This window comes from Dipodomys merriami, unplaced genomic scaffold (assembly GCF_024711535.1).
Source record: "Dipodomys merriami isolate MVZ:Mamm:240054 unplaced genomic scaffold, mDipMer1.0.p SCAF_166, whole genome shotgun sequence".
Taxonomy (NCBI): Eukaryota; Metazoa; Chordata; class Mammalia; order Rodentia; family Heteromyidae; genus Dipodomys; species Dipodomys merriami.
The window spans coordinates 429,682-573,860 of NW_027203004.1; the positions used below are offsets into that span (position 1 = coordinate 429,682).

General features: G+C 36.8%; 2 long non-coding RNA genes and 3 pseudogenes across 2 annotated transcripts; 3 read left to right on the plus strand and 2 right to left on the minus strand.

The window, feature by feature from the left end:
* Window positions 1-20,034: 20,034 nt before the first annotated feature.
* Window positions 20,035-20,131, minus strand: LOC138828865 (U6 spliceosomal RNA; annotated as a pseudogene).
* Window positions 20,132-45,378: 25,247 nt separating this feature from the next.
* LOC138828846 (uncharacterized) lies at window positions 45,379-96,092 on the plus strand. Its single transcript, XR_011372390.1, has 3 exons — window positions 45,379-45,554; window positions 95,110-95,380; window positions 96,029-96,092. It is a non-coding gene; the product is annotated as an uncharacterized lncRNA (long non-coding RNA).
* Window positions 63,002-63,101, plus strand: LOC138828860 (U6 spliceosomal RNA; annotated as a pseudogene).
* On the plus strand, window positions 86,077-94,143 carry LOC138828847 (uncharacterized). The gene is made up of 2 exons (XR_011372391.1): window positions 86,077-86,306; window positions 94,001-94,143. It is a non-coding gene; the product is annotated as an uncharacterized lncRNA (long non-coding RNA).
* Window positions 96,093-136,084: 39,992 nt separating the features above from the next.
* Window positions 136,085-136,181, minus strand: LOC138828864 (U6 spliceosomal RNA; annotated as a pseudogene).
* Between the last annotated feature and the right edge of the window lie 7,998 nt (window positions 136,182-144,179).

A 144,179-nucleotide genomic window follows, 5' to 3' on the forward strand; every position in this document is an offset into this window, starting at 1 on the left:
CTGGTTTTAGTATTATATTGTGAAGGATACAAAGAATGACAACTTTATTTCAATAAATATATTTGTATGATTTAGTCACTTTATTTTTTTCTGTGTCAGTACTGAGGCTTGAACTGTGGTCTGGGTGTTGTCCCTGAGCCATTTAACTCAAACTGGCTTCATATAGCTATATATAGATTTCAGCCCCTAAGTAGCTGGGATTACAATCATGAGTCATATTATGTTTTTTTTTTTTAAATTCCATCCTTGGCATGTTCTTACATAATTATTTTTGAATGTTCAATTATATTATGATATTTCATTTCTAAACCAATTCAGAATAAATAACTACTTATTGGGTAAAGCTATTTGTTGCAATAGAAATTGTAAAGACCCTACTTTACTATCAATTTTCAAAGATATTACTAGTTTAATACCTGGACAGACGAGTAGAAAAATTAAATTAAGTGTTCATAATAAATGTACTATATTATATTACATAATATGTAAATGATATATTTATAATATATGCATAATTAAGGATATTCTATAATTACTATAAAAATATATGTATAAAACTGGTTTTAATATTATACTGTGAAGGATACAAGGAAAGAAAATATCCCTATCTTAACTGTCTAACTTTCAACGGTAGACAAACTATGCTAAAAAAATATATCTTCAAGAAAGCACACCTTTGAAATCAGTGTTCATCTTCATCGGTATGAACACCTTCTAAGATTGCCTACATTTATCCACTAGTGTCAACCTACAATCACAAACACTTTGTGATACTTTCTGGATAAAGTTGCTTCTCCTCATTCTCATGAACCTTTCAGTAACTTCAGTGCAGAACATTTTCTCCTGCTTAGCCTGTAGATGATATCATCCTTTGTTATTTCCCATCAAAGAAATTGTGGCTAGCAGGCTTGAGTATTGGTATATTCAGAAGTTCTTTGGTTGTGAATTTTTCCTTTCCTTTCTTGGCAAGTGAGCTGGAATAATGAAAAACATTTAAGGCAATGTGTTTTACTGTAAATAAAAACATACTGATTTGGAAATACTACAAATACTGATTCTTAAAATTTATTTTTAATTCAAATATAATAGGGATGGGTTTAGTGTTGCATGCCTTTAAATCTAGCTATTTAGATGGCTGAAAACAGAGGATCATAGTTTCAAGCTAGAATAGGTAAATAGACCATGAGTCACTTATCTTCAACTAAGAACCAAAAAGCTAAAAGTGGAGCTGTGGTTCAAATAGAAGACTGCAAGCCTGAACAAAAAGAAGAGTAAAAGAACCTAGGCCCCAAATTTAAGTCATAGTACTAGTACACATATACTATATAGATATATGGTTCCTAATATATTTGAAACCTGGTCATAGATTAAGTATGAAGTGTGAAAAAGTATGTAAGTCTGAAATGACTCCGAAGTATTTTGACAAGACAACTGGAAGAGTTATCACTTAATCAAATAGTAATGAGGGATTGGTTTGTAGATAAAGATCAAAGCTCACTTTGGAAACTGTTTAGTTTGTTAAAATCAGTAGCTAGGAGTTGTCAGTAAACAGGATGCTATTAAGCATTGTAATTAAAGAAAGAACAAAGCTGGAGAAAAAACAGAAATAATTACATGTACTCAGTGGTAACAACCATGAGAAGGAATATTATAGAACTAAGATAGAAATAAGCCCTGTGATACAAATATGTAAAACATGACAAATGAAGAAAAACAGTAATAACTATGCAATGCAGACTTATATGGGTAGGTATTTTTAATGTTTAAAGCCTATGAAGTGATTGTGTGATGACCTAAAATTTAAGAAATTGGTAAGGTCAACTATCCCTTGTGCCAACCATAGCTGATAGTTTAAGTAAAACAAGGCCACAATAGTGTGTCTTGATTTACCAAAGTGAAAACAGGCCAATATTTGGAAAGCCAATTTTTGGATATGTGGTTGGAGTGACAATTACTGCAGTTTGTTCAAGTATCAGTAGAAGGGTACAGTTTTAGCACAATGATAGAAATCTTTCAGGCATCTGGTAGATTTCCCTCAGTCTTCAATTTTCCTTTTTTTTTCTGAGTACCAAAATATCATTACTGGAATCCAGTCCCAAATTTTGCCTTTGGCAATTTATCAGATATTCAGTCTATCCCATGTCCAAATAATAGAGAATGGGAACAGGTCTACATTGAGCACTCACAGGAGACAGGTCTCTGGAATTTCTCATGAAGAGCCTTCTTTAATCGTGGGATGGATAGAGCTGGATTATATACAAAATAGACATCATAAATTGAAAGTATTCTGCTAAATTGACACTTGAGATATTGGATGTTTTAAGTGCATTGTATTGATTTTTATGAATCAATTAATTAGATACTTCATACCATATGATATTTACAAGACAATGAATTGCATGCTTCCTGCATTACCTTTGTATAACATATACTATGTTTTGAAATTTGGTAAAAAAAAAAGATTCGTCTTTGTATTTTTTTAATAAGGATTACTCCTAGGGAAATGCCCTGGAACATTGTAACTTCAAGTCATATGATGCCATGTGTCATATCCTATTTTCCTTGTACAGACTTGGTAATAAATTATATGTAATTTATTTTTTATTTTATTTATTTTCTATTGCAGCACCTTGATATATGTAATTAAAACTGTAGTTTTCTTCAAGTATTTCATCTTACACTCAAGTTTTTTCCTTCCAAGCTTTCTAATAAATATGTAATCTATTCAATTTTGAAAAGTACTGCTGTACCTCCCACTTATTTGTGGCATTTCTGAAACCTTGTGTGTCAGGGTGGATACCTTTGCCTGTAACAATATTGTTGAATACATAACATTTGGCTACTTAGAGAACAAAGGATGTGAAGTACACTAGCCAGATAAAGATCTTCCAGGACAATTCCAGGGCAACTCATGTACTCTCTATGTAGGTGAATAGGGAGCATAGAAAAGAAATTCTTACACTTGAAAATGATTGAGTGTGTGTGCACATAGATGTTCACTTATTTATCTGTTGCTAGAGTTTTACACATTCACAGTTTCCAAAATCCAGAGAACCACATCCATGGGCATCGCTTTCCTATGTTGCTCTTTGGGTAATAAGAATGAAACGTGGTATTGTCCTGTGGTAGAGAAATTACTCAGAGATTCAAGTTTTTTCTTTCAGGATGTTGCTTGTTCCTACCTCTAAAATTAGGAAGTCTGTTAATACATAATATATTTTAAATTATTACACATTTAATACATAACACAATATATAATATATTATATATAATACCTGACAGTATTATATATTCATAAGGTCAAATACGGCAAACGTCTCAATGTCCATACTTTCCTAGCCATGATTAGGTTCAGTAGAGTTAGGTGCATTACATCTCCACAGGGAAAGTCTACTGAAGTTTTAATGACCTTGACCTAGATAAGGAGAATTCCTGTAAAAGGAGCCTCTCCTCAATTATGAGAAAAGATAAGTTTGGAAGTTTTTTGGTTTTTTGTTTGTTTGTTTTTATTTTGGCCGGTCAAAAGGTCTGAACTTTGGGCCTGGGCACTGCCTTTCACCTCTTCAGCTCAATGCTAGTGCTCTACCACTCAAGCCATAGTACCACTTCTGGCTTTTTCTACTTACGTGGCACTGAAGAATCGAACCCAGGGCCTCATGCATACAAGGCAAGCACTCTACCACTGAGCCACCTTCCCAGCCCAAGTATGGAAGTTTTTGAGAAGAGGGATTTGGCATTTGGTTTGCATCCTTGATTATTAATGAATAGGTATTATTTTACTCCAAATTTCCTCTCCTTTTATGTTCCATAAACAGTTACACATGATCAACATTCCATTGCATATCTTTTTTGTTGTTGTTGTTGTTGGTCGTGGGGCTTGAACTCTGGGCCTGGGGGCTGTGCCTCAGCTCTTCAGCTCAAGGCGAACACTCTACCACTTGAGCTACAGCGCCACTTCCGTTTTTCTGGTGGTTTAATGGAGATAGGAGTCTCATGGTCTCTCCTGCCCGGGCTGGCGTTGAACCACGATCCTCAGATCTCAGCCTCCTGAGTAGCTAGGATTACAGGCATGAGCCACCAGCGCCCGGCTCCATCGCATATCTTTAAGTCCTTCTTTTATTTTTTTTTATCATTATTATTTTGTTGTAGTTTTGCTGATCCTGAAGCTTGAAATCAGGTCCTAGGTAGTGTCCCTGAGCTCAAGGCTAGTACTCTGCCACTTGAGCCACAGCACAACTTTTGAGTTTTTCAGCTTTGGCTTGCTTTGAAGCATAATACTCAGATCTCAGCCTCCTGGGTAGCTAGGATTACAGGTGTGAGCCACCAGTGCCCAGCAAGTCCCTCTCTTTTAGATATTATTCTAAAAGCTTCCTGTCCAAGGTCACTCCTAAGAGAGTAAATGGACCTATATCAATAGTTCCTTCAAACTCTTATCTCCTGTTATGTCTATGGTGTGTCTTTTGCATCGTATCCTAGACCTAATTCACTGTTCTCTTTCCAATCCATGATTCTAGATGTGTTACTAATAATTACCTAAATTTTGTGGCTATAAACCCTAAATCACTCAACTATTAATTTCATTTAAATTTTTTTCAATATGATTGTTCTTCAGTACAAATCTGAGCTTATACTCACCTCTTCCATCTACCTCTTGGCATGAGCAGAGCCTGGGCCTATTCTACCTCAAATGCAAAAGGTTAGCCAAAGAATAGCCTACAGTAATCCTGCCTAGGAGTCCGGACAAGTAGTTGAGTGCCTGGAAGAAGCAATGCATTCCTGGCATGGGAAGGGGTGAGAGAGACAACAGCCTAGAGAGCAAACTGACAGTCACACCATTTAACAACTTCTCTTTTGGAGAAACTGACCTCCTGCAAAGTGGCAGTGAGATAACTCACCTAGCGAATTTTCGTATATGAAGGAAGTTGTCATGTTTCACTACACAACTCACTTGTAGTCAAAGAGAAGGTCATTCTTTTGTGTCCTCCTTTGGCCCAGTCTCATTTAATCTCCATGTTAGAATTTGCTCATAGTCTGTTCCTTCCAGAAGGTCCTTGATGAAGAAAGTGTGATCTTTTGGCTTCTGACTGGCCCTGTGGGAACTGAGGCCACTTTTAGTTTTGAACCTGTTCTTTCTGACATTGGGAAAGCTCATTCTCTGAATTTTGCCTGAGGGAGTGAGTTTCTCCAATTCCAAAGAGGTCAATAAATATCTGATTCTAAGACCCAAGTGGAATTCCTTCACCAGATCCTCCAAGCTGGAGTGGATGTTAGCTCAGACTTCAGGCCATCCTCATATTTCTCCAGCTCTTTCTCATGAACCAAAAGGTTACAGGAGTTCAGTTCAGAAACAAAGATAAATGAGAATAGCAGAAGAATCATTGGCAGGGGGAGGAATTAGAAACATTGGGGGAAACAAGGGCTCAGAAAATCTAGGATCACTCACATCATTTGGGAATGACATCGTAAGATTAGGAAATAAAAGTAATATATTACTACCTAAATTATTAACTCGTCTATTGTACATCACAACTGTTCTGTCAAAAGTAGCTGTCCTAGTTGTATTTTGATGAGGGAAATGGAGCACATTCTTTCCTAACTGAGTTCTACTGAGTATTTTCATCCATACCCCAGGTTGTTCTCACTCTCTACTTCTCTGTTACTTTCCTTTGCTGGATTCAGTCAATGACACTTGAAAGTGTTATCATCTTCAGACATGTAATTACATTTTCTTCTAATCCATTTGTTATCAAATACAACAAATTATGTGGAAATATATGTCTATGGTAAATTTTCTCCATGGCATATTTATTTGATGATATTAAGTATTATTTTTATAGTTTCAACTTTAAAACTTGAGGAAAATATTTTGTTACTATTAGCACTATTTGTACATTTTTTTGTATTTTTCCATGTCTGTGTATTTGGTATTAACCTTCTAACATTTTCTTTTTCCCCAACTGTTGCCTTCTTAAAATTTCAAGTTACAAGCTATATATGATGGTCCTGTATGTGTGCAGTGATATATTTAAATTTGGATCTGATATCCACATATTATAGGATATCATCAACCTATTGTAACTGCTCTGAAAATAAATAGGGAGGTCCTCAACTGCATGGATCAATTAGATTTAACAGACATCTACCAAAAATTTCGGCCAGCACCATCAGAATACACGTTTTCCTCAGAAGCACATGGGATATTTTTCAAAAATACACCACATTTTAGGTCACAAAGCAAACTTCTCTAAATTCAGAAACATTGTACTTTTACCTTGTGTTCTCTCAGACAACAAGGGAGTAAAATTAGAACTCAACACCAAAAGCCACCAAAGAAAGTCCTTTAACGCATGGTGGCTGAACAACACACTGTTGAATCACCAGTGGGTCATGGAAGTGATTAGAAAGAAAATACAAATATTCATGATATTCAACAAAAATTAACACACAATTACCAGTTCCTCTGGGAAACATCAAATATAGTATTCAGAGGCAGATTAGAGCTCAGAGTTCCTACACCAACAAATTGGAGAGATTTGAAGCCAACAATTTAATGAGACATCTGAACGTCCTAGAAAAAGAGCACAAACATAAATCCCAGTCCAGGAGACAGAAAGAAATAATTAAAATTACATCAGAATTAAACGAATTACTTTTAAAAATGATAAAAATAATAAACAAAACAAAGAGTTGGTTTTTTGAAAAAATTAACAAAACTGACAGACACTTAGCAAATCTTATCGGAAAAAGGAGAGAACACACCCAAGTAAATAAACTCAGAGATGAGAATGGAAACTTCACCACAGAAACAACCAAGATTCAGAACATTATAAGGGAATACTTCTCAAAACTTTACGTTAATAAATTTGAAAACGTGGCAGAAATGAACCTTTTCCTGGCAGATATTGACATGCCGAAACTCAACCACAATGAGTTAAACCAACTTATCAGGCTCATACCAAGCATTGAAATAGAAACAGCAGTAAGAGACCTTCCATCTAAGAAAAGCCCAGGACTATATGGATTTACAGTGTAATTCTACAAGGCCTTCAAAGCAGAGGCCACACCAATAGTCCCTCCAATTCTTCAATGAAATTAAAAGAGAATGTTACCTACCTAACTCATTCTATGAAGCCATGATAACCCTCATCCCAAAACCAGGCAGGGACTCATCAAAGAAAAAGAACTATAGGCCCATTTCTTTGATGAACATTGATGCAAAACTTCTCAACAAAATTTTGGCCAATCGATTTCAACAATTCATCCAAAAAATCATAAACTGCGATCAAAAAATATTCATTTCAGGGATGGAAAGCTGGTTCAATATAGCAAATCACATGACTCGTCACATCAACAAACAGCAAGGATTAGAACCATATGATTATCTCAATAGATGCAGAAAAAGCATTTGACAAGATCCAACCAACCCTTTATGATGAAGTTTCTGGAAAAATTAGGAATTTATGGAACATTCATCAACACAATAAAGGCTGTATATGACAAACCTACAGCCAGCATTATAATTAATGGTGAAAAACTAAAGCCATTTCCTCTTATGTACACTCTCCACTTCTGTTCGATTTAGCATTAAAATGCCTAGCTACAGCAATAAGACAAGATGCAAACATCAAAGGGATCCAAATTGGGAAAGATGAAGTAAAATTCTCCCTCTTTGTAGATGACATGATTTGCCATTTAAAGTATCCCACAGACTCCACTACCAAATTACTGAAGCTGATTCAAAATTTGGCAAAGTAGCAGGGTATAAAATTAACCCTCAATAATCAATGGATTTTCTGTATGACAACAATGCGAATATAATGGGTGAAATCAGGAAGGCAACTCCATTCATAATAGCCCCACAACAAATAAAAAACCTAGTAATTAATTAACCAAAAAAGTGAAGGACCTCTATGATGAAAATTTTAAAAACCTTAAAAAGGAAATCAAAAGGGAACTTTGGAAGCAGAAAAACCGCCCATGCTCTTGGATTGGAAGGATCAACATCGTGAAAATGGCAATACTTCCCAAAGCTATCTACAAATTCAATGTGATACATATCAGTATTCTAACCTTATTCGTCAAGGAAATAGAAGAGGCAATCCAAAAATTCATATAGAACAATAAAAAAAACCCAAATAGCAAAAACAATCCTTAACAGAAAGAACAGTGCTGGAGGAATATCAATACCAAATTTCAAACTCCACTACAAAGCCATAGTAATCAAAACAGCCTGCTACTGGCACAAGAACAGACCTCAGGACCAATGGAATAGAATTGAAATCCCAGAAATGAACCCATACCTAATCTTCGATAAGGGAGCTAAAAAATAGAATGGAAGAGAGACACCCTCTTCTGTAAAGGGTGCTGGTTAAATCGGTTGATCACTTGTAGAAAACTAAAGCTAGAGGCTTATATAGCATCCTGAACAAGAATCAACACCAAATGTATCAAAGAACTCAGAGTCAAAGCAGACACCCTGAAAACAGTACAGAATGGAATACAAGATACCCTAGGTCTCCTTGGCACAGGCAGAAATTTTCTTAATAGAAACCAGGTAACACAACAAATCAAAGAAAGCTTGGACAAACGGGATTGCATGAAATCACAGAGCTTCTGCTGGCAAAGGACATAGCTAGCCAGATCAATAGAAATCCCAAGGATTTGGAGAAGATCTTCAATAGCCATACAATGGACAAGGGTCTCACATCTACAATATACCTGAAACTCAAATAATTAAAATGCCCAACAACAAACCCTCAAAGAAACAACTGCCCAATGAGTAAGTGAGCTAAAGACTTAAAGAGAAACTTCTCTGTAGAGGAAAGAAGGGTGGCCAATAGACACATGAAGAAATGCACAACCTCCATAGCCGTAAAAGTAATGCAAATCAAAACACCATTGAGATACCACCTCATTCCATTTGGAATGTTTATATTCAAGAATTGTAATAAAAACAGATGCTGGAGGAGATGTGGACAAAAGGGAACCTTACTGCATTGTTGGTGGGAGTGTATACTTGTTCAACCACTTTGGAAGGTAGTATGGAGGTTCCTCAAAATACTCCACTTACAGCTCCCCTATGACCCAGCAATCCCACTTTTGGGCATTTACCCAAATGATCACAAACAAAGCTATCAGCACAACTATGTTTATTGCAGCATTATTTACTAGAGCTAAGATGTGGCACCAACCCAGATACCCCTCAGCAAATGAATGGATCAATAAAATGTGGTATATATACACAATGGATTTCTAGGTCTACATCAGAAAAGATGGCATTGCCCCATTTGTTATGAAATGGAACGACTTGGAAAAAATTATATTAAGTGAAGTAAATCAGGCCCAAAGAAACATAGGTCCCATTGTTTCCCTTATTTGCAATAACTAATATATGTCTGAGACAAGCAGAAACTGTCAGATAAGTTGATGTTAGGAGAAATTAACTCCAAGATAAGGATTCAAATGTATTTTTTTTCTTGTGTTTGTTTCTAACATATGTATAAGGTGATTTCTTTGTTTCTTTGTATGTCCTTCCCCCACAGTAAGGCCTTGATTTCACTGTATTTGATGTTTGTATAATTTCTGGAGGGGAGGGAACAATTATTGTTTAAATAGGGATACAGGTGGACCCATTCCAGCAATGAGATGTGCAAGACTTTATGTCGAAAAACAAAATGTACAACTTTGGCTTGAAGGTGGGATGGGGGAAGATGGGAAGGGATGGAAAGGGGAAACAAACGAGGAGGCAACAACGCTTGATAAGAAATGAACTCATTACATTGCCCATGTAATTGTCACCCCTCTGAAAGGTGCGTTCACAATTTTTCAAAAAAGAGGCAAAAAATCACCTCTATGGTTTCTTGTGAAAAGACAGAAGAATACAATAAGTTTCTCAAGGAAATTGACCCATAACTATAGTATTGTCAATTTCATAAATGATGTAAGAAGACAAGAACAAATTTCAACTCAAAGTGTATGATATAAAATTTACTTTGTCTCCTGTAAACAACCTTTCAATTCTATCTATGTCTTCTTCCCAAAGTGATTGGTATTTTATTCTAATCATATTTTTAAATTAACTTTAAGTAGCTGTATAGAAATTGCTGTTTGACAAAGCAGTTTATGTACAGTATTTAGTGTGGTACTGGGGTTTGACCTCCGGGCCTGGGCTCTGTCCCTCACTTTTTTCATTCAGGGCTAGCACTCTACCACTTAAGCCACAGCTTTTCTTCCAGGTTTTGGGTGGTTATTTGCAGAAGAGAGTCTCACAGGCTTTTTTATCTAGGCTGCCTCTGAATGGCACTCCTCAGATCTCAGACTCCTGAAGAGCTAGAAGTATGAGAGCATGAGCTATTAGCATCTGGCCACACTTCCTTTCTTGGCTAAAACATACTACCTCTCTCCCAGCTGAGCACCCATCTACAGCTACCCCTCCTACCCCAGGCTTCAGATGAAACATAACCTCCTCCCCTGAGGAAAAAGAATGGGATCAGGTTTGAGTTATATGTTCTTCACACAGTCAGGGGCTGGTGGAAGCTGATGTGGAGGTCAGAGATCTAGGCCAGGGCAAGTAGACAGCTGTTAGAACAGAAGAGATTAGGAAAAGACATCCATGCAGCTGGATGCCAGTGGCTCATGCCTATAATCCTAGTTACTCAAGGCTGAGACCTATGGATCAATCAAGATTCAAAGCTAGCCTGGAAAAACTCTTATCTCCAAAGAATCATGAAAAAGATGGGAAGTGGAGCTACTGTAGTTCAAGTAGTACAGCACCAACCTTGTGCAAACAAGTTAAAGATACCTAGGATACCACCTAAGCTCTGAGTTTAAGCCCTGGTAAACACACACACACACACACACACACACACACACACACACACACACATACACACACACACACACACACACACACACACACACACACACACACACACACACACACACACACACACACACACACACATCCTTAGCAGTTGCCAGAGACTCATACCAGAAATCCTAACCACTCAAGTGGTTGAGCTCTTAGGGCAGCAACTTGAAGCCAGCTAAGGCAGGAAAGTATGTGAGACTCTTCTGTCTACTCAGCTACTAAAAAAGATGAAAGGTGAGCTGTGGTTCAAGTGTTAGAGTGTTAGCTTTGAACAAAGGAAGCTCAGGGACAATGCCAAGCTCTGAGTTCCAGCTCTAAGACTTTTTTAAAGACACCCTACACCCCATTCAGGCCATAAATCCCGATTTTGATCATCCTAGATCTCACCTCTGCTCCTACCACTTCCACAGCACAAGTGGCCGGTGTGTGGCTAGCACTGGGTTAAGAACTTACGCAAGGGGGACATAGCCAGTTCAAGGATAATGCCCCAGAACATTGAGGCACTGGCCATACCAGTCTCTCATCCCCTAGTTCTCTGGCCCTGGAGCTCAAACTCTGTGCCTCTGTATTCTGACATCTGGACTTGTCTAGAGGCCCTGCTAGGGTTGGAAGATAGACTTACCTGTGAAAAGATATGTTGACATTTCCTAGACATCGACCAATACTTCCAAGCCACCTTGGCCTCACCTCCCATGTCAACCCTGATCATCCTTGCTGGGTTAGCCTTCAGTGAGCTATCAAACTCGAGTTGGTCAGAGCCACTGGCAACCACCCTTCCCCTACTCCACTGCCAGACTGCTGAGAGTGGGACGTACAGCCAGAGGCCCAGCTGAGGAAAATGACAGGACATCGCATGACTGACCCTGCCCCCCCAAAGGCAGGGGAGAACATATGCCAGCTGGCCCTGCTGACCCAGAATCCTCTGGAGGTGTACAAAGATATGGACAGCCGAATTTGGGCTCCAAAGGAAAAGTGGAATATTCAGGTCTCTGACAATTTAAGATTGATTACAGATCCTGATCGAGGCTAAAGGCAAGTATGCAATGGAGAAGGGGCACTATCCGAGATTAGGAATAGGCAGACAGGCACTCACAAAGTGGACAGGGGAAAATGAGGGAAACAAACACACTCACACACACACACACACACACACACACACACACACACACACACACACACAACAATGGGTAGCCCAAGGCCTCAGGGAGTCCTTGAGCACATGAATATTCTAACCCCCAAAAAGATGACACTATTGTTATCAGAACAACTGTAGACAAAACTCAGAGCCTCTACACATCTGGAATGGCTCCTAACACAGCAGGTCATTTCCTAATGTACACATAGCTTTTTACAAAATTTATTTTTTATTTCAGTTTTCTCAAGGCTAGTATTTTATTGCTTGTACCACAGCTCCATTTCTAGTTTTTGCTGGTTACTTTAAAATCAGAATCTAATGGACTTTTTTTTCTTGGTCTGCTTTCAAACACAATCCTCAGATTTCATCTTTCTGATTAACTAGTATTAATGACATGAGCCACTAGTGTGGCTTCTACTTTTTTCTCTATAACTATCTAATGCACATACTTAGATAGTAATGTAAAACTGAGAGTATAGAAGCAAGATGTACAGTGATGATACTGTCCTGTCAGAAATTCAAGTTAGTTATGTAAATTTCTTAAGACCATAAACAAAAAATACCATGATACAGTGTAAGAGAACTCACTATTGAACATATGAGCTTTAAGAGCCTTCTAATACATCCATTATTTATTGTTACCCAACATTATAAAAAATGTATGAGGCATTGGTAAAATAAAAGTCCTATGCATAAATTCTTTGTTTTTTAAAAGACACTTGTGTTCATATAAAAAAGTAGGCCTGTCTATTTTCTTCATGTGATTTTGATGATTAAAGGTGCTTAGTGAGAAGGTCAAAATGTATTAGTAGCCCTAAACTATCAATTCTCATTTTTTCTTCTTGGAGAATATAATGATCAAAGCAATAGTTCAGAATCAGCAAGCAATAGTTCAGAATCATGCTTCCAGTGCAAGTGGATCACCAGTGAGAAATCCTCAATACCATTTTCCACAAAGTTTTGTCACAGATAAAATCTTCCTGCCTTCTCTAGCTGCTTTACTAGCTTGGACGTCTTTCTTCATTGTACAGGAAAAGTGTGATTCAACTGATTTCAGTGAAATTTTACTAGAATTACCAAGGATTTACTAGAATTACCAAGGATTTACTAGAATTAGCAAGGATTTAGATTCTTGTCTGTAATTTGGTCAAAGCTATGTCTCTTTATGTAGGCTACTAAAATGTATTTACTAATTCCAAGTAAATATATAAATTCTATTTCCATCTTTTTTAAAAAATAAAATTTTGTTTGCTCTATCAATTGATTAGAGGCATGAATTTTGTGGCTAGCTAGGTCATTGCACATCTGTATCTCTCTCCCTTTCTCTATTTCATGGTTCTCATAGATAATATATTGCTCTATAATTATCCTAATTTATTTTGCTTTTATATTTTTGGTTGCATCATTTCACTTTTTGCTCTGCCATTTCGCAAATCATTTATATAGAGGGCATTATTTCATATTTTCTCATTCCTAGAATAAGCTGCACTTGAAGACATCACTGGTCCTCATTTTCAGTCTGTACCTTTGAATACGGAGGAACATCTTTCCTCTGTTCTCCATCAATTCCCTACTCTCCAGTTAGAATAATTTTGAATAGTAAAATTGGAAAAAGGATATAAATCAGATATGCAGAAAATTCACTAGATTTTTCTGACCAGTTCAACCTATGTGAATTATTAGGGAAATACATGGAAACTTCATTCCCACTGGCACTCAAAGTCTCTGGTTTGGCAATTCTTAGGAAGATGAGGAACAAGATGAAAAAATAAGGAATGGTATCAATTGCAAGACAAAAATTGGAGAAGGATCCAAGTAACTTTCTTCATTGGGCTGCTGAAAATATTCACCTTACTACAATGCGGAGACTACTTTCCAAAAGGGCCACTCATGTGAATACTAGGGATAATGATGAGTATACCCCTCTTCATCAGAAAGCCTACAGTGGACACTTAGACATTGTCTGTGAGTTGGTGGCTCAAGTGGCAAATGCAATAACTGTAGATGGCTGGACAACCCTGCACAGTGTATATATGCAGAATAATACCAGAGTGGCTTCTTTCTTACTTCATCATGATACAGATACCAATGCCCAAACTAAAGGCCTCTTGCTGCTGAGAATTGAGATAGCAAAGATACAATGGACCTCTGCCGCTGACTGGCTCTGTCGGGACGATGGAGGACACCTAGTGGAGGTACTGGAACAGGTGGGGAGATGGCAAACAGGCAACTCACACAGAAGAGGAATGAATGCTGAATGTGATTTATTGCAGAGGATAACACGCTTTTATAGCAAAAGTCTCCATGAGAAAGGGCAAAAATTACACAATCTTGCTGCAAAGCTTCATTTTTGGGTGTTCACCAGCTGGTCACCTGATCTTGTTTTTTGGATGACCAGCTATGACAATAGGCACTTGTTTTCGGCTTTACCTCTATTTTTAAGAAATACAATTGGTTTTGATGTTTATCACCTATTAACCATTAACCAGAGCACATGGGCAAGGTGCTGGACAGAAAGGCATGAACTCTAGTACTTTATAGTTACTTTTGTTTAGTTTTGTACTTTATATGTTTCAAATCTTTTTTAAGCAATTGGGCTTCTTTGCCATTCTTTAGAGGGTCCCCAATTTGTGGCCAAAATGATGATATTTAGTATACTTAGTTAAATCTAGCCATATATCAAATTTAAGCTCATAGTGTCTTTTCTGTAACCCTTTCACATAATCGTTTACTCTTCTCCATAGAGGCCTTAACTGTCTCATAAGATCTTTCTTGTTCCTTCTTTGATAGTAAGTAACAAGGAGACCTAGATCTAGCAAGTCTCTCAGTAAATGAAAGAGAGTAATAGGAAGTTCTTTCTTCTTAGTAGTTTTCCCAATGGTTGCCATCCTTATCATACACACCTGTAAAAGGCTATGGATCTGGGGGAAGTCTTTGGGTCCTCTAGATAATGGAGGATCCCACCATTTTCCTCTGATAAGCCATTGCCACCTACCATCTACCAACTTTTTAAGAATCTTATTTAGTTTTTGGTCTAAATGTCCCTCTATATCTTTCTTATCTAAAGGATATCTATACGAGTCTATTGTATATGCTTTAGGATTAAAGGGAAGTCTCCAGTAGCCATACACTCTTTTTGCTCTAGCCGTGCCTACAGCTTCCTGTAAATCTCTTACAAACAATTCCTTCTGCTGAAGTTATGTCATGAAACCTCCAATACTTTTATATTTACTTATGACTTGTCTAATAGTTTCCATAAGAGGGGCTTTTACGGTAGCACTTAACTCTGGTGAGTTAGTCATATTCTCTGGACACTCATCGTATGTTGAAGTCATCAACACTTTTAAGAAAGAGCCTTGAATAAGGGAACATTGAGCATGAGTAAGTAGAACAAGCAGCAGTAACAGTAAAAGATTAATAGGCACTCCTATACAGCGAAGAAAATAAAAACAGGAATAGAAACACATCTTTCCCAGGGGCTTGCCAGCCTTTCCAGGAGGTAGGCCTCTTTGAAGCCCCATTCTCTGAGGTAGACTTCAGTGAAGTCCCATTCTCAGAGATAGGCCTCTTTGAAGCCCCATTCTCTGAGGTAGACTTCAGTGAAGTCCCATTCTCAGAGATAGGCTTCTGTGAAGCCCCATTCTCAGGTCTGAATACAGGTGTTCCATGCGAAGCAGACTCCACCAGAGTAGGCATGGCATTTGCCACTTTTTTATATATTAGATGTGCCAGAGAAATTTCTTCTCATATAGAGAAGATGGATCAGAAGACTAGTTTGAAGAGGACTGGAAAGACAACAAGAATACATACAACAATTAGTATTATGACTGCAAATGTAACCAAGTAGTGCCACCAATCTAAAGGATTAAGACTTTTTAATCCTCTCTGTAAGTCTGCTGCCAAAGAATTTATCCCCACAGTTTCCAAATGAGCTTAACTAAGGGCTGAGATGTCTTCCTGTAGCTGTCCTATCTCATGAATTAAGCTATTGTCCTTCCAGATTTTTTGTAAATGCACTTTGGTAACTTCCCAATCTAAGCTCTCATTATAAGGTAATGGGTAACATATTTAAATGACTGATGACATCTAGTTGTCAGCTGGGTTTTTAGATTATTGACTTCAGTCCCTAACTTTAAGACTACTTTTTCCAAAGCCTCTATTTTGTTTTTTGTTTTTTTTTTAATTTTGGATCAATAATTTGTTGCTCTGTTAATGTTAGAGAAACATCCTTACTTAACTCATTAACAAAATGTGCCGAGCCTTTTCAACTAGCTTCTTGATCTTTCCCCATATAGGTTGTGTTGTGGTTTTTGTTGAATTAGCCTGTGGTGGTGATAGAGAGAGTCTTTATCTTCTGCTCCAGTTTTCTCTCCCGATGTATTTTCATTTTCTTCCTGTCTCTTTTTTGGGCCCGAGAAAGGCCTGATGAGTCTGTTTGGGACCCAAATGGGGGATTCCGCATTCTGTGGGAAAACATAAGCATAGCCTCTCCTGGATGTTAACAGGAAGTCTGGCCCACGCCAGGTTCCAGTAAGTAGATCCTTCCATTTTAGTAAAGGAAAAGTTGTAGTTTTTTCCATGCCCCAATGTCTCATCATTGGGGTTATTCCTTGCTCATCAGCATTGAAATGATTAAGAACCAGTAAAGCATGGTTAAGAGTGTAATGGGGGAAGTATTGCTTCTCTCCTTCCTGTCTAATTCTTGTCAATTGAGTTTTTAAGGTCTGATGAGCTCGTTTTATGATTGCTTGGCCTTGGGGATTATACGGAATCCCTGTTTTGTGCACGATTTTCCATTGTGCACAAAATTTAGCAAAAGCATTGGAGGTGTATGCTGGTGCATTGTCAGTTTTTATTCCCTTAGGAATTCCTAGGTCTACAAAGGCTTTAACCAAATGTTGAATAACATCTTTCACAGCCTCTCCAGAATGGGCTGTAGCAACCATAGCATGAGAATAAGTATTTATAGTAACATGGACAAAGCAGAGTTTCCCAAATTTTGTTACATGGGTAACATCCATTTGCCACAGAACTCTAGGCTTTAAGCCTCTAGGATTAACTCCCATTTTTTGTGGATGAAAAACTTCCGGGCATGCCTCACATTCCCTTACAATTTGTCTTGCCTGTTCTCAGGACACTTGAAACATCTTTCTTAAGGCATTAGCATTCTGATGGTGTAGTCTATGACTTTCCTGAGCTTCTTCTAAAGCTGACATTACATGACTTTCCTTAGTTAATGTCTGCTAACTTGTTCCCTTGAGACAAAGGTACAGGGAGGTTACTATGCCCCATGATATGTCCCACAAATGCCTTTGTCGTTCTTTGTTGTAATAGCTGTTGTAATTTTATTAATTACTCTTTTACTTTAGAATGACCAGTAACTAGGGCTGTTTCAATGGCAGGAAGCAAGGAAACCACATAGCGGGAATCTGTGTAAAGGTTAACCTCTGAATAATTTTGAAAGGCTAGCAGAACTGCAATAATCTGTTGTGCAGATACAGTTGGGTCAGAAGATATTAATGGTGGTTTTGTACTGCAATAAACCACAGACTTTCCGCTAGAAGATCCATCTGTAAAAATAGTTAATGCCCCGCCCAAAGGTTCTGTAACCAAAACCTTTGGAAATATCACAGGGGTTACAGTATAAAAATGTAACAAAGGATGTTGGGGCATATGAAAGCTTATTTTACCTGTGTAAGTTAATACAGCAATTTTCCAATCATCATCAAATCGTATCAAATGTTCTAATTGTTTCTTATTATAAGGGATAATAATGTTAGTTATTTCTTGGCCAAATAATTCTCTAGTTCTTAATCTAGACTTTAAAATCAAATTAGCACATAAATAGGGATATGAAGCAACTATTTTTCCAGGGTTATGGGAATAATGGATCCATTCTAGTATCCCATCCTGCCAAAAACATCCTGTGGGAGTAAAGCTTGTAGCCAGAATTATAAAGGACCATGTTTGTGCAATATTAATTTGCTGTATTTTAGCTGTATTCATTGCTTTTTCTACCAATTTTATACAGGATAATGCAGCAGGAGTTATTTTCTTGGTAGATTTAGGATTAAGGTCTCCGTCCAACATTTTCATCAAAGGATGTAATTGTCTTGTAGTTATTTTTAAACTAGGCCGAATCCAATTAATATTCCCTAATAATTTTTGGAAATCATTTAATGTTTTTAGTTTATCTATTCTAATTTGTGTCTTTTGAGACATAGTATAATCATGTCCAATCACTTTTCCCAGATAATTTAAAGGTCATTCCTGTTGAACTTTATCAGGAGCTATTATCAAACCGAATTTTGTTAATTGTTCTACCATATCCTGTAATATTTTTTCTGTCTTTTCTCTAGTTTCATCGGCCATATGTATATCATCCATATAATGAATAATATATGACCCTGGATATTTTTCTCTAATTTGTTCTATAGCCCTTTTCACATATTGTTGACATAAGGTAGGGCTATTTTTCATGCCCTGAGGTAGCACTTTCCATTGGTACCTATTATAAGGTTGTCTAAAATTAGCTGAAGGGACACTAAAAGCAAATCTCTTGGAATCTTCTGGTTATAATTTTATTGTAAAAAAGCAATCCTGTAAGTCTATTATTATTATGTATCTACCCTGTGGGACTGCAACAGGAGAGGGTAGACCTGGTTTAAGGGCTCCCATGTCATGCATGGTCTCATTAATTGCCCTTAGATCTTGTAATAATCTCCATTTTCCTGACTTCTTTTTTAATTACAAAAAATGGAGTATTCCATGAACTGGTAGTCTTTTCTATTCTTCCCTTGACTCAATTGTTCTTGAACTAAGTCCTGTATGGCTTGAATCTTTTCTTGAGTTAGGGGCCACTGATTAATCCATACAGGATCATCACTTTTCCATATTATTTTGTCAGCATAAAGCTGTTCCTCAGTGGCCCCTATGAAAAATTTTGCTCCTTCCATGAGGAGTCTATTTGTCCTATTTTAGTTTCATGCCTTGCATGATGTCTCTGCCCCATAAAGAAAAGGGCAAGCTGGGGATAACATAAGGTTTGAAGTGGCCTTGCTGCCCTTCACATACCCATTTGAGTCTCTGAGCTGACTAAGCTACATTAGAAGCCATCCCTAATCCAATTAAGGAAGAAGAAGTCTCTTGCACTGGCCAGGCCATAGGACAATCTTTTCCAGCTATACAGGATCTGTCAGCTCCTGTGTCTAAGAGTCCTGTCATTTGTTTTCCATTGACTTTAATGGCCTTGTAAGGCCTTTTATCTGTAATTTCCTGAACCCAGGCTACAGTATCTGTGGTGCCAAACCCTCCTTTTCTGTTTTGAGTCAGTGTGGGATTAGGCAAGTTTACATATGAGAGTAAAAGTATTTGGGCAATCCTCTGCCCTTTATTAACTTGAATAGTCTCTTTTAGAGACCTTATCATGACCTTTATAGTGGTAGGACTGTCTGAGTCTATTACACCTGGTAATACCTCAAAATTCTTTTTATAGTTTGAGCCACCAGCGTCTGGCAACACCAATACTTACTGTAAAAATTCATGAATTTCGTGGAATTCTTCCAATTGAATTGTGTGCATTGGATGTCAAAATGTATTCAAGAGTTTTTGTATACATGTATAATGATTTCTGCAGAGTTTGTGAAATTTTAATCAGATATAATTTTAACTTACCTGTTTAAATGAATAGTACAGAAACTAAAATATTTCTGGTGCTTGTCTGAAAAAGAATATTTTAAAATATTCTATGTTTGTATAATGTGTCCTTTCAGATTGTATTCCATATAGAAAGTTTTAGATTCCTTTTTTTCCTAGGTCCTAATATTATTTTTCTTTGGGATAAAATGACAATGTTGTCTAATTTCAAAAGTTTGTAAAGTTTATGGTATGTAAACGCCTTTCTGAGGTGAAGATTTAATACACTGATGTCAAAGTAAATTTAATTATATGAATTACGTGTGTTGTTACACTTGTTATTTTGTAATCAACTTTTTAATAACTGTTTTTCATTTCTTGCATCTGGAGAATGAAAAATACGGAATACTTCACAAATTTTCATATCATCCTTGTGCAATTGCCATGTTAATCTCTGTATTGTGATTTGGGAATACGTGCTGCTGAAGCATGTAGTATCTTCTAAATTTAAGTAGTTAATGAGGCAATCTTTATACAGACTTATATCCACGGTTGCCTACTTGAAATAAGGAAACTATATTGTTCCTGACAATGCTACTGATCATATTTCCCTAAAATTCTGTGAATAGTGGAAAAAAATATATTGTTCATCTTAATGCTCACATTTGCAAATTTTTTTGTCAATGACAATTTTAAGTCTTTTTCATTTGGAATTTGATCATACATTCAATAATTTATTGCTAGGTCCAAAGGTGATCCAACTGAATTAGCTTTGTGGAGCTAATGGATTCAAAGTAAGCCTTACTTAAGAGCTACTTCTAACCTTTTGCAGTTGACTTTTTCCCAAGTGAGGTCTTACTGGCACAAATGTCTACGTGACCCTTTATTCTTCTTCCATGTAGGAACAGACCAATCAGAATATCTTACCCTGACAGCATAGATTGTTTTACTTGTACAACACTAATCTTAGTTACAAGGGATCATAGAGAGATGAACAGTTCAGTCATAACTGTTCAGACTAGAAGGTATTTTATCAAAATATAATTGCTTATTATATCTAACATTTCAAAAGTAACTAAAGCCAAGAAGGTGAAAAAATTGATCATATTCATGATTACTTAATATCCTGGCCTGTCTACCATCCTACCAGGCAGGAAGTTACACTACTGCATTTCTATCACCAAATAGTTCATAGTTGCAGGAGAAGTCCAGATGTTTCTTCTCATTATTAGGCCTTAAATTGGTAATGTTTTAATCACAGTGTTTTCTCTTGCCTACAGGCTATAAATCTACAAATAGTAAAGCTTTAGGTCCAACTCTATCAAACACTGAGGTAGAGATAATGTAATAATACTTTAAAACAGAGTTGCCTTTGATACTGTAACAACAGAAAAATGCAAAACATGTCTTTTTCTTATATTATATATAGTTATATATTTTATATTTATATGTGCTGATTTTATATTTCACACAATGAAACTTACTAGAATTAGTTGATAATCTCACAAATAAATTAAAATTTATTTATTCCAATAAATAGAATTGGAATATAAATAATTAGGTATAAAATGTATATTAGAATATAAAAAGTATCAACGCAGTGTCTTTGGTATAAACTTGTGATACATTCTAACTGTTCTTGTTCTTCGGAATTCACATTGTAAAAAACAATTTTGTTTTCCTCTAATCTATAAGGGATTTTACTCTGCTTCTCTGTTTATTGTTTTAATTCACTGATCCCAAACTGTTTTTCTCCATATATCTGAAGCATTCTTACTGATTATGCCCAAATTTTTCTGATAAGATGTCTAACAAATATTATTCTTCTGCACGACCCAATTATTCCTAGGATCCCAGGTACCAGTTACCTGTATCATCAGATAACAAGGGTAAGACTTCTCACATAGGCCCATGCAACATGCAACAGAGTAATTGAAGACCCATTTCAATTTCTCATTTCCTATATTTCAGGGCCCCAATTCCTTGAGATGCAGGATTTAGCAGTAAGCAATTGTGAAATGCAAGGCAACTTAAAATGAAAGATGAGATCACAAAATTTGAGAGTATGTACTATGATTCAAACATTCAACTTACAGATGGCCAGCCCATATCAGTGAACAAGTTCACAAGGTGTCATAAGATTATTTTTAATACCCCTCCCCTATGATTAATGAAAGATTTTAGTCCAGCATAAGTGGGCCAAAAAATAGTTCCTGGAAGGATAGATCCATAATTAGTCTACCAAGGCCCAGAAAAATTTACTTAGAGTTCAAATGTAATTCAGAAAAACATTGAGAAGATCCTTAGTGCCGCAAAACACTGGGACTTCAGTACAACATGGTTCAGTGGTATAAAATGTCACTCTCAAACCAATGATAATCTACATTTAATCGCCTGAAAGTTATTCCTTTACAAAATAACTTTTTAAATCACATTCGCCAAAATAACATTTAACAAGTAGATGATACTTAGTGACATTACAAGTTTTTCAAGTGTAAGGAGCAAGTTACAATAGAGTTGAATTATTTACCCAGCACTAATGCCAAACACGTTCAACCATTCATTAAAGTCTAGAAATAGTACCAACCACAATTTGTGTTTTTCAGTAGGAGCCTTCCAGAAATGTGTTAACTAGATCAGCCTGCCAAATTTCAAACCAAAACGTTTGCTAATAAAGTAAATGTCATCATTTAATAAGGTACATTTTAAAACGTCACAAATAGTTGTCTTATCATATGTAATATTATGTTTTCCCTATCTGTGTAACAGGGAGAAATATGACTTTATGTCTTGCATATGGGTACTCATCAGAGATATGACAAACATAAAAGCTGTCTTCTATTTCTATCACATTCCTATATAGGAATAAATTTTAGTTTTCTTCTTTTTCCAAAACTTATAGGTAGTAAAAAAATATTATACCATGTAAAATAAAACAATCACATCACTGTACAAAGCTATTTATAAAAATTGGTAGCTAGGAGTACATTCTATGCATTTTTAAACTTTCTTTTTGACTGAAGATTAATCTTCCAAATGGATGAGAATAAAATCATGTTTAGGTGCTTCACGTCTCCAGTCTTGCAAATTGTTACAGCAGATGAATGAATTATGGAAATATAAGTTGACATCAGTTCAAGCATATGCAGAAAGGAAAGTCCATGAAATGTATACAAACCTTTCAAAGTATTAATAGACAGTTTATCAGGATGACTATCAGGAAGGTGAAAACAGAAAGAAGTTATAGTAAAGACATAGAATGAATGAAAAATGAACAAGGGGCAAGTACAGCTGGAATACTCAATGTACACATATGATAAAGGAAGTGGTAAATCTGAAATAAATATTGGAGAAGCATTTGGTTGAGAATGATGGAAGGACTGACTCTGATCCAAGAGCAATGGATATATTTAATTGTAACCCACTTGCACAACCTTTTGAAATTCAGTTTAAAAACACAACCAAAAACAAAAACAGACAAAAATCACAACCAACCAGAAATCTCTAGAGAGTATGAATATTGCCTCCCAAAATTTTAAGCGGTTAATGAAGGGTAGTCTTGGGAAAAGCAAACAACGCTGTCCAAAGAGAGAAGTTTGGGATAGGAGAGAATTTTGAACAGATTTAAATAGATTGTCTAAGGTTATAAATCACCTACATCTGCTGCAAATAGTATCTTTCTTCTAGGAGTTCTCTGTCTGAAATGGATAATCCAGTCATGAGACACACTTGATAGCTTGTGAAGATAGAATGGAAGAAACAAATCAAGAACACATTACTCCACTGGAGAGAAAACAATCCTACATAATTCTCTAATCTTTCTTCACTACTCTTTCTTCATACTTTTAAGTCAATTGATTTTGAATTATATTTTTCCTTCTTTCTTCTGGCAAAGTAATTGGTCAAAGTAATTCATTAAATATTATTTGCCATTTTCTTCTTTCATGCTGATTAATTGGCCAGGTGAGTCTATTAAACTTCCCTCTTGCATTTGGTTGCTATGAAACAACATCTATGTCAATGAGAAGAAATCTAATATAAATCTTTGCCTCCAGAAAACAGTCCAAGAAGCTGTAATCACAAATATTTGGCTGTATTTTTTCTTTTTTCTTTCACCTTGAAAGTCTTCTTGTGTCTAAAGTGCCCACAAACATAAGTACTCCATCACTTTTTGGTTCAATAAATTCTAACCTAAAAGATATATTTTGCTAAGAAGATAGTTAGAGGAAACTGAAAAATACTGCACTTTTATCTTCTATCGTAAGAGTCTCCTTAGATACCATATCAGGAACAATGAAGTTATTCTATGCAAAATTATTTCAGTATATTATTTTTCTCTTGGTCTTGCATTTGTTCACCAAGATGTATGGAGGAGAGTAGAGTTAAATCACCTATACCTAGAAAGACAGTGTCTGTTACAAAAGGTCATTGTTTCTATGTCCTGCTTCTATGTCCTCCTCTTAGCTCTTGCCTGATTTCCAATTAATCACAGCATCTTGGCTTCAAGTCTAGTGAAGCTGAAGGACTATATGGGCTCCACCACTGTTACATCTTCATGATTTGTCTTTGAAAACTCTTTAAGTTGCCTCATTTGTATGTGGAATGTATTTTCATGTCTCCATTCAATCTGTTCGGCATTGTAGTGAGCCAAATAGGCTGTGTAAAATCACTTTAGGTAGTAAAAATATTAACACAATTTAGGGCTGGGAAGTTGGCTCTTTGGTAGAGTGCTTGCCTTGAATGCCTGAGACCCTGGGTTTCATTCCTCAGCACCACATAAGCAAAAAGAAAAAAAGCCGAAAGTGGTGCTGTGGCTCAAGTGGTAGAGCGCTAGCCTTGACCTGAAGACCTGAGGGACGCAGGCCCAGAGTTCAGGCCCCACGACCGGACCCTCCAAAAAATATTAATACAATTTATATAAAAAGTTTGGACTCCCTTCACTGCTAAAGCCAATACGCTTAGCTAGGGCTTCTAGGAACTATGTTTTCTTTCTTTTCCATTTGCTCAATTCCTTTCTGAACCCAAAATATTTTGGCTTATGTAATAAGAGAAGTCTTCTCTATCTCATGTTATTAAAGATATTATTTTTTGTGAGCCACTTAGAAATGTGAAATCATTGGTTTGAATTATATAATCAGATTTTTTTGTTTCACTGCTTCAAATGCAAAGACATTGTGGAAAGTGTTACAAACAGAAATGTGTAAACCCAACACCTACTTGCATTTTGGAGGGCACTTTCTCCCTGAATATTTTGACTCAAATTATCTTTTTTAGAGAATTACTGTTTGGTAATTAAAGGTAATTTCACAAATTTTGATGTCTTATTTTTTAAGAACTGAATTTAAATTACAATACAACCTTGTTTCACACAGTGAGAATATATTTCCTGGGTAAGGATAATTCCAACGGAACCAACCGGATTTACAGCAACGTTTCTGAGGTTTGTTTAATGTGAAAAAGAGCCATTTTCACCCACATTGCTTCCTCTCTACTAAGTCTCCATGGATTTCTTTGCAAGAAAGCCTATTCTCCCAGGAAATTTTAAATTTTCTTAATAGGCTAAGTTGTTAAAAATTTTGAACAATTCAAATTTACCTGTCATAACTTTAAAACTCTTGAAATTCCTTTACCAGAACCGCGAATTCACCAATCCTAATTCCACCTTTACCATCCAAAAGTTAACATGCTCTTTTCATGATATAGTGTCCATGCAACTATTAGTTTCCAGTAGCTTTGTACTGCGTATATATAGCCATATAAGCTGATGCTAAGCAAAATGAATTCCAAGATATGGAACCAGATTTTTTCATTTGTGGTTGTTGTTTTTGATGAACTATGTGACTTGTTTACTTTGGGTTTTTCCCCCAAAGTTCATTCCTGCTGTATTTGATTTTGTATTGTGTATGCATTTACCTTAAATAGGGAAGGGAAGAGGAAAAGCAAAATGGTGAGACAAAAGACAAAGGGAAAACCAATGCAATAGCAACACTCACAAGACAATATGTTGGAAATGTACCTTATAACTTGTGAGGGGTGAAGGGGTGAAGGAAAACTGTGAGAAAAATGAAGGAGGGGTAACAAGTTTGAAATGTTTTTTATTCACTACCTTACAATTACTGTAACCTCACTATACATCAATTTGATAATAATATTGAAAAAATAAGCTGCGTAAAATGTAATTTAACTGTATTGGCACAGTAAATATTATTCTTTATGTAGCAATATTTTAAAAATCAGTTCTATTTGACATCTAGTTCAAATTGATTACCTCTTTTTTATCAGAGGGTCATCAACGTGATTGTTATCCAACTAGAAAATATTTTCATAATATACTGGCCGAATTTTTTGAAAAAGAATAAATTTATTACTTTCTCATTCTAAAACAGAAAAACACTTTAATGCTATGGAAACCCATAACTTTAAAAATTAAATAATTTGTTAAGAGGACAGAGTGTATATTTTCTTCAAAATTCATCTACAAATAACTACTCATAATTACTCATTTTTAAATTCTCAACATTCCATCCATTAGAGATTCAAAACAGTACTTTTTTGCATGCTATAAAATTCTTCAATAGATGCAGTTTCCAATGGAGTGTACAGATTGAGAAGTCAATAGAAAAATAGCCACATTCTGGTAGAGGATAAAACTATGAAGCATCTGTAATAATTTGTCAAGAGTACGCATTTTTTATGATCAGAGTAAGCTGTTATTTCTATGATAATCAATCCCAAGATTTATGCCATGAAGTCATCCTAAATGCTGTGCCATGGGGAAGGGGAGGAGGGGGCCCAAGCGCAGGCGGGCACATGGTGGGCCTGAGCAAGGCCTCTCCTCTTAGTCCTCGAGTCTCCTGCTCATCACTCAGCTACCTCTACCTCAACTGCTGGTAGTGGTGTCAACCAACAAACAGAATCCCAATGCTACTGGGTAGTATGGAATGTGGGCATGGCCACCATTCTTTTATCCCATTGGTCAGAAAGATCCATGAAAGAATGGGGGTGTGGCTGGAATCCTGTGATGCAATCAGAATGGGTGGAGTCAAGATGATGACAGCCCCTTTCCCAGGGAACTCAGTTCAATCCACTTAGGGACAAGAAGGTTACCTGCTTTAGCCGGATGGCTGCAAAGATTGTTGTGTATGTCTGTTTGTTCTGAGTCCTAGACCTTGAACTCAGGATCTGGGCACAGTCTGTGAGCTGCTTTTGATCAAGGCTAGCCCTCTACCAATGGAGCTACATGGCTTTACTTCTGGTTTTATTGGCACAATTTGGACAGGAGTCTCAAGGACTTTCCTGCCTAGGGTGACTTTGACCATCATCCTCCTATCACAGCCTTGTAAGTATCAAGGAGGACTGCTGAGAGCATTTTTCTATCAACATTTTGACAACTGAAACCTGTTAGGAACTTTAGCACTTTTGAAAAAAAAATGGCCTTTGTGTCATCACAGTTCATTTGCGTATGTCATTGTGATTTCATTCTCATATCCACACTATAAACTCATGGCAATTAAGATCTGACTTGCCACTGTGACATCACAAACCCTTTGTGACATCATCACCAATGTGACATCTGACTGTCGTTATGACACCTTCAGTTCATGGTGATATCACCGATCTACACTGACATCATGGCATTATGACATTGCATTGCCATTTTGCTGTCATAGACACATTGTAAATGTATATCCTATGATTTCATTCTATTTTAAATGTGGCATATCAGTTGATATCAGAAACATATTGTGACCTCATAACCATTGTAACATTATAAACCCTGTGTGGCGTCATAACCAGTATGATATCACATTGTTGTTATGATATCTTTAGCTTATGGTAACATCACAAAATGACAATGACATTACAGCATTTGCCATTATGTCATTGTGACGTCATAGTCACATTATGAATGCCTAATCTGTGATTTCATTGTATTTGAAATGTGGCATGTGGGTGGATATCAGAAACTCATTGTGATGTCATAACCTTTGTGACATTAATATCCCTTTGTGACATCAATTTGGCAATGTGACATCACAATGACAATGTGATGCTACTAAGGCACCATGATATCACAATGGTGATGAACTCTAAATGGGTTTCTGATATCAACCAACATGCCACATTAGATATAGAATCAAATAATATAAAGGACAAACACAACGTGTCTATGATATCAGAATGACAATATAATGTTACAGTGCTATGACGTCATTGTAGTTTTACATGTCAAAACGAGCTGATGTTGTCATAATGGCAACATGATGTCACAATTATGATGATGTCAGAGAGAATTTTTTTGTATTTTAATGGAATGTCTGATGTCAGTTGTCATTAGTTCCCCATGAGGATATGGATACAAAAAATGTTCTGTGATATCATAGAGGCCATGTGTGTTTTCAAAGGTGGGAAGAGGTCATAATAGCTTTGGAAGGCACACTGTGATTCATAATATCACAATGGAAATGAGATTTCCCATTGGGTTTTTGATGAGGTCACAATGGTTTTGTGATGTCACAGTTTATAATATCAGAATAATATATCCAATTTCAATTACTCTTAATTCAATATGAGGATACCAGGTGATAGAAGAAGCTTCATAGTATGAGGTCATACTATGTGAAAACCCAATGGGACACTGATTTCACAATGACAATGTGATATCTCAACATCATGTTATAATAATGTTTTGATGTCACAATTGGTGACACCATACTGATGAGGAGGTCGCAATAGATTTGAGATGTCCCAAGGAGTTGGTGATGTCAAAATGGCATGTGGGACCTCAGTTGTCATACACCATGAGTATATGGGTTTGCGAAGGAATTCTGATGTCCCCAAAGTACATTTAGTCAAAAAGGTAAAGAACTAACAGTTCTGAGATGTCACAAAGTGACACAATTGTTATGATGTCCAGTGGTGTAATATCATGATGTTACACTGGATTTTAGATATCTAATATCATATCTGAAATATGAAGTCAAACACAGATTTTCAACTCACAAAGGGCCTAAAATATCACAATGACATGTCACAAATGTTGTGAGGACAGGACAAGTATTTGATGTCACAGTGGGTTAGTGATATAACAAAGGTAATGTGGTATGACAAAGAGATTTTGATGTCACAAAGGTAATGAGTTCACAATGGTTTCCTGATATCAACCCACATGGCACATTTGAAATAGATTGAAATCAAAGAATGGCATTCACAATGGGTCTATGATATCAAAGTGACAATGTGATGACAAGGCAGCAATGTTTGATAAGATATGTACTCATTACCTTACTCATGTAACTCTAATCCCTCTGTACAATATATTTACAATAAAAATGTACAGAAGAAAAAAAAAGAAAAAAAATGGTATAGTGTCATTGGGGTTTGGTGTTATCACAATGAGATGATGGTGTCATGATGACAATGTGATTTCACAGCTGTAATTATTGCACAAAGTATTTGTGATGATACAATGCTATGTGTGATCAAAATTTTCACTATGAGAATATGTGTACACAAAGGATCTGTGAGGCCACAGAAGTCATGTGTTTTTTTAAATGTGCTAAGACTTCACAACTGCTTTGTGATGTCACAAAGTGATTGTGAAGGCACAACAATAATGTGATGTCACAATGAGTTTGTGATGTCACAGTGGTGATGAGATCACAATGAGTTTGTCATGTCACTATGAGTTTGTATTATTACAAAGACATGTCCAATTTCAATTTCTACTAGTTCACAATGAGGATACAATTTCAAAGAAAGAATCTTAAGATCCAAAGACCATGAGCTTTTAGTCATAACTTGTGTGATATGCTGCCCTTAGGATATTTAGGCCTTTAGTAAGCTTATATTCTGTTTTCCAACTCATAATAATTCAGGCATGACATATGATATCAGAAATTGACTCTGATATTATGAATATTGTGACATCCCATTAATAGACATCCAGACAATGGTGTCACATTGTGAACTCACAAATCTGTTAGGATTTCATCACATTTGTGCCAACACATGACTTTGGTGACTACACAGTCCCTTTGTGAACTCATATCCTCATTGTGAATTAATGATATTTGAGAATCGACATGCCATTGTGACATTTCCAACCAATTGTGACAGCACAAACCTATTAGAGTAGAAACACATTGAGATCTATTAGCCATTGTGGTAGCACAATCCCTTTGTGACCCTACATTTCCATAGTAATATCACTAATCCACTGTGAAATTCCAATCCTCTCATACCCAATCCAGGTATGAAATGTGATACCCGAATCCAGTGTGACATTTAGATCATGGTGACCTCACACTGATAGATAATATGAGCATATGTCACATTCTGATAACACGCACATTAGGACTTCATCACTTTTGAGAAAACACATGCCTTTGGAGACATCACAGTCCCTTTGGGAGCACATATACTCATTGTGAGTTGACAATTGAGATCACATGTGTCATTTTGATGTCGCCAACCCATTGTGACATCACCTCTTATGAACTCATTACTAGTGTGGCATCACCAATTGTGGTATCAAAACATTTTTAAGTCATCATATTGCAACATCAGCTTGCCATAGTGATATCACTGTTCCATTGTGTTTTCAATAACCTAGTATGTCTTCATAGCATTTTAGAAAATTCAGAGCCTTTTATATTTGTCTTCTTCTGTGAACTCTTATCCTCATTGTGAAATAGTAGCAACTCAAATTGGGCATGTGATTTTGAGATGTGACTTCACAAAACTTTGATTTCATCACCAGTGTGACATCACAAACCCATTGTTAGCTTTCATAGATATTTGACATCACTATCACATTGTAAAATCCCAAACATATTAGGTCCTCTTAGCACCTTTGAAAAACACATGGCCTTTGTGACATCACAGTCCCTTTGTGTAACTATACCCTCATTATGAACTGACAATTGATATCAGACATGCCATTTTAACATCATGAACACTTTGTGACAGCACCAGTGTGACATAACATTCTCATTATAATAGCATCAACTACTTTTGACATCAGAAAACAATGACAAGATAGTATTATCAGATCACATTGTCATTGTGATGTTATAAACAGATTGTGAATGCCTGTTTTTATTCTTTTTGTTGTAGTTGTTCATGGGACTTGAACTGTGGGCTTGGGTGCTGTCCCTACTCTACAGCTCTAGGAGAGCACACTATCACTAGAGCCACAGCACCACTTCTGGTTTTCTAGTGGTTTTTATTGGAGATAAGAGGCTCATGGACTTTCCAGCCTGAGGTGACTTTGAACTGCAATCCTCAGATCTCAGCCTCCTGAGTAGCTGGGATTACAGGCATGAGCCACCCGTGCCAGGCTTTGTCATTCTATTTAAAATTTTACATGTGTGTTGATATCAGAAACATAATGTGACCTCATAACCATTGTAACATCATAAATCAGCAGTGACATCAAATTGTCATTATGACACCATCAGCTCATTGTGACATCACCAAATGACAATGGCATCATAGCATGATAAATCACAGTGACATCGTTATGTCATAGACATAACAGTATGAAGGCTTACTCTGTGGATTCATTCTATTTCAGAAACCCATTTGACCATATAACCATTGTGATATCACAATCCTTTGTGACATCACATTGCCATTGTGACATCATTAACCTGCTGTGCCATCACAAACCAGTCCTGTCCTTATAAGTTTTGTGACATTGTCATATGTTAGAACCTTTGTGAGCTCATAATCTGTTTTCAATATCATATTTCTGATATGACATGTGATATCAGAAATCCCCTATGACATCATACTGCCAGACATCATGACCATTGTGTCACATTGTGACATTACAAACCTGTGAGAATGGCATCACATTTGTGACAACACATGCCTTTGGAGACATTACAGTCCCTTTTTGAACTCATATATTCATTTCCAATTAAGGACCATTATATGCCATCTGACATCATGAACCCATTGTGACATCACAAACTTATTGTGACCTCATCACAAGAATGGCATCAAGAAATAATTCTAGTATCAAAGCATTATTTTGACATGATATTGTGGTATTGCCGTTGTGATATCACTGTCCCATTGTGTTTTTACAAACCTATATGGCCACATCACATCTTAGAAAATTCGTGGCCTTTGAGACTTCAAGCTCTTTCTGTGAACTCATGTACTTATGACCTCTAAGACAAGGAGACAAACAATGTAGTCACATTTAATATAATAAAACAATTTACAATAGCAAGAGGACTGAGATTACCTTATGCTGGCCTGGATAGCTAGGTCCAAAAGCAGCCTTGACCACCAAACCTGAGACCTCCAATGGGCAGCCCCACCCTTTCTTAATTGGTCTGCAAACCACTGGCCAAAAAATTATGATCTCCGAATCTCCAAACCTCAATGGGCAAGGCTTTTTACTTTTTCATTCCTCCCTCCTTCACTACAGACCTGTCCTTCCTTCCTGGTCGTTCCCTTTTTCCCTTCCACCATTTCCTTATTCTCTTCAGGTCTCTCCAATCTCCACAGGCCTGCTCTACTCTGACCCAGTGACCACTTGCCAAACTTCTGCTCTCCTTCATCTTCCTCTCTTCTCAGGTTTTTCCTTCCTGTTGTCTCATCACTTTCTTACATACAGGTAGCTCCCATTTTTATCCCTACTTCCAATGCTCTGAAAATGCAAACTATATATAGGTTGTACCCCTCCTCACTCTAACGGGTCTCCTGCTTAACAATTTTTAATCGTTTCTTCCCAATCTTCCCAATGCTCAATCACTTCTTGACAGCTCAGCATGTGAGGTCTAACAACTCCACCTTTGGCGGCATTCCCCACATTCTCCTGTGGGCCAGGCCAAGAATTTACAATGATTATAGGCTCCCACAGATAATTCTGGCAACACTGGTTATTACAGTATCCTAATAATGAATTAGAAGAAATTGAAGTTGTATATGTCATTATTATATTAAAACCTGATGAGATATCACTAATGCATTGTGACCTCATCACAACGGAGACATCACAAACTCATTGTGATATCACATTGCCATTGTGCCACCATGATCATATTGTGACATTCCAAACCTATTATGACCTCAGAAGCTTTGAAAGCATGGCCTTTGTGCCATCACAGGCCCTTTGTGTACCCATATCCTCATTTTGAGCTGAGATCAGACATGCCATTTTAACATCGCAAAACTTTTGTGACATCATCACCAGTGTAACATTACATTGTCATTATGACACCATCAGACCATTGTGACATCATAAAACAACAATGACTTCATATCATTATGACATCACATACTCATTGTGATGTCACAGATACATTGGAATGCCTATTCTGTGATTTCATTCTATTTCAAATGTGGCAGGTGGGTTGATATCAGAAATAGATTGTGACAACCTAACCATTATGACATCACAATACCTTGATGACACTACATTGCCATTATGATATCACTAACCCACTGTGACACCACAAAACTGTCCTATCCTCATAAATGTTTTGACATGCTGCCAGTGTGATCTCTGGCCTCCCTGAGCTAATAATTGTTTAATTCATAATACATCAGGTATGACATGTGATATTAGAAATCCAGTGTGACATCACAACTACTGCAACAACACATTGCCAGATGTCATGAACATTGAGTCACATTGTGACATCACAAACCTGTCAAGACTCATTACACTTGTGCCAACATATGCCTTCAGATACATCATTATCCCTTGTGAACTTATATATTCATTGTCAATTAGAGACCTAGCATGAGATTGTGACATCACCATCCCATTGTGAAATCACAAATCTATATGACCTCATCACCTATATGGCATTACCAACTATTTGTGACTTCAAAACAATACTATCTCATGTAATTGTAACTTTATATTGCCAATGGGATATCTCTGTCCCATCACATTTCCACCAATCTATTATGTACTCATAATATTTTACAAAATTCATGGCCTTTCTGACTTCTAGCTCCTTATGTGAACAACTATCTTCACTGTGATGTAGTTATATCACCATGTAATGGTGATATTACAAATTCATAGTGACGTCACTATCAAAGTGTGACCTTATCTCCACTGTGACATCACAAACCCATTGTGACATCATATTTCCACAGTGATATCACAATCACCTTGTGATATACCAAACCTGTTGTGACCTCTTAGCACCTATGAAAAAGCACATAGGGTTTGTGACATCACAGTCCCTTGGGTAATTATATCCTCATTGTGAGCAAAGGACAACTGATATCAGACAGGCCGTTTTACCATTACAAATGCTTTGTGACATCATCTCCAGAGTGAGATCACAATGTTGTTAGGATAACATCAGCCCATTGTGACATGCCAAAATGACAATGACATCATAGCCTTATGACATCACATTTTCATTGTGAGGTCATAGAGACAATGTGCTTGCCTATTCTGTGATTTCATTTCATCTCAAATGTGGCATATAGTTTGATTTCAGAAACCCATTGCGACCACATCACCATTGTGACAATACAATCCCTTTGTGACCTCATATTGACATTGTGATATCATTAATGCAATGTAATATCACAAACCTCCCTTGTCCTCATAAATTTTGTAACAAGCGACTACCTTGACCTGGGCTGGATGCCCAGAGCTAAATTCAGCCTCAACCATGAACCCTCAGAACTCCAAACAGAAGCCCAGCTATTTGTTAACTGGTCTGCAAACAACCATCCCCCAAAATAATGATCTCCAAAACTCCACACTTCAAAGGACAAGGCTTTTTCCGTGCTTTTCATCCTCCTTCTCTCCAGACTTGTCCTACATTTCAGGTCTTTAAATTTTTTCCATCCACCATGCCCTTCTTCTCTTCAGGCTGCTCTACTCTTGACAGTCCTGCCCTGCCATATCCAGGTGGCCAGCTGCCATCCTTCACCTCCTGCTCTCCCTCAATTTCCTCTCCTCCCAGGTCTTTACCTTCCTACAGGCTAATCACTTCTTTCCTTCCATGCCTTTCCCCTTTTTCTCTCCCCTTCTTTTGCTCTGAACCTGCAGCCTATATATAGGCTGGGCCCTTCCCCCACTGCGATGTTTTCTGCATAACAGTTTTCAATCATCACTTCCCAAATGTTCATGCCCATGACTTCTTGGTAGCTCACCATGTGGGGCTTGACATCCTATCTCCTTTAGCAGCATGTCCTGCCCCCTCCAGTGGCATGCAGCCACCCTCTCCAGTGGTCGAGACCAAGAGGCCATGATGACTGTCTGTTCCCGTGGATTATAAGGGCACTGCTGGTTTTTACCGTGTCCTCATGGTGGTCTAGTAGCAATTGAAATTGGACAAATAATTGTAATATTAAAAGTCGTGGCATAAATAATCCATTATGATCTCATCACCAGATTGACATCACAAACCCATTGTGACATCACATTCCTGGTTTGACACCAAGATCACATTGTGTCATCTCAAATCTATTATGACCTCTTATATCCTTTGATAAAGTACATAGCTTTGTGACATCACATTCCCTTTGTGTACTCAAATCCCCACTGTGAAATATTGACAATTGAGAATCAGACAAGACACTTTAACATCAAAAACAGTTTGTGAGTTCATCACAATTGTGACATCACTTTGTCATTTTGACAACATCTGCTTATTGAGAAATCACAAAACTAAAATGATATGATAGATTTAGATCTTCACATTGTCCTTGTGACACCATAGACACATTATGAATGCCTTTTCTGTGATTTCATTCTATTTAAAATGCGGCCTGTAGGTTGATATCATAAAGAAATTATGAACTCATAACCATTGTGACATTACAATCCCTTTTTACATCACATTGCCACTGTAATATCATAATAACCACATATCACAATATCACATAACACCCCGTGACATCACAAACATATCCTGTCATAACTTTTGTGATATGCTGCAATTATAATTCTCAGGCCTTTTTGTCCACATAATCTCTTGTTGACCTCATTAAATTTCACATATGACATTTTTAAAAATTAATTTTAATTTTTATTTTTTGTGAACATATTGTACAGAGGGGTTACAAATACATGGGCAAGATATTGAGTACATTTCGTATCAAGCATTGCAGCCTCCTCCTTAGTTTACCCTCACATCCCTTCCCAGCCTCTCCCCACACCCCACCCAATCCGCCCCCCCTCCCCCGCACAAAAGTTGTAAAGTTCGTTTTTGACATGACAACTTGTATTTCTCATAGTTGCATCGGGTCCACCTGTATCCTTAACCGACGTGTTTTTCCCCATCTCCTCCACAAATTATACCGACATCAAAAATAATGAAAGCAGGGGTTGTACTGTGGGGGAGGGACATACAAAGCTACCAGGAAATATTCTTATAAATGAGTTAGAAACAAATGCATGAAAGAAAAAAAAAACATTGAAATACTTATCTAAGGGTTCATTTTCCTAACATCACATTATCTGACCTTTCTTCTTGACTCATACATATACTAGATATTGCCAATAAGGGAAACCATGGACCCTTGTTTATTTAGGCTTGGCTTACTTCATTTAATATAATTTTTTCCAAGCCTTTCCATTTCCTAACAAATGGTGAAATGTCATTTTTTCTGATGGAGGCATAGAATTCCATTGTGTATATATACCACATTTTCTTGATCCATTTATATGCTGAGGGGCATCAGGGTTGGTTCCAGATCTTAGCTATGGTAAATAATGCTGCAATAAATATAGTTGTGCTGGTAGCTTAATGTGGTCTTGTTTGAAAACATTTGGGTAAGTGCCCAAAAGTGGGATTGCTGGGTCATATGGGAGCTCTATGTGAAATCTTTTGAGGAAACTCCATACTGCTTTCCAAAGTGGTTGAACAAGTTTACACTCCCACCAACAATGAAGGAAGGTTCCCTTCTGTCCACATCACCTCCAGCATCTGTTGTTGTTAGAGTTCTTGATTATAGACATTCTAGCTAGGGTGAGGTGGTACCTCAATGTTGTTTGGATTTGCATTTCTTTTATGGCTAGCGATGTTGAGCAATTCTTCATGCGTCTGTTGGATATCCTTCTTTCTTCTTCACAGAAGTTTCTCTTCAAGTCTTTAGCCCACTTATTTATCGGGCACTTGTTTCTTTGAGGATTTGTTGTTGGTGAATTTAATTTTTTGAGCTCCAAGTATATTTTAAATATGAGACCCTTGTCTGTTGTATGACTAGTGAAGATCTTCTCCCAATCCGTGGGCTTTTTATTGATATTGCTAGCTATGTCCTTTGTCATGCAGAAGCTCTGCATCTTCATGCAATCCCATTTGTGCAACCTTTCTTTGATTTGTTGTGTTTCTAGGTCTCTATTTAGAAAATTTCGTCTTCAGCCAACGAGGCTTAGGGTTTCTGCTATTCCATCCTGTAAAGTTTTCAGAGTGTCTGCTTTGACTCCGAGGTCTTTGATCCTTTTGGAGTTAATTCTGGTGCAGGGTGATATATAAGGATCTAGTTTTAGTATTCTACAAGTAGTTAAGCAATTTTGCCAACACCATTTACTGAAGAGGCTGTCTTTCTTCCATTCTATTGTTTTAGCTCCCTTATCTAAGATTAGTTGGCTATAGGTCTGTAGGTTCATTTCTGTGTTTTCAATCTATTCCATTGGTCCTGCGGTCTGTTCTTATGAAAGTACAAAGCTGTTTTGATTATTATGGCTTTATAGTAGAGTTTGAAATTTGGTATTGATATTCCTCCAGCGGTGTTCTTTCCGTTGAGTAGCCTTTTTGATATTCGGGGTCTTTTATTGTTCCATATGAATTTGTGGATTGCCTCTTCTATTTCCTTGAATAATGAGGGTGGAATTTTGATAGGTTTCACGTTGAATTTGTAGATAGCTTTGGGAAGTTTTGCCATTTTCACGATGTTAATCTTTCCAATCCAGGAGCATGGGAGGTTTTGCCATTTTCTAAGTTCTGTTTTGATTTCCTTTTTCAAGATTTTAAAGTTTTCATCATAGAGGTCCTTCACTTTTTGGTTAAGTTAATTCCTAGGTATTTTATTTTTTGAGGGACTATTACAAATGGAGTTACTTTCCTAATTTCAACCACACTTTCCTCATTGTTGGCATACAGAAATGCCATTGATTTTTGAGGGTTAATTTTGTACCCTACTACTTTGAAAAAGTTTTCAATCAGCTTGAGTAATTTGGGAATGGAGTCCATGGGATTCTTTAAATACAAGATCATGTCATCTGCAAAGAGGGAGAGTTTTATTTCTTCTTTCTTTATTTGGATCCAGTTTATGTTTTCAGCTTGTCTTCTTGCTGTAGCAAGGCATTCTAATACTAGATTCAAGAGAAGTGGAGAGAGTGGACATCCTTGTCTTGTTCCTGAGTTAAGAGGAAATGGCTTTAGTTTTTCACCATTACCATAATACTGGCTGTATGTTTGTCATATACAGCCTTTATTGTATTGAGAAATATTCCATGGATTCCTAATTTTTCCAAAACCTTCATCATAAAGGGGTGTTGGATCTTGTCGAATGCTTTTTCTGCATCTATTGAGATAACCATGTGGTTCTTATTCTTGCTCGCCTTGATGTGATGAATCATATTAATTGATTCGCATATATTGGACCAGCTTTGCATCACAGAAACGAATCCTGTTTGATCATGGTGTATGAGTTTTTGGATAAATTGTTGAAGTCGATTGGCCAAAATTTTGTTAAGAAGATTTGCATCAGTGTTCATCAATGAAATGGGTCTATAGTTCTCTTTCTTTGATGAGTCCCTGCCTGGTTTTGGGATGAGGGTTATGATGGCTTCATAGAATGTGTTCGGCAGTGAACTTTCTCTTTCAATTTCATTGAAGAGTTTGAGGAGTATTTGTGTGAGCTCTGATTTGAAGGCCTTGTAAAATTCCGCTGTAAAACCATCTGGTCCTGGACTTTTCTATTTCAATGCTTGATATGGGCCTGTTAAGCTGGTTTAACTCATCTTGGTTTAGTTTTGGCATGTCAATATTTTCTAGGAAAAGGTCCATTTTTCTCAAGTTCTCAAACTTATGAGCATAAAGTTTTGAGAAGTATTCCCTTATAGTGTTCTGAATCCTGGTTGTTTCCATGGTGATGTTTCCATTCTCATCTCTGAGTTTATTTATTTGGATGTGTTTTCTTCTTTTTCTGATAAGATTTGCTAGGGGTTTGTCAATTTTGTTAATTTTCTCGATGAACCAACTCTTTGTTTTGTTGATTCTTTGTATAATTTTTTGGATTCTAATTCATTTAATTCTGATTTAATTTTAATTATTTCTTTCCGTCTATTGGATTGGGAGAATGCAAGGTATAACTTCAATGTTTCTGAGTTTAGACAAGTTTGCTTTGTGGCCTAAAATGTGGTCTATTTTTAGAAAATGTTCCATGTGCTGCTGAGAAAAACGTGTATTCTGATGCTGCTGGGTGAAATGTTCGGTAGATGTCTGTTAAATCTAGTTGATCTATGCAGCTGTTTAGATCTGCGGTTTCTCTGTTGAGTTTTTCCGAGTTCATGTATCTAGTGGGGAGAGTGGTGTGTCAAAATACCCAACAATTAATGTCTTTGGATCTATGTGGTATTTGAGAGAAAGTTGTGTTTCTTGGATAAATTTGGGTTCTCCATTTTTTGGCGAATAGATATTTAGAATTGTAATATCGTCCTGAAGGAGAGATCGTTAATTAGTATGTAGCGACCTTCTTTATCTCTTCTCACGAATTTTAATTTGAAGTCTATTTTATCTGATATTAGGATTGCAACTCCCACCTGTTCATGGGGGCCGTTTGCTTGGTAGATTTTGCTCCAGCCTTTAACATTGAAAATGTGTTTGTTTTTATGGGCAAGATGTGACTCCTGATAGCAGCAGATTGAAGGATCTTGTTTTTTAAACCAACTAGACAGTCTATGTCGCTTAATTGGAGAATTCAGTCTGTTAACGTTAATAGATAAGACTGAGAGGTATGTGGGAGTTATTTCCCTGGTATCCACCTTCTTGGGGGTTGCGAAAACTAGGTTCTTCCTATGGTTCTTGGATTCTCAGTTTGGGTGCAGTTTCTTGGCCTTTATTGTGGTGTTGTTGGTTTTCTATGTGTAGGACATCATTAAGAATCTTTCGTAGGGCTGGTTTGCTGGAGATGTATTGTTTCAATTTTTCTTTGCTATGGAAGGTTTTTATTTGACCTTCAGTTATGAAGGAGAGTTTACCTGGGTACAGTATTCTTGGTTGATAGTTGTTTGTTTTTAGGGCATGGCATACATCATTCCAGGCTCTTCTTCCTTTGATTGTCTCTGCTGAGAAATCTGAGGTGATTCTAATTGATTTCCCTTTATTGGTGATTAATCTTTTCTCCTTGACAGCTTTAAGGATCCTTGCCTTGGTCTGAGTTGATTCTGTGAAGATTATAATGTGACCATGGGTTGTCCTATACTGGTCTGGTCTATTTGGGGTTCTAAAAGCTTCTTGTATATGAATAGGCCTATCTTTTTGCATGGTTGGGAAGTTTTCTGCTAGGATCCTGTTAAACAAATTTCCTAGACCATTAACTTCTGTTTCTAGGTGCTCTTCTACACCCATTATCCTTAGATTAGGTCTTCTGATGCTGTCTTCCAAGTGTTGGATAGATTTATCATATTTCTTGCACTTGTCTTGGATGGTTGTATGTTCTTTCTCTATAATATCTAGGCTGTCTTCAATCCCTGAGATTCGGTCTTCTGCATGGTGTAACCTGCTATCAAGTCTTTCTACTTTGTTTTTTATCTCTTTTCCTTCTAATTGGTCAGTTTTGATGGCTTCAAATTCTTTGTTATAGCTTTGTTTTAGATCTCGTATGAACTTCTTTACTTCCTTAATTTGGTGTTCAGTGTTTATTCTCAAATCACTTAGTTGATTGGTTATGGTTTCCTTGGACTCCTATTCCTGCTGTTGGTTTCCATTCAGCATTCCCTTTGTGGTCTCCCTGTCTTCCTTCAGCTCTTTGTTAATGGATTCCATGAATGCCTTTAGTGATCTTTTTGTATTCTTTTCCTGCTCTCTCAATTCCTGTATGTCTCTTTGATTAGCTTCCTCCCGTTCATGGGATTCCTGTAGTTCTCTTTGAGTGTTCTCAGCCTGCTCACACCATTCCTCCCTTTCTCTTTGAGTATTCTCAAGCTGCTCACGCAAATCCTGTATCAGTTTTTGAGTAGCTTCCTCATACTTATGATATTCCTGTATAAACTTTTGGATTGCCTCCTCTCTTTCCTTATCATGCTCATACAGAGTCCTTTGTAAGTTTTCAATCTTTTCATTTATCATGTTTGCCAACAGTGTTTGTAGAGCTATTTGGGAACTCTCCTCTCGATTATTCATTATCTGTTCTGTCCCCTGATTATCAAGATTGGCAATTGAGATACCCGGACTTGCCATTTTTCTTGTGTTTTTCCGGCTTTATCTGACCATTTGAGATGAAAATAGCAACAGTTTTGTGCTAGAACACTGTCTTAAGGCAAGCATCAACCAAAGTCTGAATTTGCACAGTCAATAGTCTACAGATACAATCTAGTTTAACAGATACATCTATTCAATATCAAAAAACTATATGTTAATGGGCTACGAACCGCAAAGAAGAATTTGGAAAACCAGAAATTATTAGGGTTAGGGAGCGATGTGGGTAAAAAATAGGAATAGATTGATGTGGGAAGTCACAGGGAGTGTTAACTAAGTACTAATCTCAAAGCAGGAAATAGGTTGGGTAGGATGAAATTAGAAAGAGAGAGAAAAAATGAAGAAAGGGAAATGGAAAAGAAAAGAGACCAGAAAAAATAGAAAAATAAAAATTAATAATATTATGCAGGAATTCGACAAGAATCTATTTAGAGAATGTGAATATAATGAGAGAAGGGGAGGGATATAAAGGAGATGTGAAAACTTAAAAATAAAATGCTTAAAATATTATATAGGTATAAAGAAGTATTACTGCTATTAAGGAATTTACGTCTCAGAGGTATTGAATTGAGTAATAAATTTGTTGATTAAGTGTGTACCCAATGGAGGATAGGGTCTAATAGTCAACTACAGGTTTATCTGAGGATGTGCAGGACAAGAATTAAGTCACATAAAGAAGAACGAAAGAGAGGAAAAGGTGAAAGGATAAGAAAGGAAGAAAAAAAGATCAGAAATTCAGTAGAGCTAAACAAAAAACAAAAAGATAATTAAAAAAGAAAAAAAAGAGAAAGAAATCAAAAAAGAACGAAAAATGCACACACGTATCCCTAAAATAAAAATTGTAAGAGGGAAAGAAACGTTACTGGAAAACATTTTTTTTTCAATCAAGGCAAAAATTAATGATTAAAAAAGTTTTAGAAATGAAAATGTTTTTATATAACGTACCAAAAAAAAAAAAGAAGAAGAAGAAGAAGAAAAAAAAAAGTGCTTTGATTTTTTGGGGAGGGGTGGGAAAAATCCTGTATCTCCCTTGTGTCCGTAACCAGCCTCTTGTTGGAGTCTCTTGTCTGCTTTTGGTCCTTTGGCTTGGTTGGTTTCTTAAGTCAGTTTATTCAAACAGGCAGCAAAATGCTCTGCTTTACCCAGGATTTTGTGATCCTCCTCCTAGGCTAGTTCAATGGGAGTCAGATTTGCTTTGAGTATCACAAAAGAGGGAGATGCAGTGATGAGGCTAGGTTCTGGGTAGAGTTGAGGCCTTTCAACAAACAGTAGCTTTTCCTGGTGGCTAGTTTGTGAAAGACTCACAAAGCCCAGCATGGAGCCATTCTCAGGGTTTCTGTTTACTGAATTTCAATTGATTGTCGATGCTGCTAAAGGGAGGAGCAGCCTCTGGCTCTGATTACCCAGTGAAGAATGCCATTACTAGGGCTGGTGCCCAAGCTGCGTGACTTTTCCCTGGGTGGAGCTGAGTCTGGCAGGTCACGCCGCCGTTAAGTTCTTGTGACCTGCTAAATGATTCATTTTATTCCAATGTTTGAGTTGGAGCTCTTTGTCAGTATCCAAGATGGAGATCTCCAGTACGGGAGGGGAGGGGTGGCATTCCCTCCTCTGCTCCCTGAGAAGGAGTGAGGACCTCAGGCTTCTACTCCCGCCAAGTCTTGGTTCCTGGTTCGTCTCTGGTCTGTGAAGATGTCTGCTCCTAGTCGGTTCTTGCTGGTTTTGAGTAGAATCTGCTCACCTGTTGCATCTAGCTCCTTTGTCCCAGACTCTCTGTGCCTCAGGTATGGCGTCTGCGGTCACAGCTGCCACCACTGCCACCACTGCGGCGGCTGCTGGCAAGAGCTCAGATCTGTCTCCTTGCTTGGATTTTCCCTCTCTGGCCTGACTCTCTGGCTTGTGATGGCACACTTGGTGTGATTCTCTGGCTTAGGACTGTTCACTGGAACTCTAAAACTGCTTTCTATGTGAGAGTTTGTTTAGACTCCAGCTTCTCCGCCATCTTCCCAGGTCTGACTTTCTTATCTTCAAGTACAGTGATCTTCTCCTTCATCCACATTGCTGCAGATTTACCCAGATCCTAAGTTCAAATTTAAAGCCTGGAAGATTAAACATCACGAATTGCAAGCCAGGGAGCTAAATTTTTTTATTTTACTTTTCTCAGTATGGGCTTGAAGTCAGATTGTGGCAACTCTGCCTCAACTTGGATCACCCTAGGCTGGGGTGCAGCCACTAGACCTACAGATGCTTCTGGGATCCTAGACCCTCAGGTCTTGTAGGGAAAGCAATACACAGAAAAAATGTGGCCTTTTTATGTTTACTTCCTTTACATGGTGACCCTCATGGGTCTGAATGACACTGTTGCAAAGGGTAGTTCACCTTGCATTGCTAAAGGCTGCCCACGTGGCAACGTACGCCCTGATTTCGAATCCCCCTCCTAACACAAACCAATGGCAGGAGATACTAAGAAAATTGTTCCCAACCATAGGAAGAACAATAGAATGTTATCAATGTCAATGTTCAATGACTTGATCATGAATGATGCTACTATAAATTTAGCAAGCATCATTTCAGGAGGCTAATTGATTTTCATTTAATATTTAAGAAGCATAAAAAGAATATTATTACTTACAGGAATGCAATAATTTCAGGACACTGATTGATTTCATTAATAGTATAAGGATGAAAACAATAACATTAATTACACGAACGCATGATTAATGCCCAGGAATTGGTATTAATGTAGTCTATATAACTGAATAATATATAGACATCTTTAACACTCTATATAAATACATATTTATTAGCGTACTTCCATCTGCACGTCAATCTGTTCTTATTTTGCTAACACCTGGGGCTTGATCTCAGGTCCTGGGAATAGCCTTTCAGCTCAATTTGCCCGAAGATGGCGTGCTGACACTCACCCATTCATGAATTGGGCCTTGTAAGCTTGTAGGCCATGAGTTCAGTTGCCAGCACTCCCCAAAAATGAATTGTGGCGTAAGAAGTTGATGGCGACACATGTTTTCCTTTTCTGTGAAAGTCCTGAGTGTCAGGTATGAAGTGGAATACATTTGCAGACCTCTATCTTATGTAATCAATGTTTTATGTGCCATAATAGGCAAAATAAACGGTCAATACATGAATAAAACAAACAAATAAAATAACTGCACTGAATGCAATATGGAGTCAACATATGTATGTAAATATGAATCATATATGTAAATTGTATATGAATAGGATGTTTTCTAGTGGTGGGGATCTATTTCAGGCCTAAAGAACCGACTTGAATTTCTTGACTTCAAGGAGGCCAGCTTCCCCTTCCCACACAGTGCAACAGAGTTACCAAGACCATAGGTTCCAATCCCTGTCCTGGCAGAAATATGGCACCTTTATAATACGTAATAGTATAGTAATTCTCAGGTATTTCATTATGCCTCCATTTTATGAATGTGATTGTTTAAATGCTTCATAAAGCATTAACTAAGATCGATCAGTGTCCTATAAAATAATGCTATATAATTTTATCCTAGAATCATTCAAGAACTGCTCTTTCAATCATGACATACATCATATTCCATTGGTAATCATATGGACAGGAATAAGTTTCTTAGGATCTCCTTCCATTTTGAGGTGGCTGGACCAGGATTCCAACTGTGGGCTATAGCTCCCACCACTTAAACCCGAGGATAGGGAACTCATCAGTCTGTCCAAGAACACCAGTAAGACCAATGATTAGGCAGGCACCAGTGGCCCTCAACAGTCTTCCTTAATACTTACAAGGCTGTGATGGGAGGATCATGGTCGAAGTCACCCTAGGCTGAAAAGTCCAGCTTCAGTGCCAACAAAGCTAGAATCCCTGTGGCTCCAGTGTGGAAGGCCAGCCTTGAGCAAAAGCAGCTCACAGACTGTGCCCATATCCTCAGTTCATGGTCTGGGACTGGGAACAAACAGCCATACACAATGATCTGTGCAGCCATGCAGCTAAAGCAGGTCACCCTCTTGTCTCCAACTGAATTGGACATTGTTCCCTGGGAAAAGGGCTGGGGGAGCTGCTATCTTCTTGACTCCGCCCATGCTGTTTGCATCACAGGATTCTGGCCAAACCCCTATTCTTTCATTGTTCTTTCTGACCAATGAGATAGAAGAATGGTGGCCACGCCCACATTCCATGCTGCCTGGTAGCACCAGGATTCCCTCTGTTAGTTTACACCACTACCAGCAGTTGAGGAAGGTATAGATGGCTGAGTGGTGAGAAGAGACTCAAGGCGACTGGAATATAGAAGGCAATTGAGATGCCTCTTTAGTCCCCAGTCCCCTCACCGCCTTCCCAACGTTCAGAATTTCAGACCAGGCAATGGCACCCTGCCAGGCTGTGTAAAGCCCCAACTTGGTCAATGGCCTTGGTTCTTTGAGGCCATGTGTCTGCAATGCCACTGCCATTCCTGCTCGCCCCACCTGGAGCAGCCTCAAGCAACTTCTCCCAGGAGCACATGTGAGTGGCTGCCCAAAACCACCCCTACCCTGGGTCAGACACCCCACTGAGGGCACCAAGACCCGCTACATGTTTCCTTTCCCTGGCTCTGAGGAGCCACCTTTCTGTTTTGGGCACTTCTGAAACAGAGCCTCTATATGCTCTGGCTGGGCTGGATTGATGTCCTCCTATCTGTGACAGGTATGTTCCACGGGGCCTGGTCATCTGTAGTTGCATTGGTAGACATGTAGCAACATGCACAGTCATCGATTTAGATGGATTATCTCAAACATTTAGCCCACAGCAGCCGATTCTTTTTTTTTTTTTAATTGTGAAGATACTGTCCAGAGGGGTTAAAATTACATGGGCAAGATATGAGTACATATCTTATCAAGCATTGTAGCCTCCTTTGTTTTCCCTTCCCATCCCATCCTTCCCCCCCCCCACCGGACCATCCCCCTCCCCCAACCAGAGTTGTCAAGTTCAGTTTCGACATACCACTTCTACATCTCATTGTTGCAATGGGTCCAACTTTAGTCCCTATTTCAATGATTTGTTTTTTCCCTTCCCCTCTATAAATTATAACAACATCAAATACAGTGAAAGCAGGGATTATACCGTGGGGGAGGGATATAAAAAGCAACAAATAAATAATCTTATGAATGTACTAGAAACAATCGTATGAAAGAAAAAAAATGAATAGATATCTTAGGGTTCTTTTCACTAACATGAATTTATCTGAACTTTTATGCTTGACTCAGATATATACTAGTTATTGCAAATAAGGGAAAACATGGGACCTATGTTTCTTTGGTTCTGGCTTACTTCACTTAATATAATCTTTTCCAAGTCTTTCCATTTCCTAACAAATAGAGCAATATCATTCATTCTGATGGAGACATAGAATTCCATTGTGTATATATAACCCATTTTTTTGATCCATTCATCTACCGAAGGGCATCTGGGTTGCTTCCATATCTTACCTATGGTAAAAAAAAGGCTGCAATAAACATAGTTGTGCTGGTAGCTTTAGTGTGGTCTTCTTTGTAAACATTTGGGTAAGTGCCCAAAAGTCGGATTGCTGGATCATAGGGGAGCTCTATGTTGAGTGCTTTGAGGAACCCCCATACAGCTTTCAAGAGTGGTTGAACAAATTTACACTCCCACCAACAATGAAGTAAGGTTCCCTTCTGTCCCCATCCCCTCCAGAATCTGTTATCAGAGTTCTTCATTATAGCCATTCTAACTGGGGTGAGGTGGTATCTCGATGTTGTTTTGATTTGCATTTCTTTTATGGCTAGAGAGGTTGAGCATTTCTTCATTAGTCTATTGGCCATCCTTCTTTCCTCTTCAGAGAAGTTTCTCTTTAAGGCTTTAGCCTTATTTATTGGGTAGTTGTTTCTTTGAGGATTTGTTGTTGGGGGATTTAATTTTTTGAATTCCAAGTATATTTTAGATATGAGACCCTTGTCTCTAGTATGGCTAGTGAAGATTTTCTCCCAATCCGTGGGCTTTCTATTGATCTTTCTAGCTATGTCCTTTGCCATGCATAAGCTCTGCAACTTCGTGCAATCCCATTTGTCCAACCTTTCTTTGATTTCTTATGTTTCTGTGTCTCTATTAAAAAAAAATCAATCCGTGCCAAGGAGACCTAGGATTTCTCCTATTCCATCCTGCAATGTTTTCAGAGTGTCTGCTTTGACTCCGAGGTCTTTGATCCATTTGGAGTTGATTCTGGTGCAGGGTGATATATAAGGATCTAGCTTTAGTTTTCTACAAGTAGTTAACCAATTTTGCCAGCACCCTTTACTGAAGAGGCTGTCTTCTTCCATTCTATTATTTTAGCTCCCTTATCGAATAGTAGTTGGCTATATGTCTGTAGGTTCATTTCTGCGTTTTCAATTTTATTCCATTGGTCCTGAGGTCTGTTCTTATGCCAGTACCAAGCTGTTTTGATTACAATTGCTTTGTAGTAGAGTTTGAAATTTGGTATGATATTCCTCCAGCACAGTTTTTTCTGTTGAGGGTCGTTAGCTATTCGGGGTCTTTTATTGTCCTCTATGAATTATTTGATTGCCTCTTCTATTTCCTTGAAGAATGAGGTTCGAATATTGATAGGTATCGCACTGAATTTGTAGAGAGCCTTGGGAAGGATTGCAGTTTTCACGATGTTGATCTTTCCAATCCATGAGCATGGGAGTTTTTGCCACTTTCTAAGATCTCTTTTGATTTCCTTTTTCAGGTTTTTAAAATTTTCATCATAGAGATCCTTCACTTCTTTCGTTAAGTTAATTCCTAGGTATTTTATTTTTTGTGGGGCTATTATGAATGGAGATGCTTTCCTAATTTCAGCCACACTTTTCTCATTGTTGGCTTTTCTGTAAAAGCCATTGATTTTGAGGGGTTAAATTTATACCCTGCTTCTTTGCCAAAGTTTTGAATCAGCTTGAGTAATTTGGGAGTGGAGTCTATTGGATTCTTTAAATACAAGATCATGACATCTGCAAACACGGAGAGTTTTACTTCTTCTTTCCCTATTTGGATCCCCTTTACGTTTGCATCTTGTCGTATTCCTGTAGCTAGGCATTCTAATACTAGATTGAAGAGAAGTGGAGAAAGTGGACCTTCTTGTCTCGTTCCTGAGTTAAGAGGAAATGGCTTTAGTTTTTCACCATTAAGTATAATGCTGACTGTAGGTTTGTCATATATAGTCTTTATTGTATTGAGGAAAGTTCCTTTGATTCCTAATTTTTCCAGAACCATCATCATAAAGGGGTGTTGGATCTTGTCAAATGCTTTTTCTGCATCTATTGAGATAACCAGGTGGTTCTTATCTTTGCTCCTCTTGATGTGATGAATTATATTAATTGATTTGCGTATATTGACCCAGCTTTGCATCCCTGAAATGAATTCTGTTTGATCATGGTGTAGAATTTTTTCAATGAATTGTTGAATTTGATTGGCCAACATTTTGTTGAGATGTTTTGCATCAATGTTCATCAAATAAATGGGTCTATAGTCATCTTTCTGTGATGTGTCCCTGCCTGGTTTGGGCATGAGGGTTATTATGGCTTCATAGAATGAGTTCGGTAGTGAACTTTCTCTTTCAATTTCATTGATGATTTGGAGGAGTGTTGGTGTGAGCTGTGTTTTCAAGGGCTTATAGAATTATCCTGTAAAGCCATCTGGTCCTGGGCTTTTCTTAGATGGGAGGTGTGTTATTGATGTTTCTATCTCAATGCTTGATATGAGCCTGTTAAGATGGTATAACTCATCTTGGTTTAGTTTTGGCATGTCAATATTTGCTAGGAAAAGGTCCATTTCTGCCAAGTTCTCAAACTTATTAGCATAAAGTTTTGAGAAGTATTCCCTTATAATGTTCTGAATCTTGGTTGTTTCTGTGGTGATGTTTCCATTCTCATCTCTGAGTTTATTTATTTGGGTGTGTTCTCTTCTTTTTCTTATAAGATTTGCTAAGAGTCTGTCAATTTTGTTAATATTTTGGAAGTAACAAATCTTTGTTTTGTTGATTCTTTCTATGATTTTTTTGGATTCTAATTCATTTAATTATGATTTAATTTTAATTATTTCTTACCATCTACTGGATTGGGAATCATCTTGCTGCTCTTTTTCAAGGAGACTCAGATGTTTCATTAAATGGTTGGTTTCAGATCTCTCCAATTTGTTGATGTATGAACTCAGAGCTATAAACTTGCCTGTGAGTACTGCCTTTGCTGTGTCCCAAAGGAGCTGGTAATTTATGTGTTCATCAACATTTGAATTTCTTTTCTAATCTCTTCCATGACCCACTCGTGATTCAGCAGTGTGTTGTCCCAGTGTGTTACAGGATTTTCTCTGTTGGCTTTTCCTATTGAGTTTTAATTTTTTACCCTTGTGGCCTGAGAGAATGCAAGGTATTACTTCAATATTTCTGAAAAGAGATAAAAAAGTACACACACATATACCCCTAAAATAAAAATTATGAGAGGAAGAAAAAAATTAATAGAAAAAAGTTAAAGTAAAAAATTAAAAATTAAAAAAACTTTTAGAAAAAAATTATAAAAGGTTCAAAAAAAGAGTTCTTTGATTTTTTTGTGGGGTATGAGAAGGTCCTGTATGTCCCTTGTGTTCTTAACCTGTCTCTTTTTGGAGAGACTGGTCTACTTGTGTTTGATTTTCCCTGGCTTGAATGGTTTCTTAAGTCAGTTTGAGCAGGCAGAAAAATCACAGCAGACGATTCTTGACCACAGGTGAAGCTCTGGGTAGGTTCGTAACAATCAGACCTCATTCTCCTCACAGGACAGTTGTGAGGAAACAAGGGATTTATACAGAGGGATCTCTGGAGCATGGCTAGGAACAGAGGAAGTAGTCTTCAGATAAGGTTCTCGGCAATTCTGTGAAGAAATGACAGGAAGATAGCCAGAAAGGGCTCAGGCGAGGCCTGTTATTAATTGTGCAACAGATGTGGGATTATGAAACAAAACATGGCTCTCTCTCATCATTACCCTATCCCCATGAGGAAGATGATCCTTCACTGTGTTGAGTTTTGCAGCTGGAGATACCAAGGCAGAGAGAAGCCAGGTGACCTACTTATGACTTCAACTTCAGAGGAAGCTCTGCCTGACTTTGCTACCATGCTCCCTAGGACAATGGGTGCTATTCACTCCGCTTCTTGTGGTAGGAAGTCCACTTCTTGTCAGTCGTGGGGCTAGAATTCTAGGCATGGGCGATGTTCCCAAAAGCCTCAGCAAAAGGCTAGTGTTCTACCACTTGAACCCACAACACTACTTCTGATTTTCTGGTGGTTCTTTGGAGATAAGAGTCTCACAGATGTTCCTGCCTGGGCTGGTTATGAACCATGATCCTCATATCTCAGCTTCCTGTGTAGTTAGGATTAGAATTCTGAGCCACTGGCACCAGACTTAATTGTAATTCTGACTTTTTTCTCTCTCTCTTTCACAAGAACTGGTCAAATGGGTGCTGGAGGAGGGGGCCCAGCATCCCCATGTGGCTGGAACCCAAGGTTGGCCCTCTCATTCTGGAGGTTGGCTGTGGGTCAGGAGCTGTCTCCTCAGCTTGTTGAAACAGCTCCATGAGATAAGCCCTTCTGTTACCTGGCTAGACCATAACAGTTATTCATTGTCCATCCAGCCTTACTAGACTTATTGTATTGTATTGCTTTCTACATCATTTTCTAGCAGTTGGCCAAAATTATGATACGTAGTTACAGAATGAAAGTAATGCCATCTTAAGAAAGTTATTTAGGGCTCTGGTAATGTGGCTTCCTAGTACGGTGATTGCCTAGCATCCATGAAACCCTGGGTTCAATTCCTTAGTAACACACACACACACACACACACACACACACACACACACACACATACACACACACACACAAAACCACTGGAAGTGGTGCTGTAAAAATGATAGAGAGCTAGCATTGAGCAAGAAAAAAAAAGCTCAGGAAAATTCCCTACCCCTGAGTTTATGCCCCTCGACTGGCAAAAAGAACAAAAACAAATCAAATCAAAACAAAACAAAAACATTCAGTTAGTAAATGCAAAATAAATAACCCAAACTTGGAATATATAATTGCTCCTTCCATACTGACACCTGACAAAAGTTCCTAATTCATGTACTTTACTTATATGAGGATACAGTGTTGAAAAAAGTCACAGCAATTAATGCCAGGGATGTGCTTAGATGTCAGGTAACGTTTAATTCTGGAAATTCAACCATTCCTGGATTTGTGTCATCACTGCTAATCACAAAGAGGATGGTAGGCTATGTGTGATTTTGAAATCTTTTTGGTCAGTTATGGCACCAAAAATGCAGAGGCTAATTAATAGTTGTGAAAGAAAATAAGGAATAACTCCAGATAGAAGGAATAAATGATAGTAATTAAGGTATACCAGAAACTGTTCTTGAGAACCATTTTTGGTTATTGTAGAACTAGTTGTCAGCTAGGCTGTTCCTCATTGCCTTTAGCATTCTAAATCTCTTAGGCTAGCTCTTAATCTCTGTGTGATAAATGTATCTCCTTCTATACTATTCTTTCACACCTTATCTCCTTTGCTTTCTAAAAATCTTATTCTTTCTATATTTCTCTATGAACATTTTCTGATACTAAATACACCTATACAGATGGCAGAGGATGCTAATGTAAGGGTCCCATAGCTCATCAGTCATTAATGTAACAAAATGGAAAGGAGGACATATTTATTGCTACTTCAATTTTTCTGAAATGCTGCAATATGATTTGGTTAAAATTTCCATTCTTTGTCTACACAGTGTCATTCAGTGCACATAAATGCAAATATGAGCCAGGTGTTGGTGGTTTACTCCTGTAATCCTAGCTACTCAGGAGGTTGAGACCAAATGATTGTGGTTCAAAGCCAGCCTGGTCAGGAAAGTCCACGAGACCCTAACCTTCAATTAACCACCAGAAACCCGGAGGTGGTGCTCTAGCTTAGCACCCAGGATCAGAGTTCAAGCCCCACAACCAACAAAAAAGGTGAAATATGACTTTAAGTTTCCCCAAAAGGAATGACAAGTTCAATAATCTTCCCAAACAAAAAAATTCCAAAATGATTCAGTGCACTTTTGCTGAGTTATGTTATGGATTCTTTTCTGGACATATGCTCTAAAAACAAATCATTTAACTAGGGATACAGGTGGACCCATTTCAACAATGAGATGTACAAGTCGTTATGTCGAAAACCGAACTTTACAAAGTTGGTGGGGGGGAGGATCGGGTATGGGGAGGGCGGAATATGGGAAGGGATGGGAAGGGGAAACAAAGAGGAGGCAACAACGATTGATAAGAAATGTACTCATTATCTTGCCCATGTAATTGTAACTCCTCTGTACGGTATGCTCACAATAATAAAGAAAGAGAAAATTTGTAAAATATTAGCTTTACAATAAACTTCATCTAATATTTCTCGTTTGAAAAGAGAAGTCTATACAGTTGATGTCACTTTGCTTAATTACTATCTTAGTTTAAAGCCAAACCAGGCAGGAGAGTCTGTCAAACTCTTATTTGTAATTACACAGCAAAAAAGCCAGAAGTGGAGTTTTGGTTCAAGCAATAGAGTACTAGCTTTGGGGGTAGGTGAGCAGGAAAGAAAACTGTTCAGGGACAGGGTTCAGCCTCTGGGTTCAAGCCCCAGAACCAACAAAAGCTAAACACAAAAGCAAACAAAAAAACAGATATTTCATTGGGACCCTCCTTAAAGGAGTATTGGTCTGAGAAGTGGCTCCTTTTGCTGATCATACGCACTGGATGCTTTTTTGGAATCCTTATTGCTCTGGAGAACTCAGGACCAAACTAAAGTAATTGATAACTGACTTCTGCAACAAAAGAATCATCTCAGGGGTGAAATATCCATCCACAAAACACTATAAAACATCCATGTCTTTGTTTCTTTGCAGTAGAATTTTTTTTGGGTCCAGTCTTGGGCCTGAACTCTGGGCCTGGACACTTTACCTCAGCTCTTCAACTCAAGGCTAGCGCTCTAGCACTTGAGCCACAGCACCACTTCTGGCTTATTTTTGCTTATGTGGTGCTTAGGAACCTAACCCAGGGCCTCAGGCATGCAAGGCAAATGCTCTACCACAGAGCCAACTTCCCAGCCCCTGCAGAAGAACATATTTAAAACAACGTTATTTCTTTTTGTTCTATGCTGGCCATCAAATGGCACCTTATATCTTTTTGTAATACTCTCAACTAGAAGTTTACAGAAAAATTATATATAAGTAAAAACACACTAGAAAAAGTTAGGGACAGAGTTTCCTTCAAGCCTTCGGATTCTCTTCTTTTACAGTAAAAAGGAAAGCACAAGTTAACTTGAACTTTGTCAATCCTCTATGTTCCATTCCTCTACTGGGATCATTTTCCATATCCAGTAACAGTTACTTCCAGAAACAATCTATGGTGCTGCTTGAGGTATAATGAATGATTTCTGGCTTCACCTAAATAACACAAGAACACATTTGGACCTGATGTAACACGTGTTTCAGAGACAATTTAGTAAAGAGAAAACATGAAATTTATATTACTTATAAATACATTATTCATGAGTATATTGAATTCAAAATTTGTAAATTCTCTGTAAATTGAGGCAAATTTTAAAGAGGAAGAAGGTTCCCAGATCATTTTTTTGTGAGTATATGTGCTGCACATTATTTCCCAAGTGTACATGAATTTGTTAACTCGTGTTAACTATAGCAATAATAAGAGAAAGGGAAATTCTGTGTTTAAGTATAAGGGTTCAATACACTATAGAAGACTCTACAAATAAGACCACATTGAAACAATAAAGCCAAGTTCAGTATGTAGATTTATGAGACTGATATAGAGAAAGCATTACTCCTACGTGGAACACGAAGTATGAGGCCACTCCCTTCTTAATCACGATTGCTAATGACACAACTTTGTAGAAATTAAAATGGAAGAATAATTCTGTTTCCAATGCAAGTCAGATATAAGAGCATGGATTTAATAAGGAAAAAAATTCCATCTTGAGAGAGCAGGGATTATACTAGCCATCAACTGGTGGATAAGATCACATTTTTTTCTTTCCTTTACTTATATATTTTTTGTTGGTGGTGGTCTTGGCACTTGAATTGTGGGCCTGGGCACTGTCCCTCTCCTATTCCGCTCAAGGCTAATGCTCTACCACTTTAGCCACAGTGCGGCTTCCAGTTTTCTTGCAGTAAATTGGAGAAAAGAGTCTCCTGGTCTTTTCTACCTGGGCTGGCTTTGAACCCCAAATCCTCAGATCTCACCATCATCCAGCTTAGGATCACATTTCTAACAGTGTACATTCAACATATGTAATGTGTATGTGAATCTATCTTTATATGAATTCTTGAGTTAAAAAATCTGGGCTACAATTTAGACTTTACACTCAAAAAAATGTTTGTAGTTTAAAAGTTGTTTCTACTGGATAAATGAAACCTAAGTATGTAAAGGAGTCTGGGAAGTTCAGATTGCATCCAGCCTGGGCAGAACAGTGTTTGAGACACTATCTATAATTAACCAGCCAAAAGCTAGATTGGAAGATTGGCTCAGGTGATGGAATAACAGTCATGAGCAAGAATGATGAATAAGAGCTTGAGGCTTTTGCATACGTACATATAAACATACACATACACACAGAGGCACTTGTATGTACACACACATATACACAAATGAATCAACTATCAGAATATGTAGAAAAGTTAGAAAACAATAGAAAGTATGTCCTGAGTGAGACTAGAATCAAGTGATAATTTTTAAAATTAGAAAATCCTAAAGTGAACTTTCTTCAAAAAAGTTTGAGAATATTACGTAAGTAGGGACCAGAGATAGTAAGAGAGTCAAGTAATCCATATTAAAGGGATAGGTTCCATGGAGGAATGAATCAGAGACCCGGCAGGTGCATTTGAAAATGTTCATACCCTGTGTCAAATGTTAGAACATCTTTGAAAATAGTGCATGAACAGTCTGAGACGTCTAGTGGATAATATCACTGGAGAAGTTCAGAATTGATAGTCTGTATCTAGATTAAATAAACCAAGAAGGGACTGGGAAGGTGGCTCAGTGGTAGAGTGCTTGCCTTGCATGCATGAAGCCCTGGGTTTGATTCCTCAGCACCACATAAGCAAAAAAAAAAGCCGGAAGTGGCTCTGTGGCTCAAGTGGTAGAGCACTAGCCTTGAGCTGAAGAGCTGAGGGACAGCATCCAGGCCCAAAGTTCAGGCCCCATTACCGGACCCAAAAATAAATAAACAAACAAACAAACAGATAAATAAATAAACCAAGAAACTATGGTGGGGCAATGTGATACAAGCCTTGAATTCTAGCACTCAAACTGACAGGAGATTAGAGACTGGAATTACTACTGGTACCTTCCCTGGACCAGGTAGTATAATTTTGTCTTAATAAAACAAACCAAACAAGAAATGAATACACAATTGGAAATTTGGGCTAATTTTTTCATTATGCTTTGAGAAGCCAAGTTTTCTATTGAAATACAACTGGTATATAATCCTCTTGTGTTTTATTTTATTTTTTTCTTTTTTTAACTCTTTTTTTAAATTTTTTTTTGGTTCCGGTTGTGGGGCCTGAACTCTGGGCCTGGGCACTGTCCCTTATCTCTTCAGCTCAAGGCTAGCCCTCTACCACTTGAGCCACAGCACCACTTCCAGCTTTTTTTCCTTTTTGCTTATGTTGTGCTGAGGAATTGAACCCAGGGCCTCATGCATTCGAGGCAAGTGCTCTACCACTAAGCCACCTTCCCATCCCCTCCTCAGTTGTGTTTTAAATGCGCTCTTCATTACAGAACATTCAGAGATGCAAAGTGGTTCATGATTCCCATCCAAAATTTGAAAAAGTAAGTAATCATCATTCTGTTAGATTACAAGGAAAGGCTTAAGGATTACAAAAGCTTAAGCCTGTAGGAATAGCAAAGATCACCTAATGTAGGTCTTTATAGATCTTGCTAAATAGGAGTTTAGACTTCAAAAAATATTTTGGTTTCATTTGTAATTTCATATTCTATAGGATACTACAAAATTCTTTTTAGGTAGAGGGTTTAATTGACAAATTTACAGATGTTTCTTGCATTCTATTTACCTAGCATATTGTTTCAAGCGAGTTATAATTAGAACTCAGTTAATAGATAATTCTAACTGTTCATGTATAAAATGATAATGTGAATAATTTAGACTGAGTTGCCAAGAAATTGATGATATTAATTTATAAATTTAGAAAAAGCAATTTTTGAGGCTTTAATATAACATGGTATGAAGAGAATAATTGTGTGACATCTTCTTTCTTCTACCTGTATGTAACACAGGAAGCAATTTCCTTAATTATATGCCTCTGTATACAGTGAGAAAAATGCTAGGATTTGGGTTTGTTTTTATTTTTGTTTTTGTTTTATTGCTTTGTCATAGGGCTTGAACTCTGGACCTGGACACTGTCCCTGAGCCTGTTAAGCTCAAGGCTTGTGCCGTACCACTTCAACCTCAGTACCACTTGTGTCTGGCTTTTGCTGAGAAGTTTATTGGAGATAACAATCTAGGGAACCTTCCTGCCTGGGTGGGCTTTGAACTGTAATCTTCCAATCTTAGCATCCTGAATATCTATGATAGTAAAAAAGTATAAATATAAATAATATTTTCAAGAATACCAGTGGAGGAAAAATGATGCAACCCAGTATATTGTGGTGTTCTTTCCAGAACATGGAGGGCATCACATTAGCAAGGTGTAATATTTTTCCCAATAGAAATAAGCTATTTGTGATGTGAATTAAGGGAATTTTGAGGCGCACCCTACAAGTTGGAAACTGTTGGTCTAGGATGACTTTATGGCATGAATTTTGGGATTGATGATCATAGAAATAATAGCTTAATCTGATAAACAATTGCTTACTCTTGAAGAATTAATTATAACCGATGCTTTCTAGTTTTATCCTATACCAGAATGTGGCTATTTTTCTCTTCACTTCTCAATCTGTAACACCCACTGGAAAATGCATCTATTGCAGAATTACATAACATGCAAACAGGTACTATTTTGAATCTCCCAGGTATGGAATGTTGAGAATTTGAAAGTGAGTAGTTATTAGTCATAGGAATTTTGAAGAACACACATATTCTGTGCTCTTAACAACTTATTTACTTTTAAAAGTTATGGGTTTCCATAGAATTAAATGGTTTTCGGTTTTAGTATGAGAAAGTACTAATTTATTCTTTTTGAAAATATTGGCAAGTATATTGTGAAAAAATTATCTAGTTTGATAACATTCAAGTTGATGGCCCTCTGATAAAGAAGGGGTAATTAATTCAAATTATATGCCAAATAGTACTGAATTTTTAAAAAGTTACTACATAAAGAATAATATTTACTATACCAATACAGTGAAATTTTATTTCATACAGCTTATTTTTTAAATTTAATTTTAATGTGAAAGTGATGTACAGTGAGTTAGCAATTGTAAGGCAGTGAATACATAACTTTTCAAACTTGTTATGCCCTCTCTCATTTTTTCTCACATTTTTCCTTCACACCCAAACCCCTCACACGTTGTAATGTACATTTCCAACATATTGTCTTCGGAGTATTACTATTGCATTGGTTTGCATTTTGTCCTTTATCTCGCCATTTTGTTGTTTCTCTTCCCTTCCCTAATTAAGGTAAATGTATACACAATACACAGGGTACCAAAATCAAACACAGTAGGAGTTATACCATAGGGGAAAAACCCAAGGAAAATAGAAATCACATAGTACATTAAAAACAACAACTGCAAATAAATATCTCTTTCCATATCTTGGAGTTCATTTTGCTCAGCATCAGCTTATATGTTCATATATATGCATAACAAAGCCACTGGAAAATAATAGTTTCATGGATACTATATCATGAAAACAACATGTTAACTGTTTTTGACTGTTTTTGATGGTAAACGTGGAATTAGGATTGGTAAATTTGCGATTCTAATAAAGGAGTTTCAAAAGTGTTTTAAAATTATGACAGGTAAATTTTAATTGTTCTAACTTTTAATTTGGCCTATTAAGAAAATTTAAAATTGCCTGGGAAAATAGGCTTTCATGCAAAGAAATCCATGGAGACTTAACTGAGAGGGAGCAATGTGGGTAAGGTGGCTCATTTTCACAGTAAACAAACAAACCTCACAAACCTTGCTGTAAATCCAGTAGGTTCCCATGAGAATTGTCCTTACCCAAGAAATATACTCTTACTGTGTGAAACAAGATTGTAGTGGAATTTAAATTCAAAGTTTTTTTTTTTAATAAGACATCAAAATTTGTGAATTGACCTTTAATTACTACACAGTAATTCTCTTGAAAAGATTACTTGGGTCAAAATATTTAGGGAGAAAATGTCCTCCACAATGAAAGAACGTATTGAGTTTACACTTCTCTGTTTTAATACTTTCCACAATGTCTTTGCACGTGAAGCACTGAAACACAGAAAAAAATCTGATTGGATACTTCAATGATTTCACATTTCTAAGTAGCTCAAAAATATAATATCTTTATTAACATGAGATAGTGAAAACTCCTTTTATTACATAAGCCAAAAAGTTTGGGGATCAGAAAAGAATTGAGCAAATAGAAAAGTTAAGAAAACACGTTATTAGAAGCCCTAGCTAAGCGTTTTGGTTTCAGCAGTGGAGGGGGCCAAAACTTTTTATATAGTGATATAGATTGTATTAATGTTTTTGCTACCTAAAGTGATTTTACAGAGCTTATTTGGCTCAGTATAATGCAGAACAAATTGAATGAAGACATGAAAATAAATTCCACCTCCAAATAAAAGAGTTTTCAAAGAGAAACCATGAAGATGTAGCATTGGGGACGCCTTATAGTCCTTCAGCTTCACTAGAATTGAAGCCAAGAACCTGTGATTAATTGGAAATCAGGCAAGAGCTAAGAAGAGGACATAGAAGGAGGACATAGAAGTACTGTCCTTTGTAAAAGACAATATCATCCAAGGAATTGGTGATTTAACTCTATTCTTCTCCATACATCTTGTTGAGCAAATACAATACCAAGAGGAAAATAACCTATTGGAATAATTTTGCAAAGAATAACTTCACTGTTCCTGATATGGTATCTAAGGAGATTCTTAAGAGAGAAGATAAAAGTTTTAAGAGAGAAGATAAAAGTGGAGTATTCTTAGGTTTCCTCTAAGCATCTTGTTAGCAAAATATCTTTGAGGTTAGAAGTGATTGAACCAAATAGTGGTGGAATACTTATTTTTGTGGGCACTTTAGACACAAGAAGATTACAAGGTAAAAGAAAAAAGAAAAAATTATAGCTAAATATTTGTGATTATAGGTTCTTGGAATGGATTTTTGGAGACAAAGTTTTGCATTAGCGTTGGTCCTCATTAACATAGTTGTTGGTTTTTCGTGGCAACCAAATGAAAAGGGGAAGTTTAATGGACTCGCTTGAACAAGTAAACAGCATGATAGAAAATAATGGCAAATAATATTTAATGAATTATTTTGAACAATTACTTTGTGAGAACAAAGAAGGAAAGATATAATTCAAAATCACTTGACGTTATTAAAAGTATGAAAATGGAGTAGTGAGGAGATTGAGAGAAAACAGAGAGGACTGTTTTCTCTCCAGTGGAGTAATACGTACTTGATCTTGTTTCTTCCATTCTGTCTTCACAAGCTATTAAGTGTGACTCAGGACTGGAGTATCCATTTCAGACAAAGAGCACTCGCAGAAGAAAATATTTGCCGAAGATATAGGTGATTTTTAACCTTAGACAATGTTTTTAAATCTGGTCAAAATTCTCCCCTACCCTAAACTGCCTTCTGTGAACAGTTTGTTTGCTTTTCCAAAGACTGCCCTTCATTAACTGCTTAAAATTTTGAGAGGTCATATTCATACTCTAGAGATTGCTGTTTGGTTGTCATTTTTGTGTGTTTTTGTTTGTTGTTTTTTTTAACTGAATTTCAAAAGGTTTTGCAAGTGTTTTACATTTAAATATGTCCATCTAATTGTCTAATGCTCCTGGATCAGAGTCACTCCTTCTATCAGTGTCAACCAACTCTTTCTCCAAGATTGAGTTCAGATTTAGCACTTCCTTCATTACATATGAACATTGAGTATTCTAGCTGTACTTGCCCCTTGTTCCATTTTTCATTCATTCGATTTCTTTACTATTGTTCCTCTCTGGTTTCAATTTCATGATAGTCATTCTGTTAAACTGCCTGTTAATACTTTGAAACGTTTATATACATTCCATGGAGTTTTACTCCCACATATACTTGAACTGATGTCAGCTTATATTTCCATAATTCATTCATCTGCAATAACAATTTGCAAGACTGGAGATGTGAAGCACTTAGACATGATTTTATTCTCGTTCATTTGAAGATTAATCTTTAGTCAACAAGAAAATTTAAAAATGGCTTAGAATTTATTTCTAACTACCAGTTTTCATAAATGGCTTTGTACAATGGTGTATGATTATTTTATTTTACATAGGATAATTTTTTTTACTACCTATAAGTTTTGGAAAAAGAAGAAAACTAAAATTTACTACTTAGAGGAATATGACAGAAATAAAAGACAGATTTTATTTTCGTCACATCTCTCATCAGTACCCATATTCAAAACTTAAAGTCATATTTCTTACTATGTTAGACAGATAGGGAAAATATAAAACAACACATGATAAGGCAACTATTAGTGACTTTTTAAAATGTACCTTCTTATGTGATAAAATTTTAAAATTTACTTTATTAGCTAATATTTGGGTTTGAAATATGGGAGGCTGATCTATTTAACACATTTCTGGAAGGCACCTACTGAACAACACAAATGGTGGGGAGTACTATTTCTACACTTGGATGAATGGTTGAACTTGTTTGCTATTGGTGCTGGGTACGTAAATCAACTCTATTGTAACTAGCTCCTTACACTTGAAAACCTTGTAATGTCACTATCATCTACTTGTCAAGTGTTATTTTGGCAAATGTGATTTTAAATAGTTTATTTGAAAATGAATATACTTTCAGGAGATTAAATATATGTTATCTTTGGTTTGAGAATGACAACATTTTTTTATACTACAGAACCTAGTTTTACTGAAGTACCAGTGTTTTGAAGCACTAAGTATCTTCTCAATTAATGTTTTTCTAAATTATATTTCACCTCTAAATCAAGTATTCCTAGCCTTGCTAGGCCACTTATGGATCTATCATTACAGAAACTATTTTTTGGCTGCACTGAAATCTTTCATTAATCATTAGGAGAGGGGTATTAAAAATAATCTTGTTCATTTGTAATTTTGTTCACTCATATGGCCTGGTCATCTGTAAATTGAAAGTTTGAATTACAGTACTTTCTCTCAGATTTTGTGATCTCATCTTTCATTTTAATTTGCCTTGCATGTCACAATTGAATTCTGCTAATTCTTGTAAGGAATTGGGGTCCTGAAATATTATAGGAAATGAGAAATTGAACTTCAATTATTTTCTGTTGGCATATTGCATGGGCCTATGTGAAAAGTCTTGCACTTGTTATCTGATGATACAGATAACTGGGAACTGGTATCTTCGGATCCGTTGGTCCTTCAGAAGAATAATAGCTTTTAGACATCATATCAGCAAAATTTGGGTATAATCAGTAAGAATGCTTCAGAAATATGGAGAAAAACACTTTGGGACCAGCGATTTAAAACAATAAACCAGAGCATCAGAGTAAAATCCGTTATAGATTAGCAGAAAACAATACTGTTATTTTACCATGTGAATTCAGAAGATCACGAACACTTAGAACGTATCACAAGTTTATACCGAAGATATTGCATTGATACTTTTTATATTCTAATATATATCCTAAATCTAATTATTTATATTCCATTCTATTTATCAGAATAAATGTCAATATATTTGTCAAATTATCAATTCTAGTAAGATTCACTGTGTGAAATTTAAAATCAGCACATATTTTATATTTATAAATATAAAATATATAAGTATATATAATATAAAAATTGTTTTGCATTGTTGTGTTGTGGTTAGGGAATCAAAGGCAACTCTGTTTTAAAGTATTATTCCATTATCTCTACCTCAGTGTTTGGTAGAGTTAGACTTAAATCTTTACTATTTGTAGATTTACAGCCTAGAGGCAAGAGGAAACACTGTGATTAAAACATTACCAATTTAAGGCCTAATATCGAGGAGAAACATATGGACTTTTCCAGGAGCTATGGAAATATTTGGTGATAGAGCGTCAGTAGTGTAAGTTCCTGCCTGGTTGGATGATAGACAGGCCAGGACAGTAGGTAATCATGCATATGAAATTTTTTTTACCTTCTTGGCTTTAGCTACTTTTGAAATGATAAGTATAATAAACAAATATATTTTGATAAAATACCTTCCATTCTGAACAATTCTTTCTGAACTGTTCATCTCTCTATGATCCCTTGTAACTAAGATTAGTTTTTTTCCAGTAAGATAATCTATGCTGTCAGGGTAAGATATTCTAGTTGGTCTGTTCCTACAAGGAAGAAGGGTAAAGGTTCAGGTAGACATTTGTGCCAGCAAGACCTTATTTGGGAAATTTTAAGCTGCAGAAGTTTAGAAGTAGCTCTCAAGCAAGTCTTACTTTGAATCCATTAGCTCTACAAAGCTAACTCAGTTGATAAATAAGTACTTGAAAAGCCATCACCTTTCGACTTAGCTTTAAAGGCTTCAAAGTATGATCAAATTTAAAATGAAAACGACAAAATAGTCATTGACAAAAAAATTGTAAATATGAGCAATCGACCAAATGATATAAGCATTTCCACTGTACACAGAATTTTAGAGACATAAGATCATTCTCATTTTAAGGAACAATAACAGCTCCTTGTTACAAATAGGCAACTGTGGATATATGCCTGTATAAAGATTGCATCATTAAGTACTTAAATTTAGAGGGTACTACATGCTTCAGCAGCAGGTCTACCCAAATTACAATAATACAGAGATTAACATGGCACTTGCACAAGGATGATATGAAAATTTGTGAAGTATTCCATATTTTTCATTCTTCTGATGCAAGAAATATAAAAACAGTTATTAAAAAGTTGATTACAAAAATACAAGTGTAACAATATATGTAATTCATAGAATTAAATGTTAGTTTGACATCAGTGTATTAAGTCTTCACCTTAGAAAGGCCTTTACATAGCATAACCTTTACAAAACTTGAAATTAGATAACATTGTCATGTTATCCCAAAGAAATAAAATAATATAAGGACCTAGGAAAAAAGGAATCTTAAACTTCTTCTATATGTAATGCAATCTGAAAGGACATATTTATTAATGAAACTATACATTATATAAAAATGTAGAATTCAAAGTATTATATCTAGGAGCGAATGAAATAGATTATGGATATTGTACAAACATAGATATACTTTTTTCCCAAAAGCACCAGGAACATCTTTAGTTTCTATACTATTCATTTCAACAGATAAGTTAAAATTATTTCTGATTAAAAAAATCACAAACTCTGCAGAAATCATTATAGATGTATACAAAAATCTCTTGAATACATTTTGACATCAGAGTCAGGCAATGCACTTGGAAGAATACCATGGAATCCATGAATTTCTAAAGTAAGATATTGCTGTTGCTTTGTATTGTGAAAAAAATTGTAGGGCCACAGAGGATGGACTGGCATTTTTGAAATTTAAGAAACTTAACCAAACCATTACGACTTATGAGAACCATTTGTACAGCCTTCCACAACTTCAAAGAGGTAGTGATACATACTTATCCTTTTGGCAATATTGAATGCAGTTTCTTCCAACCTGTTCTTCAAACCTTGTTTGATATAATGGTTCAACAGAGTATCTTTTCGATTTCTATTCCCAGCAGCAACATGCAAGGTGAACAAGAGGCCTTTAGTTTGGGGATTGGTATCTGCCACTCTGGTATTATTCCACATATAAGCACTGTGCAGGGGTGTCAGCCATTCAGAATTATTGCATGAATATCTGCCTTGAGCTACCAACTCATGGACAATGTCTAAATGTCCACCGTAGGCTTCCATATGAAGAGGGGTATACTCATCCTCATCCCTAGTATTCATCTGGGTGGCCTTTTTGGAAAGTAGTCTTCACACCACAGTAAGCAGATTAATTTCGGCATCCCAAAGAAGAAATTTGCTTGGATCCTACTACATTTTTTTTCTTGAAATTGATACCATTCCTCACTTTTTCATCTTGTTCCTTGTCTGAACATGAGGACCTTTGGTGTCTTCATGTGCAGCTTATTCTAGGAATGAGAAAATAGGAAACAATGCCTTCTTTGTAAATGATTTGGGAAGTATCATGTTATAGTGTAAGAGAACTCACTATTCAAGATATGGGCTTTAAGAGCTCTCTAGTAGCTTTCTAATGTTGGTATCCAACATTAGAAAAAATGTATAATGCAATAGTAAAATAGAAGTCCTTTGTATGACTACCTAAATTCTTGTTTTTTTAAAGACACTTGTTTTCATCTAAAAATAGTCCTGTCTATTGCCTTCAAGTGATTTTGATGATTGAAGATGCTTAATGAGAAGTCAAAATGCATTAGTAGTCCTTTACTATCAATTAAATTTCACTTTTTCTTCTTGGAAAATATAATGATCAAAGCAATAGTTCAGAATCAGCAAGCAATAGTTCAGAATCATGCTTCAAGTGCAAGTGAATCACCAGTAATTAATCCTTGATTCCATTTTCCACAAAGTTTTGTCACAGATACAATCTGCCTGCCTTCTGTAGCTGCTTTCCTAGCCGAGACCTATTCCTTCATCGTACAGGAAAAGTGTGATTCAACTGATTTCAGTCAGATCTGTTAGTAGAATTATCAAGTATTTAGATTCTTTTTTAAAATTAGTTGTGGGCCTGAACTCTGGGCCTGGGTACTGTCCTTTAGCTCTTCAAATCAAGGCAAGCGCTCTACAACTTGAGCCACAGAACCACTTCTGGATTTTTCTGTTTATGTGGTGCTGTTCTGGGAAATGGCAGAGCAGAAAGTGAAATGATGCAACTAAAAATATAAAAGCAAAATAAATTAGGATAATTATGGAGCAAGCATATTGTCTATGAGAACCATTAAAGAGAAAGAGGAAAACAGATACAGATGTGAAATGACTTAGCTAGCCACAAAATCCATGCTTCTAATCAATTTACAGAGCAAACAATTTTTTTATTTTTTAAAAGAGATGGAAATAGAATTTATGTACTTACTTGAAATTAGTAAATATATTTTTAGTCACCTACGTAAAGAGACATAGCTTTGACCAACTTACAGACAAGAATCTTAATCCTTGGGCTGGGAAGTTGGCTCAGTGGTAGAGTGCTTGTCTTGCAGCTTACTACAGTGTGGAGAGTACTTTCCAAAAGGGCCACTTACATGAATACTAGGGATGAGGATGAGTATACCCCTCTTCATCGCGAAGCCTAGAGTGGACACCTAGACATTGCCCATGAGTTGGTATCTCAAGGCAGATATTCATGCAATAACTGTGAATGGCTGGACACCGCTGCACAGTGCTTATATGTGGAACATATTGCAACAGCACACACACACACACACACACACACACACACACACACACACACACGCATATACACACACAACATCAGATTTCTTCTTAAGTATTTTTTGTATATGGTCTAAAGAAGAAATTTACATTACTAACTTGAATTTCTGACAGGACAATATCATCACTGTACATCTTGCTTCTATGCTCTCAGTTTTAAATTACTATCTAAGTATGTGCATTACATATGTACAGGAAAAATTAAGAGCCACACGGGTGGCTCAGGTCTTTAATCCTACCTAATCAGAAAGACGAAATCTGATGACTGTGCTTTGAAACCAGACAAAAAAGTCCATTAGATTCTGGTTTGAAAGTAACCAGCAAAAGCTAGAAATGGAGCTGTAGTATAAGCAGTAAAATGCTAGCATTGAGAAAACAAAAACAAAAACATAACAAATTCTGGGACAGAGCCAGGCCTTGAGTTCAAGCTCCAGTATTGACACCAAACTAATGAATGATGAATGAATGAATGAACTAAAAAGAAATTAAGTGGTCACATGTGGACAGGTAAAATGTAACAACCGTGGTGATTGGATTATGTATTATTTTGTAATAAGTCAAATTATCATTTTTCCTAATCACTAATATTTTAATTGAACTTTTATGTACAATAAACCCTGAATTTGGCATTCATGTATATGTGTGTGTACATGTGCGCACATGTGTGTGTGTGTGTATGTGTGTGTGTGCAGTTGCAATGTTGCTTGCCAATGTGGACAGTGAGGCTGAAAAGAGCTATGTTGCAATATTGTTATTTATCAGTGTTCCGTCCTGTCATTTCAGTGGAACCACCCTTCTGTACATTTTATTTGTAAAATAATAACATCATCATAATCAAAGCATTTACACATTAATTTAGATAAAAGAGATCACTTTCAGCTCTTAGTATATGCTAGGAAAGAAGATACACATATAATTAGGTAGTAAGTTATTGCTGTAAGATGACTGTCAGTACAAAATATGTATTTGACCTCTTAAATTGGATATACTTTTAAGATATACTCATAGAGTAATTTTGACCAACTTGACCAAACAGGTATTATTCTCCAGTTATTCCTGTGAAACTCAAGGTGGATAAACTCTTTCCGGATTTCTGTTGAAAATAACTTTCTTTGTAAGATTGAATCTATTCACACTAAGATAATAAACCCCGTATTTTTTAGGTTTGAATATCCCATCATATTTACTGAAAATCAGTATTGTGGATATGTTTGTTAGATATACATTGCAAAAACAAAAAAAAAGCATGTGTCACCTCCAGATTGTGGATGCATTTGAAGTTGTATTATACATACAAAGGTTTCTTTATTAATAGTACTTTTGTGGGAGTAACTATCACAACTTTAACACATAAGGCTTTTTGAATATCCTTTCCAATATAAATAACATCCCAGAGCGAGTCTTGCAATTTCTGAAAACCCTTTGAATATTTTACTGTTATTTCGGTTCATTGACTATACAGCTAAAGACATTTCAAAATAAACGTTGTTAAAATCTGAAAATGTAAGTGGGTATATAGGCTTTTTATGCATCATTTTATGAAAAGCCAGTTTTTTACGAAAATAAAAGATATAGAATAAAAGAATGGAAGTGAATTGGGTGAGCTAATTATTAGTATAACTTTATTTTCTATTAGCAAAGTCCTTTGAATGTATATGATGAAGTTAAATTATGTCCTTCGTGACACTATGCTTCAGTTATTTTTAGAATCTTTGTAGTTATAAGAGTGAATTTGTAGTATAAATAAATGTCTTTGAAAATGATTAGGATTAATCTTGTGTTTTGTTTCCTACTCCCAAGAAAATGAATTATTTTCAAGTGTTAACAGTTTACAATTGAATCTTCAGTATCATAAGAAATTTTGAACAAATATAGTAGTATTGTTTTCTTTTTTTCGGGGGTGGGGGAGTCTGGTAGTGGGGCCTGAACTCTGGGCCTGGGCGCTGTCCCTCAGCTCTTCAGTTTAAGGCTAGTGGTCTTCCACTTGAGCCACAGCACCACTTGTGGGTTTTTTCTTTTTGCTTATGTGGTGCTGAGGAATCGAACCCAGGGCTTCATGCATGCAAGGCAAGCTCTCTACCAATGAGCCACCTTCCCAGCACTTAATGTCTTTTTAAACCAATTGTATTCACAAGTTGGAGAGGCTTTAATTCATGCTTTTTTAAACCAATTGTATTCACAAGTTGGAGAGGCTTTAATTCATGCTTAGGCCTTCTTGTCTATGATTTTTTATCCTCTCATTCCTAACATTAATAATAGGTCAGACTGCATTTTTGGGTACATTAAAGGTAAATTATTTATATGGGGTCAAAGGTGATTTTTATATCAGTGTTGCTTTAATAGCATTTTAAAGTAGTACCTTTGTCTCAAAATGTTGGGTATAAAAAGCAATCAAAATACTTCTAATGGTAAACAATTTAGTTGAGCTACAATTTGGAAATGATTGGTCCATAAGATCTGCAGTCTGTTTCCATCAGGAATTGGGGAGGTCATTCTTTCAGTAAGACAGTGTTAAACAGAGTTAGGCTCCCCAGGCAGTGCAGTGTTGAGTGAAGGGATAGAATATGATTTCTGCTATTTTGACCTAGAAATCAAGAATGTTATACTTTAGTAGTTCCTTTCACCAGGGAGGTATGCATTGATTCTGAACTTCGAGTTTTCATATTACAGTTCCCTATTTTCTAACAACGATAAACTGAAATATTATGAGTGTACACAATAATTCTGGGAATTTTTCCTAGAATTTTAGTCATAAAATAGAATGAGGTTAATTGATACAGTCGGGGATGGACCTCAGGCTAACACTTACCATGTGTGCAATCTTGTACTAGTAATTACAAATCTGAAGACTTCAATATCATCATCTGAGAATTAAAAATGTAAGTAGGTCCACTTTATGAAATTATTCTGAGAATTAAATTAGATACAATAGGTAAAGTACTTGGAAAAATAATCAATTAGCATTTAGCACATTCTACCTGGTATTTTATCATGTGGTGAATTCTAACATTTTTACTGTGATTTTTATTATGTCTCTTTCTGATGTGCAATGTCATGTATTGATATTCATTGCATTGATCATTTTTCTGTCACTATGAGGAAAATACCTGCAAAGAAAATTTCTGAGGAGGAAACTATTTTATTGACTCATGGTTTAAGAGAACACAGTTTAAGATCAGATGTCTCCATTGTTTTTAATTATATTTTTATTATCTTAACTAGTTGTACAGGGGAATTTCCATTCAATAAATCATGATTTAAGTGTAATGGATCTTTATATAACTTTTCCCTACACTTTTTTTTTCTTTTTTATTATTTTTTTTTGTGAACATACTGTACAGAGGAGTTACAATTACATGGGCAAGATAATGAGTACATTTTTATCAAGCATTGCAGCCTCCTCCTTTGTTTACCCTTCACATCCGTTCCCAGCCTCCCCCCGCCCCCTCATCCAATACTCCCCCCGACCAAAGTTGATTGAAATTAAGAGCAATTATCCATTTTGATAAAGTAGAGATGGTTTTCCCAAACTGATTCTCACAATTCATCTTCCATTCAACAAGTAGTAACGTGTAACAATTCCCTTTGTTTTGCTCCTTATTAAAATTGTTTCCATTTTATTTTTTTATTCTAATTTTTTAATTTAATTTAATTTTATTTGTGAACATACTGTACAGAGGAGTTACAATTACATGGGCAGGATAATGCGTACATTTCTTACCAAGCATTGCAGACTCCTCCTTTGTTTACCCTTCACATCCCTTCCCAGCCTCCCCCCTCCCCCCATCCCAATACTTCTCCTTCCCCCCCTCCCCCCCCACCGACGTTGGAAAGCTCGTTTTGGACATGACAACTTGTACTTCTCATTGTTGCAAGAGGTCCACCTGTATCCTTAAACTACTGGTTTTTCCCCATCTCCTCCACCAGTTATACTGACATCAAAAATAGTGAAAGCAGGGGTTATATTGGGGGGAGGGTCATACAAAGCAACAAAGAGATAATCTTATAAATGCGTTAGAAACACATGCATGAAAGAAAAAAACATTAAAATACACAACTAAGGGTTCGTTTTCCTGACATCACATTATCTGACCTTTTCCGCTTGACTCATACATATACTAGATATTACAAATAAGGGAAACCATGGGACCTATGTTTCTTTGGGCCTGGATTACTTCACTTAATATAATTTTTTCCAAGTTTTTCCATTTCCTAACAAATGGGGCAATGTCATTCTTTCTGATGGAGGCATAGAATTCCATTGTGTATATATACCACATTTTCTTGATCCATTCATCTATTGAGGGGCATCTGGGTTGGTTCAATATCTTAGCTATGGTAAATAATGCTGCAATAAACATTGTTGTGCTGGTAGCTTTAGTGTTACCTCAGGACCAATGGAATAGAATTGAAAACCCAGAAATGAACCTAAAGACCTATAGCCATCTAATCTTCGATAAGGGAGCTAAAACAATAGAATGGAAGAAAGACAACCTCTTCAGTAAATGGTGCTGGCAAAATTGGTTAACTACATGTAGAAAACTAAAGCTAGATCCTTATATATCACCCTGCACCAGAATCAACTCAAAATGGATCAAAGACCTTGAAGTCAAAGCAGACACTCTGAAAACATTACAGGATGGAATAGGAGAAACCCTAGGTCTCCTTGGCTCAGGCCGAAATTTTCTGAATAGAGACCCGGAAACACAACAAATCAAAGAAAGGTTGGACAAATGTAATTGCATGAAGTTGCAGAGCTTCTGCAGGGCAAATGACATAGCTAGCAAGATCAATAGAAAGCCCACGGATTGGGAGAAGTTCTTTACTAGCCATACAATGGACAAGGGTCTCATATCTAAAATATACTTGGAACTCAAAAAATTAAACCCCCAACAACAAATCCTCAAAGAAACAACTGCCCAATAAATAAGTTGGCGAAAGACTTAAAGAGAAACTTCTCTGAAGAAGAAAGAAGGATGGCCAATAGACACATGATGAAATGGTCAACATCCCTAGCCATAAAAGAAATGCAAATCAAAACAACATTGAGATATCACCTCACTCCAGTTAAAACGGCAAAAATCAAGAACTCTAACAACACCAGATGCTGGAGGAAATGTGGACAGAAAGTTACTTTACTTCATTATTGGTGGGAATGTAAACTTGTTCAACCACTTTGGAAAGCAGTATGGAGATTCCTCAAAAGACTTCACATAGAACTCCCCTATGACCCAGCAATCCCACTTTTGGGCATTTACCCAAATGTTTACAAACAAGACCACACTAAAGCTTCCATTTTATTTTATAATGAAGGATGATTTCATAAATCTACTGTAGATTCAAATATATGTCAATATATTTGTAACTGTATGCATTGATCTATACATACACATATATTACACAGGTTACAGTGATAATTTATAACTTCTGTAACTATACAATTTACTGAATTATTAAAAACGTCCACAGCTCATGCCTGGAATCCTGGTTACTCAGGAGGATAAGATCTGACGATCATGGTTTGAAGCCATCCTGGGCAGGAAAGTCCATGAGCCTCTTATCTCCAAACAACCAACAGAAAATCAGAATTGGAACTGTGGCTCAAAGTATTAGAGTAGTAACCTTGAGAGAAAAAGCTCAAGAGCATCACCCAGGCTCTTAGTTCAAGAACTACAATCTACCCAAAAAAATCTAATTTACACCTCTGTAAGTAGAGTATTTCCATCACCCAAGTGTACATCCATGCTCATTTGCAAGATAACTCGGTTTTGTCTCAAGTACCACTAAATATTATCACTAAAGTAGCATTGGAACGTGGGTTCATTCTATCTCTCTAATGGATTTTTCTCCACTCAAATACTCAAGTATTACAATTGTTCTAATTATTTAAATCATAGCTTTTTTTACCCCTAATACTAGAGTTTGATTGAGTGTTTTGTGCCCCTTAAATGGATGTTCTTACCACTTTGTCATGCCCCCAGCCCTAAGTTATCCTGATTATTTTTCAGCTAGAAACTAGCTTCCTACTTGTGTATGAACTTGGTCTCAGTGCACTTGATGTTATTCTTCCTGGAATTTAGAATAACAGGTGCATGGCATTGTGTACAGAACTTTCTGTTCAGTCTGGGCTTTAGCCACTATCCTCCCAACAGTGCACTTCCATGTAGTCACGAATTTCATAAGCTTGTCATAGCTGATTTTTTTTAAAATCTTTCATTTCCTACAGGTTCTTGAGTACTGAATTAATTTTTGTTGTCTTGGGTTGTTTTGTTTCATTTGAATCTATGTGTTGAGTTGTTCCTCACTTTTCCTTTTGTTTCTTTCCCTCAAGTTCTTACTTAAAGTGCTAAGAAACCAATTCTTCTTTTTCAAGATAGTCAGGGTGAACATTATTTATTCCAAAGCAATTTCAGTATCTATGAATGGTATACACATGCTAAGCGCAGACTTTGGCATACACAGAGAGATCATGAAATATATGAAGAAAATAAAACTACAGATGAATGCCAGGAGGAGAATAAGCTATTATTAATTGTTTGACAGAGGTTTCTCTTCTAGTGAAAGAAATATATTGCTTGAAGCAGGATTTCAAAAAAATCATATTGCTAGGAGGAACCTAAACAATCATCTAATACTATAGACTTGAGAGTGATGAGTTGACTTCCTGAATAATTTACTTTTGGGACAAATAAAAGCAGGCTTCCAAAAAGAGAGTAGATTTTAGAGAAATATGAGGAATTTTATGTAAATAGGTCCTTAGCTGATTTTGTTAATTTGTGAACTCATACAGGGAAATAAAGTACAGCAAGGTATAATAAAATAAATAACTTCACATTGAAATATTCATTTGTGTTTGTATATGTGTGCATGCATGTACGAGTACGCACACGAACATGTGCATATGCTCATGCATGCATTCATCATTCTTGAGGCTTGATAGTCCCTGGGAACTATTCCTCACCTTCTGTGCCCAAGGATATTGGTCTAATACTTCAGCCACTGCTACAATCCTGTTGTGTTTTTTTTTTTTAGATAATCGCTTCATTTTCATGATTGAATAGTGGTCTTCAGATCTCAGACTCCCGAGTAGCTAGCTAAGCTTATTCAGCCTCTGAGTAGCTAGTTAAAATTTTACCTATCCTCTGCGCTTCACTGCTCTTTTATTCTTTTCCTGAGGTATTCACAAGCCTAAGTCATATATGTATATATATATATATATATATATATATATATATATATATATATATATGTCTACTTGCTTTAAAAATATTCTTACTGCTTGGCACCAGGGTATCGCATGTTTACTCTTAACTACTTAGGAGGCTTGAGGACAGAACCCAGGCCAAAATTTAGTGGACTTATTTCTCAATCTATAGCTGGGTGAATTGGATCATTTCCACCATCCTGCACTATCTCGAAACTAAGATTGGAAGGACTGAGGATGCAGGCCAGGCAAGGTAGCAAGCTAGAAAATTTGATGTGCAACTCTGATGCCATTGATGATGGGAAGGCTAAAAGGACAGATCAGGTGCAAGTTCTTGTGGAAAGAGAACCACTATCCTAAAATTAACCACAGATATGATGCCGGCCTGCAAGAAAAATATACCCCAAGTTGAAATCGCCACATTTTCCACAACCAAAATAAGTATATACATTAACATCCAAAACCTTAATAAATCTGTTCTTTGTTCTAATATCAGCTTTGTCTGATTATCATATGAGGTGACAGAATAATTTCTTCATTAAACTTATGATAATTTAAAAAGACCTAGAAAATTCTTTCTCACTTATTAAGTACAAATGAATGGCAAATTGCCTCATTTCTTACATATTTTACTACCACTATAAATTTGTCATATGATTATTATTAATAGTAATATATTCTGATTTATTACTTTACTTTGTAACAGTTTTTAAACTTTTTGCTTTTCTGCTGAATTTGAAGCATTTAAATAGTATCATCAAAGTATATTCCTTGGATATTTAGGGGAGTTTTTTACAATGTTTTTAACCAATGGCTTCTAAGAATTTTTAATTGGTATATTATTTGGTTTATTTTTAATTTCAAATTAATTTTATTGTAATGATAATGTACACAGGGGTTACAGTTACATAAATGAGGTAATGAGTACATTTCTTCGGGAAGGAACATTGTTATATATTCCAACGATATTTTTGTACACTCAAAATAAGAACTATTGATGCTTTTGCTGTTGCCATTGTTCAATGGGTACTTTTGCTTTTTTCGTTCAAGCATTTTTTATTATAAAATTGATATACAGAGCATTTACACTTAATTAAGTCAACTAAAGAGTATACTTCATTTTCTTTTCTTTTTTTTTTTTTGGGGGGGGTGGTCCGGTTGTGGGGCCTGAAGTCTGGGCCTGAGCCCTGTCCCTCAGCTCTTCAGCTCAAGGCTAGTGCTTGAGCCACTTGAGCCACAGCACCACTTCCGGCTTTTTTCTTTTTGCTTTTGTGGTGCTGAGGAATCGAACCCAGGGCCTCATGCTTGCAAGGCAAGTGCTCTACAACTGAGCTACCTTCCCAGCCCCTACCTCATTTTATTTTCTAAATTTCAAATTTTGAGCTTAAATGTTTCTTTTTGTTTCTTTAGAGTAATTCTTTTTTCAAAGTTTAGGATCAGTAAATTTAATTTTGCATGATTTTTACACATGTAAATTATTCAGACACATATATTTTGCTTTTATAATATTTAATATGTGGCTATTTAAAAATTAATTTCTTAATTTTATATGGTTTGTGAATCTAAATACATTTATTTTCTTTTAGTATAAAAATATTTGTCCAGGTAACAAATACTTACAGTATTTTCATGAAGCACATACTTTACTAAGAAAGGCTTCATTACTTGGTCACTTTTTGGAAGTACTTTTACTTGAATTAAAAAAAAAAAACTTTCAGCTCGGCATGGTGATTTGTGACATCCATTTTCTAGCTATGGTGGGAAGTGTAAATAGAGTTTGTAATTCGGGAGAGACTGGGAAACTATGAGACCTTAGTATAAAACTATTCAGAGTGAAATGATTATGGATATAGCCATCCTTAGCGTTATATACAGCACCTCGCTATCATATTCTAAATCTTGAGTTAAAACACCAGTAATATCAATCATTTGTTAAAATAAAAGAACACATGTTTCAAAATGTTTATTATTTAAAACTTATTTGCAAAAGTTCTCATGTCTTCTATTAATTTTCAATTTACTTAATCTATTAAAATCCAAGTATATTGTGACTATTTTCTTTCTACTAAACTTTTAAATACTACGAGCAATATTATTATTTCACATATTAACATACTTTTACTGTTTGTGATAATTTCTTCCGTTTAAAAGGACCCGCAAGGATGACGTGACAACAGGTTCTTCTTTCAGGCGGTTTATTCAGGACCTTGTTTACAGCTTCTTCTCTCCTGCTTCTCTCCTGCCCGCTTCTTCCTGCTTCTTCCTGCTTCTTCTTCCCATCTGCCCCCGCGCTCTGGTTATAAGCCTCCTGGATGGCCAATCCTGAAACGCCACGTGGCATATACTAATAGGGCTGCAAACACAGAAGCAAACTAGGAGCCAAGTCATAGCCATATAAGGAGTTGTTTTTAACAGAGAGCACTCGTCACCGGGAAGACGGAAGGCGGGAGCCTGCGCCATCTTAGGTCTGAGCCGCGCCACGCGGCCCCACCATTTTAGCTACAATGTTGCTTTTGCAGCCGTCTTTGGTCGCGGCTCCCGCAGCTCTCCAAAGCTCCCCCTTTTTTTGTTTTATTAAGCAACATGTGAGAGTAGAGGTTGGGCCTCTGTCTAAAACATTAATGAGAGGACCTTGCACTGTTCTTCGCCTGAGGTGCGCGCCTTCCCCAGTGATGACCAGGCCTGTCCGATGCCTTTTTTGCAGAGGTGGGATCTTGGGCATCAACCCACTTGCAACCCAACATGCTCTTCTTGGGCTCACACCAGGGAGTGATTCCCAAGTGCAGTGTGTTTGCCTCGCACCCTGTGCTATTTTTTTAATGTGGCAAGCCACGCATAGGGGGACTGTCCGGCCTCAATGGCAGTGAAGGCCTGGACCACCGTAGCCATATTTCTGCACTGCGAGCTCCTAATCCGGTATATGCACCACAGGCACAACAAGATCACCAATGCCAGGATACCAATACGGGAGCCCATTCCCGCCCACTCCTTCAAATGATCCACAGCTGTCAAACTCTCCAGTCCAATTATCTAAAAGATAAGGGCATCGGTCTTGGGAACACAGACAGGATACTCCATCTCGGCACTTGTCTTACAGGCTGTCCTTTTGAGGGCGATCAGAAGAATCATCACCACCCCTTGCATCTTGTGCTTCTTCTCCTTGGACCCTCCTAACAAGTCATTCAGGTACCCTGTTGGACCCTCCTAACAAGTCGTTCAGGATCCTGTTGGTCCTGTGGAAAAACACAAACAGAACCTCGTGCCCATGTTAGCACGGATCAGGCCCACGCCAGAGCCCTGTCAAAATATCTTCCCATTTTACCATTCCTTTTGTTAGACCTGGAGACTTGTTATGCCTGTCCGCCACAGACAGGCCTTGAGCATCCAAATTTAAAAAATTAATAGTGAATAAAGCAAGAGAAAGCCTTTCCTTAGGGTTACGGCCATGGCCAATTCCCCCTTTTTATTTTTGTAAAGTCTCCTTTAGCGTGCGATGTGCACGTTCTACGATGCCTTGGCCTTGAGGGTTATAGAGCAACCCATGAAGAAGTTGAACATCCATTGCTTTGCAAAAGGAGAAAAATTGATTTCCTGCATATGCAGGACCATTATGAGTTTTGAGCTGTTTTGTTTTGCCCCAAGCCGCCCACGCCTCTAGGCAGTGGGTAATAACCTGATGTGCCTTTTATCCAGTCATATGGGAGGCATATATAATGCCAGGGCATGTGTCTACAGAAACGTGCATGAATTTCTGGCGTCCAAATTCAGGTACATGGGTAACATCCATTTGCCATATTTTAAGAGGCAAAAGGCCTCGAGGATTAACACCAACACTAGGTAAGTGGTGATAAATTACACAATGAGGGAAATCTAAATCTATTTGTCGGGCATCCGCACGGGAAAGTCGAAATTGTTTTTGTAAAGCTTTTGAGTTAACATGAAAGTTATTATGAAAAGTTTTTGCTCTATCCAAATTTGAACTAAAAAAAATCCAATCTTGACGGGTATAACAATCAACAATATCATTGCCTTCATTTAAAGGGCCAGGCAGACCAGTATGGGCGCGAATATGTAAGCGATAGAAATGGTGTTGTCGTTGCCAAAGCAATCGTTGTAAGCGACAAAACAAATATCCAACAGAAGAGGCCTGTTTCATTGGCCCTGCAGCCTCCAAGACTCTTAAAGCATTTATAACATAAGCAGAGTCTGAAATTAAATTAAAAGGAAAAGGACAGGTTTGAAACACTTTTACAACAATTTGTAGTTCCACTAATTGTGGAGCACCGGCTTGAAACTGGTGGCGGACTGGGTCATGGCCTTCCACCATGTACACGCCGCATCCCATTTTAGAGCCATCGGTAAAAATATTGCAAGCTCTAGCAAGGGGATTTAAGGAGGTAACTTTAGGAAAAACTACGGGATGTTCTTTTAGAAAATTTAACAGGGGATGTTTTGGAAAATGGTTATCTATCTGTCCTTTAAAACTACATTGTAAGACTGCCCAATCATCTACAGTAGCACATAATGTTTGTACTTGATGATTAGTATATGGAACAATAATGAAGCATGGAGCATTGCCAAAATGTTGGATTCACTGCTGAACCCCCGATAACGCCAGAGTGGCTACCGCGGCAGGGTAATACTCAATGGATTTTGCCGGAGAAACTTTTGGATAAATCCAAAGCACTGGGCCATCTTGCCATAAAAGCCCTGAAGGTTGAACACATGTAGGGAGAATACACAAAGTAATTGGCTCACCTTCCTTAACTCTTTTTAAACATGCCTTTTGTAACTCATGCTCTACCTTTCGTAGTGAATCACGTGCCTCATCCGTAAGCTGTCTTGGAGAATCTAATGCAGAGTCTCCTTGTAGCATGTTATATAAGGGCTTAAGTTCATAATTTGGCAGCTTTAAATAACATCAGATCCAATTAATGTCTCCTTCCTCAATTCTACCTTTTGGGGTACAATATGAGATTTATGTATGGTAGCCCCTAAATATTCAACAACAGAGTGTTGTTGTACTTTCTCAGGGGCAATAAACAAGCTTTTAGCATTTAATAGCTTGGTAAGTTCCTCATAAGCTTTATGTAGTAATTGCTCTGATTTAGAGGCCAACAAAATATCATCCATATAATGAATGCAGCGCACCTTGGGATATTTTTGTCTAAGTGGCTTAAGAGCCTCGGTCACAAATAACTGACACATGGTTGGACTGTTTGCCATGCCCTGGGGAAATACTACCCATTCGTACCTTTTGTCCGGTTCCTCATGATTACAGGAAGGGAGGGTAAAAGCAAAACGTTCAGTGTCCCTAGCAAATTATGGAATAGAAAAGAAACAATCCTTTATGTCAATGACTATAACAGGCCAATTTTCAGGTAGGGAAGAAAGAAGCAGTAAGCCCCTCTGAACTGGACCCATAATTTGCACTTGTCCATTGATTGCACGCAAGTCATGTAGCAATCTCCACTTTCCGGATTTCCTTTTTATTACAAAAATAGGAGTATTCCAAGGAGAAACAGAAGGCTTAAGGTGCCCCAGTTCTATCTGTTCTTGTACTAGAGTTTGAGCAGCAGCAAGCTTTTCCGAGGGCAGTGGCCACTGAGGCACCCATACCAGATCCCCCGTCTTCCAAACTATGGGAATGCCCGCCCCAGTGGCCGCTATGAAAAATCCAGTCCCTGTTTGTCTAACTTTTGTTTTACTTGGATGGGCTCTTTATTGCCTTGTAGAAATTTCCCTAGGCCAAAGCCAGGATGATACCCCATGCGAGTCATCATCTCTTGGGAAACAGCTGAATATTCATTGCTCAGAGTAAACCCCATCTCTTTTAACAGATCTCTTCCTCACAGTGATACTGGCAGCTCTAGCACGTAAGGCTGAATAGTGCCTGAGTGGCCTTCATCGTCCTTCCAGGAGAGTTGTCTTGCACTCATTTGAGGAGTTTTTGCATATCCTAGGCCTTGTAATACTTGAGGAGAGGTCTGTATAGGCCATCAAAACGGCCAATCCTCTTTTGCAATTATACTTTTATCTGCCCCAGTATCTAGAAGACCTAATATCTTTTTATTGTCTATTTATAGTTCTAGCACTGGTCTTTGGTCTAAATCAAGTGATATAAATGTCAGATCTACTCCTGTGGATCCGAAACCCTTTTCTGCCCTAGTCTGTTGCTGCGCTTCAAAATGCTCATGGAGGCTAGGTAAAATAAGCAGCTGTTCAATGCGGTCACCAGGAGATATGGCAAAAATTTCTTTTGGTGACTCAACCATGATTTTAATAGTTCCAGTATAATCAGGGTCTATTACTCCAGGGTGTATTTTAAGACCCCGTAGAGTGACAGACGACCTGCCCAAAAGCAACCCTACTGTTCCTGGTTCCAAGGGTCCTTTGAAATCTGTATCCACTAACTGAACTCCCATTTGGGGGGTTAGTACGAGTCTGGTGGTAGCGCAGAGGTCCAGTCCTGCGGAGCCTGCAGTGGCTCTCCGCGGTTCTGTGGGTGCTGTAATGTCGGCCACTGTTCCAGTTTTGATTGTTCCTGCTCCACTGCCCCATATATTTGTGGGCCCTGGGGATGAGGGCCCCGCTTCTCGTTTTTTGTCTGCTCTAGGGGTTGGCCATTGATATCCTTAACGGATCTGCATTCATTTGCCCAATGCTTCCCCTTTTTGCAGCGCGGACAGAGGCCAGGCTGCTTTTGTGGTCCTGGGAGCTTGCTACCTCCCTCTCCTCTATGGGGACAATTATGCTTCATATGTCCATCTTTCCCACAGTGATAGCACACCCCTGTCCTTCCTCCCTTTTTGTGTGTTAACTGCAAGACTGCAGCGGCTAATCCGGCATTGGTTAAAGGCCCTCCAAATTCTCTGCAAATTTTCATCCAAGCCTCCAATCCCTGATTTTTGTAAGGGGTAATGGCAGACCTGCACTCTTTAGTGCATGCTCAAATACTAGTTGTTTAATTAGGGGCATGGCCGCATCAGGGTCCCCAAAGATTCTTCCTGCTGCCTCAACCATCCTTGCTACATAGTCCGAGAAGGGTTCAGTAGACCCCTGTATGATTTTTGTTAAGTTCCCACTTACTTCTCCTTTATTAGGCAAGGCTTTCCATACTTTAATCCCTATCTTGTTAATCTGTTGATATACTTCTACTGGATATCCTATCTGTTGGTTGGCAAACCTTCCTATACCTAGAAGCATGTCTCTATCCCAAGCAGGATTGCCAGCAGCTTGGTTTGCTGCGGCTTCTTCATTTGCAAATTCAACTAAATAAGCTTTCCAATCCAAGTATTGTCCAGGGCTCAAGCAGGATTTCACGAGACTAGCCCAGTGTCCGGGTGTCATACAATGCCTTTCTAATGCCTCGACTTGTCCAATAGTAAAGGATGCAGTTACTCTATACATATGTACTGACTCAGCTAGAGACTTAATCACCTTGAAATCTAAAGGCTCATGGTATCTCTGCTGATTAGCATCCACAAATACTGGAAAAGTCAGGGGTAACTCACTTCGTGCCTCTCTCCATGCCCCTGGGTTGAAGGACCAGCCCGAGACCTTGAAACCTTCACTATAAGGGGGAGAAACTGTCGGTGTTCTGGGGCATCTGGAACTCCCACAGCAGCACCCTCTATCTTTCCTTAACTCCTTTTCCTCTTCTTTTCCTTTATCTGATATCTTTGTCCTTTCAATTTGTTCTGTGATTGCTTGAATCTCCTCGAAGTCAGATTCCTCAAGGGAATCGAGCTCTGTGAAATCGGGGTATAATTTTGACCTTGGCCTTTTTGCAGTGCCGCTAGCAACACTGCCTCTCTCTGATCTTTTTTCCTGCAGTCTCTCTAAAGCTGCTTGCCCAATCTCCACTACCTTGCTGCAGTGCTGATCCTCCAGGCAACTTCTCACTAACCTCCAAATTGGTCTTTCCCCACCCTTAAGTGCTCCTTGTTCATAAGCAAAATCTAACTCCTCTCCCAACTTCTCCCATGAGGCTACTGTGAGGCTCCCGGAGACTAGGAACTAAGGAGCTACAATGTTGCATTCCTCAAGGAACCTCCGTAAAGTATCCTTTTTTAACTTTAGTCCTTTTGAGCATAGCAGCTCTTCCAGGGCCAGAAAAATTTGATGTGACGTGGCGGTGCCCATCTTAGTTGTTTTTTTTGTTACTTTCACTTTAGGCCTGTATTTTATTTCTTCCCGGGTTTCTGCTCTCTCTTTTATCTACAGAGACGAGAAAAAAATCCCTCCCGCTTTTATCGCAGATCCCCTCTTACCTGGGAACTTACCCCTGCTCTTGTCGCGGATTCCCCCTTTTCCTGGGAATTTACCGGTGCACCACCCTGACCACTGAAAGTTCTGAATCCTGTCGAGCCCTACCTTGGGCGCCACTTGTCCCGACCGCCTCGACCTGCAAGGATGACGCGACAACAGGTTCTTCTTTCAGGCGGTTTATTCAGGACCTTGTTTACAGCTTCTTCTCTCCTGCTTCTCTCCTGCCCGCTTCTTCCTGCTTCTTCCTGCTTCTTCTTCCCATCCGCCCCCGTGCTCCGGTTATAAGCGTCCTGGATGGCCAATCCTGAAGCACCACGTGACATATACTGATAGGGCTGCAAACACAGAAGCAAACTAGGAGCCAAGTCATAGCCATATAAGGAGTTGTTTTTTATAGAGAGCACTCGTCACCGGGAAGACGGAAGGCGGGAGCCCGTGCCATCTTAGGTCGGAGCTGCGCCACGCGGGCCCCGCCATTTTAGCTACAATGTTGCTTTTGCAGCCGTCTTTGGTCGCGGCTCCCACAGCTCTCCACAAATATCAATATTGCAAATGTGTGTATGTGGTGTGTGTGTGTGTGTGTTTATGTGGTTTTTGTGTGTGTGTGCTTTGTGTGTACTTTGTAATGCTTGGGAGTTCACACAATTGCTTCACATATGCAAAGCCAATGGTTTACCACTGAGCTATACTGTCTAGTTATAATCCAAATAGTGTTTTAAACCATGACTTTCATTCCTAGTATGCTTTTTCAAAATTATATATGATAACATGTCATCCATATTCTATCCATGCTAGCAATTTTTATTGTAATTTAGAATATTTCCACTTCCAAACTCTTGTGTTTGTTATTGATAAAGGTTTTACTTTGCTTCTTTTCTCTCTTCATTCCTTTTCCCTTTAGAGTTTAACTATTCTCTCTCTTATTTCTTTGAAAATTATCATATTCCTATTACAACATGTATATACAACGCTTTAATTTCTATTTTAATTTTTCCCATTTCCACTGATTTTAGTACAAGCTATTAGATGGATTAAAAAGAAACTTCTCTCAGGACACTTTATTTTTCTCCTTTTCTTCTCTGAAGTCTTCCTGGTTTTTGAAACACAATAGCAATCACATATAGCTCCTATGTGGTCCATCATTCTTTCTCCTCTCACTTTCCTCTGTTGTACAACTCAAGTTGTTATCATTCAGCTTTGTTATGCTACAGTGTTATCTAAATCTTAACTAATTCCTCAGTTAATTTTAGTTGTTTCAAGTATTCTCTGAAGACATTTTTCTATATATAATATCTGGGGTCTTGTGTTTTTTGAAGGTACAAAATATGAGTGACTATCAAACATCTAGATATCTCTGTAGAATATTGGTCCACCTGCTCAATAAACTCCTATGTAAATTCAAGGAATACAGGTCAGTCAGAACAATCTTGTAAAATGGTGTAGCTTCACCCTTCATACTAGCTTTGAATCTTTTTATCATGTTTAGTAGTGAAGACAACATAGTTCTACTACAAGAGCAGACACATAGAAGAATGTAACAGATTTGTTAAAAATAATTTCTCAGTTGTATGGTCAATAGATTTTGAAAACTATCCTATGACTTTATGAAATAAAAATAGAATCTTAAATGGGTGTATTGGCACTATTGTCTTTCGGGATTTACAGAATGATCTTAGACTACTACCTCAATCCTTTTTTTTTGTTTCTTTTGTTTTGTTTTTTTGTCACTCATGGGGCTGGAACTCTGGGCTCAGGCACTGTCCGTGTGCTCTTCAGCTCAATGTGAGCACCCTACCACTTGAGCCACTGCACCACTTCTGGATTTCTATTGGTTTATTAGAGGTAAGAGTCTCATGGACTTTCCTGCCCAGGCTGGCTTTAAACCGTGGTCCTTAGATCTCAGACTCCTGCCTAGCTAGGATTACAGGAGTGACCTACAGGCGCCTGGCCTACCTCAATCCTTATACAAAAATTTATAATAAAAAAAGATTATCAAACTAAATGTGAGATGTAAAAACCTATAAGAGATAAACGTAAAAATTCATGACATTTTATCAGTAAAGTTTTCTAATGGAAATCATTAGTGGCTAAAGAAAGGCAAGAATATACTGGATTATATCAAGTGATAGCATTTCATAATTCAAAGGAAACTATACTCATAATTCAAAGGACACTATAACCGAAGTGAAACATATCCAACAGATAGAGGGAACATATTTGTTAATGCTACAATCTGAATCTTAAGTATTTTTATATCTTCCAATTCCATATAATTTTTCCTGAATAGGATATTTCTTTAAAGAACATGTGTAAATTAAAAGTCAATAGGAGGAGCATATGAAATAAGTTACTCTTTAGTATCTAAGAAAAAGGACAAAGAAAACTCACTAGTATGACCCTAACATAAAAAGATGACACAAAATAAAGTAATGCATTTGTGGAGAAATTGATAAACTCCTCATAATGATCGATTTTTATAATACTGCAATCATTTTAGCAAGCAAGATTTCAAGTCGTAAAGGTAAAAAAGAATTGTATATTCATTACACTTCTATGAATGCATTAAAGAGAAGTAAAAACCGTGTTTCGAAAGAGAATTGTAGTTCATTGACAGTGCACTTGAAAATATGTGTGAGACCCTGGAAAAAATCCCCAAAAATCAAATTTTGAAAAGACACACTATAGAGGATGTATGCTGGAAAAATTCCTGTAAGTGAATTTTATATCTATTTTAATGTCTGTTCTAAAATTTATAGCATTTCTATTTGAAGAAATGCAAGTTTGTGAAAATTAGGCTTTGAAAACCTATGAAGGTACAATTCACTTCCACAGCACTAAAATGTATTCAATAAAAGGAGATAATATATTGCAAGTGAATTACATGTGATCCTAAGCAGGGTGCCAGTGGCTCACACCTGTAATCCTAGCTAATCAGGAGGTTGAGATCTGAGGATTGCAGTTCAAATCCAGCATGAGTAGGAAAGTTTCTTAGGCACTTATCTTTAATTAACCACCACAAAACTGTAAGTAGTGCTGTGGCTCAAGAGGTAGAGCACAAGCTTTGAGCTGAAGAGTAGAGGGACAGTGCCCAGGCATGGAGTTCAAGCCCCACTACCATCAAAAGAAAAAGAAAAGAAAAATAAAAAGAAATAAAAAGAAATATGATCTTAGCCACCAGTTCATTGCTAGAATAATTTCTGCTCTCTCAACATGGCATTTTTCCCCCAGTTAAGTCCATGGTCTTATATATGACTTGCTTGGAACCAGAATTATTCTTGCATTCTAGTTATTACAAATTTGCATGATTAGCTACCATGATTTATAGCTAGTAGAAGAAAGAGAGTGGCCTCATCCTTCATGTTCCATTTAGGAGTAATGCTTTCTCTATGTCACTCCCATAGGTCTAAATACTGGCCTTGGCTTTATTGTTTCAAAGTTGTCTTATTTGCAGAGTCTTCTATAGTTTATTGAACCATTATACTTAAACACAGAACTTCTCTTTCTCCTATTCCTATTGTTTCTCCTTCTGTTAATTTATGTACACTTGGGTAATAATGCACAACACCAACACTGACAAAAAAATGTTTCTGAGAACCTACTTCCCATTTAAAATTGGTCTTAGTTTACAGAGCATTTAGGATATTTGAACTTAATGTACTCCAGGATATTTTTTTCATGTTTTTTTAATTGTGAAAATGGTAGACAGAGGGATTAGAGTTACATAAGTAAGTTAGTGAGTACATTATCTAACGAACATTGTTACCTCCTCTTTTGTTTTTCCCTGCCATCCCTTTTCTCCCCACCGCCCCAACTCTCACCTTTCATTCCCAACTAGTAAAGTTCATTTTCAACATAGTGTCTTGTTCATCTCATTGTAACAACGGGTCATACTGTGTACTTCTTTCAGCATTTAATTTCCCTTCCCCTCCCCACATTAGAAATTTGTATATACAAGTTGGAGCTCACAGACCTCAAATACAGTGGAAACAGGTTATACCATGGAGGAAGAAAATAGAAGAGAAACAAAAAAAATCACATAATATATGGTAGATTGGTAGTTGGGGTGGCTTTGCTAGGGCATGTTATCTTGGTGAGGAGAAGAAGAAGTCTCGAGTCCCACCCAAACAGATAATGAAAAATCAGACAACCAATGGCTGAAGAATTTCAAGAACAAAGGCAGGGACTTATAGGTAACCTCTAGGGGCAGTGAGGGCAGCAAGGCTGGGCCTGTGGTTGTCATGCCTCTCTCGATGCCCTTGGAAGTGAGGGCCAGCTCTGCTGTGGGCTAGGCCTGGCTCTTGCCTTGAAGCAGGCACCAGGCAGGAATTGTCAGCACAGCTTCAGCCTGCCCCAAGTAGGTGGTCTGTTGTGGGTGCTGTAGCCTGGGCAGCTGCTAGGAGGCTATACTCAGCAGGGCAGAGGAAGCATGGCTGGTAGACTCCGCTCCAGCCCAGCCAAGCTCAGGGCGACTTGGGAAGTTCCAGCTCTGGATCAGGACCAGGAACTGCTCCCCAGACAAGTAGGGCCTCTGGGGACCTGTGCAGTGGCCGCCACGTGTGGGTTGTGAACCTCTTTAGAATGACCGAGGAGTCTCAATGGAGAGGTGCATTTGCTTCTGTGCCTCTCCCATCTTCTGGATTCCTGCTCTCCTCCTGTCTCATGCCATGTGCAACTACAGGAGTCAATTTCTCCAATCCACTGAGAAGCCATACCGGAGATGTTCACAGGGCTTTCCAGGCTGCTTCACCATGCATGCAGGGCTCACAGGGTGCCACCCTCCAGGCAAAGTTTACCACCATTTCAGCTTGGCCACCCCTGCCTAGAGGACCACAAACTGCATTCTTACAAATCCAGGGGTACACAAGGCCGTCCTGCAGTCTAAGGCATCCTTTCCTTCCTCCTGCTCAGGTGTGGAGCAACTGTGGAGCCAACTGCAACATCATGATTGATTATCTGAAAAGAAGAGGAAAAAAGCTTCATTGTTCCAGATACAGCTGCCCCTGGGGTTCTCTGTGTACACTAGCCTTGTGCTTAGATAAGGATCCCCAAAGACCACCATGGAGCCAGTTCTCATGTGACCAAATTAGAGTCATTTATTGCAAGGTCGAGCCTGGACTCACAACTGTCACCATTGCAGTGGATCAGAGTTGAGATCCCCGACCCTTCTGTTAACTGGGTAATTTTATAACAATCTTATTGGCTATCGAGTGCAGGCTAAGCAATAAGCAATAATTTGTGGAGGAGAAGGGGAAAAAAACAAATCATTTAAATAAGGATACAGTTGGACCCATTGCAACAATGAGATGTACAAGTTCTTATGGAGAAAAATGAACTTTACAACTTTGGTGAGGGGAAGGGGGGAGGAGGATTCGATGGGGGCGGGGGGACAATGGGAAGGGATGGGAGGGGGAAACAAAGGAGGAGGCTACAATGCTTGATAAGAAATGTACACATTATCTTGCCCATGTAACTGTAGCTCCTCTGTACAGTATTTTCACAATAAAAAAGTAAAAAAAAACATTAAAAATTAAAAATAATCTGTAGCTTTAGGTACTTCCTGTCATCCGCTGATGGCTATTGCTAGGGGAGTTATGGGCAGAAATTTATTGTGACATTTCACGGTTTTTCCAGGAACCTGAGTTCTAACTTTCAGTAAATGTCTACTTACAATGGGTACTTTCAGTAAAGGCCTTCACAATGGATAGTTTCAGAGTATTCGGTGTCTAAGTCCAGAATGCCTGTGCTTTGGCAAAGATCTCTCACTAGGGGTGTGTGTGTGTGTGTGTGTGTGTGTGTGTGTGTGTGTGTGTGTGTGTGTGTGTGTGTGTGTCTGTGTGTGTGTCTGTGTCTGTGTGTGTGTGTGTGTGTCTGTGTGTGTTGTGTGAGAGAGTCAGACACAGCTGAGGTTTGGGGTAAAATTCTCCTTCCCTTCAGCACTGAGTTTTGGTATCTATCGTTTATCCCACCTCCCCAATTTTGAGTTCTAAAGTTGTCCTTCTAAATACTTTTATCCTTTGATCTTCTTGATATTCAGATTCCTAAGGTCTGCTTGTGAACTTCAACATTTGCTTCATGAAGGTGATGCCTTTCTTCGATCTTTTATGAAGCCCTTTGCTCTCTTTAAATGCAGTTTATACTGTGTTAGTGGTTTTACTTAGCCCAGACTGTGGTGGCCCAGGCTCTCCCTGTTAATTCTGAGATTAATTTAGGCCAATATGAGATACTATAGTTTCAGTATATCAATGAAAGAAGTTCAGCATCTTTATTGAAACAATTTCCTGGCTGTAAATACAAACAAAACATCCAGTGATATAAATGTACAATCTGTTGTTTTTAGTTAATTGTGCACCACTATAATGAAAAAAAAAATCTTTTTACTAACTGAAATGAGTATTTGTAATGGGAAAAATTCAAAAGTTATAAATCTTAAAAATTGATCAAATACCAAAGAAAAAGAAAGACACTAATCAGGAATGAAGTACAAATGTAAGTGTTTAATAAATAAATGAATTTTTTGAGATTCATATCCACATAGCAAATACGAAGGAAAATAAAGAGGAAAGTCACTGAGATCCTATCTTACACACCAGAATAGCTACCACCACTCAAATAAATAAACTGCTGGAGAGGAAAATAAATAAGGAACTATATTTGGTTTTGTGGCATTGTAAACTAGTGCAAACCATAGGGATATCTTAATGGAAGTTTACACAATACCAAAAAGACAGATATGTTGATGACCTTTACTGCAATTGGATACATATTGAAAGAATATAAATCAACATGAACATACATGTTCATGGCAGCAATATTCTATAGCAACCAACCTGTGTAATAAACCTAGATGCACCAGAAAGAGAGAATGAAGAAAATGTGCTGTTCATAGCTATAAACATGTTCTGGTATATGAGAAGTGAATGTTTCTACTGTATCATTGCTAAATATTTTGAATATATACCTAATCCTACTTTCACTAAGTTTTGTGGCATTGTGTTTTTGCTTTAATGAGGAACATCCATATTGATTTTCAGAACAATTACAATAGGTTGAAGATTTCCTATAATATGTACATATTAGATCAAAATTTAAATATATCAATGAACACATAGAGGACCATCATATATAGTTTATAATTTGAAGCAATTTTAAGAAGGCAACAGTTGGGGGAAAAGACGATGTTAGAAGCTTAAAAAATACACAGATGTGGAAAAATATCAAAAAAATGTGCAACTAATTACTGCTAATAGTAAAATATTTTTCTCAAGTATTAACAATGAAACTATTAAAATAATACTTAATAACATCAAATAAATATGCCATAGAAGAAAGTGTACCATAGATATACATTTCCCCATAATTTGTTTTACTTTATAACAAATAGATTAGAAGATGCTAACACATTCAAGTGTCATTGATTGAATGCAGCAAAGGAAAGTAACAGAGAAGTAGAGAGTAAGAACAACCTGGGGTATGGATAAAGATACTCAGTAGAACTTTGTTTTCCTGATCAAAATAGAGCTAGGACAGCTAACTTTTGACAGAACACTTGTAATGTAGAGTAGTGGAGTTAATAATTTAGGTAGTAATTTATTACATTTATTCCCTAATTTTATGATGTGATTCCCTAATGATGTGAGTGATCCTAGATTTTCTTTTTTTTGGGGGGGGGGGTGGTGTGCGGTCCTGGGGCCTGAACTCTGGCCTGGGCACTGTCCCTCAGCTCTTCAGCTCAAAGCTAGCGCTCTACCACTTGAGCCACAGCGCCACTTTCAGCTTTTTTCTTTTTGCTTATGTGGTGCTGAGGAATCGAACCCAGGGCCTCAGGCATGCAAGGCAAGCGCTCTACCACTGAGCAACCTTCCCAGCCCCCTGATCCTAGATTTTCTGAGCCCTTTTTTTTCACCCAAAATCTCAAAATTCCTCACCCTGCCAATGGTTCTTCTACTTCTCTCATTTCTCCTTGTTTCTGAACTAAACTCCTGTAACTTTTTGGTTCATGAGAAAGAGCTAGAGAAATATGAGGATGGCTTGGAGTCTGAGCTAACATCCACTCCAGCTAGGAGGATCTGGTAAAGGACTTTCACCTGGGTCTCAGAATCAGATATTAATTGACCTCTTTGGAAATGGAGAAACTCACTCACTCAGAAAGAATCTGTCATTCCTTGACTTACTCTGAAGAGATTCGATACTAGGGCACAATGAAGAGAATGAGCTTTCCCATTGTCAGAAAGAACAGGTTGAAAACTAAAACTGGCCTCAGGTCCCAAAGGGCCAGTCAGAAGCCAAGAGATCACACTTTCCTCCTCATCAGGAACCTTCTGGTAGGAATAGAGTCTGAGCAAAGTCTGACATAAACTGAGACTTGGCCTAAGGTGGAAACAAAAGAATGACCCTCTCTTTGATTACAAGGGAGTTATGTAGTGAGACATGACAACTTCCTTCATATAAGAAAATTAAAGTTATCTCACTGCCACTTTGCAGGAAGTCAGTTTCCCCAAAGGAGAAGTTTTTAAATGCTGTGACTGCCAGTTTGCTTTGTAGGCTGTTGTCTCTCTCACCCTTTCTCATGTTAGGAATGCATTGCTTCTTTCAGGCACTCAACTACCTGTACTGACTCCTAGGCAGGAATACTGTAGGCTGTTCTTTGGCTAACCTCTTGCATTTAAAGCAGATTAGGCCCAGGCTCTGCTCATGCCTAGAGGTAGATGCAAGAGGTGAATATAAGCTCAGATTTGTACAGAACCTCGATCATATTGAAAAAAAATTGAATTAAATTAATAGTTGAGTGATTTAGGGTTTATAGCCACAAAATTTAGGTAATTATTAGTAATATATCTAGAATCATGGATTAGGAAGAGAACTGTGAAGGAGGTTCAGGATACAATGGAAAAGACACACCATAGCCATAACAGGAGATAAGAGTATGAAGGAACTATTGACAAAGGTCCATTTATTATCTTAGGAGTGACCTTGGATAGGAGGCTTTTAGAATAATATCTAAAAGAGAGGAAAGTGCTGGACACTGGTGGCTCACACCTGTAATCCTAGCTACCCGGGAGGCTGAGATCTGAGTATTATGATTCAAAGCAATCCCAGGCAGAAAAAGCCAGAAGTGGTGCTGTGGTTCAAGTGGTAGAGCACGAGCCTTGAGCTCAGGGACAATGCCTAGGGTTCGATTCTTCAGTGCCACATAAGCAAAAAAAAGCCAGAAGTGCTGTTATGGCTTGAGTGGTAGGGAACTAGCCTTGAATTGAAGAGGTGATGGACAGTGCTCAGGCCCAGAGTTCAGGCTTCTTGTCCGGCCTAAATAAAAACAAAAAAAAATAAAACAAAAATCCTTCCAAACTTATCTTTTCTCATAATTGAAGAGAGGCTCTTTTTACAGAAATTCTCCTTATCTAACTCAAGGTCATCAAAACTTTAGTAGACTTTTCCTGTTGAGATGTAATGCACCTAACTCTACTGAACCTAATCATGGCTGGGAAAGTATGGACCTAGGTATGTTTGTTGTATTTTTCCTTATGAACTCAGTTATTATATATAATATATATTATAATATAGAATATATTATACATTGTATAAATATATTAAATAGATTATAACATGTATTATGTATTAACAGACTTCCTCATTTTAGATGTAGGAACAGGCAACCTATTGAAAGAAAAATGTTTGAATCTGAGTTATTTCTCTACCACAGGACAATACCAGGTTTCATTCTTATTACCCAAAGAGCAACATAGGAAAGCAATGACCATGGATGTGGTTCTCTGGATTTTGGAAATTGTGATCATATATGTATATATATATAATGAATAATATTGAATATGTAAAACTATAACAACAGATAAATAAGTGAATACCTATGTGCACACACTCCCAGTCACTTTTATGTATAAGACTTTCTTTTCTATGCTCCTATTCACCTACATAGAGAGTACATGAGTTGCCCTTGAATTGTCCTGGAAGTTCTTTATTGGGATACTGTAACTTCACATCCTTTGTTCCCTAAGTAGTCAGATGCTATGTATTCAATAACAAAACTGTTACAAGCAAAAGTATCAACCCTGACACACAGAGGAACTTGGATTTCAGAAATGCCACAAATAAGTGGAAGGTACAGCAGTACTTTTCAAAATTGAATAGACTACATATTTATTAGAAAGCTTGTAAGAAAAATACTTCAGCGTAGGATGATACACTTGAAAAAAACTACAGTTTAAATTACATATAGCCGGGGGCTGCAATAGACAATAAATAAGAATTAAAAAAAATAAATTACATATGACATCAAATTACAAAGTTCCAGGGCATTTCCCTACTCATGAAAACTAGAGTAATACATATTAAAAATAAATAAATGAAAAGACAAATGTTTTATACTAAATTTCAAAACATACTATACGTTATACAAAGGAAATGCGATAAGCATGAATTTTACAGTCTAGTAAAATCATATGGCATGAAGAATCTGATTAACTGATTCATTAAAGTCAATACAATGCAGTTAAAACTTCCGATAACTCAAGTGTTAACTTAGCAGAATACTTTCAATCTATGGTGTCTATTTTGCATATTATCCAGCCCTATCCATCCCACAATGGCAGAAGGCTTTTCCTGAGAAAGTCCAGAGACCTGTCTACTGTGAGTGCTCAATGTAAACCTGTTCCAATTCTCTTTTATTTGGGCATGTGATAGACTGACTATCTGTTAACTTGCCAAAGGCACAATTTGGACAGGCTTCCAATAGTGATATTTTAGCTCTCAGAATAAAAGGGAAATTGAAGACAGAGGGAAAATCTACCAGATCCCTGAAAGATTTCTATCATTGTGCTAAACCTGTTGCTTTCTACTGACAGTTGAACAAACTGCAGTAATTGCCACTCCAACCACATGTCCAAAAAGTGGCTTTCCAAATATTGGCCTACTTTCACTTTGGTAAATGAAGACACACTATTGTGGCCCCGTTTTACTTAACCTATTAGCTATGGTTGGCCCAAAGGATAGTTGAACTTACGAATTTCTTAAATTTTAGGTCATCACACAATCACTTCATAGCCCTTAAACATTAAAAATACCTACCAATATAAGTCTGCATTACATACTTATTACTGTTTTTCTTCATTTGTCATGTTTTACATATTTGTGTATCCCGGGGCTTAGCTCTGTAATATTCCTTCTCATATTTTTTACCACTGAGTACAGTATTATTTCTGCATTTTTCTCCATCTCTGTTTACTTTAATTCAAGTCCTTAATAGCATCCTGTCTACTGACAACTCCTAACTACTGATTTTAACAAACTCAAAATATCCCAAAGTGAGCTTTGATCTCTATCTACAAACCAATCCCCAATTACTATTTGATTAAGTGATAACTCTTCCAGCTGTCTTCTCAAAATACCTTGGAGTCATTTCAGAGTTACATACTTTTTCACACCTCATATTTAATCTATGACCAGGTTTCAAAAAATTAACTCACTGTATATTTTAGGAAGCATATATATGTGTATATATATATATATATATATATGTATATATATGTATATATGGTATATGAGTGCTAGTACTATGACTAAAATTTGCGGCCTAGGTTCTTTAATTTTTTTTCGGGGGGGGGGGGGTCCGGTCGTGGGGCCTGAACTCTGGGCATGGGTGCTGTCCCTCAGCTCTTCAGCTCCAGGATAGTGCTCTACCACTTGAGGCACAGTACAACTTTCAACTTTTTTCTTTTTGCTTATGTGGTACCGAGGAATTGATCCCAGGACCTCATGCATTCAAGGCAAGCGCTCTATCACTGAGCCACCTTCCCAGCCCCTTACTTTTCTTTTTGGTTCAGTCTTTATTTGGTATAAAGATCACCTACAATGTCATTACCCACACCCTTTTAATTTAAAACTATGTATATTCTGTAGCAATGTTATTGCCATTTTAACCATAATTAGGAAGATAATGTGGGTTCATCTGCTCCATACATCTTGAAAGGTAATGAATGTGAAACTTACAGAATATCCTCAGATATGCCTGGTGGAAACCTGGATTTGAATTATGGTTCTACAGCTTATCCGTATTGGGTACTTGGGAAATTTGTTTGGCCTTGTTGTCTACTTCTTTTTTTAATAAAATACTTAATTCATTTCCTAACTGGAAGAACTATCTTGAGCATGAAAATGACCCTAATGCAGGTGCACTGCTTGGAATGGGGTCTGCACATTGTGTAGTAGGTCCAAAAGAAGTCAGCTTCCATCAGCATTGTCAGAGCATCCTTCCTGAAAGCCTTAAGAAATATATACCCAACTGATGTTAATATCTGTGAAAACTTATCTTTACAAAAAAAGGTCTTGTCTTCATATGAAACAAAGTAATGTTGGGGCTGTCCTGTGGCTTTTAGTCTGAAGGAGTTTTGTCTAAATTATATTCTTACACTATTAGTAGTAGCAGTAGCATTCTTTAGTGCTCCCCTTCATTTTTCTAATTCTGTGTTCCATTTGGAATACTATTGTAACTTAGATTATAATCTTTGTTATTAGAATAAATAAACTACAACTGCTGAAGTTTTAAATAAAGAGACAATTTTAGGTGTGCATTACATTTTATGTGCTTAATACTTTCCTGCAATTATTCCTTTTAGGTTATAAATCCATAACAAACTATTTTTTTAAGATTTCTTATATGATTTATAGATTTATTTTATGATTCTTATATGATTTCTTAGAGATCCATAAATAAAACATCTCAGAACAGGAAAAAAGTAGGTAAGAAGTTATAAAAATACTATTATGGTGTCTTAATGGCTAAGTGTAAAGAACATGTAACAAAACAGTTGGAAGATTCATTTGCTCTTTTTTCTATTCTCTCACCCTTCATTGTAGAAACTTTCTCACTATGAAGTGCCAAGTCGTCTGGACATTTCAAGCCTTGTCTCAGTGACAGAAGTGATGGGATTAGGACATGTGCTCCTATGACTGGCTTTTAGGAAGTTCACAATAAAGCAATACCAGTACATATAAAGAAACTTTTGTTAGTGATGTGCATTGACTTCTTCAATTGCGAAAATTAAATTCATATGTCAAAACATCAAATTTCTTACATTATAATATATGCAGTTCAACTGACATTACTAACACTTCCATAAATCAAATGCAAACTAAAAGCTCTATATCAAAAACCAACATCTAAGGCAGTGTTGGAAATACAAGAAGAAACACAATAAATCTAATAGAGTGAGATCTTTAACACTGGCAATGAGCAATGATAGCTGAATTTTTAACCAAGCTTGGAAAGTTCAGGTGTCCACTAATGATGTGATTAGAGTTGCGAAGTTGACCTTGGTATTAAGATTAGAGGTAAAATTCAAAGACAGCTAAGGTTGCTGCAGTATTGTAGCTCTATACAGTGTGACCCTCCCTGATAATGGTAAAGCACAGAGTAGAAGATAAGTCAGTAAAATGTATAGGAAGGATTTTCCACTAAGAATAATTGCAGGGGGTGATCATCACTCTTCCGTTGAAAATGTACAGCCCGTCATTCTACTTTAAACTCTAGAATATTTCTGATCTGAAGACAATTATAACACACCAATGTGCTGTGAGTGCTGAGCAGTTTAGGTGTGTATTACTGTAATATATGTAAAATCTTTAGAGGTATGGAGTGACCTGACCTTCAAACTTCATTCTGTGTTGTAAAGTTTCATGGAAAAATGTTCACAATTATGCAATTCAAACTCATCTAAGTCTGAATCAGGCAACTGAGATAAGACATTTGGGTCATCACTCCAGTGACAAGGTTTGTGACCTATGAAATAAATAACATTATTTCACAATGTATATGTGTTTCTGAAAATTTATGCAATACCAAATACCAAATGTACAAAAGGGACAATTGTCCATCTCTTATATATATCCGAAGCAAAGATACACCTGAATTACACTTTCTTGTTAGAGGATCACAGAATGACTGCTGATGTTTGGTTTCTTTCCAGGTGCTCCTATACATTTGTGAATCTTCTCTGAGGAAGTGTTTTCCATAGTTTGTTTTGAGGTGTTCCGAATATCAGTACTGTCATTCACCACAACCATGAAACAGCAAAGATGATGGGATACCTGGCCAAAGAACTGAGAAATCACAGGAAGTAATAGGAAAGAAGACACCAGAGGACCCAAAGCCTCATTGCCAGCTTCTGGATCCCCAAATCCTGTTTAAAATGCTTTATATTCATTCTACTATAGGGGTGGGGTAATGAGTGGCTACAGGTATGTCCACAAACTGAGGCATCAATCTAGTTTGTGGTTACAACTATTAACTGAGGTATTGTTTGTATACATAGTGATAATTGAATCCCTTATTTTTAATTAGCAGAATGGAGCAATAATCATTACAACCATAGCACAGACATCCATCTTGTTTCCAAAGTCTTAAACTTTTAGTGTCCAACAGCTCTAACTTAAATACTTTTGAGGTAATAACCCATACCCCTGTCTTCCCTTAACTGTTTGACCTTTCCACAGCACAGCTCTCAGCCTTTTGATTGCTGTTTGAGATGGCTTCCCAATATATCCCTTTCCAGGTATAACAGTTTGACTCTAGAATCCCTCACAAGTACTATTACAGATGGGTTATTTTGAAAGGGATATTTTTTTCTAGGGTAGGGTCACTTTTTTAAATTTTATTTTATTTAAAGGTACTGTACAGAGTGGTTACAGTTACATGAGTAAGGTACATTCCTTGATGAGTATTGTTACCCACTCCATTGTTGTTCTCCTATCCTTTCCCACCCTCAACCATACCCCCCACCCCAAAGTTGTAAAGTTCATTGCCGGTATATTATCTTGTGAATATCATTGTTGCAATGGGTCACTTCTTTCATCATTATGTTATTTCCCTTTCCTTCTCCAAATCAGATAATGTATATACAAGATGGAAGGTACCAGAATCAAGACAGAGATGTCCAGAGATAAATCAAAAACAAATGAAATAAAATAACATCTAGTTACACTTCTTTACCGACATCAAGGTTGATATCTGAAAAAAAAAGTAATTGTTGTTTCCATGTCTTGGAGTCCATTTCAATTAGCATCATTTTGTATGGTCAAATGTACATAGCTCTAGAGCCAGCAATCCCATTCATGGGCATTTGTCGAAATTATCTCTAGATAGCTAATGGATGAAAAATAGAATTGAAAATAGCAAAGGAAAACAAATCAACATTCAGGTATTATGATTTTATAATTCTAATACGAAAGAACTGAAGCTTTTGTTTAATGAAGAAGAAAGTTTAGCCTGTAATTTCAATGCAAGGCATCAGTTGTAATGAGTCTAAAGTCTTTTCCTCAAAGATATCCAAGTGTAATATACTCATCCTCTGAAGAGTAAATAAGTAATTATTTTAATTAGCTTTGCTTAATATTAATTTACATGTAGAAAATAAGTTAAAATATCTTCTCTCAGGCTGGGAAGGTGGCTCAGTGTTAGTGTTTGCATGCAAGAGTCCCTGGGTTCAATTCTTCAATACCACATAAGCAAAAAGAAAAAAAACCTGGAAGTGGCGCTGTGGCTCAAGTGGTAGAGTGCTAAACTTGAGCTGAAGAGCTGAAGGACAGCGTCCATGTCCATAGTTCAAGACAGACGACCGGACTCCAAAAAATAAAAAACTAAAACTACCAGCACAAGTATGTTTTTGGCACCATTATTACCATATCTAAGACATGGAACCAGTCCAAATGCCCCTCAGTAGATGAATGGATCAGGAAAATGTGGAATATATACACAATGGAATTTCATGCTTCTGTGAGAAAGAATGACATAGCCCCTTTCTTAAGAAAATGGAAAGACTTGGAAAAAAGAATCATTGTGTGAAGGAAGCCAGACTCAAAGAAACATAGGCTCTATGGTTTCCCTCATTTTTATTAATTAATATATGCTTAGGATAGTCCTGGCAGATAGGTTCATTTTTTACACTCTTAATATTCGCTGTGTGTGTGTGTGTGTGTGTGTGTGTGTGTGTGTGTGTGTGTGTGCACGCGTGTGTGCAGTAATGAAACTGACTCAGAGCCTCAAAATCTTGCTTTTTTTTTTCACTCATGACTGACTGAATCTGTACTATTTTAACCAAGGTTTCACTATGTGTTTGATTGAACAATTGAACATAAATGTCTCGTGGATTGCTACCCCATCCATCTGTGAACCATGGTCTTACAATCTCAGCCTCATGAGATGAGATACTGGCATCTAGCTCTATTGACAAGTGTCATTTCTTCGTTTTGTTTTGTTTTGTTTTTGTGCATCCAAAATCTGTATGGAAAACAAATCATTTATAATCAGGACTATTCACATAAAATTGTGTGTTGTTTAAAGATTACCTTAATAATGTAATCCTTTTGCATCCATATTATGTGATTTGATTTTTTGAACTCTATTGTTGCAGTCAAGTCACTTATATATAATTTGAATCTTCTTGTCTTGGTTTGATAGGGTGTTAGGTATTTAAAAACAGAATTTATCAAGGTTTAACTCTACACTACTGAAGCAGGACCTTTATTATTACTCAGTGTCCTGTAAATCATAAGTTTATCACTACTTGAGGCACCATATGAGCACAAATAGTTTCCTATAATACCTACACATATTTTAGACCTCAATGCCATGCAATGCACACTTCTGTCAAATATGCAAGGTCATTCTTTGTGATTCTCCATGGATTTTCACTGTTCTTTTCTCTATTCTCCAGTGCTAAGTCCTGTGATGGTCATGTTGATTTTCTCCCCTCTTATATTCATCATTGCATCTTGGGAACTACTGGTATGCATTACTGTACTTCTGTCCATTCTCCTTGTGCTTCGGCTTGTACCCCTCTGACCTCGAAGGGCTAAGAATTGGGGATATTTGCTTTACTGTTTATCTCAGACATCTATCTTTACTTTCTAGAAATACATTCATTGAATTCCTTCTGTAAAGTCTAATGTCTTGAAAATTATTACTGCATTTTCATGGCTTTGTTATTTGGCATTAGGGAAGAACATAGATCAGTACTGTAACTTAGGTAAAAGATTATTGCAATCATGCTTCAATAGATATTCTTCAATGGATAATGTGTATTTCAAGGTCTGCCTGCCTGCTTCCTTTTCACTGTTTTGTTTATTTTTCAATGTAGTCTTTTCTTCTGGAAAATATTTATGTGCCTAGTGAAGATCAATTCTTACTGTAACTATTCATTAATTTTATTCCAACCTCATTGCACAGATCCCTCTGAGTTTCTTCAGGGTCTGTATAGTGCTTCACATTTTTAAATATGTTTTAATATCGATGCATCCAATGATGAAGACACATTCCTTAAGTCACCATTTTGATGAATGAAAAGAAACCATGCTGCAATCTCACTATATGGCAATTTTCTGGTTTTAAATTCTTTTAGATTAAAATTGATGCTGGGCAACAAATATTCTGTGTACAATTTTATATTTTCCTAATTATTTTAATATACTTCCCATATTATATAAAGTTAAAACATTATCACTTACTTAGTTTTAGGATTTCTAAAACGGTCAGAGTAAAAGTTCTATTCATTCACAATTTTAAGATAATAGAGTGTCCATTATGACCAAGTGAGATATTTTAAATTTTTTTGTAGTCCTTAAAGGTTGTGCTGGGGAATAAAGTCCAGTGCTTCATATTCTTAGTCTACTGTGGGCCTCTGAGCCTGATGTGACCTGTGGTTTTATTTTCACTCAACAGGAATTTAAAAAAAATTCAATAGGAAGGAATTATTACTTGCTTACTTTCTCCAATATCTCTCGCATACATAAAAGTAATATAATTCTACACTGACTGAAAATGGTGTTCCTATTAGAGTAATTGTTTATTTTTCTGTAGCCCCACTCTTCACTAAGTCTTGTCCCTTTCCTATCTCCCCTTCCCATAAAACTTGACTGGATCCACTGGAAACCTAATTCCAGTCAGCCTGGTCCTTAAAAAGCCAAACCTTAACTAACCTACCCCCTGGTAGTCCTTCTATAAACTTTCAAAGGCCTGACTGCAACCAGAATCCTTCCTGAAAGTCCTCCTCTGCTACAGGGAAATCCTTCTTCCACTCCACCCTTTCCTGGAATCCGTGCTCTGCACCACCAGAAACCAAGCCACATCCATATCTCCTCCTAAGATCCACCTTGCTGTAACAAGAACTCCGCCTACATTGGGCTCCTCCCTCTAATCCTAACTTCATCCACCAGATACCCTGTCCCTAACTACTCTATTCCCTCAGAGTCCCATTGCTCCCATATTCTATTACTTCCAAGATCCTCCCGTCCATTTCATACCCCACTCCCAACCAAACTTCTCCCTCGAACCCTCCTGGTTTCATCAGAAACTCGATCCATAACTAGTCTAAGTAGCCGAACTTTTCAAACCCAGCCATGAACCTACCTCTTCCCACAATTCCCTTCATGCTACACCAAAAACCCTCCACTTCTCTATAACTGCCCTTGTAGCCCCGCCTTAGTTGACCAGAAGCTTCTCACACAGCCCATCTCCTGCTTGGAAAGCCAGCCCTGCTCCACCATTGGCCTCTCTACCTCCCATATCTACTCTCTCAATGGCTTAATTGTTCCCGTGATGAATCCTCCCCTTATTGGCTCCACCCACAGAGCCACACCCTACTCAACCATGCCCATAATTACTCTACACCTTTGTAGACCTTTCACTCCTCAAAGTCCCTCTTCCAATTAACCCCATGGCTCCAAGCCCTGACCTGCTCTAGAAAACCCCCACCACACTATCCCATCTCTCGACACCCACATTGCTCCACTGCAAACTACTGCATCTGTTGGCCTCCCTCTGGAAGCCTTGCCAGGTTCAACTGTAAATACCTGTCCCTTCATAATCCCTTTTTGAAGGTTGCCTTGCCCCACTGGAAACCCTGTCCAAGTCTAATGTCCTGCGTTGCAACACTGAAATCCCCACCCAAACTTACTGCTCTTTTCGAAGTGGTAACTGGCTACACCAGAAACCCTGTCCTAACTAGTCTAGTCCACTGGATCTTATCTCTGCTCTCACAAAGCTCTGGTCCTGAAAAATTCCTCCATACATTGTTACTACATCCTGCTCTGCCAGAAACCCCACCTCCACCCTAACACACTTCCCAAAGGCCCGCCCCTTACTAGTCCACTTCTTTCTAGCACCACTCTGCCCGCTCACAGACCTTGAAAAGCCTCTCCCTCATAGCTCTGCATTCCTGCAACAGAATCCCCACCTTTTGTCAGCCTCTTGCCTTCATTATCTTCCCTGCCTTACGGGAAACCTCACCCTACATATCCCACCAGGGCTCACAGTGCTACACCACAACCCCTCCTCTAAGTAACCTCCTCCTCTGTAGCCTTGTTCTTCCTTTTCAAAGCTCTGCCCCAAACAGCCTCTTCCCCAGTGACCTTGCCTTCTTCCACTGGAAACCCATCCTAAAGTCCCACCTACTCCACAAGAGACCCTGCTCCTAACAAGTCTAGTCTTTCCTGTCCCCTCCCTGCTGTCTCAAAGCCTTACACAGACTGGCTTTCACCCTCAAAGCCCCGCCCTGCTTTACCACAGAGGCTGTGCCAATACCAACTCCTCCCTTGAACCAGACAGGGCTCCACCAGAAACCCCACACCACCTCATCCTTGAAGTTCCCACTTAGGAACTTTTATTACAAACGTGATTTTATAATGGTCACAGAATTCATACTAGTCAATATGGTAAGAAAGCAGTATTGACAAAAGACAACAAAAATTAGATAGCTATTAGATGCCTTAGTCTATTTTGGGGTTCTGTTAACAGGCAGATTCACATTGTGTGAAAATGTGTGAAGATGATTCCTCTAACTGGAAAGCATTCCTTGTAGTATCAGTAAGGTTTCATGAGTGATCATTTTATTTCTAGAATTTTCATCCACATTTGTGTCCATTAACTTATAAATATAAGTTATTTTAAATCCTCTGGTTTGGTTGAGGAAATAGTATTAAGATGTAAAAAGATGACTTTCAAATCATCTCTCTAATGAATAATTTTGAACTTATTTACTTTACTATGTACCAGAGTTTTTAGTAACAGAAATTCTCTACCAGAATCCCCTTTGAATTTCCTACTTCCACTAAAGTGCCCTTTGGAAAAGATTGAAGTGAGATTATACAGGTAGAATGCCAGAAATAAAAACGTATTTGAGATCATAACAAAATCATGAAAAAGACCCTACCCAATGTGGTTTAAATTTTCTAATGAAAGGAACTTAAGCATATTTAACTGAAGACATTATGAAGACTAGAAGACAAAAATATAAGAAATGCCCTCCTATACCACGGTTCTGAAAACAAAACAAAACCAAGGAAAGACAACATAATGAGACAGAAGGGAATGAGAAACTTGTACATGTGATATAGAATATAAAAATACACTTAATCAGGTAAAAATAATTTTGGACACAATGCCTGGTTGTTCAATATATTTCATTGTATATATTGTTCCTTTTTAACCTGTGACATAATATAGGTCTCAGCAGGGATCTGTCAAGGTAATTGTGTAGTTAGTCAATTTCATCATTGCAAGATCATCAGGATGATAAACTCCCACACACCTTAACATACCTGCAACAGCACTAGACATACATTCCTATTGGTCCAACAGTGTAGGGCAGACCTGTATTTAACCCAAGTTTTGTATGCGGTATGCTATGGTTTTTTTCAGGCTTGATACAAAATGTCTCTGCACAGAAATAAATGAAGGCATTTATAGCTAAAATGATTTAGGGTCATTGTTAACATCTAACGCATGATGAGGTTTTTCTTTATACCTCTCCTTTTCCCTTTCATTCTTCCTCCCTTTCTTTCTTCCTCCCTTTCTTTCTTCCTCTCTTTCTTTTCTTTTCTTTTCTTTCTTTCTTTCTTTCTTTCTTTCTTTCTTTCTTTCTTTCTTTCTTTCTTTCTTTCTTTCTTTCTTTCTTTCTTTCTTCCCTTTTCTTTCCTCTTTTAGGAAATGAGTATGAATTTAAATATTTTGTTTGCTGAACAAGTATTCTACCATTAGAATAATCCTTTTTTGATTTATTTACTTTGTTCATAGGTTATCCATTTTGCTGAGGGCTGAACACAGGCTAAGTTCCTCACCTCTGTCTGCCAAGTAGCGGAGATCACAAATGCATTCCAACATGCGAACCTTTAGGATGATATGAGACTCTTATTACTTTCCTTGCACACTGATTCTGATCTGTGATCCTCTCAAATTCTACCTCTTCAATTAGTGATGTGAGTTCCAGTAGCCTGCCCTCAGTTTAGATTGTCTAAATGAATTATTGAAGGCAATTTCACTTTAATCTCTTTTTTTGCCAGTCCAGGGGCTGTTATAGTTTTATTTCTAGACAAATTTTGTGTATATATGCACATTAGCGTTAAAATATTATTTTTCCCCCTTTTTACCTTTTTAATTTTCTTGGTCAAGGGGCTTGAATTCTGGGTCTGGGCGCTGTCCCTGGCTCTTCAGATCAAGGCTAGCATGTTACCACTTGAGCTACAGTGCTACTTCTGGTTTTCTGGTGGTTAATTTGAAGTAAGAGTGTCATGGATTTCCTGCCAGGGCTAGCTTTGAATTACTATCCTCAGATCTCACCTGCTGAGTAGCTAGGATTCCAGGCATGAGCTACTGGCACCCAGCTAAAAATGTTACTTATTTTAAGTTCTGTGTTTTAGTTGAGGGAGTAACATAAGTGTGTAGAAATTTAACTTTCAAGTTACCTCTCTAAGTAATTTCAGAGTTTCATTTTCATATTTATTGCAGTTATTAATAACAGAAACTGCCAAAGTAACAGAATAATCCTTCATTTTCTCCTTCCCATAGGTACTATTGGAAGAGAATGAGTGAGATCTTAGACAATATGTACTTGAAATTATAAAAAAGTTATATTGATGATACATAAAGAGCCAGATCACACAAGGTGCTTTATATTTTCTAAAGAAAGGAATGTCATGAAAGTATATTTATTGGCAGGCTTTTCACTTGTAAAACAAAGAAAAAACAATTTCATAAAAAATCTGAAGGGGATCAGCAGCCATGAAAGTGTGATATAGCATTGTAGACTTTATGAAATGAACTGGTTCAGGTAAAGTAATACTTTGGAAAAGTTATCTGTTCACTAAATTTATTCATTATATTTTTTTAATTTTTATTTACCTGTCACTTAATATATAAATGCATACATGTGTGTGCAATATATATATATATATATATATATATATATATATATATATATATATATATATATCAGCTGTATCTGTCCAGTGAACTGTATGGTTATGTATGTTTAGGTAATTTCATCATGTCAAGTCCATCAAAAAGATGGACTTCCATAAACCTTAACAACCCTGCAACACCACTGCACATGCAAACTTAAGTGTTCACCATTGTAAGCTAGACCTGTGTTCTACCAAAGCTTTATATATATGGTGTTAATTTTTCATTTAGTCTTCACACAAAATGTGTGTGCTCCTAGAAATAAATGATGGCATTTATAACTACAATGATTTAGTGTAAATCTTTACAATGAACACAAGCTCAGTATGAGTTGTTCTTTCTTTCCTTGTCTTATTTTATCTTTAGGAAGTTGATTTGAGTTTTGATGTTGTTTGCTAGATAAGTATTCCACCACTGGAGTCACTCCACCACTCCTTTCTAGTTTAAGTTACTTTACGCATAGAGTAGCAATTTTTGCACCCAGCCCAAAAAGCAGGGATCAGGATTGCATTCCAATATCCCTACCTAGTAGGTTTATATGGCTGATACTTTCCTTCCTAGACCTATTCAGAACTGTGATCCTCTCAAATTCTACCACTTTAGTTAATTGTGTGAGCTCATGTTCTCCCTACTTCTAGAAGATAGGCCAGACATAAATGATTACAGGTAATTTGAGGGAATCATTGGCTAAATATAAGTGATTTGATATTAAAGTGTAGGGTAAGTTTGAAAGTATAATCGCAGTAGTCAGATATTTTGCTAAGTAATTTTGTTTCACATTAACAACACATCTTGACCAGAATTAAGGACTTACTTTTGCTGTCTGTCTAGTTGTATGTCATTTGGTAAAATAAACTTCATGTCTTCCATGTGGCATAAAGAACTTTGAATGGTCTGATGTGCTGGTTCACATCTATAATCATGGTTAGCAATCAGAAATAAATAGATCACAATTTGAACATAGCCTAATCAAAAATTTAAGGAGTCCCAATCTCAATAAACTAGTGGGTCATGTTGAATCATGCTGCCATTAATCTCAGCACCACAAGAAGCTAAGTCTCTGCCTTGTAACTGTTTCACTTGAGTAACTGGGACTCTTGGAGGCAGTCACCTCTATGGATGCAGAATCTGGGCTGAGATTTAGCAAGAGGAGGGAGGAGTCTGCCCCACCTTCCCAGGGTGAACCTCACAGAATGAAGTGAGCATGCTTGCTTTCCTCCTCCAAACGGCTTGAGAAGCCATGCTGCTGAGTGTTCATTATTTAATTCCAGTGACCTGTGGTAGAAGTAGAAGGAAACATTAAATAAATTTCACATATGCCAATTGAGCTTCTCTCCCAGCCTGTGAGTTCAACTCAGCAAGTGTTCATTATTTGAGAGTTGAGAACGTTGAGGTAGGGGAGAGAGGGAGGGTGAGTGAAAGAGAGGAGAGATAGAGAGAGAAAGAGCTGGGCGCTGGTGGATCACACCTGTAATCCTAGCTACTCAGTACGCTGAGATCTGAAGATTGCAGTTCAAAGCCAGCCTGGGCAGGAAAGTCCGTGAAACCCTTATCTTCAAAAAACCACTCAAAAACCAGAAGTGGCGCTGTGGCTCAAGCGGTAGAGCACTCGACTTGAGCTCAAGAGCTGAGGGACATTGCCCAAGCCCAGAGATCAAACCCTACGACCAACCAATAAAACAAAAAAGAGAGAGGGGAGGGAGAAAAGAAAGGCAGGAAGGCAGGAAGGAAGGAAGGAAGAAAGGAAGGAAGGAAGGAAGAAAGAAAGAAAGAAAGAAAGAAAGAAAGAAAGAAAGAAAGAAAGAAAGAGAGAAAGAAAGAGAGAAAGAAAGAGAGAAAGAAAGAGAGAAAGAAAGAGAGAAAGAAAGAGAGAAAGAAAGAGAGAAAGAAAGAGAGAGAGAAAGAAAGAAAGAAAGAAAGAAAGAAAGAAAGAAAGAAAGAAAGAAAGAAAGAGAAAGAAAGAAAGGAAGGAAGAACATGACTGAGAATGAATTGTTTGGAGTCAGGAGTCATATGTTAGAAGTACTACCTGTATTTGTTGTTAGGTCTGCCCCAGGTCATGCAGACCCTATGCAGCCAATTCTTGGCTAAGTTTCAACCCTTTATGTGTTGCCTAGTATCTGGCACACCTGGAGGCAGCCACCTCCCCATCCTGTTAAGTCACAACCTGGTCAGCCTCTGGTCCCACTTTCCATCTGGCCAGAGGTGAGTCCCAGAACATGAAGTCACATCCAGATCCAGTGTGGCCAGAGTTTCCCCCAAACAGCCACACCTCATCTGGTCCTTCACATAGATTCATCCTTGCCAGAGGTTAGATCGCCCCATTTTGTTTTACATGCATTTCGACCATGTATGGGATGGGCAGCAGTTCAGTAAATAAACTTCTTTACCTGACTGAAAACCCTGTGGTGTTCTCTTCATTGGCTACCTAATGAAACTCACCTAATTAATATACCTTACACTTCAGAGTTTCTAGTTATGAATCCATGAATATTTTTGTGACACATATGAGATCAGTATCTACAAAACATATTTCCTAACATCATTTAACAGTATAATTGTGCCTAGAATCTTTAATAGCAGCTTAATTAACAATAATGTCTATTTTGTTTGCTTTGCTTTGCTTTGTTTTTGCTTAAAGTAATAGAAGACTTGGTAAACAATCTCTGTGAAGACTCAGGGTCTGTGTTGGAGGGGCAGAATGATGCTGGCTCCGGCCTCAGGATTATCTGAGGACTGTGTTTGTGTATGTGGAAAGCTCTTGGCATACCAGCCTAGAGAGGGAACATGTTCTCTCTCCCTATCTCAAAGCTATCATGTCTCAAAGCTGAGGAAGTAGCTCTTCTGCTTACTTACGCATAGATGAACAGCTAGTCAAGCATTTTCCAGAGTACGGGGAAATGGTTTGAGCTTGCTCTAAAATAGTTTAGATAAAAATATACAAAGATTTATATCATAGTTTAAGCAAAATTGTATCTGTTGAAATTCTTTGTGTGAATGTCTCCTGAATAAATCTTGGCAAAGATAATACTTGCTTGTCTTTAAATACCCACTAACAATAAAGCACAGCATGCAGTGGCAATTGCTGTTTGCACTCTGCAACCCCTGTGTCCTGGTGATTTTGCAACACTTACCCAGGGACCCCAATGCCTGAGACGTTGACAACTGGCACACGAACAGGGACCCTGCAGTGTTGAATACAGGAAGGGATATTCAGGTAAGTACTTTTAATTACAGGGTGATGGAACAAGTTAAGTCTACTCCGTACTTACATATGCTAAAATATTTACTTGCTGCTTATGGTGTAACTATTTCTTCTTTTGACATAGAAATGTGTATTAATGTAGTTAGGGAATGGAATCCTTGGTTCCCCGTTGATGGGGCATTAGATGTTGATAATTGGAAATGAGGAAAGTATTGTAGAAAGAGATGTTCGAGAAGGGGAAAGGATTCCTGTTTGATTTTGGTCCATTTGGGCTATTTTACATAACCTTTTTAAAGCTTTAAATGAGAAAAGATTAATAGCAGACTTAAAGAAAGAGGCAGCGCCTTCTATTGTAGGTTTACTATTGGACTCGGAGGTTAAGGACGCAATAGATAAGGCTGCATCACAATTAGGAGAAAAAACAAGAGGTAAAGAAAGTTGAAAATGAACAAACTGAAAGCGTAAATAGAATGTCTGAGCAAATGGAATTGATTTTATCAAGATTACTACATATGGAGTTAGAAATTAGCAGAATGAAAGGATAATCTGAGAAGGTGAAAGTAAAACAGCCTTCCTCTCCTCAGCTTGCGGAAGCAATTTTTACCGCATCACTCCTTCACAAAACAGAAGGCTCAGTGAGTTTGATGAAGAAATGCCTTTTTTTTCTTATCCTGTAATTTGACCACCTCCTATGAATGGTATAGCTCAACCAACCAGATATGAGGGTGTTGCTGTTGATGATATTGGTAAACTTAACAATCAGTGACTTATGGTCCTTAGTCTCATTATATTAAGGAGTTACTTAATGGGCTTGCATGATAATTTTGCTCCCGAGGATTGGAAGATGATTTGTAGAGCCTTGCTTAAGGAACCAGAATACCTACAATGGCAAATGTAGTTTACTGACTTATATACAGAAAGGATTAGACAAAATGCACAGAGCAATAATCCACGCCTGCAGATCATAACCTGTCCTATGTTGAGTGGAACAGAAACATATGCAGATGCTCATATGCAAGTGAACTCTCCTGAAGAGATCCATGATCAGTTATGAGACATAGGTATTGAGGCATGGGGGGAGGTTCGGATGGTAGGAGCGCATTTTAGCTCCTGGACTAAAGTAATTCAAAAACCTAATAAACCCTATGTTGAATTTTTATCACGACTGACACTGACCTTGGAACATACTGTTGTGGGAGAGGCTGCACTGCAACAACTACTAGGCATGTTGGCTTATGAGAATGCTAATGAGGACTGTAAACGAGCCCTATTGCCTATTAAAGAATCTGGGGATGTAAATACATATTTAAGGGCATGTAAAGACATTACATCCGAATCCCGGCGTTTGCAGTTGTTTGCTGAAACTATGCCCACTACCTGGAATGCTTTACAAACCATCTAATCTAAAATGTTTTGGATGTGGTCAAATGGGACATATAAAGAAGAACTGTAAAAAGGCTACTGATGTTAACAAGAGAGGATCAGAAATTTGCCCTAAATATAAAAAGGAAAGCACTGGGCAAGAGTGTATAGATAAAAAATAGACAATAAAGGAATTCCTATAAAAATGCTTAGCCTATGCAGGGAAACTCTCCATCTGGCCAGCCCTGGGACCCAGGATTAATAACTGAGGGTAGCCAACCATTTTTCTTCCTCGTCCCCGCCACAGACCACAGCACCACAATGGACATGCCAATTCATTCATCTACTGAGAGGCATATTGGTTTAAAACATGCTTGCATGTAAGTATCAATTATGGTCATTCAAAAATGACATATGTCACCTCCCCAGACATACTAAAATCATGATTTCTAAGTAGGATAGGATTTTATGGTGGTACAAGTGTTGAGATATATGGATGAGTCTAATGTGTATATTGCACTGAATTAGGCAGGAAGATATCCAATATCATATGGGATAAAAAAATCTTAGTAAGAAGATATTCCCTTGAGAAAGATATAGGAGGCTGACAGAAGTATGGATAATTTTGAAGGATTTAGAAATGCAAGCTCAAGTATGTCTCTTTAAGTGGAAGGGCAAAAGAAGGGGAAGAGAAGAAAATAACTGAAAGCAGATCATTGTCCCAACGTAGAGTATAAAAAAAAAACAAAACCTATAACTTCCAAGTTAAAGAGAGACCAATATAATTCATCCCACTTAATTGAGATACATGCAAAATATTTACTTTGCTTTTTCACACTTTAATGCTCCAAAATAATTGAAAACTTATATGAAACATTATGTGATTGTCGTTACTTCAACCTGAACACTAATTGTGATGAGCCCTCTTTTTCTCAGTATGCTCTTGGAAAATACTCCCTAAATTGATGATGTTGTGACTGATTAGATAGTCAGTGTAACAGGTTTCTACTTGTATGATAATCCCAGAAGAGTTTAATGCAGTTTTTTCTCAGGGTATACAAGTATATTGTCTGATGCTGTACTTTGAACACACCCTCACACCTGAGCATTATTTGAAATTGTACATCAGCATTTCCTTGGCACATTCTATTTTGTGCCTTTGTTTATTTGCATGTTCCTTTTGATTGCTCTATTTCCATTTCATCTGTACAAACTGCTAAGAACATTGTTCAGCTACCACTTCTTGTTTGCAAACACCCAGTCTATTTATGAAGGTACTTTATCCATGTTAACCAATAGGGTAGTACTCACTCTCTGCGGATAAAAGTTCCACAGTGTAACTCTATGCCAACATTATAAGATGTAGAATTTAAGGCATTTTGAGACAAACAGTGATATTTGAATTGAAAGGCTTCTTAGAGACATTTTCTTAGAGCTAATTAGTTCTTCTAAGATCAGAATAAAAGCATTTGTTCCCAACATTTAAAATAAAAAGGATCTGTTGAATTAATGGATCTAGAATTTTATGGCTTCACATTCATATCTCAAAATTTCATCAATATGAATTACATCTCTAGCAGTTCACCAAACACTGTTCTTATTGAACTTGTCTATGTCCTTTTAGTTTTCAAATCCAAATAGCATATTTCCTTCAATGTCTCTGTAACAGTTTTGACCTTTTCTTCCTGCAAATTCTTTCTTTTCTTTTCTTCTGTAAATCTGTTTCGATTACTTTTTTGTTTCCTTATCTCTTTCTTCCAATCTTGTCCACACTGGTGCTCACATTACTACACTTATGTCATAACTTTTCTTTTCTTCTTCTCTTTAATAATGCCCCCAATTTTATCATTCTTTTTCATATTCATGGTCATGGTTATTTTGATGATATCTAAACAGATCAATCTTTGCATCTGTTTAATATAAACGTTAGAACTATCAGAGAGTTTTTTCCCCTAAATCGATCATTTTCACCTGTAAGCCTTATCACCAAGAACATGACTAACACATTTGCCTGGCCATAGATGTAGAACCCTTTAGATTTCTTGTTACCCTTCTTCTCCCACCCATTATATAAGATGAACGATCAAGGTTTTCTTAGTTTCTGTTACTAATTTGATTTATTTTTTTGTTTTTGTTTTTGTTGGTCATGGGGCTGGAACTCTGGGCCTGTGTGCTGTCCCTGTGCTCTTCAGCCCAAGGCAAGCACTCTACCTCTTGAGCTACAGCACCACTTTCGGGTTTTCTAATGGTTTTCTTTTTACTTTCCTAGCGAGTCCATTAAACTTCCCTCTTGAATTTGGTTGTCATGAATACCCAACTTCTATGTTAATGAGGACACACTCGTAAAACTTTGTCTCCAAAAACCAGTCCAAGAAGCTGTGATCACAAATATTTGACTATCCTTTTTTTCTTTTTTTTAACCTTGAAAGTCTTTTTGTGTCTCAATTGCCAACAAAAATAAGTATTCCACCACTTTTGGGTTCAATCGTTTCTAACCTCAAAGATACATTTTGGGAACAAGATGCTTAGAGGAAACCAAAGTATACTCCACTTGTTATCCTTTCTCTTAAGTCTCTCCTTAGATATAATATCAGGAAAAGTGAAGTCATTCTTTGCAAAATTGTTTCAATTGATTATTTTTCTCTTGGTCTTGCATTTGTTCAACAAGATGTATCGAGGAGAATAGAGTTAAATCATCCATACTTTGGATGACAGTGTCTGTTACAAAGCACAATGCTTCTATGTCCTACTTCTATGTCCTCCTCTTAGCTCTTCCCTGATTTCCAATGAATCACAGCTTCTTGGCTTCATGTTTAGTGAATCTGAAGGACTATACGGCCTCCCCCATTGCTCCATCTTCATTGTTTCTCATTCAAAATTCTTTTAAGTTGCCTCATTCGGATGTGTAATTTATTTTCATGTCTTCATTCAATCTGTTCTTCATCGTAGTGAGGCAAATAGGCTCTGTAAAATCACTTTAGGTAGCTAAAATATTAAGAGAATCTATATCAAAAAGTTTTGGCCTCTCTCCACTGTTGAAGCCAATATGCTTAGCTCGGGTTCTAAAAAGAGTTTTCTTACATTTTTCATTTCCTCAATTCTTTTCTGATCCCAAAATTTTTTGGCTTATGTAATAAGAGAAGTGTTCACTATCTCATCTTAATAAGGATATTATTTTTTGTGAGCCACATAGAAATGTGAAATCATTGGTTTGAATTATCCTATCAGATATTTTTTCTGTGTTTCAGTGCTTTATGTGCAAAGACATTGTGGAAAGAATTACAAACAGAAAAATGTAAACCCAATACATTCTTTCATTGTTCAGGACACTTTCTCTCTAAATATTTTGACTCAAAATATATTTTTCAAAGAATTACAGTTTGGTAAAGGTCAATTCACAAATTTTGATGTCTTTTTTTTTTAAAGAACTTTGAATTTAAATTCCACTACAACCTTGTTTCACAAACTGAAAATATATTTCCTGGGTAAGGACATTTTCAAGGGAACCTACAGGATTTCCAGCAAGTTTTCTGAGGTTTATTGGTTTGTTTGTTTGTTTGTTTAATGAGACAACTTCACCCACATTGATCTCTCTCCAATAAGTCTCCATGGATTTCTTTGCATGAAAGCCTCTTTTCCCAGGCAATTTTAAATTTTCTTAATAGGCTAAGTTGTTAAAAATCCTGAAGAATTAAAATTTACCTGTCATAATTGTAAAACTCTTTTGAAATTCCTTTATCAGAATTGTGAATTCACCAATCTAAATTCCACCTTTACCATCAGAAACAGTTATCGTTGTTTTCATGATATAGTGTCCATGCAACGATTCTTTTCCAGTGGCTTTGTTATGCATATATATTACAATATAAGCTGAAGCAGAGCAAAATGAACTCCAAGATATGAAAACAGAGGCATTTTTTCTTTTTGCGGTTGCTGTTTTTAAGGTAGTATATGATTTCTATTTTGTTTTGGGTTTTCTCCCTATGGTTTATCCCCCTGATTTTGGTACCCTGTATTTTGTGTATACATTTACCTTAATTAGGGAATGAAAGAGGAAAAACAAAATGGTGAGAAAAAAGACAAAGGGCAAACCAATGGAATAGCAATGCTCACAAGACAATATATGGGAAATGTACATATCAACTTGTGAGAGGTATTGAGGAGAACGAAAACTTTGAGAAAAATGAGGGAGGAGGTAACAAGTATGAAAAGTTATGTATTAAGTACTTTTCAATTACTGACGGGATCATTTCAAGATAATGTTAAAGCATGCATAGATGCCTCACCAGCAGTCACTCAAGGAATGGCATATGCTGCAGCAATGAAAGGAGAATCATTCAGTGCTTATGAACAAAAATTACATAAGACACGACCTCAGGCCAGAAATGGGGTCTGTTTCTCATGTGGCCAGTCAGAACACATGAGTAAAGATTTTCAACAAAAGCAAAATAAACCTAGTAACAATAAAAAGGGTAAAGCGCCTGGACTTTGTCCACGATGAAAGAACGGCAATCATTGGAAAAATGAGTGTAGATCAAAATATTATAAGGATAGAATTCTCCTAACAGCAGAAGAAAAGGAGACAAAAAAACAAGAAGAGGGGTGCTCCCTCTGCCCCTTAAACGAAAGAGGCGAAACAACTACTTTTACACAAAAATCCCCTAAAGGATCAGTTCCATTAAATCCCTTGTCTCCTCCATTTACAGTATGGGATTTACCAAGAGCTACTCCAGGAAGTGCAGGGTTAGATCTGGCAGCAAAAAGAGATTACATCATCTCTATCATGCATGCTGTTCAGCTAATAGAAACTCAAGTTTATGGTTCTGTAATTGAAGGAACTGTGGGTTTGATAATTGGTAGAAGCTCAAATTATAACAAAACTTTGAGGTATTACCCGGAGTAGTTGATGCAGATTAACAAGTGAAAATTAACGTAACGGTAAGGTCTTTAAAAAATATGCAAATACCTATGGATCAAAGATTAGCTCAAATCTTAATCTTAATTTTAAATTATGTCCATCTTCCAAATCAAATCCTAAAACAAGATCGAGGTACAGGAGGTTTCATTTGCACAGAAACTGTGGCCTGGGTACAATCTATTTCTAAGGATTGACCCATGAAAACTATAAAAGTGGATAGAAAGCCTATTAAAGATCTCTTTGACACAGGGGCAGACCCAACATGTATTTCAGGAAAAGACTGGCCCTCATCCTGACCAATTATGAAGACTGAATCTACATTAATGGGATTAGGTATGGCTAACAATGTTGCTCAAACTTCAAAAATTTTAAAGTGGGACTGTGAAAATAGATTTGGAAACTTTCAACCTTATATTATATCTTCTTTGCCCTTACATAATGGGGCAGAGACATTTTGCAAAACATTGAACTAAAATTCGTTACTGCAGATTCCTTTACTGTACAAAATTTTTCATAGGGGCCGCTGATGAGAAGTTGCTGATGCAATATCATGGAAAAATGATCAGCCTGTGTGGGTTGATCAGTGGTCCCTAACTCAAGAGAAGATACAGGATGTAGGATAATTGGTAAATGAGCAAATACAGAAAGGATATTTAGAGGAATCCAATAGCCCTTGGAATACTCCAATTTTTGTAATCAAAAAGAAATCTGGGTAATGGAGGTTGTTACAAGACCTCAGAGCCATTAATAACACCATGTATGACATGGGGGCTCTTCAGCCAAGACTTCCATTTCCTGTGGCTGTTCCTAAAGGACAGTATATAATAATCATTTATTGTCAGGATTTTTTAAACAATAAAATTGGATCCTAATGATTTTCAAAGATTTGCATTTCATGTGCCCTCATGTAATTTGAAAAGACCCTGGCAGAGATATCAGTGGAAGGTCTTGCCACGAGGCATGAAAAATTCTCCTACATTGTGTCAAAAATATGTGGATAAAGCTTCACAAAAACTAGGGAAGAGTTTTCTAATGCTTATATTATTCATTATATGGATGATATTTTAATAGCTGCTGAAAGTAAACATTTAACAGAACAAATTTTAACAATTAACCATTGAGCAATTAACCAACTTTGGTTTGCTTATTTTCCAGATAAAATTCAACATAATAAACCTTTAAACTATTTAGGAAAAATAATACATCATGTCACAAAAATGAGTATTAGGCTAGATAAATTAAAAACATAAAATGATTTTCAAAAATTACTAGGAAACATAAATTGGGTTAGACCCTACTTGAAAATTACCACAGGAGAATTACACCCATTGTTTGAAGCCTTAAAAGGGGATTCTAATCCTAAATCTAAGAGACAATTCACTCCAATAATGTTAGAAAAATTTCATTGGTGGAAGAAAAGTTACAAGCAAAAGTGGTCCAATTGGACTATAATAAAGACTGGGCTATTATAATATTAAAGACATCTTATACAAGATGTTTATGGCAAGATGGAGTCCTGGAATGGCTTCACTTGCCTCACAGTCAGACAAGAATGATAGCTTCTTATGTATATTTGTGCAGCCAACTCATTGGCAAGGCAAGGAGTAGGTCCTGAGAGTTACTTGAGAAAGAAATGTATAATATAATTATAACTTATAATAAAAAACAATTAAAATATTATTACAGAATGATGAGAATTGGAAATTAGCATTATTAAATTATACAGGACAAATAAAATATCATGTTCCTCAACATCCTTCATTAAAATTTGTGGAAGAGGTAAAAACCATTTTTCCATTAGTGGTAACAACACTTTTCGAAGGAGCTCTAACAGTTTTTACTGATGGGTTCTCAAATGGAACTTCGGTGGTATACATTCCAGACCATTCCCTATTATTAAAAGGGATCTGACATTTCAGAGCAACAGGCAGAAATTATTGCTGTAATTTTAGCTTTAACCATATTTTGCCAGCAACATAACATTTACACAGACTATAAGCATATGGTTAACTTATTTCCTGCCATAGAGACAGCTCTTTTATCAGGACAATTAAAAATTATAGACTTGTTACAACAGTTACAAAAATTAATTCAACTTAGAAAAGAAAAATTATTTATTGAACACATAAGAGTCATACAAATTTACCAGGTCCTCTTTCATTTGGAAATATGATGGCTGACTTATTAACTAGATAAACCATCATGCTTTATTTGTAATTAATCACCTTAATACTAATCAACAAAATCTTACACTTATGCAAAAACATTGGAGCGAAATTGGATTTAAAGTTCAGCCAAAAGTTAAAAGGAAAGATTTGCTCACAGGCACCTGGAAAGGGCCTGATGTATTAATCACCTTGGGAAGAGTGTATACATGTGTGTTTCCACAGGAGCCGCGTCACCCATCTGGTATCGCAATCGACTTGTGTGCCCTACAAAAATAAGAGAAACCCAGGAAAAAAAAAAAACAAAACAGAAGATGCAAATGAAGAAAGCGATGCCAAAGCTCAAAAGTCTTCCCCTTTCTCCTCAACAGGCGAAGACAACAAAAGAAGCCCAACCACCAACCTGGGAATAAATTAAGAAACTCACCCATTCTGCGGAGGAGATTGTTGTTTCTACAGGAAAGACTATCACTGTTGAAAATAGGTTTCTTGCTATGCTTGCCATTATTGCTGTGCAGGCAGTGTCTGTTTCAGGAGAACAATACTGGACATATGTTCCTAATCCTCCTCTTCTACATCCTGTGGGATGGGGTGGGGGGATGAGGATATAATACAAGTAATGACAAATAATAGTGACCTGCTAGGGGGTTTGGAGGACTATTCTAATTCTCATATGACTTCTCAAACAATTAATTATGAAGGAATGACAGATACCACTCCAATTTGCATAACGCTATCAGGAGAAAATCTCCACGGGTGTTGGCCTATAAACTATAGAACTTTTTTGACTGATACCCTTGATCAATCCAATGATAAAAAGTTCAAAAAAAGATTGATGTGGCAAATTGGCATGATGACATTAGGCTTTCATACTTATAACGAATACTTTTTCATTCCCAAGAGGAATATACATTTAGGTAACTGCCTACAAAAATATCATGACAAAGATCAGTTTGGGGATGTATTAATTACCTCACCGAAATGGTGAGAATGTGGATTTCAAAAGGCCTCTTTTTACAACCCTTTGGGGCACCAGATAGTATTTTTGATTTTTCCATTGCTAACCCCGATTATGATTATGCCGCCTACTTAAAACATAATTCAGGAAAGTTTAATGGCTATGCTCCTGATAGGCACGGGGAACCCCTGAAAAGATGGCTCACTCCAGCGTGGGTGGCTTCCGTTTTGGTGAGTCACTCTCCCTTTCACAATAAAATGGGCATTCATCTGTATTTGTTTAGACTTTTTGCAGCAACAATCATGATTTTACTGAAAAAGCCCAAAGAAACTAAAAGTACTGCAATTGGGGTAAGAGCATGTGTAGATTATCCTATGGGAATTTTATCTAGAAAACTAGATAATTTAATCATTATTAATCAAGGAAAATCTTATTATGTTAGTTGTAAGGATTATATTTTCACTAATTTTCTTACTTCTTCTCTGGATAAAACATATTCTGTAATTTTTATTTTAAAAAGACCTTCATATGTAATGTTACATGTAGATCTATAAAATGACCCTTGGTTTAAAAATTCTGCTTTACAAATGCTGAAAATTCTGGATATTATGTTGCAGCCAAAACGCTTTGTTGCGGCCTTGATTTTAGGAATAAGTGCTTTATTAACAATAATTAGCTCTTTAGCGATTGCTACAGCAGCCTTAGTAAATGAAGTAAACACTGCTCATTTTGTTACTGATTAAAACAAATATGTTTCATTAGCCTTAGCAGAACAACAAATTATAGATAAAAAGTTAGAAATGAAAATAAATCCTCCGGAGGAAGTGGTTCTGGCTATAGGTCAGGAAGTTAAAAATTTAAAAACACAACTCTCAGTTAAATGTCATGCTAGTTTGAAATATATCTGTGTTACTGTTCTAAAATATAGCTTTTCTTTTAATTGGAATGCCACCAAAAATCATTTGTTAGGAGTCTGGAGAGATAAAGATATCTCTCATGTTATGGAGGCTTTACAGGATAAAATTATAGCAGTTAGTAAAGCTCATTTAGATGTAAAAAACTTACAATCTTTGGCAGCATTATTTAAGCATAACGTGGAGGCTCTCAATCCTCTGGATTGGATTAATGTAATAATTATAATTACCATTGTCAGATCAATTCTCCTAATTCTTATTCTTATATTTCCAGTCATTTTCCGGATGATCTTTAGATTTATCTCTTCTGTGCACCAAGACATTCATGAGCTTCAATTAAAAAATAAAAAAGGAAGAAATGCCATGACACCTCCTGCTGAATCTGCGTGAGAGATCATGCCATACAAAGCATAAGATTCATGGAAGCATGCTTGCAGGAAGGGGTGTTGGTTCAAGGCTTCCTCTATACTTGGCTGCACCTTTATTGCCTCTACCTTTATTCTAACTATATTCTTCTTGGCTGTACATTTGTTTCCTTTATTCTTGTTTTGGCTATTTTTCTATTGATCCACGAACAGAGCATGTGAAGCCACTTACCCTCATGCCTATCCTTGCTCTTCTCTGCTCTCTCTCTCTACTTCTACTCCTCTTGCAGGCCGCCTCACATCCTCTGCACATGTACATCTGCCCCTGGGAGACCCTGGCCACTGCTGACTCCACATTGAGGCCCCCGACCCTGCCTCCTCCTCCCCTCTGCCCAGTCCCCTCTTCCCCTTGGCTCCGTCCCCTACCCTTGCCCAAAAGATCAGCCCTGACTGGGCCTTAAGGCTTCCAGGCCATAGGAATTACAGCCTCACCTCAGCTCTGCACTCCCCGCCAACCCTAGCGCTTGCTCAGGGGATCGAATCTCTCCTCAGCCCCACCTCTAGAGGAAACTCTTCTCCAAGCCTCTCCACTCCACATATCAAGAACGTGCACAGTGACCCAGTTAGAGAGAGAGACAGAGAGAGAGACTGAGAGACTGAGAGACTGAGAGAGATTGTTGGGGAAAACTACCTCTCAAGGACTCAGAACATAGCACACTTTGGGATGACTCAGCACACAGCATACTTCAAAAAACAGCACAAAGCACACTAAGTAAAAGACTCAGCACAATGTGTCCTTTGAAGGACTTAGCATATAGTAGCCTTTGGGATGACTCAGCACACAACACCCTTTGAAGGAGGGAGTCCATAGCACTCCGTGTATAGGACTCAGTGCATGGCATGCTTTGAAAAACTCAGCACATAGCACTCTTTCCCAGGACTCAGCATATAGCACCCTGTGTTAAGACTATTTAAATACTTATACTTCAGCAGAAAAGCAACATGTTTAACAACTGTTACAAATAAAGTAATAAATCAGAATATATTACTATACTAATCATTGAATGGATTTTTAGCGACAGTCAAATATGTAAGAAAGGAGGTAATATACCATTCGTTTGCACTTAATAAGTGAGAAAGAATTTTCTAGGTCTTTTAAAATATATCATAAGTTTAATGAAGAAACTATTCTGTCATGTCCATATGATAATCAGATAAAGATGAGATTAGAGCAAGAACAGATTGTACTAAGTTTTGGGATGTTAATGTATGTACTTATTTTGGTTTTGGAAAATTGTGAGGATTTCAAATTGGGGTATTGTTCTTGCTAGGCTGGCATTATGTCAGTGGTTAATTTTAGGATAAGGGTTCCCTTTCCACAAAAACATGCACCTGATCTGTCCTTTTAAGTTTCCCATCATCAATTGCATCAGAGTTGTACACCAACTTGTCTAGCTTCCTGGATCTTGCAGTCCTTCCAATGTTAGTCTCTAGATAATGCAGGATGGTGGAAATGATCTAATGCACCCAGCTATAGATTGAGAAGGAACTCCCCTAAAATTTGACCTGGTTTCTGTTCTCAAGCCTCCTAAGTAGTTAAAAGTACAGATTGGAGCCCCTGGTGCCAAACAGTAACAGTATTTTTAAAGCAATTAGACATTTATATGACACGTTTGTGATTACCTCAGGAAAAGAATAAAAGAGCAATGAAGCATAGAGGACAAACAGAATTTTAGCTAGCTACTCAGAGGGTGAATCAGCTTAGCTAGCTACTCTGGAGGCCGAGATCTGAAAACCACTTTTCAAAGCCAGTACAATCATGAAAAAACATGTGATTATCTCCAAAAAACCAGAAGTGCATCAGTGGCTCAAGTGGTAGACCACTACTTTGGGCTCGGATGCTTAGAGCAGGAATGATGAATGCATGCATGAGCACATGAACATGCACATGTGTGTAGAGGCACGAGTGTGCACACACACACACACAAATGAGTATTTCAATGCAGAGTTCTTTATTTTTTTTTACCTTGCTGTACTTTATTTCCCTGTATTAGTTCACAAATTAACAAAATTAGCTAAGCACCTATTTACATACAACTCATCATGTTTCTCTAAAGTCTACTCTCTTTTTGGCAGCCTGCTCTTATTTGACCCAAAAGTAAATTATTCAAGAGATCAATTCATCTCCCTCATCTCTGTAATGTTAGATGATTGTTTAAGTTCTTCCTAGCAATATAATTTTGTGAAATCCTACATCAAGCAGCATATATCTTTCATGAAATGGGAAGCCTCTGGAAAAAAATAAACTATAGGTTTTACTCCTCCTGGCAAGCATTTGGAAATTTATTATCTTCATATAATCAATGATATGTCTGTGTATGCCAAAAACGGCTGTGAAAATAAAAAGACCCTTCTAAGCACATAGAATTCGTATACCATTAATAGGTATGAAGGTTTTTTTTTTTATTATTCTGAAAATACCATACAGAAGAGTTTCAATTACATGGACAAGGTAATGAGTACATTTCTTATCAAGAATTGTTGCCTCCTCTTTTGTTTCCACTTCCTATCACTTTCCATCTCATCCCTCCTGCCCCTCCCCCCCATTATGCCCCGCCTTGCGAAAATTTTAAAGTTCATTTTTCGACAAAACATCTTGTACATCTCATTGTTACAATGGGTCCAACTCTATCCTTTTTTAAAATATTTGTTTTTTCCTTTCCCCTCCACAAACTATACCAACATAAAATACAGTGAAAACAGGAGCTATATTGTGGGGAAGGGACATACAAAGCAACAAAAATTCATCTTATAAATATGTTAGAAACAATCGCATGAAAGAAAAAAATATTTGAATGCTTATGTTGGGGTACATTTCACCTAACATCAACGAATCTTACCTTTTCTGCTTGTCTCAGGCATATCCTATTTATTACCAATAAGGGAAACCATGGGGCCTATGTGTACTTGGACCTGGCTTAGTTCACTTAATATAATTTTTTCCAAGACTTTCATTTTCCAAACAATGGGGCAATGTCATTCTTTCTGATGGAGGCAAAAATTCCATTGTGTATATATACCACAATTTATTGATCCATTCATCTACTGAGGGGCATGTGGGTTGGTTCCAAGCTTAGCTATGGTAAATAATGTTGCCATAAACATAGTTGTGCTGGGAGCTTTAGTGTGGTCTTCTTTGTGATCATTTGCGTAAATGCCCAAAAGTGTGATTGCTGGGTCATAGGGGAGCTCCATATGAAGTCTTTTGAGGAACTTCCATACCCCTTTCCAAAGTGGTTGAACATGTTTACACTACCACCAACAATGCAGTAGGGTTCCCCTATCCACATCTCCTCCTGCATCTGTTGTTATTAGAGTTCTTGATTATAGCCATTCTAACTGGGGTGAGGTGGTATCTCAATGTTGTTTTGATTTGCATTTTTTATAGCTAGGGAGGTTTAGCATTTCTTCATGTGTCTATTGGCCATCTTTCCTTCCTCTTCAGAGTAGTTTCTCTTTAAGCCTTTAGCCCACTTATTTATTGGGCTGTTGATTCTTTTAGGATTTGTTTTTGTGGGATTTAAAATTGGAGTTCCAGATATATTTTAAATAGGAGACCCTTGTCCATTGTATGACTAGTGAAGATCTTCTCCCAATTTGTGGACTTTCTATGGATCTTGCTAGCTATGTCCTTTGCCATATAGAAGCTCTGCAATTTCATGCAGTTCCATTTGTCAACCTTTCTATTATTTGTTGTGTTTCTGGGTCTCTATTAAGCAATTTTCGACCTGTAACAAGGAGATCTAGGGTTTCTCCTATTCCATCCTGTAATGTTTTCAGAGTGTGTTCATATTGTGAGGTCTTTGATCCATTTGGAGTTGATTCTGCTACAGGGTGATATATAAGGATCTAGATTTATTTTTCTACAAGTAGTTAACCAATTTTGAGAGCACCATTTACTGAAGAGGCTGTCTTTCTTCCATTCTATTTTTTTCAGCTCCCTTATCAAAGATTAGATGGCTGTAGGTCTTTAGGTTCATTTCAATTCTATTCCATTTGTCCTGAGGTCTGTTCTTGTGCCAGTACCAAGCTGTTTTGCTTACTATGGCTTTGTAGAAGAGTTTGAAATTTGGTACTGATTTTCCTCCAACACTGTTCTTTCTGTTAACGATCGTTTTTGCTATTCAGGGTCTTTTATTGTTCCATATGAATTTTTGGATTGCCTTTCCTATGTCCTTGAAGAATGAGGTTGGAATATTGATAGGTATCACATTCAATTTGTAGATAGCATTGGGAAGTATTGCCATTATCACGATTTGATCTTTCCAATCTAGGAACATGGGAGTTTTTCCACTTTCTAAGTTTGTTTTGATTTCCTTTTACAGGTATTTAAAGTTTTCATCATAGAGGTCCTTCACTCCTTTGATTAAGTTAATTCGTAGGTATTTTATTTTTTGTGCAGCTATTACGAATGGAGTTGCTTTCCTAATTACAGCCACAATTTTCTCATTGTTGGCATACAGAAAAGCCATTGATTTTTGAGGGTTAATTTAATACCCTTCTAGTTTGCCCAAGTTTTGAGTAACCTTGAGTAACTTGGGAGCGGGGTCTTTAAATACAAGATCATGTCATCTGCAAACATGGAAAGTTATACTTCTTCTTTCCCTATTGATTTCCTCTTTATGTTTGCATTGAAGAGCAGTAGAGAAAGTGGGCCTCCTTGTCTCGTTCCAGAGTTTAGAGGGAATAGCTTTAGATTTTCACCATTGAGTATAATGCTTTCTGTAGTTTTGTCATGCACAACCTTTATTGTGTTGAGGAATGTTCCATAGATTCCTAATTTTTCCAGGACCTTCACCATAAAAGGGTGTTGGATCTTGTCAAAGGCTTTTTCTGCAACTATTGAGATAACCATGTGGTTCTTATCATTGCTCTTGTTGATGTGATGAATTATGTTAATTGATTTGTGCATATTGAAGCAGTTTTGCATCCCTGAAATGAATCCTGTTTGCTCATGGTGTATGATTTTTTGGATGAATTGTTGAAGTTGATTAGCCAAAATTTTGGTGAGAGGCTTTGCATCAATGTTCATCAAAGAAATGGGTCTATAGTTCTTTTTCTTTGATGAGGGTTTGGGGATGAGGGTTATGATGGCTTCATAGAAAGAGTTCGGTAGTGAACTTTCTCTTTCAATTTCATTGATGAGTTGGAGGAGTATTGGTGTGAGTTCTGCTCTGAAGGCCTTGTAGAATTCTGCTGTATAACCATCTATTCCTGGGTTTTTCTTAGATAGGAGTTCTCTTATTGCTCTTTCTATTTCAATGCTTGATATGTGCCTGTTAAGATGGTTTAACTCATGTCAAAATTTGCCAGGAAAATGTCCATTTCTGCCAAGTTCTCAAACATATTAGCATAAAGTTTTGAGCAGTATTCCTTTATAATGTTCTGAATCTTGGTTGTTTTTGTAGTGAGGTTTCCATTCTCATCTCTGAGTTTATTAATTTGGGTGTGTTCTCTTCTTTTTCTTTTTTAAGGGTCTGTCAATTTTGTTAATTATTTTGAAGAACCTTCTCATTTTGTTGATTCTTCATATGGTTTTTTTTGGATTCTAATTCACTTAATTCTGATTGAATTTTAATTCTTTCTTTCCATCAACTTGATTGGGGTTTATCTTGATTCACTTTTTCAAGGAGTGTCAGATCTCATTAAATTGTTGGTTCCAGGTCTCTCCAATTTGTTAATATAGGAACTCAGAGCTATATACTTGCTTCTGAATCGTGCCTTTTCTGTGTCCCAGAGGAGCAGAAAATCTCTGTGCTAGTTTTTGTTGAATAATATGAACATTTGAACTTCGATTCTAAGCTCTTCCATGACCCACTGGTGTTTGAACAGTGTGTTTTTCAGCCTCTATCTTTTACTGGACTTTCTTTGGTGGCTTTTTGTGTTGAGTTCTAATTTTTTTCCCTTTTGGTCTGATAGAATGCAAGATATGAATGCAATGTTTCTGAATTTTGAGAAGTTTGATTTGGAAAATGTTCCATGTGCTGCTGAGAAAAAAGTGTACTCTTATGCTGCTGGATGAATATTTGCTAGATGTCTGCTAAATCAGTTGATGTATGCACTTGTTTAGATCTGCAGTTTCTCTGTTGAGTTTTTGCCGAGTTGATCTATTTAGTGGGAATAGTAGTTTGTTAAAGTCCCCAACAATTAATGTCGTTGGATCTATGTGAGATTTAAAGTAGTATTTCTTGTATAAATTTGGGTGCACTATTGTTTGGCAAATATTTAGAATTTTAATATCCTCCTGAAAGAGATATCCCTTAATTAGTATGTAGTAACCTTCTTTATCACTTCTCAATAATGTTAATTTGAAGTCTATTTTATCTGATATTAGGATTGCAACTCCTGCCTGTTTTGGGGGGCCGTTTGCTTGGTAGATTTTGTTCCAGCCTTTCACTTTCAAAATGTGTTTGATTTTTATGGGCAAGTTATGATTCCTGAAGGTAGAAGATAGAAGAATCTTGCATTTTAAACCAACTAGACAGTCCATGTCACTTAATTGGAGAGTTACATCCCCTAATATTGAGAGAGAGGACTGAGAGGTATTTGGGTGCTCCTGCCATTTTATCCACCTTCTTGGGTCCTGCGCCTACTGGATTCTTTCTGTGGTTCTTGGATTCTGTTTGTATGTGGTTTCTTGGCCTTTCTTGTGGTCTTGTTGGTTTTCTATGTTTAGGACATCTTTTAGTATCTTTTGTAGTGCTGATTTGGTGGAGATATATTGTTTGTTTTTCTTTGCTATGGAAGATTTTTATTAGACCTTCAATTATGATTGAGAGTTTAGCTGGGTACACTATTCTTGGTTGATAGTTGTTTGTCTTTAGAGCATGGTATACACCATTCCAGGCTCTTCTTGCTTTAATTGTCTCTTCTGAGAAATCTGAGGTGATTCTAATTGGTTTTCCTTTATAGGTGACTGATCTTTTCTCCTTGACAGCTTTAAGGATCTTTTCCTTGGTCTGAATTGATCCTGTGTGGCTTATAATTAATTGGACGATGGGAAGTCCTGTTCTTGTCTGGTCTATTTAGAGTTTTAAAAGCTTCTTGTATCTGAATATGCCTATCTTTTTGCGTGTTGGGAAGTTCTCTGCTGGGATCCTGTTGAACAAATTTTCTAGACCATTACCTTCTGTCTCTATATGCTCCTTTACACCCATTTCCCTCAGATAAGGCCTTCTGATGGTGTCTTCCAAGTGTTGAATAGATCTATCATATTTCTTGAATTTGTCTTGGATAGTTGTATGTTCTTTCTCTATAATACCTAGGCTGTCTTCAATGCCGGAGATTCAATCTTCTGCATAGTCTAACCTAATGTCAAGACTTTCTACTTTATTTTTCATTTCTTTTCCTTTTAATTGGTCGGCTGTTATGGCTTCAAATTCTTTGTTGGAGCTTTGTTTTAGATCTTGTATGGAATTCTTTACTTCCTTAATTTGGTGTTCAGTGTTTACTCTCAAATCACTTAGTTGATTGGTTATGGTTTCCTTGGACTCCCATTCCTTCTGTTGGGCTCCATTCAACATTCCCTTTGTGGTCTTCCTGACTCCTTTCAGGTGACTGTTTATGGATTCCATGAATGGCTCTATTGATCTTTGTCTATGCTCATCCAGCTCTTGCAATTCTTGTATTACTCTTTGATTAGATTTCTCACGTTCATGTAACTTCTCTAGTTCTCTTTGACTGATCTCAGCCTGCTTACACAATTCCTTTATTTCTCTTTGAGTATTCTCAACCTGCTCATGCAATTCCAGTATCAATCTTTGAGTAGCTTTCTGAAGCCCATGAGCTTCCTGTTTTGATCTTTGGTTTGCCTCCTCTCTCTCCCTAACACGTTCACACTGAGTCCTTTGCAGGGTTTCAATCTTTTCATTCACCATGTTTACCAGTAGTGTTTGTAGCGCTTTTTGGGAACTCTCGTCTGGATTATTCATTATCTGTTCTGTCACCTGATTATATTGAGTGGGAATTGAGATACCCGGACTTGCCATTTTCCTTGTGTTTTTCTTGCTTGTTCTGCCCATTTGGGATGAAAGTAATGCCAGTTTTGTGCTAGAACACCATTTTAAGGCAATCATCAACCAAAGTCCTGTAATTGCATAGTCAAATGTTTGAAGATACAATCTAGTTCAACAGATACAGTCCATTCAACATTAAATAACTATGTTTTAATGGGCTAAGAATACCAAAGAATAATTTGACCAACCAGAAATTATTATGTTTAGGGAGAAAGGTGGGGAAAACAGCGTTAGAGGGATGTGGAAAGGTAAAAGGAGAGTGAAATTAACCAAGTCCTAATCTCACAGAGGGAAATGGATTGGAAAGAATGATAGAAAAGAGAGAAGAAAAAATTTTTAAAAAGAGACAAGAAAAAATGGCAAGACAAATATTTAAATTTAAAAAGTGAAACTCTTAAAAGTAATGAAAATTTAAAGAAGTAAAATTGAGAGATGAACAAGGATGAGAGGAGGGGAGGGATAGAAAGGAGACCTGAAAAATTAAAAAATAAAAATACTTCAAATAATTTATAGGTATAAATAAATAATACTGCTATTAAGGAATTTAATCCTAAGAGGTTTTGAATTGAGTAATACATTTTTGGATTAAGAATGTACACAATTGTGGATAAGGTCTTATAATCAATGACAGGTATATAGGAGGTGAACAGAACAACAAATAATTCAGGCAAAAAGAACAAAAGATGAAAAAGTAAAACGAATGAGAAAGAAAGAACAAAAAAGACCAACAGGTCAGTAAACATTTTTTTTTAAAAAGCACACACACACACACACACACACACACACACACACACACACACACACACACACACACACACACACATACACCTAAAATAAAAGTTATAAGAGGAAGAAAAAAAAGATTAATGAAAACAATTTTTATCATTAAAAAGTAAAAATTTAAAAAGATACAAAAAAGACTTCTTTGATTTTGTTTTTGGGGGGTTGCTGGGAAAATCCTGTATCTCCCTTGTGTCAGTCACCAGTCTCTTGGTGGAGTCTCTGGTTTGCTTGTGGTGTTTGGTTTTCTGTGGCTTGATTGGTTTCTTAAGTCAGTTTGTTTGGGCAGGCAGAAAAAATTCTGTTGGTTTACCCAGAAGTTTGTGATCGCCTCTCAGGCTAGTTCAGTGGGAGGGAGATCTGCTTTGAGTATCACAAAAGAGGGAGGTGGCTGTTTCCTCTAGTTTGGAGTTACTGTAATAAGGCTGGGTTCTGGGTAAAGTTGAGGCCTTTCAGCAAACAGTAACTTTTCCCTGAGGGGCTAGCTTCTGAGACATTCACAAAGCCCAGCCTGGAGCCATTCTCAGGGTTTATGTTTACTGAGTTTCAATTGATTGTCAGGGCTGTTGTAGGGAGGGGCAGCCTCTGGCTCTGTTTACCCAGTGAAGAAAGCCACTCCTTTGTGGGATTAGCTTTCTCTGCCTTGTTGTTGTGACTTTCCCATGGGCGGAGTTGAGAATGGCAGGTCAGGGTAGGTACTTGTGACTAGCTAAATGACTCTTTTGTTTTCTTCAAAGAACTCAGTTGGATCTAGCTACTTAGCCAGGCTTTTGTCTACATCAAAGGTGGATATCTCCGGTGTTCGGGGGAGGGGTGTCCTTCCCTCCTCTGCTCCCTTTGAGAAGGAGTGAGGATGTTAGTTTTGTACTCACGCTGGAGTGTGGGTTCCTGGGTAGCCTCTGGTCTGCTATCTGCAGGATGAAGATATCTGCTACTTGTCAGTTCTTGCTCGTGTTGAGTAAAATCTGCTTGCCCGCTGCATCTGGCACATTTGTCCCAGACTCTCTGGGTTGTAGTTATGGCGGCTATGGATGGCACCAAGGCCGCCACAGCAACCTCAGCCATGGCTGCTGGAAAATGCTCAGATCTGTCTCCTTACCTGGATTTTTCCTCTCTGCCCAAACTCTCTGTAATGTGATGGCACACTTGTTGTGCCTAGGACTGTTCATTGGAACACTAGAACTGCTTTCTATGCAAAAGCTTGTTTAGCCACCAGATTCTCCTCCCCCATCTTCTCGAAATTTCTGAAGGTGTTTAAATATTACTGGAATTGTTTTGGAATAAATAATGTTCACCTTCACTATCTTGAGAAAGAAGAATTGGTTTCTCAGCATTATAGGTAAGAACTTGAGTGAAAGAAACAAAAAGAAAAATGAGGAACAACTCAACACATACATTCAAAAGAAACAAAACAACCCAAGAAAACACCAATTAACTCAGTACTCAAGAACCTGCAGGAAATGCAAAGATTTTTTTTTTAAATAGCTATGATAAGCTTATGAAAATCCTGACTACGAGGGAGTCTACTTTTGTGAGGATAGTGGTTAAAGCTCAGACTGGACAGAAAGATCTGTACACAATGCCAGGCACTTGTTTTTCTAAATTCCAGGAAGAATAACATAAAGTAGACTGAGCCCGCTATCATACACAAGTAGGAAGCAAGATTCTATCTGAAAGTTAATCAGGATAATTTAGGGCTGGGGGCATGCCAAAGTGATAAGAACATCCATTTAGGAGAAACAAGACACTCAATTCAAATTCCAATCTTATGTGTATTAAAGAAAAAAAGGTATGACTTTAAATAATGGGAATAATTGCAAGATTTGAATATTTGAGTGGAGAAAAATCCATGAGAGAGGTAGAGTTTACCCATGTTGTAATACTTTCTACTTAAGTGATGATATTATGTGGTACTCCAGACATAACAGAGTTACCTTGCAAATGAGCGTGGATGTGCATTTGGGTGAAGGAAATACTCTATTTACATAGGTGTAAATTAAATACTTTTTGGGGGTAGATTTTAGTTCTTGTACTAAGAGCCTGGGTGATATCTCTGAGTCTTTTCTCTCAAGGCTATCACTCTACTACTATGAGCTACAGTTCCAATTCTGATTTTCTGTTGGTTGTTTGGAGATAAGGGGCTCATGGACTTTCCTGACCAGGATGGTTTCAAAACCATGATCATCAGATCTCAGCCTCCTGAGTAACCAGGATTCTAGGCCTGAGTCGTCCATGTTTTTAATAATTTAGTAAATTGTACAGTTACAGAAGTTATAATTTATCATTATAACCTTTATAATATGTGTTTATATTTATATCAATGCATACATATAGAAATTTTTAACATATTTTTGTATCTACAGTAGATTTACGAAATCATCCTTCATTATAAAATAACATGGAAACAAGTTCAATGAGGAGCAAAACAAAGGGAATTGTCACATGTTTCTTGTTGTTGAATGAAATATGAATTGCGAGAATCAGTTTGAGAAAACCATTTAACAAAATGGATAATGGCTATTAATTCCAATCCCTTTATTTGCCCATATTGTGCATCCTCACACATGAGTGTCAAAGTCAAACCACACTTTTTTGCCTTTGTATTTAAATCACATGTTATAATTTAGGGGATAGGTAAAGTAATCAAATAAAGATTAAAATAATACTAAGTGAGGCTATGAGTTAGAGCTGAAAATTATTTTAAATATGTTAATAGCTAATTTAATTCCATATCTCTTACTTTTGCTCTATTGTCATATACCTCATTCACACATTAGGAAAGTACATAGAAGGTTCTCACTAAATTATGTGTAAAATTATGAAAAATGTATTAAAAGAATATGGGCACATCGGGGCTGCGAAAGTGGCTCAGTGGTAGAGCTCTTGCCTTGCATGCCTGAGGCCATGGGTTTGATTTCTCAGCATCACATAAGCAAAAAGAAGAAAGCCAGAAGTGACTCTGTGGTAGATTGCTAGCCTTGAGCAAAAAAGCTGAGGGACAACACCAGAGGAGCCCAGAGTTCAGGCCCCTCGACCGGAAAGAAAACAATAACAACAACAAAAGAATATGGGCACAGTATGGTTTTAGCTGATTGGTACCTGTAGGGGGTAGTGTGTTTTTGAGGACCTGAAAAACGTTGTGATGTAGATGAAGGAAGGGATGTGCTAATTCTGGAAAATTGGCTAGAGGATTGCTCCCAGAAAAACAGTGATTAATTTTTCCAAAAGGTTAGAGTAAAATCACTCTCACAATCATGTTCACTACTGCACTATTCACCGTAGAGAATTTATGGAAACAGCCCAGATGCACTTTAGCAGAAGGATGGTTGGAGAAAGTGTTGCACATATACGCAATTGGATTGCACCCATCCATGATAAAGTCTGTTACAGCATTTGCAAGAAATGGATAGAACTAAAATTATGTTAAATAAACGAAGTCACAGCCAGACACAAAAAGAACGCGTATTTAGAAGCCAGAATTTTATGCAAGTTAAAAAACAGTATTAATCAAAGCATGCTATTTGTAGAGGAGTATTTAACAGGTGTAATTTCTTATAAAATTGAACTTTTAATCCAACAAAATGAATACCAGGAGGCTACCACTTGGAAAATGTGAGGGAAAATCAAAGGGAAGAAATAAAGAGACTGATGGAAGTAGAGAGTGAAGCTATAATATTCAATGCAGATAGTATGAAACTAATAAAAACGAAAGTGGGTTGAGGTTTGGAAGGATGTGAGAAAGTTATGTAAAGATCCATTGTACTTATAAACTGATTCGTTGAATGGAAAACATTTCGTACACCTATTTAATAAAAATATAATTAAAAACAATGGAGACATCTGATCTTAAACCATGAGTCAATATGATACTTGCCTTCTCAGAAATTTTCTTTGCAGGTATTTTCCTCATAATGACAGAAAAGTGAACAATGCAATGTATATCAATACATCACTTTGCATATCCTAAATAGATAATATAAATATCACAGTAAAAATATTAGAATATATCACATGATAAAATAAAAGGTAGAAAGTATCAAACTCTGATTGTTTTTCCAAGTACTTTACCTTTGGTATCTAATTTAATCCTCACAATAATCCCATAAAGTGAAACTATTTATATTTTTAATTCTAAGATGATGATATTTAAGTCTTCAGAGTTGGAATTACTAGTACAACATTCTACACACGGTAAGTGTTAGCCTGCGTTCCATTCCCACTATATGAACTAACCTCATTCTATTTTATAACTAAATACCAGCACTCAGTCTACTAATTCTAGGAAAATTCCCAAAATTATTGTGCACACTCTAATAATATTTTCTTTATCTTTGTTAGAAAATAAGTAACTAAGACGGACACCGGTGGCTCACGCCTATCATGCTAGCTACTCAGGAGGCTGAGATCTGAGTATTGTGGTTCAAAGCCAGCTTGGACAGGACAGACTTTGAGATCCTTATCTCTAATAAACCACTAGTAAACTGGAAGTGGCACTGTGGTCCAAGTGGTAGAGCACTCGCCTTGAGTGGAAGAGCGCAGGAACAACACCCAAGCCCAGAGTTCAAGCCCCATGACCAACAACAACAAAAAAAGAAAATAAGTAACTGTAAGAAGAAAACTCCATGTTCATAATCAATTTATACATCCTTGGTGAAAGGAACTGCTAAACTATAACATTCTTGATTTCTAGCTCAAAACAGTAGAAATCATATTTTATGCCTTCACTCAACACTGCACTGCCTGGGGACCCCATCTCTGGTTAACAAGTCTTACTGAAAGAATGACCTGCCCAATTCCTGATGGAAACAGACTGCAGGTCTTTTGGAGCAATCGTTTCCACATTGTAGCTCACCTAAATTTTTTTTACCATTTGAAGTATTTTGATTGCTTTTTATACCCACCATTTTGAGAGAAATGTACTACTTTAAAATGTTATTAAAGAAAGAATGATATAAAATCACATTTGACCCCAGATAAATATTTTACCTTTCATATACCCAAAAATGCAGTCTTACCTATCATTAATGTTAGGAATGACAGGTTAAAAATCATTGACACCAAGACCTAATTATGAATTAAAGACTCTCCAACTTGTGAATACAATCGGTTTAAAAAGACATCAACACTACTGCATTTTTAAGTCCCTATGATAATGATAATGATTCGCTATGATAATCATAATGATAAACTATTACCACTTAAAAATAACTCATTTTCTTGGGAGTAGGACGAAAAGCACAAGGTTAATCCTAATCATTTTAAAAGACCTTTATTTAAAAGTTCACTCATAACTATAAAGATTCTAAAACTAACTGAAGTAGAGAGGAAATAATTTAACTGCATCATCTACATTCAATAGACTATTAATAGAAAACAAAATTATACTAATAATTAGCTTACCCAATTCACTTAATTCTTTTATTCTATTCCATTTACTTTCATAAAAACTGGGTTTTCATAAAATGAAGCATAAAAAAGCGTATATACCCACTTACATTTTCAGAACTTAACAATATTTCAGAAATTTTAGCTCTACAGTCAATGAACTGAAATAATACTAAAATATTCAAAGGATTTTCAGAAATTGCAAGACTTGCTCTGAGATGTTATGTATATTGGAACAGATATTCAAAAAGCCTTATTTGTTAAAGTTGCCATAGTTTCTCCCACAAAAGAGCCATTAGTAAAGATACCTGTGCATGTACAAAACACCTTCAAATGCATCCACAATATGGACATAACACTTGCTTTTTGTTTGTTCGTTTTTGAAAGGAATATCTAACAAGCATATCCCCAATACTTATTTTCAATGAATAAGATGGGATATTCAAACATAATATGGGTTGGATTATCTCTTAGTGAGAATAGATATAATCTTGCAAAGAAAGTGATTTTCAACAGAAATCTGGAAAGAGTTTATCCAACTTGTGCTTCACAGGAATAAGCAGAGAGTAATACCTGTTTGGTCAAGTCGGTCCAAATCACTCTATGAGTGTATCTTGAAAGTATAACCAATTTAAGAGGTCAAATATGTATTTTGTACTGACAATCATCTTATAGCAACAACTTACTAACTAATTATGTCTGTATCTTCTTACCTAACATACAATAAGAGCTGAAAGCGGTCTCTTTTTCTAACTTAATATTATAAATGCTTTGATTATGATGTTATTATTAGACAAATAATATGTACAAAGGCTGGTTCCACTGAAATGACATGACATGACAGAACACTGATAAATAAAAATATTGCAACACAGTTAGCTTTTTTCAGCCTCACCCTGTCCACATTGGCAAGCAACATTGAAACAGCACATGCACACATATACACATACACACATGTTCGCACATGTACACACACATATACACGCATGCTAAATTCAGGGTTTATTGTACAAAAAAGTCCACATAAAATATTAGTGATTAGGACAAATGATAATATGCCTTATTACAAAATATTACATAAACCATTACCACGCATGTTACATTTTACCTGCCTCTCCACATGTGACCACTTAATTTAGTTTTAATTAATTAATTACCTTATTAATTAATTTATTTGTTTGGTGCTACTACTAGGGCTTGAACTCAGGGCCTGGCTTTGTCCCAGAATTTATTTTTTGTTTCAGTTTTCTCAAGGCTAGCATTTTACTGCTTGTACCACAGCTCCATTTCTAGGTTTTGCTGGTTACTTTCAAATCAGAATCTAATGGACTGTTTTTTCTTGGTCTGCTTTCAAACCACAATTCTCAGATTTCATCTTTCTTATTAACTACTACCTAAGACATAAGCCATCAGTGTGGCTTCTACTTTTTCCTATATAGTTATCTAATGCACATACTTAGATGGTAATTTTAAAATGAGAGTATAGAAGCAAAATGTACAGTGATGATACTGTCCTGTCAGAAATTCAAGTTAGTAATATAAATTTATTCTTAAAACCATACATAAAAAAATACCATGATATAGTGTAAGAGAACTCACTATTGAACATAGGAGCCTTAAGAGCTTTCTAATAGATCCATTATTTATTGGTACCCAACATTAGAAAAATGTATGCGGCATTGGTAAAATAGAAGTCCTTTGCATGACTACATACATTCCTTGTTTTTATAAGACACTTGCTTTCATCTAAAAAGTATGCCTGACTATTGTCTTCATGTGATTTTGATGATTGAAAGTGCTTAGTGAGAAGGTCAAAATGTATTAGTAGTCCTTCACTATCAATTCTCATTTTCTTCTTGAAGAATATAATAATCAAATCAATAGTTCAGAATCGGCAAGCAATACTTCAGAATCATGCTTCCAGTGCAAGTGGATCACCAGTAAGAAATCCTCAATACCAATTTCCACAAAGTTTTGTCACAGATACAATCTCCCTGCCTTCTCTAGCTGCTTTACTACCCTCTTATCCTTCATTGTACAAGAAAAGTATGATTCAACTGATTTCAGTCAGATCTGTTACTAGAACTATCAAGGATTTATTTTACTGTCTGTAGGTTGGTAAAGTTATGTCTCTTTACATAGGCTACTAAAAATGTATTTACTAACTTCAAGTAAATACATAAATTCGATTTCCATCTCTTTTAAAAAATAAAATTTTGTTTGCTCTACAAATTGATCAGAGGCATGGATTTTGTGGCTAGCTACGTCATTACACATCTGTCTCTTTCTTTCTCTCTCCATTTCATGGTTCTCATATATAACACGATTGCTCTATAATTATCCTAATTTATTTTGCTTTTATATTTTTGGTTGTATCATTTCACTTTTTGCTCTGCCATTTCCCAAATCATTTATATGGAAGGCATTATTTCCTATTTTCTCATGCCTAGAATAAGCTGCACATGAAGACATCACTGGTCCTCATTTTCAGTGTGTACATTTGAATATGGAGGAATATCTTTCCTCTGCTCTCCATCAATTCCCTATTCTCCAGTTAGAATAATTTCGAATAGTAAAATTGGAAAAAGAGAAAATAAATCATGGTGAATAAACAGTTGCAGAAAATTCACCAGATATTTCTGACCAGTTCAACCAATGTGAACTATTAGGGAAATACATGGACACCTCATTCCCACTGGCACTCAAAGTCTCTGATTAGGCAATTCTTAGGAATATGGGGAACAAGATGAAAAAGTAAGGAATGGTATCAATTGCAAGAAAAAAAAATTGGAGAAGGATCCAAGTAACGTTCTTCATTGGGCTGTTGAAAATATTCAGCTTACTACAGTGCGGAGACTTCTTTCCCAAAAGGCCACGTATGTGAATAGTAGTGATGATGATCAGTATACCCCTCTTCAAGAAGCCTACGGTGGACACTTAGACATTGTCAGTGAGTTGGTGTCTCAAGCGGCACATGCAATAACTGTAGATGACTGGACACCCCTGAACAGTGCATACACGTGGAATAATAACAGAGTGGCTTCTTTCTTACTTCATCATGATACAGATACCAATGCCCATACTAAAGGACTTTTTTTAAAAAAATTTTTTTTTGTCTGGTCGTGGGGCCTGAACTCTGGGCCTGGACGCTGTCCCTCATCTCTTCAGCTCAAGGCTAGCACTCTACCACTTGAGCCACAGCACCACTTCCTGCTTTTTTTCCTGCTTATGTGGTGCTGAAGAATTGAACCTTGGGCCTCATGTATGCAAGGCCAGCGCTCTACCACTGAGCCACTTTCCCAACCCAAATATTTTTGTTTGTTTGATTTTTGTTGTTGTTGTGTTTTTTTTTTTTTTTTGGTCGGTCATGGGGCTTGAGCTCTGGGCTTGGGTGCTGTCCCTGTGCTCTTCAGCTCAAGGGGAGTTCTCTACCACTTGAGCCACAGTAACACATCCCCAAACTAAAGGACTCTTGACACCCTTATATCTTGCTGTTGAGAATTGAGATAGCAAAGATACGCTGGATCGCCTTCTGTTGAACCATTATATAAATCCAGGCCTGAAGAACAACATAGAAGAAACTCTATTTGATATTACCAAAAGCATAAGTATGTATCACTACCTGTATGAAGTTGTAAAAGGCTGTACAAATTGTTCACCGAAGTCCTAATGATCGAGTTAAGTTTCTTAAATTTCAAAAATGCAAGTTCATCTTTTGTGTCCCTACAAAATATTTTCACAATCCAAATAAGAGCAATATCTTTTTTTTTGGTCCGTCATGGGGCTTGAACTCTGGGCCTGGAGCTATCCCTGTGATCTTCAGCTCAAGGTGAGCCCTCTACCACTTGAGACACAGCTGCACTTCCAGTTTTCTAGTTGTTTATTTGAGATAAGAGTACCACAGACTTTCCTTCCCAGGCTGGCTTTGAACCATGATCCTCAGATCTCAGTCTCCTGTTTAGCTAGGATTATAGGCATGAACCACCAGTGCCCAGCAGCACCAATATTTTACTGTAAAAATTCATGGATTCCACGGAATTCTTCCAAGTGAATTGCCTGCCTTGGATGGAAAAATGTATTCAATAGATTTTGTAAACATGTATAATAATTTGTTCAGAGTTTGTGATTTTTTAATAAGAAATAATTTTAATTTACCTGTTGAAATGAGTAGTACAGAAACTAAAATATTTCTGGTGCCTCTCTGAAAAAGTATAATTTAAAATATTCTATATTCTATATTTGCATAATGTTCATAATTTATTTTCTCCTTGATATACATTGAATTCTTTATTATTTTATAATATATAGGTTCATTAATGTGTCCTTTCCGATTGTATTCCATATAGAAACAGTTTGATTCCTTTTTTTCTAGGTCTTAATATTATTTTTCTTTGGGATAAAATTACAATGTTGTCTAATTTGAAAAGTTTTGTAAAGTTTATGCTATGTAAACGCCTTTCTGAGGTGATTTAATACACTGATGTCAAACTAAATTTAATTATATGAATTATGTGTATTATTACACTTGTAATTTTGTAATCAACTTTTTAATCACTTTTTTTCATTTCTTGAATCTGAAGAATGAAAAATATGGAATACTTCTCAAATTTTCATATTATCCTTGTCCAAGTGCCATGTTAATCTCTGTATTGTAATTTGAGTATACGTGCTGCTGAAGCATGTAGTATCCTCTAAATTTAATAGTTAATGATGCAATCTTTATACAGGCTTATATCTATGGGTGCTTACTTGTAACAATGAAACCTTATTGTTCCTAACAATGCTATTGATCGATCTTATTTCCCTAAAATTCTGTGAATATTGGAAAAAATTATATTGATCAGTCGATTGCTCACATTTGCAAACTTTTTTTCCAATGAATATCTTAAGTCTTTTTATTTGGAATTTGATCATACTCTCTATTATTTATAGTTACGTCCAAAGGTGATGGCTTTTTCAAGTACTTATTTATCCAGCTTTGTGGACCTAATGGATTCAAACTAAGCGTTGCTTAAGAGCTACTTCTAAACTTCTTCAGCTCACATTTTCCCAAATGAGGTGTTACTGGAACAAATGACTACCTGAGCCTTTACCTTTCTTCCATGTGGGAACAGACCAACCAGAATACCTTACCCTGACAGCAAAGATTTTCTTACTAGAACAAAACTAATCTTGGTTACAAGGGATCATAGAGAGATGAACAGTTCAAACAGAACTGTTCAGACGAGAAGGTATTTTATCAAAATATAATTGTTTATTATACCTTCCATTTAAAAGTAGCTAAAGCCAAGAAGGTGAAAAAATTGTTCGTATGCATGATTACTGAATGTCCTGTCCTGACTGTAAGTTCCTGGCAGGAACTTACACTACTGCCTTTTTATCACCAAATATTTTCGTAGTTGCAGGAGAAGTGCATATGTTTCTCCTCGTTATTAGGCATTAAATTGATAATGTTTTAATCACAGTGTTTCCTCTTGCCTCCATGCTGTAAATCTACAAATGATAAAGCTTTAGATCTAACTCTTTCAAACACTGAAGTAGAGATAATGGAATCATACTTTAAAACAGAGTTGCCTTTGTTAAAGTAACTACAACAGAACAATACAAAACTTGTGTCTTTTAATCATATGATATATAGTTATATTTTATATTATATGTGCTGATTTTATATTTCACACAATGAAACTTACTAGAATTAGTTGATAATTTGACAAATAAATTGATATTTATTTACTCCAATAAATAGAATTGGAATATAAATATTTAGGTTTCAAATATGTATTAGACTAGAAAACGTATCAATGCAAACTTTTTAGTATAAACTTGTGATACATTATAACTCTTCTTGGTCTTCTGAATCCACATGATAAAAAAACAATGTTTTCCTCTAATCTGTAATGGATTTTACTCTGAAACTCTGTTTATTGTTTTAACTCGCTTGTCCCAAACTGTTTTTGTCCATATTTCTGAAGCATTCTTACTGATTATGCCCAAATTTTGCTAAGATGTCTAAAAAATATTATTCTTCTGCAGTACCCATGGGTCCTAGGATCCCAAGGCCCATTTTCCTGCATCATCAGATAACAGGGGCAAGACATTTCACCAAGGCCCATGCAATATATCAAAACAAAGTAATTGAAGACCCATCTCAATTTCGCATTTCCTATATTTCAGGGCCCCAATTCCTTGAGATGCAGGAATTAGCAGTAAGCAATTGTGAAATGCAAGGCAACTTAAAATGAAGGTTGAGATCACACAATTTGAGAGAAAGTACTGTAATTCAAAATTCAACTTACAAATGACCAGCCCATGTGAGTGAACAAGTTCACAAAGTGTCATAAGATTATTTTTAATACCCCTCACGTATGATTAACGAAGGATTTTATTCCTACATTATTGGGCCAAAAAATAGTTCCTAGAAGGATAGATCTATAATTGCTCTACCAAAGCCCGAAAACTTGACTTAGAGGTCAAATGTAATTCAGAAAAAATATTTGAAGCACTAAGGAGTGCTTCAAAACACTGGGACTTCAGTACAACATGGTTCTGTGGTATAAAAATGTCACTCTCAAACCAATGATAATCTACATTTAATCTCCTGAAAGTATATTCCTTTTCAAATAAATTTTTAAAAATCATTTTCGCCCTTACTTCATTGTTGGTGGGAATGTAAACTTGTTCAACCACTTTGGAAAGCAGTATGGAGGTTCCTCAAAAGACTTCACATAGATTTCCCCTATGACCCAGCAATCCCACTTTTGGGCATTTACCCAAATGTTTACAAACAAGACCACACTAAAGCTACCAGCACAACAATGTTTATTGCAGCATTATTTACCATAGCTAAGATATGGAACCGACCCAGATGTCCCTCAGTAGATGAATGGATCAAGAAAATGTGGTATATATACACAATGGAATTCTATGCCTCCATCAGAAAGAATGACATTGCCCCATTTGTTAGGAAATGGAAAAACTTGGAAAAAAATAAATTAAGTGAAGGAAGCCAGGCCCAAAGAAACATAGGTACCATGGTTTCCCTTATTTGCAATATCTAGTATATGTATGAGTCAAGCGGAAAAGGTCAGATAATGTGAGGTCAGGAAAATGAACCCTTAGATATGTATTTTAATGTTTTTTTTCTTTCATGCATGTGTTTCTAACGCATTTATAAGATTATCTCTTTGTTGCTTTGTATGTCCCTCCCCCACAGTATAACCCCTGCTTTCACTATATTTGATGTCAGTATAACTTGTGGAGGAGATGGGGAAAAACCAGTGTTTAAGGATACAGGTGGACCTCTTGCAACAATGAGAATTACAAGTTGTCATGTCCAAAACGAGCTTTACAACGTCGGTGCAGGGGGGGGGGGAAGGAGAAGGATTGGGATTGGGGGGAGGGGGGAGGCTGGCAAGGGATGTGAAGGGTAAACCAAAGGAGGAGGCTGCAATGCTTGGTAAGAAATGTACGCATTATCCTGCCCATGTAATTGTAACCCCTCTGTACAGTATGTTCACAAATAAAATTAAATTAAATTTAAAAAAATCACTTTCGCCAAAATAACATTTGACAAGTTGATGATACTTAGTGACATTACAAGTTTTTCAAGTGTAGGGAGCAAGTTACAATAGAGTTGAATTATTTACTCAGCACTAATGCCAAACATGTTCAACAATTCATTAAAGTGTAGAAATAGTACCACCCACAATTTGTGTTTTTCAGTATGGGCCTTTCAGAAATGTGTTTAATATGTCAGCCTCCTAAATTTCAAACCCAAACGTTAGCTAATAAATTTCATCATTTAATAAGGTACATTTTAAACAATCACAAATAGTTGCCTCATCATATGTTATTTTATGTTTTCCCTCTGTCTAACATAGTAAGAAATATGACTTTAAGTCTTGAATATGGGTACTAATCTGAGATATGACAAACATAATATCTGTCTTCTATTTCTATCATATTCCTATCTAGGAATAAATTTTAATTTTCTTCTTTTTCCAAAACTTATAGGTAGTAGAAAATATTATTCCATGTAAAATAAAAGAATCACACGATTGTACAAAGCCATTTATAAAAATGCATAGTTAGGAATACATTCTAAGCCATTTTTTAACTTTCTTTTTGACTAAAGATTAACCTTTCAAACTGTTGAGAAAAAATCATGTTTAGGTGCTTCCCGTCTCCAGTCTTACAAATTGTTGCTGCAGATGAATGAATTATGGAAATATAAGCTGACATTATTTCAAGAATATGCAGGATTGAAACTCCATGAAATGTATATAAACCTTTCAAAGTATTAATAGACAGTTTAACAGAATGACTATCAGAAGTTGAAACCAAAGAGGAATTATAGTAAAAACATAGAATGAATGAAAAATGAACACAGAGCAAATACAGCTACAATACTGAATGTACACATATGATGAAGGAAGTGGTAAATTGGAAATAAATCTTGGAGAAAGGGTTGGTTGAGAATGATAGAAGGAGTGACTCTGATCTAGGAACATTTGACAATTAGATGGATATATTTAATTGTAACACAATTGCACAAACTTTTAAAATTCAGTTAAAAACACAACTAGAAACAAAAACACACAAAAATCACAACCAAACAGCAATCTCTAGAGAGTATGAATATGAGTACTCAAAATTTTAATCAGTTAATGAAGGGCAGAATTGGGAAAATCAAACAAAGCTGTTCAAAGAGGGAAGTTTGGGATAGGGGAGAATTTTGAACAGAATTAAATAGATTGTCTAAGGTTATAAATCACCTATATCTGCTGCATACAGTATCTTACTTCTACGAGTTTTCTGTCTGAACTGGATAATCCAGTCCTGAGAAACACTTGGTAGCTTGTGAGGTAGAATGGAAGAAACAAGATCAAGAACGCATTACTTCACTGGAGAGAAAACGATCCTCTATATTTTCTCTAATCTCTCTTCACTACTCTTTCTTCATACTTTTAAGTCAATTGATTTTGAATTATATTTTTCCTTCTTTCTCTGGCAAAGTAATTTGTCAAAGTAATTTCATTAAATATTATTTGCCATTTTCTTCTTTCATGCTGTTTAATTGGCCAAGCGAGTCCATAAAACTTTCCTCTTGTATTTGGTTGCCATGAAACAACATCTATGTTAATAAGGAGAAATCTAATATAAAACTTTGTATCCAGAAAACAGTCTAAGATGCTGTGATCACAAATATTTGGCTATATATTTTTTTCTTTTACCTTGAAAGACTTCTTGTGTCTAAAGTGCCCACAAAAATAAGTACTCCATCACTTGTTGGTTCAATCAGAATTGTCTAACCTCAAAGATATATTTTGCTAAGAAGATGCTTAGATGAAACCAAAAAATACTGCACTTTTTAATCTTCTCTCTTAAGATTCTCCTTAGATACCATATCAGGAACAGTGAAGTTATTCTATGCAAAATTATTTTAATAGATTATTTTTCTCTTGGTCTTGCATTTGTTCACCAAGATTTATGGAGGAGAATAGAGTTAAATCACCCATACCTTGGAAGAAAGTGTCTGTTACAAAAGGAAAATGCTTCTATGTCCTACTCTTAGGTCTTGCCAGAGTTCAAATTAATCACAGCTTCTTGGCTTCCAGTCTAGTGAAGCTGAAGGACCATACGGGCTCCACCACTGCTACATCTTCATTATTTCTCTTTTAAAACTCTTCAAGTTGCCTCATTTGGATGTGGAATGTATTTTCATGTCTTCATTCAATCAGTTCTGCATTGTAGTGAGCCAAATGGGCTCTGTAAAATCACTTTAGGGAGTAAAAATACTAACACAATTTACATCAAAAAGTTTTGGCCTCCCTTCACTGCTGAAGTCAATACGCTTAGCTAAGGCTTCTAAGAAAAATTATTTATTAAGTTTTCCATTTGCTCAATTCTTTTCTGAACTTTTTGGCATATGTAATAAAAGAAGTCTAGACTACCTCATATTAATAAGAATATTATTTTTTGTGATCCACTTAGAAATGTGAAATCATTGGTTTGAAGTATCCAATCAAATATTTTTCTGTGTTTCACTGCTTCACGTCCAAAGACATTGTGGAAAGTGTTACAAACAGAAATGTGTAATCCCAACACCTTCTTTCATTGTGGAGGGCACTTTCTCGCTAAATATTTTGACTCAAATTATCTTTTTCAGAGAATTACTTTTTGTAATTGAAGGTACATTCACAAATTTTGATGCCTTATTTTTTAAAGAACTTTTAATTTAAATTCCAATACAACCTTCTTTCAAACAGTGAGAATATAGTTCCTGGGTAAGGACAATTCCAAGGGAACCTACAGGATTTACAGCAAGGTTTCTGAGGTTTGTTTGTTTAGTTTGAGCCATCTTCATCCACATTGCTCCCTCTCTACTAAGTCTCCTTGCATTTCTTTGCATGAAAGCCTATTCTTCCAGGCAATTTTAAATTTTCTTAATAGGCTAAGTTATTAAAAATTTTGAACTATAAAATTTTACCTGTCATAAATTTAAAACTGTTGAAAATCCTTTATCAGAACCGCAAATTCACCAATCCTAATGCCACCTTTACCATCAAAATGTTAACATGCTGTTTTCATGATATAGTATCCATGAAGCTCTTATTTTCCAGTGGCTTTGTTATGCATATATGTAACCATATTAGCTGAAGCTAAGCAAAATGAATTCCAAGATATGGAACCAGATTTTTTTTTCATTTGTGGTTGTTGTTTTTGATGAACTATGTGATTTCTGTTTTCTTTGGGGTTTTCCCCTATGGTTTATCCCTGCTGTATGGTGAGACAATGGTGAGGCAAAGGACAAAAGGTAAACCAATGCAATAGCAATACTCACAAGACAATATGTTGGAAATGTACTTTACAACTTGTGAGGGGTAAAGGGGTGAAGGAAAACTGTGAGAAAAATGAGGGAGGGGTAACAAGTTTGAAATGTTTTTTATTCACTACCTTACAATTAGTGTAAAGTCACTGTACATCAATTTGATAATAAAATTGAAAAAATAAGCTGCGTAAAATGTAATTTTACTGTATTGGCACAGTAAATATTATTCTTTATGTAGTAACATTTTAAAAATCAATAATATTTGGCTTCTAATTTGAATTAATTACCCCTTATTTATCAGAGGTTCATCAACTTGAATGTTATCCAACTAGACACTATTTTCACAATATACTTGCCAAATTTTTCAAAAAAGAATAAATTTAGTACTTTCTCATTCTAAAACAGAAAACAGGGTCTGGGAAGATGGCTCAGTGGTAGAGCGCTTGCCTTGCATGCCTGAGGCCCTGGGTTCAATTTCTCAGCACCACATAAGCAAAAAGAAAAAAGCCGGAAGCTCAAGTGGTAGAGCGCTAGCCTTGAGCTGAAGAGCTGAGGGACAGCGCCCAGGCCCAGAGTTCAGGCCCCACGACCAGACCCAGTTTAATACTATGGAAACCCATAATTTTAAAAGTAAGTAAGTTTTTAAGAGGACAGAATATATGTGTTCTTCAAAATTCCTATGACTAACTACTCATTTTTAAATTCTCAACATTCCTAAGAGATTCAAAACAGTACCTGTTTGCATGTTAAGTAATTCTGCAATAGATGAAGTTTCCAATGGGGTGTTACAGATTGAGAAGTAAACAGAAAAATAGCCACATTCTTGTAGAGGATAAAACTGTGAAGCATGTGTAATAATTAATTCTTCAAGAGTAAGCAATTGTCTATAAGAGTAAGCTATTATGTCTATGACCATCAATCCCAAGATTTATGCCATAAAGTCATCCTAGCCCAACAGTTTCCAACTTGTAAGGGACACCTTAAAATTCCTTAATTCACATCATGAATACCTTATCTCTATTTTGAAAAAATACTACACCTCTGCTAATGTGACACCCTCCTTGTTCTGAAAAGAACACCACAATAAACTGAGCTGCATCATTTTTCCTCCACTGGTATTCTTGAGATCAGAACACTTGCAAAAATTATTTATATTTAGACTTTTTTAACTATCATAGATATTCAGTATGCTAAGATAGGAAAATTATGATTCAAAGCCCACCCAGGCAGGAAGGTTTCTTAGAATCTTATCTCCAAAAAACTTCTCTGCAAAAGTCAGACTCAAGTGGCACTGAGGTTGAAGTGGTAGGGCTTGAGCCTTGAGCATAAACAGGATCAGAGACCCTGTCCATGCCAAGAGTTCAAGTTCTAGGATGAACCAATAAAAAAAAAACTGAAAAAAACCCAAACCTAGCATTTTTCTCCATGTATACGAGGCACGTAAATAAGGAAATGGCTTCCTGTGATACATATAGGTAGAAGAAAGAAGATGTCACACAATTACTCTCTTCATACTATATTAAACCAAACCTTTAAAAATTGGTTTTTCTAAATGTATAAATTAATGTCATCCATTTTTGGCAACTCTGTCTAGATTATTCATATTAACATGGTATACATGAACTCTGCGAATTATCTATTAACTATGTTCTAATTATAACTGTCGTGAAAGAATATCTAGGCAAATAGAATGCCAGAATTATTTGTGAATTTTTCAATTAATTCCTCTACTTTGAAAGAATTTTGTAGTATCCTATAGAATATGAAATTACAAACAATTCCAAAAAATATATTTTAAATCTAAATTCTAATTTAACAAGGTCTACAAAATCCTACATTAGACGAACT